At 40.2% G+C, this 119,071-nt stretch overlaps 6 protein-coding genes, 2 long non-coding RNA genes and 1 pseudogene across 10 annotated transcripts; 4 read left to right on the top strand and 5 right to left on the bottom strand.

The window, feature by feature from the left end:
- Window positions 1-1,948: 1,948 nt before the first annotated feature.
- Window positions 1,949-2,827, top strand: LOC122649741. Its single transcript, XM_043842984.1, has 2 exons — window positions 1,949-1,956; window positions 2,089-2,827. Exons 1-2 carry the CDS (start codon window positions 1,949-1,951, stop codon window positions 2,825-2,827), a joined length of 747 nt encoding a protein of 248 aa, XP_043698919.1.
- Window positions 2,828-40,964: 38,137 nt separating this feature from the next.
- On the top strand, window positions 40,965-44,265 carry LOC122649738 (annotated as a pseudogene).
- Window positions 44,266-49,057: 4,792 nt separating this feature from the next.
- On the bottom strand, window positions 49,058-50,715 carry LOC122650030. Its single transcript, XR_006331364.1, has 2 exons — window positions 50,528-50,715; window positions 49,058-49,148 (listed from the first exon to the last, which is right to left on the bottom strand). It is a non-coding gene; the product is annotated as an uncharacterized LOC122650030 (long non-coding RNA).
- An 11,384-nt stretch (window positions 50,716-62,099) lies between these two features.
- Window positions 62,100-63,513, bottom strand: LOC122650028. 2 transcript variants are annotated; one of them, XM_043843326.1, is made up of 5 exons: window positions 63,272-63,513; window positions 63,051-63,171; window positions 62,755-62,901; window positions 62,549-62,676; window positions 62,100-62,440 (listed from the first exon to the last, which is right to left on the bottom strand). In XM_043843326.1, exons 1-5 carry the CDS (start codon window positions 63,304-63,306, stop codon window positions 62,185-62,187), a joined length of 687 nt encoding a protein of 228 aa, XP_043699261.1. In that variant the 5' UTR covers window positions 63,307-63,513; the 3' UTR covers window positions 62,100-62,184. The 2 variants fall into 2 exon arrangements, with proteins under 2 accessions (XP_043699261.1, XP_043699262.1); XM_043843327.1 differs by having other exon boundaries at window positions 62,549-62,684; window positions 62,763-62,901.
- An 8,378-nt stretch (window positions 63,514-71,891) lies between these two features.
- LOC122650029 lies at window positions 71,892-72,671 on the top strand. The gene has a single exon (XM_043843329.1). It carries the CDS (start codon window positions 72,039-72,041, stop codon window positions 72,522-72,524), a length of 486 nt encoding a protein of 161 aa, XP_043699264.1. The 5' UTR covers window positions 71,892-72,038; the 3' UTR covers window positions 72,525-72,671.
- Window positions 72,672-74,979: 2,308 nt separating this feature from the next.
- On the top strand, window positions 74,980-97,292 carry LOC122650031. The gene is made up of 2 exons (XR_006331365.1): window positions 74,980-75,011; window positions 97,182-97,292. It is a non-coding gene; the product is annotated as an uncharacterized LOC122650031 (long non-coding RNA).
- Window positions 85,034-86,021, bottom strand: LOC122650027 (E3 ubiquitin-protein ligase SGR9, amyloplastic-like). The gene has a single exon (XM_043843325.1). It carries the CDS (start codon window positions 85,965-85,967, stop codon window positions 85,146-85,148), a length of 822 nt encoding a protein of 273 aa, XP_043699260.1. The 5' UTR covers window positions 85,968-86,021; the 3' UTR covers window positions 85,034-85,145.
- On the bottom strand, window positions 88,623-91,092 carry LOC122650025 (pentatricopeptide repeat-containing protein At2g37310). Its single transcript, XM_043843322.1, has one exon. The coding sequence runs from the start codon at window positions 91,056-91,058 to the stop codon at window positions 89,052-89,054; it is 2,007 nt and encodes a 668-aa protein (XP_043699257.1). The 5' UTR covers window positions 91,059-91,092; the 3' UTR covers window positions 88,623-89,051.
- Window positions 93,446-112,441, bottom strand: LOC122650026 (CDP-diacylglycerol--glycerol-3-phosphate 3-phosphatidyltransferase 2-like). 2 transcript variants are annotated; one of them, XM_043843324.1, is made up of 8 exons: window positions 112,031-112,441; window positions 111,910-112,000; window positions 109,481-109,578; window positions 109,321-109,371; window positions 109,020-109,133; window positions 94,660-94,716; window positions 94,465-94,550; window positions 93,446-94,314 (listed from the first exon to the last, which is right to left on the bottom strand). In XM_043843324.1, exons 1-8 carry the CDS (start codon window positions 112,331-112,333, stop codon window positions 94,194-94,196), a joined length of 921 nt encoding a protein of 306 aa, XP_043699259.1. In that variant the 5' UTR covers window positions 112,334-112,441; the 3' UTR covers window positions 93,446-94,193. The 2 variants fall into 2 exon arrangements, with proteins under 2 accessions (XP_043699259.1, XP_043699258.1); XM_043843323.1 differs by having other exon boundaries at window positions 111,910-112,439.
- Window positions 112,442-119,071: the final 6,630 nt, after the last annotated feature.

Here is a 119,071-nt window from a genome sequence, read left to right as displayed (position 1 = left end):
TCCCCTTTTCTGGGTAAGCGAATGTTATTTTTCTTGCTTTTATTATTTTTAGTTTTCCAAAATCTGCTTCCGTTTGACTGCACAATGAAGAAAAGGGTCCCCCTCCCCCTTCCCTTTTTTTCTTTGGGTGTTGGAAAAAGGGGGGGAGGGGCTTAAGGGAGGACTTGAACTGAGCAAGACACCGACTGAAGTTAGTACCATAGTGGGAAAAAATTGACAGGTATGAAAATCTTGGCTGTCTTATTTTCTTGGTGACTGGTGTCTACTCTTGGCATGTGAGGAGTAATTGGAGGTAGCCAGCCTTTACCTAAAAGGAAAAATTCTCTCTCTATTGGAAGTCAAGCTAGGAACAAAGCCTAAGCGAAGCATGTCTTTCTTCACCACTTCTCTTATGGTTATCTTAGGCTTGTCTCTGGTTCTTTTGGTTCTCCCTTAATTTGAATCAGTTCACTCCTTTGAATTGGGGCATCTGAAGGCCTCTGTTGAACATGGTCATGTTACCTCAAACAACTCTCTCTAAGTTTATCATGGATCGGAGCTAGTCTCAACCCAGCTCTAATATGTTCTTCCTTTTATCATTCCTAGTTTTCCCTCACATCCATCTCATCATCCTCATTTCTACAACACAAAGTTTATATATATATAACACTTATTCACAGCTCAACATTTTGCACTGTACATCATAGCTAGTTTAATGATAGTCCTATGAAATTTTTCTTTAAGTTGTTAAGGGATACGATGATCGTACAAAACCCTGATCGCATATCTCCACTTCATCCATCTTATTTTAATCCTCTGGGCAACATCGTCTTCTATGTCGCTGTATTTATTTATGATTGATCCTAGATATCTAAAGTGGTCACTTTGTAGGATCTCCCTCTCACCAAAATTCACCACCTCATTATCCGTCCTAGAGTTAGTCAAGTTACACACCATGTATTCGGTCTTAGTTCTACTTATCTTTAAACTTTTTTATTTTAAGGGTGATCTCCATAGTTGCACTTTGGCGTTAATCCCTGCTTTTGTTTCATCTACCAAAACAATGTCATCTGCACAAATCATACACCATGGGACCTCATCTTGTATGTCTCTAGTTAACTCGTCCATGATAAGGCTGATCCTTGATATTATCCAATTGAGATTGAGAATTCCCTGCTTTGGCAGTAAAGTTTCTCTTCAATTCTTTCCGGTCTCAGCCATGAAAGAATTTAGAATGACTTTTTCTCCCTTTCGTCTGGCGGTTGGGATGTAATTTTTCCGAGGCAAGGTTCAATAGTAGTCTTATTCTTATTTCATGTTATGCTACACTCTCCTCTCTGCAACTTCCATCATTCTTTCCTTTGAAGGAGGAGAGGAAACATCCTAGAACTAATTGGAATTTTAATATTAATAACCCCAAAGTGTTCTTCTATATGGTGACCAGTTTTCAAGGAAGACCTTTCTTTATAACAAAACAGGATTGAGCAAACCTGCACGAATGAATCAACAACTATTAATAAACCAAAGGCAAAAACCTCTCTGAGCAAGCGGTATACCTTACGCCTATTCACATTTATTTTTAAAATTTTTTAGAGTAGAGAGAAAATCAATAATGTTTTTGTGGGAGAGCATTGAGTACCCTTCTTGCTCTGATCAGAACCCTATCCATAACTTAAATTGGTCATTTAAGTTACTCTAAAAAAAGTTTAAGTAATTAAATGTATTTATTTTATTTAATTATATGTTCTACAGGAGAGGGTTCTCCATGACTCCATGACTCTAGTGTAGGGAGAATCTCCCATGCAACATCAATGGTGGTATGGATAATGGTCTCATTCACATGGGCTCACATGATCAGGGTAGGACAAAGAAAACAATAAAAAATCCATGTGAGAGGAAGATAGTACACGGACATCGTGGGAAAGTTTTCCCATGTTCTGTATGCCTCTCTCCTTTTTTGGATTAGTTAATGGTGAGGTTGGTGAAATCATGAAGATTACCCTACCAATGTGTTTACACAACAAGACACTCTTGGGTGGGCCGCAAGAAAAAATGGTGTCTTTTCTGTTCAAATTATTTCAATACTCATTGTACTGCTTCCTCTTCAAGAGTTCACTCTTGGGAATTGATTCCAACTTCAGTTTGGAAAGCCATTTGGAACATTCGAACTACACCTAAGATTCAACGATTTCTTTGGAGGGCATGTGCTGCGGGTCTTGCCACTGGAGATGCATTTCAGCGTCGTAATATTCGTTTGGATCCTATTTGTGTTCGGTGTGGTGATCTGGAAACACGAGTGCATTTTCTATTTGGCTGTACTTTCTCAAGGATTGTGTGGTTTGGTAGTAATATTGGCTGCAATTTCTCTACATCCCCACATTTTACTATTGGTGACTGGATTTCTAGTTGGCGTTCTCTCAGCCATTTGGGGAAGAAAGAGTCACGTTCCAAGATTACTCATATGAGTTTTCTTTGCTGGTACCTATGGGTTTCGCGCAATGACTGTGTTATTGGTCGTCGATTGTGGAAACCTGAAGAGGTGATCATGGCAGCAAATTCGGCTTTCAAAGAATTTATGGCGACAAAGTCTATTGCAAGTGATGCTTTCGTTGTTCATACTGCAGTCCAGCAACAATGGCAGCCACCAGAAGCGAGTTACATCAAATGTAACTGTGATGCAAGTTTGATGTTGGATCAACATCGGGTGGTGTTGGTTATGTGTGGTGGGATTCTACTAGTTCGCTTCTTCGTGCAGTGTCTTCTCCACTGGAGTTTGCAGATATTTTATTGGGAGAGGTGTTGGCTATACATCTATGTTTATTGGATCTGCAATCCTCTGGCCATTTGAGAATTATTATTGAGTCTGATAATCTAATTCTTATCAGACTTCTATCAGCTAGAAGCACACCTTCACCACTACTAATACGGCCTATAGTGGAACATATTTCTCATTTATCATCTTTGTTCACTTCTTGTATTTTTTCTTTTGTTCCAAGGGAATTCAATAATGTGGTTGACTCCCTGGCCCGGATGGCTCTGTCACTTACATGCTCGACAGTTTGACTAGTTTCCACTCCTTGGTTGCATGAGTTATGTTTGCTCTCTAACCCAGTGTTGTAGCATGTTTTCCTTAATAAAGTTCTTCTTCATACCAAACAAAAAAAAAATAAATGATGAGGTTGATTATATCTTGGTTTGAGATGATTTTTCATATAGCGAAGATCTTGTAAAACTTAGCAAGTATGCTGATAACAAATGGATGAGGTCTAGCAGTGTCTGTTGTAAGTTGTAACTCACAATCTTACGTAGAAAATGGGTGCATGTTCTCTATCAGGGAGCGCATCTGGGCGCAGGCTGTGCCCAGACAAATGCGTCGGGACAAGGGAAGGGTTTGGGTCATTTGGGGGGGGGGTCATTTTGCCCACCCCCCGTGTGTTTGGGCATACCCGGCCTGCGCCCCAGTGCAGAGAACTTTATCCCATAGAAAATTAAGAGAGAAAGTTCTCTGTCCGAGAGTGTGGCCTATGCCAGCACTCCCATGAGTCTATCTCTCTCCTCTCCATTTGAAAAGACACCTCTGCCCCCTTGTATTGAGGAGGAGAGAGATAAACACATGGGAGTGTTGGTGTAGACTACAATCCCGGTCAGAAAACTACTTCCTGAAAATTAATTATGTTACCTCAAAAAGGATGGGTAAATGGTTCCTATACACTCACCTTAAAAGTTACCATGTGGAAAGGTGATTTGACTGTTCTATCCACTAGATAAAGAGCTCATGGATTGAATTAGTAAGGGGTCAAATTTGCCTAATTCAATCAAGTATTTTTCCATGTTTTGACATGTATCTTCATGTATGTCAAATGCATGTCTACAATACTACAACCACTAGTATTGTGGACTCTCCCTTAGCTCCGAAATTTTATAGCTCTTATTTGTCTTTAATAGGATTGGACCTTGATATTTGATTAAGGGACTTAGGGATCTACCTATCCACAAAGTTTTGGTCTCATTTGATCTACCTCGTATTTTTTTCTTTTTTAGTTTGTCTTTGAGTTTTGAATTCTAACTATCAATGTATCAACGGAATCATTTCATTATGTTGACGGAAAGGAAATCAGAAGAACCAACCAATACCACCTCATAAATTCCGGGTGGGTCGGGTGGGAGCGGAGTTAACATAAATACTTACCATATTGTTCCAAGTACGGGTGAAGCCTTTGTACCTCTTTTCCAGGGTAAACCCGTTGAAGGTGGGCATATACGTTGGAAAGACTCCTACCATCGGGTTTTTTTTCCCAAAAAATGAATCATATTACTAAAGGTTGCATGATTTTTTTTGAGTTTCTCTACACTTTTGTGCATGCTGTACATATGGTCAAAGGATAGTAGAATACCAGGTGTCCTATTCACTTCCATAAATACCCTTCTATGCACCCTAAATGGCAGTGAAAAGAGCCCAAGACCATATGAGAAAAGAGGAGAAAGATAAATTTTCCTTCCTAAGAGAATTTGACTTCACGTACGGTTCACTGCGTTCTACCTCTTTTAATGGCTGATGATCATAATAAGCTTTCAAGAAATCGACACCTCTCCCTTTAATTTACTTCCTTTTTACCATGAATGGGTGGTTCTCTTCACCACATCATATCACAATTTTTACCCCAAATGGAGAACCAAAATTATACATGGGGAAGTAGTTTTCTGTCCGGGAGTATGGCCTACGCCAGCACTCCCATGTGTCTATCTCTCACCTTCTCAAAATAAGGGGCAAATATATCTTTTCAAATGGGGAGGAGAGAGATTGACTAATGGGAGTGCTGGCAATGGCATAGACCACAGTCTCGGACATAGAACTTTCTCCTTTTGTATATATAAAGGTTTTGAAAGTGAACATGATTTTTTTTTAGGTAGAAAAAAACGAATAAAATGAGCATGTGCAACCCTCCATTATATGGAAAATTATCTCCTTCATTTCCTGCTCGCTCCATTTTCCCAAGTGCCTCTAATAGAAGGGGGTGGACCTCACCCGGGCAGTGTGGTTGAGTAGGGGTAGGTGGTCATTTCTGCCCCCTATTTGAGGAACTTGAGGAAATGGAGCTGCCAGGAAATGGAGCCAATAATGATCCTTACATTGACACACCCCCCCCCCTCTCTTATTAATCCAAATCTCAATCTCATTTGTAATTAGTCTCTCTTTCAAGATCTTTGTTATCTTTGAATGATGAGCAATTTATCATGTGAGTTTATATAATGATTATTTGAATAAATCAATGGATTATGTTTGTTAATAGGCATAGTGGATCATCCAAAAGTTACCTCATCAGGAGCTATCATCTATATTTTCCATCAATCTCCTTTAGATCTTTAGAAGTTTGATCATGTCGTTAACTGGTCAAAAATAAAACCTTAAACTAATCTAGGAAGTAGCAAGTAATGGATCGATTTACGGGGAACTGGAAGACTAAATTACTAAGATGAAAGTGATGAAAATTAAAATGCAATAAATCTGATTTTAAACTAAGAACAAAAGAAACAACTCTAAACTAACAACGTTGTGCAAATACGAGAGAAGACTATCTTTAGGGTTCGAATCCCCAATGGATAGCTATCTTTGGTGCAATAGTAAGGTTGCTCTATTGTGATCAAATGGTCATGGGTTCGATTATAGAAACAACCTCTCTGTAAAAACAGGGATAAGGCTGCGTACATTATGACCCTCTCCAAATATTGAATGGTGGGAGCTTCGTGCACTGGGTATGCCCTTCTTCTTTAAAAGTAATAACAGCATTGAGTATTGCTGTTGAACAATAATTCTTGGAGAAAACATGGTTGGTTAATAAGCTACTTAGTATTGATGAAAGGTCTGAAAATTGGTCTGGTTTTAATTTTTCCGTTCGAAATCGTAATTAAATTGACTTTAAAAAAATTAAAATCGAAATCTAATTGAATTGATATCAAATTCGAAATTGAATAGATTTTAAGAAAACCAATTTGGTTCTCATCCGATTGGGAAATTTTGATTCCACCTATTTGATTTGTGTATGCGAGTTTTTTTTTTTTTTAGTTTCGATTTTATTTGATTTATTTTGGTTCGGTTTAACTAAAATTGAGACTTTAATTTTAAAACCAAAATCAAATCAAATTAAATTTTGTCTTCCAAAATCAAAACTAAACCGAAATTTTCTATTTCGTTCAGCTTTAATGAGCTGGTTTGAGGAGTATTCTACCTTCTTTGTATAGGGACACTGTTCTCTGTGCTGGGGGGTTTAGGCTGCATCCAGACACATGGAAATGGATGCAATGATCATCCTATCCCCTTTGAATAACGGGCCCATGTGTCTGAACGCATCTTACACTGTGGTAAACTTGAACCCTCTTTTATTTTTAGAGAAAGTTCCTTACACAATTGGAATGCAGTTTCGGTCGAATTTGAACACGTGTTGTACAAATTTTTATGTATTTATTTTGTCATCTTTCCACTTTCTCTTGACATGATGTTTGCTTTCTTGTTTGTGTTTTTATTTTTATTTTTTTTGGTAAACTATTCTTACTTTTTCGCTTGAGCTTGACCTTACATGCCACATTGCCACCAGATCATTCATTGCTGTTTTTTTTTTTTTTTTTTTTTTTTTTTTTTACTTTCCACTTTCTATTGACTGATGAAGAAGGAAAACTTTGTACAAAGTTAGTCCATTATTAATTGTCTTATCAAAAAGGCCAAAAAAAAAAAGTACAGTTCTGCAATGGGTAAAGCTCTTAGTTAGTAAAGTTGCGTATCATACGTGTATTATACGCGTTTCCGTATTTTTAAATGTATAATACTCCCGTCTCCGTATTTTTCCATATTTTTATAAAAAAACACGTTTTTTAAGCAAGCACGTATTATACTCGAATAATACACATATTATACGTTTTTTTTATAAAAAAAAATTATCCAAAAGATTAGAATTTAGGGAAACGATTTCACTTTCCCTTTCGTCCCTTTCGATTTGCGTTGAACATCCAACCGTAGCAGGCAAAAGTAGCCGCCCTCCATCTCCAATCATCCTCGCCATCTCCGTTCAACAAAGCGGCACTTAAGTCTTGTACTCTCCTCTTGTTTCTCTGGTCTTTCAACTTGCTCATGTCATTTTCAGACAATCTACATTCATTTCTTGTAGATTATTGATATTTTGGTATGTTAAATGATAATCTTAGAGATGTTATATAGCATATTATATTATTGTGTTTATTTTAGTTAATAAAATCATGATATTATTTTGTTTATTAGGTGATGAATGCATGTTATATAATGAATATATGTCCGTTTTTTTTAAAGTATTATTGCCGTCTATACCGTATTATATTCGTATTAAACGCGTATCGTATTATTACCGTATGCATTTTATGAAGCCGAATTTTTGAAAAGTATTATTACCGTCTAATCCGTTTAACTGCCGTACGTATCCGTTCCCGTTCAATTGCCGTTCCCGAACTTACTAACTAAGGTAAAGCTTTTGCTAAGCTTTTATCATTCCACCAGTCCACCTATTAAAAGCAGGCATTTTGATGTCGTTTTGTTTTTTCACGTGGGTGGGTCAGGTGGAGAAAATTATTATTTGCAAAAGCTTTTTAATTTACCTCTTAGATTCCGCCAGCAAACTACGCGCTTGCAGCAGAGGCAGTAGCAGTCAAGAAAGCTTTACAAATGGCCGTTGCGATGGGTTTCAGTCAACTGGTTATAGAAAGTGATAACTGCTTAGTGATTCATCTCCTAAACAATCCTTTGCAGGTTTCACCTTGGAGAATTGCTACGGTTATTAATGAGGATTGCCTCGTTGTTGCTCAACACTTTACACTTTGAGTCCATTACATTCTTGCATACCCTTAGAGAGGCTAATGCGGTGGCAGACAGTTTAGCAAAGCTTAATTGGCTCAAATACCCAATCTAACTTACCCTGGTTTTCTTTACCTCCTCAATGTATATCTTTAGCACTGTACTCCTTTGACTGGTCTGAACTTTGTTCCATAAAGCTGATTATAAAAAAAAACAAAAAAGACAAGATGGGTGAGTGCATGCATGTGAAATGACCTAAACACCCCTATTTTTTGGGTGTTGGATACTCCAGTTCCTGCCATGGCTGGAGGAAAACCAAATGATGAATTCTATTCCTACCAGTATCCTACTCTTGGCCTATAATTACTAAAACTATCCTACCTTAAATTTCTTTTCTGATACTACCCTGCTTTTAAACTTTTACATCTTCTTCTATTTTTTACTATTTTTGTCATTAAAATGGTATAAAACAAAAATCCATTTGAATTTTTTTTTTTTTTTTTCAATTTTTTTTATTTTATTAATTTTTAATTCAACATTTCATTCTCATCGTTCTTCTTTAGCCATGACAGAAGCGAAAGAGTCCAACCCAATAAAAACACCTAAAAAGAAGGGGTGGTATGATCATCTCGTAGGGATGTACTCTGCGCCTCAATGTAGAATTATCCCCCAAAAAATAAAAAAAATGGTTCCTACACACCCATCTTAAATGTTGTCATGTGGAAAGGTGATTTGACCGTTCTGACCACTAGATAAAGAGCTCATGGATTGAATTAGTAACTTGTCAAATTTGCCTAATTCAATCAAGTATTTTCTCATATTTTGACATGTATCTTCATGTATGTCAAATGCATGTCTACAATACTACAACCACTACTATTGTGGATTCTCCCTTAGCTCCGAAATTTTATAGCTCTTATTTGCCTTTAATAGGATTGGAATTTGATATTTGATTAAGGGACCTAGGGATCTACCTATCCACAAAATTTTGGCTCCATTTGATTAGCCTCACATTTTTTTTTCTTTAGTTTGTCTTTGAATTTTGAATTCTATCTATCAAATGTATCAACGGAATCATTTCATTATTTCGGTGGAGAGGGAATCAGAAGAACCGACCAATTTCAACCCATGAATTCCGGGTAGGCCCGGTGGGAGGAGTTAACATAAATACTTGTCATGTTGTTCCAATTACGGGTGAGGCCTTTGTACCTTGTTAATTTCCAGGATAAACCCATTGAAGGTGGTGGTGTTATATTATTCTTTATAATGGTTTTTTGGTCAAAGTTTCAAAAAGTGTTTTTTACATTTTTCTTCTTAAGTTTCTGTTCATGTTTTGATTTGAATTTATTGTATATTTTTGTGCAAGAGACAATTTTAAGCTCAAGAATAGTCTCACATTGGTTTTGAGAGAGGAACTTGAGTGGCTTATATATAAGATTTGTTTTTTAAGGGTGTGAGCCCTTTGGAGAGGTAGTCATCCTTTTCTCATGTGTGGGTGGTCCTTGAGGTGTTTTCGAAGTGTTTGGTAAAAGAAAAGGTACGGTGTGTGGGGTCCGTCAATAAAAGCCTTTGGGCGCACCTTCTTCCTCTATGAATGGCTGATGATGATAAGCTTTCAAGAAATCAACTCCTCTCCCTTTAATTTATTTCCTTTTTACCATGAATGGTGGTTCTCTTCACCACATCATATCACAGTTTTTACACCAAATGGAGGACCAAATTATATATTAAGGTTTTCAAAGTGATTAAGTTGTTTTTTTTTTTCTTTGGGTAGAAGAAAGTGAATAAGATGAGCATGTGAGACCCTCTAGTACATTGACACCCCCTCTCTTATTAATCCCAAATCTCAATCTCATTTGTCATTAATCTCTCTTTCAAGATCTTTGTTATCTTTGAATGATGAGCAATTTATCATTTGAGCTTATATGAAGAATATTTGAATAAATCAATGGGTTATGTTTGTTAATAGGCATGGAGAATCATCCAAAGGTTACCTCATAAGGAGTTATCATATATATTTTTCATTAATCTTCTTCTTTAGAAGGAGGGCACGCCTTGGTGCAATAGTAAGGTTGTTCCATTGTGACCTAGTGGTCACGGGTTCGAATTTAGAAACAACCTCTTTGTGAAAGCAATGGTAAGGTAGCATACATTATGATCATCTCCATACCTCGTAACGGTGGGAGCCTTGGGCACTGGGTACGCTCTTCTTCTTTAGAAGTAATAACAGCATTGAGTATTGTTGTTTAACAATAACTCTCGGAGAAAACTTGGCGGGTTAATGGGCTACTTAGGATTATGAAAGGTATGAAAATGCTCCTGAAACCAGCTCATTTTTAAAGCTGAACAAAATAGAAAAATTTGCTTTAGTTTTGATTTTGGAAAACAAAATTTAATTTGATTCAATTTTGGTTTTAAGTTAAAGCCTCGATTTTAACTAAACCGAACCGAAATAAACCAAATAAAAAAAAAATTTGATGAGAAAAAGGAAAATCTATATATTAAAAAGATGGCGAGTTACTACAATGTTCAAACAGGCAGGACACTTGGGTGTGCTTAGCAAACTGTACAATTGATTTAGAATAAGTAGCTATTAAGCGATTATCTAGCGGGCGGAAAATGACTTCTTTGTCCTAGTCCAAAATCTGCAAAAAATAGGTTAGTACTTGAAGAGGCCACTGAGACTGGGATGGAGTTGGAAGAAGTCCAGGTAGCGTCTTGTTAGAGCACCAAACTTCTTTCAGCTTCAAACCTCTTAATTTGGCAAGATCAAAACCTTTGCTAATGCCCATTAGGTCTGGTTCTAAATCATGATTGTTTTTAATAGTCCTTGCATTCAACCAAATGAATTTGCCATCTAACAAAATTCCACAAGTCCATCCAGAGAATTCTATGTCTTTGGAATTAAACCAAATAAAATTGAAACCGAAGAAAACAAAACCTGAAAAAAATATATGTATATATATGTACAAAAATCTAGTAGGTGGAATAAAAATTTCCCAATTTAATGAGAAACAAATTGGTTTTCTTATAATCTATTCGATTTTAATTTATTTTTTTAAATCAATTTATAGTTTCAATTTGTACATACAAACGGAACGAAAAAATTAAAACAAAACCAATTGATACCTATGTTCTTCTTCTTTTTTTTTTGGGGGGGGGGGGGGTGGTGTGGGGTAGAAGTCTAGGACTGTAAACGGATTGGATTCGGCTCGGATAGTACTATATCCACATCCGCATCCGATTAGCTATCAAACGGATTCGGATAGTGCTAAATGGATATGGACACGAATACGGATCGGATATTTTATCTATTTATATATAAATATAGTTTTTCGAATAGCTATATTCTATTCGTATCCGCATCCGTTTAGCTTTCGGATGGATTCGGATAATATTAAACGGATACGGACACAAATATGAAAACAGATTTTAACTATTCATTTACACCGCCTAGGTAGAACATTTAAAATCTTTGTACAAAGTGATTCCAGTGATTCCATTATTAATTGTTCTGTTCTGCTGCGGAATGTGTAAAAGCTGGTAGTGTGATGTAATGTCGTGGGTTGAACAAATTATTTGCAAAAGCTTTTTAAAAGGTAGTTCCGATGTCTTTTTCCTTCACGTGGCGTGGAATAAAACTTTTTATTTATCTGCTAGCCAGCTAGATTGTCCTCTTTTTCAAATTAAGTTTTGCTCACTTACGATACCATTAATTACATCGTCAAGGAGGAGGAGGAGGGTTGTAAGGTGGTGCTTCCTCGATTAAGGGAACTTCGATTGAGAGCATTGCCAAAATTATCAAGGATGGTATGTGAAAATGCCCCAATTTGAAAAGGTTTCCTATGCGTCTGAGTCCGGAGAGCACACCAGACTAAGGGAGATTTGTGTAGAAGAAAGATGGTTCAATAATCCTGAGTAGGAGTGGGATGAACCAAGTGACAAGCTGCAACTTCAACAATTTTGGGCTAATATTGAGGTATAGTTGTTGTTACATATTCCTCCTCTAATCGATAATTTCATTTTTTTTTCTTTCTTTCTTTCTTTCTTTATACTCCCACTCTATTATATATATATATATATATATATATATATATATATATATATATATATATCATATCTAAGCTACAACATGGTTCATCGGTGGGTGGCTCTACTTTAATTTATGTGCATCAACAGGATTCTCAAAAACAATTATCTTTTTTTAACAGGTTACATTGTTCTAGGAATATTAAGGGAGTACTTCTTCCCAGAGTACGAGTAGTAGTACGTGCTTCCGATTTGGAGCTAGGGTTTGGCGGATCTCGATCTTCATTCGCAGATGAATAATTATGAAGCAAGCAGGTAACTAGCTAGCTACCTAGCTACCCGAGGGAGTTACTTCTCTCCTCTGCCTACCTACCTACCTACCTACCTTGTAATAAGAATGCTTTCAATCCACCTGGGATAGTATAAGCTCGTGGTTGACCACTTTTCTAGTTTTTTATTTTATTTTTATGAATTGATCATATCGTTGTTGATTGTTTAAATACTGGAGATTATTGTTCTGACGGTGGCATGATCCAGTCAGGGTTTTAAAAAACCCGGAATCTGATCCAGATCGGTTTCCTCTAAATCAGAATTGGTTTCTGGATCGGCCTAGGTTTCTGTATATTTAAGGCATTTAGGGTTTCTTTTTTTTTTTTTTTTTTTTTCTTTCAGAATCTGCTTGAGCCGGATAAGGGAAAGATGTCAAGCATATCTTTTTCAATAGGATCAATAATTCTTTACTTCATTTGGAAAGATTTTGATCTTTATGGACTTGTTGGTATTGGTTCTAAGAAGTCTTTTATTTGATTGAATTACTTGGAACAAACTTTTTCTTTTCGTTTCAAGAAAAGAATCAAGCAGCTGATTACTTGGCTAATTCTACTTGCATCTCTATGACTTCCTCTACCTTTTTTACAGATAAGGGCATTCCTCAGAATCTTTGTTGTATTATTCGGGAGGACAAAGTGACTTCAAGTTTTTCGTATGTAATTTTGTTTTTTTAGTATTATAATGGGAAAGGATGATGTGATTTGGTTTCGCGTTGAGGGGCGTCCCCGGGTCTCAGATAATATTCAGGTTAAAAAAAATAAATAAATAAAAAATATAAAAGAATTCCCAACTCATGAGATACCTCTGCAAATGTTGTTGGGTCTTGTTTGTTTAGTGAGAGCTAAATATTGTTGAATCTTAAAGAAGCTTTGTGATTCAATTAGAGGGACTTGTGTTGCAGCTGGCCGGGCTGGTTGGCTCTAGTATAGTAGTATTGCCAAACAGTAAGTTACTGAACTACACAGATTTACATGGAGCACAAAACCAGCTCTTGACTTGACTGTAGTTGGAGTTTATGCAGTTGAGATTGATAGTGTTGTAATGTACCGGTAAGGTTATTGCTCCATTGTGACTAAGTGGTCATGGGTTCGAGTCTAGAAATAGCCTCTCTGTGAAACTATGGGTAAGACTACGTACATTATGATCCTCCCTAGACCCCGTAGTGGTGGGAGCCTCATGCACTGGGTACGCATTTGTTGTAAATTGATAGTGTTGTACATCCACTAACACCATTTTCTTCAAAAGGTTGAACTTTCCTATGTTTAATCTTGAAGGAAAATCTTATATGTAGAGGTACATGATAATGTTGCTACCCCTGCCCACTTAATTTCCCCTTTTATTGCAGGAAAAACAAAAAAATTAAAAAAGAACGAAAATGATTGGATCAGCTCTAATTTTGCAACCAGAAAAGCTTATACTAACAGATTTAATTTTGAACCAAGAAGGTATATATTGAAGGGAAACTTAAGTTCTAAGGTTTTGTGATCATATATATTCAGAAATTTCACCAGATCCAGATTGCCTGGTTTGTTTCATTTGTTATGCTTGTACCAAAGAGGGATGCTCTTCAACTGCTCACCACTCGGTTGAAGGATATTGCAAATGGCCATCACATTTGGCTTCCTTAATTTTTAACTCTTGATTTCTTTTTAAAGACATTTTTCACACTTTACCTAGATACCGCATGACATTAAGGTAATAAGGTTGCTCTATTGCTGCCTAGTGGTCGATGGTTCGAGTTGAGAAATAGTCTTTCTGTAAAGTGGGGGATAAGACTGTGTACATTAGAATCCTCCCCAAACCCCACAGTGATGAGAGTCTCGTGCACTGGGTACGCATTTTTTATTTATTTATCATTGCAAAGGTTGTATTGGCTAAACTTGTTAAAACATGAACCCAATACAGTTGTGAGTTTGCTGTTAATAGTGCACCCAACAATGAACAGGAATAAGTCACCAATGAAGCCACGACTGTGCATACCTGAACCTCTCCTCAATATGCATGGGCTCTTAAGTAATTGGTACCTTTTCTGGAGAGTTTACTCTCCTCCCTGAAAAATCATACTAGACTAGAATTGTTTTCAATTGGTTATTTTGATCCCACTCAATTGGATAGATAAAGTATCATTTGGAATATCATCGATCCAAATCCCTCACCATGGATTCTATCTTTTCCTACAATTGAAGACTTAAAGAGATCGTATCAGATTTTTGGGAAAAAATCATTCTCACCATCTCAATTTTGACAAGTTTATCATAGCAGTTTATCCTGCACATGCATGGACAAATGATATGATTGTTCCAATTGATTGGAATAGAGAGGACATGCTGACCATGTGAAATTTCATATTGGAATACCAAATACCCCATGTATGCCCATGAATCCACATTTATGTCCTTGCATGCCCCCACCATATTCCAACCACTAATACAATTCCATTGTCTTGATTCTTCAAAGTTTTATTTTGTTAATTGACAATTTTTGTATGGAGAACATTTATTTACCTTTAAAAGTGGATATCTTAGTAGTCAAATAGTTTCTTTCTAACCAGAAGGACCAATAGATTGTTACGAAATGATTATAAAATTATATCAACAGAGAGCATAACCACACAATATAGATTAGTGATCATGAATGTGTCTCACTAATTAGTTGAATCATAAGATGAACTTATTTACCCTAAGATAAGGTGGTGGAACTTAAAAAAAAAAATCTTGAAATAATTTACTGATTAATTGGTCAAACAAGAAGGTGAGACTTTGATGGAGAAACTAATATGATGTGGAACGGGATGACTAGTATTAAGAAGGCGCTAAAGATGTACTAGATGAAGCGCAAGGAAAATGTCATTCATTTAGGGAGACTTGATGGTGGGATGATGAGGTTCAAGCAGTCATTAAGGCGATGATCTAAAAAGGTATAAATTGACAAAAAATGAAGCTAAGAAGATTGTGGAAAAAGTAAAGACGAAGAAATATAAAGACCTTTATAATAATATGAGCACAAGGGAAGGGGAAAAGGTTATCTATAAGATAATTGAAATGATGGGAAAAAAATTAGAGATTTCGACCATGTTAGGATGTATTAAAAGTGAAGATGATAAAATACTAATAAAATATATGGTATTAAGGAGAGATGAAAAAACTTATTTCTTTTTTTGTTAAAGAAAAAAAGATTATTTCTATAAGTTACTAAATGAAGACATTTCAAATAATAATGTCTCAAAAGGTTGTATTAGCCATCAAGACATATCGTAGATATGTATGAAAAATTAAGATGCTTGAAGTAAAAGAAGCCTTAAGGAGGATAAAAGTAGGCAAGGAAACAGGTCCAAATAGGGTCCCAATAAAAGTGTAAAAGGGCTTAAGAATTTGTGGTTATCGTGACTAACCAACTTATTTAATAAGATTATGAGCACAAGAAAAATGCCAAATGAATAGAGGAGAAACATTATAGATCCGAAATAAAGGTGATATTCAGAGTTCCAATAACTATAGAGGCATAAAACTAATGAGTCAAAATCAAGTTCCTTGATATATGTTTTTTATTGATGACATTGTTTTGGTAACGCCAAGTTGGAACGATAGAGATTAATCTTGTAATAAAAAGATGACCAAAACAGAATATGTAGTATATAACTTTAGATACAATAGGACGGATAAAGAGGTGATGAATATTAAAGAGAGGGAGATTCCGCAAAGTAATTATTTTAGGTATTTGAGCTCAATCATAAATAAATAAATATAGTGATATAGAAGATGATGTTTCATATATAGTTAAAATAGGAGGGATGAAATGGAGAGGTGCTTCTGAAGTGTTGAGTAAACGACATATTTCTTTACAACTTAAAGAAAAATTTTTATAGAACAATCATATGACCAGCTAGGATGTATGGTGTAAAATGTTGGGCAGTCAAAAATTGTCACATAGGTAAATTCAATGCAATTGAGATGAGGATGTTGAGATGGATGTGTGGCAAACTAAGAAGGTTAAAATAAAGAATGATCAAATCAGAGTTGACTTAAAAGCAAGGTTTTAGGAATCAATATCATATATGGGATCAGTCTTGAGTGCTATCAATCAGAATCGATCACCCCACCATTGGTCTAGATTGGATAGATTTGCCCATAGGATTCATTTAAAAAACCATTTTTTACCTTTTTACCCTTGGTCCGTACCGATCCACCGATACACAATCCCCTTATAATCAGTATCGCCCTCCATCGATACTGATCCGATCCAAGCAATTCCTCTGATCAATTACCAATCCCTCAAATTGTGCTTAGGAGAAGCTCAAGATAAACTACGAGAAAATCATTTGAGGTGGCATGGCCATGTTCAGGTCCTTAAATGCTACAATAGGAAAAAGTGATTTGATTCAGATTGAATGAGCAAAAAGAGTCAAGGGGAGACCCAAAATAATACTAACGAAAAGTGAGAAAAGACATGCATAACTTAAACCTTGTATCAAATACGACCTCGAATAGAGCTGATTGGAGGGTAATGATCCACGACGCCAATCCCATTTAGTTGCGATAAGGTTATGTTGTTATACGGAGCAACCTTTCTAATGTCTCATCTGCTGCTATATTTATGATTGGCTCATCAGCCATAGTTCCCCCAAAACTCTTTAGGTAATAAACAGCCATTCAATTTAACCCTCCAAACCTGTCCTCTCTATTAAAATCTAAATTAACCCTTAACTGGTCCTGAACCTACAATGTGTGGCCCTGATACATCCAATATTCACCGGGCCAATCAACGACTGCCACGTGTCACAGACGACCCGCTCCATAGCTAAGGGGCAGAACCGGGTCCCGCACCACTCGGGCGCGGCCACCACTCGGGCGCGGCCCCGCATCGGGGCTCGGCCTCCTCACCTAGCGCGGCCTCACCCGGCGCGGCCTCCTCACCGGCGCGGCCTCACCCGGCGCGACCTCCTCACCGAGCGTGGCCTCCTCACCCGAGCGCGGCCTCCTCACCGAGGCGCGGCCTCACCCGAGCGCGGCCTCCTCACCCAGGCGCGGCCTCCTCTCGGGCGCGGCCTCACCCGGCGCGGCCTCCTCACCGAGCGCGGCCTCCTAACCAGGGGCGGCCTCACCCGAGCCGCGGCCTCCTCACCGGGCGCGGCCTCACTCGGCGCGGCCACCACTTGGGCGCGGCCTCACCTAGGCGCCGCCACACATCCGAGCGCAGCCTCACCCGCGCGGCTTGCACCCGAGGCACAACATCGTGGGCACGTGAGGTGGGGGCCACCCATCTACGATCCGATCGTATCGCTAAGACTCATGTCACTACCAGGACTCTAGACCGCCGCTTAGAGGTCACGTCATCCGAGAAGGATTCAAGCACCAGGGCGTTATCACCACACGCGGGTATCTATCCACCAAGGATCCTGATGCCACCAGGACACTCCCTCCCACGGGAGATGGCCAATCGGGATAGAGCCCCATTACCCAGGGCCTCTATCTACTCAACGCACTGTCGCCATCAAGCGGGGACTCTCCACACCGCCATACACCGCCATATGCTACTATAAAAGGCAAGTACGCAACCCCATCAAGGGACATGAAAACTCATCTTGAATAATCACTATTCATCTGTTTGCACCAGGAGATCTAACTTTGGCATCGGAGAGCCCTAGGCCGGGATCACACCGGTTCTCTCTGTTGACCCCTTTGGTCCACTTGCGGTGGCGGCACTCGCGAGACCGCTCGGCGATTTCTTGATGCAGCAGTTGGCGCCGTCGTGGAGGGCTAGCTAGCCATTACGACTACTAGCTCGCTTCCATACTCATTCAATGGCACGAAGGAAGACTACCACCACCAACAACGGAGCAAGGAATGGATCACCACCCCAGTGCTCTCGCCGCAGAGCCAACGACCAGGACCATGTCCCTCTGGAGGAGGAGATCCCCCTTAATGACCGATTCGTGATCGCGAGCCCAACAATGACGAGGCCAACGATGTGGTGGTGGAGGTGACACTGACCGCAATGCTCCGGCCAACGTGGGTCGAGATCAACGACCTGCAACGAGCGGATCCTCGATGAACAACGACTCTTTCGAGAATACTGGCGCGTGCGACATCTCACCGTCGGAGGACTTCACCGGCGGAAGGGTGGAGTCCATACCTCCACAAGAGCCAAACCCTAGGAGATCATCTCCCGGGCGCGAGATTAGAGACTTGAGCGACAGGCAACCCCCACTCCGCGCGTGGGGGAGCCTTCCAGCATCCCGGAGAACAAGAGACCTCTTGCCACGGTCGGAACGTGGGAGGGCGCCAACACCAAGGCGAGGGTGTCTAGCCCGCAGAGATCGGTCCGGAGGTCCGTGTTCGACGGACGGCGGAAGAAAGTCACATACCACGGCGAAGCCGGACCTATAGAGAAAAAAACCCCTCACCTTCACGACGGGGTTCATCACGGCATGACCATTCACCATCCCGCCAACACTCAAGGCGGGAGGGGACATCGAGAGAGAGAACGTGAAGCGGGTCGCAGCCGAATGTCCGGCTAGGCGTGGGGCGAGACACGGGACGAGGAGCTCGATCAAAGACTCCGCGACCTGGATGAGAAGGCGGAAGGGTTGAAGAAGCGGAGACCAAAGGCGAGACACATTCCATACCTGGACAACACCCCTTCTCGGCAGAGATCATGTCGACCACACTACCTTCCAGGTTTCGACTACCCACCTTTGAACTCTACGATGGTACCACGACCCTAATGACCACATCAACTACTTTAATGGCATGATGACGCTGTATGGGGGTCGGACGTGGTATCTGTCGGGCATTCCCTGCGTCCCTCAAGGGAGCGGCCACATCATGGTTCTCCAGGCTACGGCCGAGATCTATAGGCTGGTTCGCAGAGCTATGCGAGCGATTCGTCACCCGCTTCCAAAGCGGCGTCAAGCGAAGAAGACCACCGTCAATCTACTAACGTGGTACGGAACCCGGGAATCTCTCGGGGAATACGTTACCGAGGTTCACCAAGGAGTCCCTGGAGGTTCGAGACTTGGATGACCCGGATACGACATGCAGCCCTAGCGAGGAGGTATTAGGGACCTGGACTTGATTAAGGACACTGCACGTCATGAGACCAGGACTATGAAAGAGCTCCTGGAGCGGTGCAACGAGTTTGCAAATATGGCCGAGGTACTACAAGCTAGAACAAAAATAATCGAGGCCAAGCCACAAGACAACAAGAGGCAGCGGTGATGATGACCGCAAAGAGGGTAAGAGGTCGAGGACAGAGCGCCGACAAGAGAAGAAGCGACCACCCATCTAGGAGGACGGACCGCCGCCCGAGAGAGAAGTGAGAGGGCAAGCACCCCCGAGTTCACACCCCGAACACCACCGAGGTCCCGGATACTCATGCGGATCCGGGGCCGTGACCTACTCCATTGGCCACGACCCATGCTAGCGGCGCGAGAGAAGCGAAACCCTAGCAAATATTGTCTCTTCCACAAAGAGAATGGGCACGACACCGAGGAGTGCTATCAATTGAAGAGAGAGATAGAACAAGCGGTAAGAGCGAGGAAGCTTGAACAAGTATGTGAAGGGGAGACATGACAACCGCTCGAGGCCAAGGAGATAGAGGTCGCGACGGAGACGAGAGTGGAACCGAGGCGAGAAGAAAGAAGAAGCAGATCGAGAGAGACCGCCCGAAGAGCGGAGAGATGCCACGAGAACCTAGTGGCACCAAGGGACCTCCTATCCTCACCATACTTGGAGGACCAGGGCAAGAGTCCACGGAGAAAAGCTAAAGCTCATGCCAGGTTCGTGGGAGTGGCGAAGAAGCCCGACAAGATAGCCAAGGCGAGGCGGTGATCTCCTTCTCGGATGAAGACACGGAAGGACTAAACTTCCCGCATGAAGATGCCTTGGTAGTACGGATGGAGGTAGCCAATCGACTGTACACAGTGCTTGATAGACACAGGGCGTCTGTTGACATACTCTCCTTGGATGCCTATCAACGCGATTCGGGTTCGGGGACGACCGGCTCAAACCGAGCCCACTTATCTCCATGGATTCTCGGTGCCACCGCCTCCATCGAGGTACCATAGAGCTACCCGTCACCTTCGGGGTACACCCTCAACAAGTAACCATCATGGTAAATTTTATGGTAGTCAAGTCGTGGTGTCCTTCAACGGCCTCTTAGGGCGACCATCAGCCAGACCCTTAGAGGAGTCATATCACCACTTCACTGAAGATGAAGTTCCCCACCAGAATGGGGTAGGCGAAGTCCGAGGAGATCGAGAAGAAAGCAAGGGAGTGCTACGCCACCTTCATGAAAAAGAATAATGGCAATACCGTGGAATGGCACTCTGCCTAGAGAGCATGATCGGTGACCGAGAGAGATGGCCGAGCGAGAGAGAAGGGGAAGGCCGAGTGGAAGACCTCATCCCATGGCCCCTCGCCATGATGACCCCTCCAAGGTCGTTGAGTCGGCTCATTGCTAGGCAAGGAGCAGAAAGAAGGGCTTGGACACCTCCTCAGCGAACATGGATGTCTTCGCATGGTTGACCTCCGACATGCCAGGAATACCACGTTCCATAGCGGAACACCGACTACATGTCGACCCAACCAGGAAGCCCGTTCAACGAAGCGGCGTAACCGCCCTCGGCCGACAAGCGACAATCAAGGAGGAGGTCGAGAAGTTAAGCCGATCGGGGTTCATTAGAAAGGAGAAGTTCCCAACCTGGCTCGCCAACGTGGTCATAGTACCAAAGCCAAGTGGGAAGTGGAGGATGTGTGTCGACTACACCGACCGACAGGCAGGGCATGCCCAAAAGATGAGTACCCACTTGCCCGGATCGACCTCGATCAACGCCACCGCCGCAATGAGATCTTGAGTTTCATGGATGCCTACTCGGATACAACCGGATCCTCATGTGTGAGGATGATGAGTCTTACACGCATTCGGACGGACAAAGAGAACTACTTTGCTACAATGTCATGCCGTTTGGGTTAAAGAATGCGAGGGCCACCTACGAGAGAATGGTCAACAAGATGTTCGAGGAGCGGTCGGGCGCAACATGGAGGTATATGTGGATGACATGCTCGTGAATAGCGTCCACACCAACCAACACCGACCGACCTAGAGGAAGCATTCACGATGCGAGGAGGAACCGGATGAAGCTAAACCCGCAAAGTGCGCCTTGGTGTAACGTCGGGGAAAATTCCTGGGGTTCATGGTCTCGATCCATGGAATAAAGCCAACCCATCCAAGATCAAGGCCATCCAAGAGATGGCACCTCCTCGAAGCGGTCGAGGAAGTGCGGAGGTTGAATGGAAGGGTTGCCGCCCTTTCCAGGTTCATGTCACGATCGGGTGATAAGTGCTTACCATTCTTCAAAACATTGAAGAACCTCAGAAGCCCTAAGGACTTCACGGGGACGGAAGAGTGCCAAAAGGCGTTCGGAGGTTGAAGGAGTACCTAGAGAGCCCACCCCTTGGCGGCCGGAACCTAACGAAGAGTTGCGGCTCTACAGCGGCCACCCCTGTCGCGGTCGTGCCAGATGTCTTCTTGAAGGAAGAAGACAAAGTCGAGCCCCATCTACTACGTCGGCCATGTCTGATCGATGCAGAGACCCGGTACACTAGGATCGAGAAGGTAGCCTATGCATTAGTAATGGCGGCCAGGAAGCTACGACCATACTTCCAAGCCCATACCATCACAGTCCTCACAGACCTACCCTTGAAGAAGATATTGCACAAGCGGGGCGTCTCCGGACGATAGCATGGGCGGTGGAGTTAAGTGAGCATGACATCGAGTTCCAACCAAGGACAGCCATCAAAGGCCAGGCTCTTGCAGTTTCATTGCGAGTGTACCCGATCGAGATCGAGTCACAAGCGGGGAGCCCAAGAGAAGGATCACGGATTGTGGGACATGTTCGTGGACGGGTCGAAGCAATCGGCGAGGAAGCGGCGTGGGCTCATATTAACCAGCCCCAGGGATTTCGTATCAATATGCTCTACGATTCACCTTCCAAGCATCCAATAATGAAGCGAGTACGAGGCATTACTAGCTGGACTCAGGGTGGCCAAAGCCACCCAAGTCACACACCTATCCGCCGGGAGCGACTCCCGGCTCGTGGTGAATCGGAGTGAATGGAGAGTATGAGGCAAAAGATGAGAGGATGGCATCATACCTAGCAGCGCTCAAGCATTGATTGAGGGTTTCGAGAAGTTTGAGATGGTTCGAGTTCCCGGGAGGAGAACGCCACCGGCGACGCCCTATCCAGGCTAGCCAATGAGGAACTACGAAATTTGGCTAGCGCGAGTCTATGTTGAGATCTGCATGAGCCAACGTATAAGGAAAAGCGGAGTTAACGAGATCACGGAGGGACCTAGTGGATGGACCCTCTACTCAACTACCTCGAGCGATGTCTTACCGAGAAGACAAGGCCGAAGCAAGGAAGATCGGGATGAGAGCTGCAAAGTACACCGTCCTAGACGAGTGCGCTGGCCTGGGAGGCAACGACACCACTACTCCGAGTGCCTAGGACCCAGAGGGGCGTGCGCCCTAGCCGAAGTCCATGAGGGGATATGTGGAAGCCACATGGGGGGCGAGCCCTAGCCTACAAAATCCTCCGCCAGGGACTATCGGCCACGAATGCAAGAGGAGGCCATCCAATATGCCAAGAAGTGCGAGCAATGTCGATTGTTCGCCCGATACCATCTACCCACCACCAAGCGACATCAATCCTCAACCCCATACCTTTTGCCATGTGGGGACTAGACATCTTAGGCAACTTCACCACATGACACCAGGAAGCAGAAAGTACACGGTCGTCGCGATCGACTACTTCACCAAGTGGGTTGAAGCTAAACCCTTGGCCAAGATAACGAAGACGAGAGATGGAGAAGTTCGTCGCGACGGCGTCATCTACGAGTTCGAGGTACCACAGATCCTCGTCTCGAGACAATGGAAAACAATTCAACAACCTAAATTCCAAGCATTACATCACAGCTACAACATCGACTATCGGCTGTGTCGGTAGCATACCCACGAGCCAATGGTCGGTGGAGAGTCACCAACAGAGCGCTCTGGAAGGAGTCAAGAAAAGGCTAGAAGGAGCCAAAGGCAAGTGGGCGGAAGAGCTACCAAGCGTCCTGTGGGCATACCGAACTACGATACGGACGCCCACGGAGAGAGGCCCATTCCGCCTAGCATATGGCAGCTGAAGCATTGGCGCCGGTAGAGTCTGCGCTATGTCCCATAGGGTTACGCACTTCAATGAATGCACCTATGTCGACGGACTGCGGGCGAACCTAGACTTTATAGATGAGGTCCGCGAAAGAGCACTACTAAGGAACGTCGCCTACCGACAGCGTCTTGCCGGTACTATAACGCCGAGGGTCAAGGAAAGGCTATTCCACCAGGGAGATTTAGTACTACGGAGGGCAAGTGCATCGCACCACAGAAGGCGGGAAGGCCATCACCCAAGCCAGGAAGGACCCTACATAGTCTCCAGCGGATACGCCCGAGGGACTTACCGCTTGAAGACTCCGGGGGCAAGAAGGTAGGCCGTACTGGAACTCGAAACATCGAAGAAGTACTACCAAGAAGCATAAGCGATAGTGGTAGTGATAATAGAAGCGATAGCGGTAGGAGTAGCGATGAAGCGACATCAAGGACAATGTGAATTTCGGTCAAAATAAAGAAATGTTGCAAGAATACTTGTCTTCTCCTACCACTCAATCGAATCACGGCCACTACATTAAGGCAACATGCCAACATCGAGGCTTCATGCCTAAGGCGAGATGCCAACACGGGGGCTTTATGCCTAAGGCGATATGCCAACACAGGCTTCATGCCTAAGGCGATATGCCAACACCGAGGCTTCGTGCCTAAGGCGATATGCCAACACGAGGCTTCGTGCCTAAGGCGACATGCCAATATTGAGGCTTCGTGCCTAAGGCGATATGCCAACACCGAGGCTTCGTGCCTAAGGCGATATGCCAACATCGAGGCTTCGTGCCTAAGGCGATATGCCAACGCGAGGCTTCGTGCCTAAGGCGAGCATGCCAACATTGAGGCTTTATGCCTAAGGCGATATGCCAACACGAGGCTTCGTGCCTAAGCGATATGCCAACACGAGGCTTGTGCCTAAGGCGATATGCCAACATCGAGGCTTCGTGCCTAAGGCGATATGCCAACACGCGAGGCTTCGTGCCTAAGGCAACATGCCAACATTGAGGCTTTATGCCTAAGGCGACATGCCAACATTGAGGCTTCATGCCTAAGGCGACATGCCAACACCGAGGCTTCAAGCCTAAGGCAACATGCCAACAACGAGGCTTCATGCCTAAGGCGCCATGCCACCATTGAGGCTCTAAGCCTAAGGCGTTAACTATCAAGGGTCGAGAGAGCATCAACGCGCAAATAATCACCAAGAGACAAGGCAATCAAAGAAAAGCAAAAGCGATCACATAGAAAAGTCATAGTAGTTACAACTCAAGTTCAAAAAAAAAAAAGGCAAAAGGTTGAGGCGTCTACAAGATCGGGACGACCATAAGGTCAAGGGATCATAGAGTGGTGGGTCACCTCCGACCAGTGGAGACATCATGTCCGCCTCGGGAGGACGCGCAGTGCACCCCCTCGGGCGGGGCAGCCTCCACCTCGACACCTGGAGCGCTCTCCACCACGCTACACCCGAGCCCGTAGCAAACTCAAAAAACCCCAAGACGGAGAAGTCATAGTCGGGGTCACCTCCGGAGACACAAGCGGCTAAGTCCCGACCCCTCCCTCATAGGCGGGCTGAAGGCTGCGCGATCTGACGTCGAGAACGAGAGATGCACGGAACTCACCACGGCTCGCTCACTGCGGATGCCGGCTCCACCTCATGCCTTCCCCTCAATGAATGAAGCTCCTCCTCCAAAGCAAGAACCTAGCCGAGCTCTCGGCCGCACAGAGAGGTCACACGCGGCTCCTCGAGACACCTCTAGGAGCTTCCACCTGACCCACAACGAGCTCCCAGGCACCCTCTGCGCGTCGCCTCGGCCCTCTCACGGGCATCGACCGACCACTGGGCTCCCTCTCCATGTCACGCAGGTGCGTTGTATCGCACCTCACGAGAAGCGTGACCCTCCGATCTAAGCACCGCCTCGGCAATACGATGATGGACCTACAATCAACATGGCAAGCGATAAAATAATGTAAAAATAAATGGAGCAATGGACATGATGAGACAGAAAAAGGAATAACTCACCGAAGCCATGTCATGGTAGAGGGTGCAGAGCAGAACAAGCATCGCTAAGCCTCTGCAAGGCCATCCTCGTGGTAGGGAGCCTGCCCCTATCCACCCACTCCCGCGACACGCCGGCCGGCCAAGGTCGAGCCCTCACGCACGTCCAGGTGATCACCGGGGACTCACCCAGCGTGGGAAGATCGGTGGCGTCCGCCGGAGGAACTCACACCTTTCCCCTTGGAAAGGGGCAATCTGAAGATCCGGAAGGAACAACGAGGGGAGGCGAGGCACGGCACGGAACGCCATCGTCACAAGGAGAATGCGGGGAAGGAGGACCCACACGCAAGAGCTCATCATGCGGGCATGTCTGGTCCACCCTTCGCCGCTCCAACAACCACGGCGCGAAGCACCACCAACATCGGTCACTCCGGTAGATGGACCACCCTGAGAAGCGGCCTTCCTCCGCATGATTGCGCGAACAAGCGAAGTTTGGACGCGTATCCACTTTGCATAGATCGACCAACCAATCGGATGACACATACATTCAAATACCAACATGCCAATCAAGTACAAAAGACAATGCTCTTACCGAGGACTCGGCTTCGAGAGAGACAGGGAAGGCCTCCGAGTCCAACTCCTGGGCGTGGAACGGATCGCGACCCAGGCACGGCTGAGGGAGTCACCCTCAAAATCACTCGGCTCAAGCCCCTGATTGACCCTCCGAGGTCAATAACTTCCCTAACGATCCGTAATGGGCATCGGGGACCGTGGCAAAAAGAAGCGATCCCTCCAATACTTCACGTGACTAGTGATCCCCGTGAGAAGCTCCACGAGAGCATAGGGCCCCTTGAGCACGCGGCGAGCAAAGTGATAGCATCCATGGTTCCCCTTCTTCAACGAGATAAAAGTGGGAGAAAAGGGGAAACATGGCTGCCCTTGAGCGGGCGAAGAAGACATAGAAACCCAAGATCACCCTCCAAGAGTTGGGCAACACCCCGGGGGTGAGGTGCCAATGCTCTAACACTAACTTGCGAAGCGAGGATAGGAAGGCGAAGGCCCTGGAGGAAAAATGAGCGGTAGAGACAGATCTCCCCGCACGATGAGAGAAGGCATACTCGCTAGGCCCGAGGAGCACGCAACATGACCTCGGCGGGAATATGGAACTCCTCACGGAGGAAACCAAGTCGAGAAGGTGACAAGATGCTAGCAACGGGGCCTAACCTATCGGCGGGACCGGCGGAGGATGCCGCCCGGGGCGACGATCCCCACGGGGGCCGGAGACACTAGAAGGTCCCACTCCTCCATCGGTATCACTAGGGAGGGTATAGAGGAGGAGTACCCACGAGAAGAAGCGATCCGGGAACGCTCCTCTCGAAGATCCAACCCCGACGAAGCGGGGCCAAGGTCACCGGGAGCGACATGAAGGACAAGAGGGGAGCGAACTACTTACTCGAGAAAGCAATCTCCCGAAGGCGGCAAGAAAAATGAAAAGAATGCCACTGCGAAATATAAACAATGCAGATCCATCACATACAAGAGGAAGAACGAGGGGAAGAAGAGCGAGGGTCCATCACACCCACGCCACGGCCACCATAGGCGGGGCATCACCCGGCAAGGCACAGCCACACCTAGGCGCGGCCAGCCAGGCGGCCACCCTCGCAAGGCGTAGCCACACCCACAGGGGCGGCCACACCCACAGGCGTGGCCTCACCGAGGCGCGGCCTCACCACGGCCACACCCGCAGGCACGGCCTCACCGTGGCCACATCCGCAGGGCGCGGCCTCACCGCGGCCACGCCCGCAGGCGCGGCCACACCCGCAGGCGCTGCCTCACCACGGCCTCACCTAGGCGCAGCCACACCCCCAGGCGCGGCCTCACCTAGGCACCGCCTTACCAAAAAAAAAAAAAAAAGAAAAAAAAAAAAAAGAAAAAAAAAAGAGAGCAAAAGGAAGAAAGGGGACCGATTTACCTCGGATAAAAGGTGACCGCGGAAGAACGAGCACACGGCGACGACGTGGCCACACCGAAGAGCACAATCAAGGGATAGAGGTCACAAGAGGCAAGGCACTCAAGCCAAGCACCACTCAAGCCTTCCAAGCAAACCAAGGCACCAAGATAACACAACCCCAACACAAGGACCCAAAATCAAGCAAAATGGATACTAGTGGAGGTGACCCAAAAACAAGCACATGGTGGGCACCAAAGAGAAGACAAAAGACAAAAAGGGGGAATTAAAGGAGAGCAAAAGGGGAGACAAAAAGTAAGAAAGAGAAATGAGAAGTGAAAGAAGAAGGGAGAGGAAGGAACATATACCTACAAAAAACAAAAAGAAAAAGTGTAGGAGGTAAGGTTTGAACCCCCAACCTCTCCTACCTCATTAGTGGATTTACTGAGGCAAACCCCACAGAAAGTCTATTCGCGGCGGACCCCTCACTATGCAAAGACACCTACTCTCTTGGACATCCTATCCCAAGAGAGTGGGGGCAAATGATACATCCAATATTCACGGCCAATCAACGACCGCCACGTGTCACAGGCGACCCGCTCCATAGCTAAGGGAGCGAACGGGGTCCCAGCACCACTCGGGCGCGGCCACCACTCGGGCGCGGCCCCGCATCGGGCGCGGCCTCCTCACCGGCGCGGCCTCACCCAGCGCGGCCTCCTCACCCAGCGTGGCCTCCTCACCCGAGCGCGGCCTCACCCGAGCGCGGCCTCCTCACCGGCGGCCTCCTCTCCGCGCGGCCTCACCCACGGCGCCTCACCTCACGAGCGGCCTCCTCACCGAGGAGCGGCCTCACCCAGGCCGCGGCCTCCTCACCGGCGCGGCCTCACTCGGCGCGGCCACCACTTGGCGCGGCCTCACCTAGGCGCGCCACACATCCAGCGCGACCTCACCCAGCGCGGCTGCACCCGGGCACAACATCGTGGGCACGTGAGGTGGGGGCCACCCATCTATGATCCGATCTTATCGCTAAGACTCATGTCACTACCAGGACTCTAGACCGCCGCTTAGAGGTCACGTCATCCGGCGATTCAAGCACCAAGGGCGTTATCACCACACGGGTATCTATCCACCAAGGATCCCGATGCCACCAGGACACTCCCTCCCACGGGAGATGGCCAATCGAGGATAGAGCCCCATTACCCAGGGCCTCTATCTACTCAACGGCACAATCGCCATCAAACGGGGACTCTCCACACCGCCATATGCTACTATAAAAGGCAAGGTACGAAACCCCATCAAGGGACATGAAAACTCATACTGAATAATCACTATTCATCTGTTTGCACCAGGAGATCTAACTTTGGCATCGGAGAGCCCTAGGCCGGGATCACACCGGTTCTCTCTGTTGACCCCTTTGGTCCACTTGCAGGTGACGGCACTCGCAAGGACCGCTCGGCGATTTCTTGACGCAACAGGCCCAAACGACTCATTCGGTTTTGGGCAGCCACCAATGCCATGTGCTCGATCAGGTCAAACATTAGGGTTACTGCATAAAAAGCCAAGCGAAAATTTCCATTCTCAATGAGAGAGAGAGAGCACTGCTCATTCATTGTTGAGCTGGCTGGAATCCTGCTGTTTCCCTAGTGGTAGTGCTTGACATTACTTGCCAGTTGCCACCGGCTGCCCATTCATTGTTGAAGTGGAAGAAAACTTTCTCCAAAGTCCATTGCTCTGTTCTGCAATTTGCAAAGCTTTCTCACTCACCTTTTACATGCTAGCATTTTCGATGTCGTTTTCCTTCAAGTGGGTGGAGAAAATTATTCCCCTTTAATTTGTTAAGCTTTTTGATTTACCTCTTAAGTTCCGCCAGCTGTGATGATTTTTTCGAAAGTTGGTTCCGTTGTCGTTTTCCGTCTCGTGGGATGGTGGGGTATAACTTTTCGAATCTTTATCACCTCCAGTTTGCTGATCGGCCCAGTTCCCCAATTCCTCTAACAAAGGGGGGCTGAAATGACCTCTCTACCCATGCCCAAACACCCTGCCCAGGTGGGATCCACCATCCCCCTATTAGAGGAACTGGGGAACTGGGCCGGGCAGCAAACTGGAGGTGATAATTTTCCTAACTTTTCTCAAAAGTGCGACATTGCTTTGGTTTGGGAAATTATGAATGGCCATACAAAATACAAATAAAAACATTGCGCGCCAACCAATGAGAGCGTGGTATCGCTGACCGAATTTTTGACATTCGTGGGGGCAGGACGGTCATTCCACCCCCGCTATGCATGGGCATGGTCTATTCGACTATTCCCCTAACAAGTATAGCAGGTCTTTTGAGAATAGAATTGGCTCTATGGAGGTAATGTCAGTAGAGGTTTTCTTTCTCCCAACCTGAACCACGAAAGAATTCAGAATGATTCTTTTCTCTCTCTCTTTTTTTAATAGTAGTTGAGATACAAATTTTCAACGGCTAGATTAAATAATAGTATGGTCACTCATAATTTCCCAAACCCATGACCAATGCACTGCACGTGCATACAAAATTTCAATGCACTGCACTTGAGAATCTGACGGTGACCTTGAGACTGAGAGGATGAAATTTGTTTGTGCACCGCTCAGTGCACCGTCGGATGCACTGGACAATGCACATCACTTGAGAGGATAAAAACAAAGAACCACCGCTCTACTGTGGCTAGTTTTAAGGCAAAACCTTCCTTTATAACAAATCAGGTTTGAGCAAACCTGCACAGACAAAATCAACAAACTAATATTAAATCAAAGGGAAAAGCCTCTCTCAACAAGCAGTGTAGCTTACACCTATTCACATTTTTTTAGAGCAGAGAGAAAAAATGATGGGAAAATGTTCCCTGCGTGGGACGCAGAGAACACACGCACGCACAGTGAGCGACGGAATGACTGCCATGCCCCCCCATGTATGGCTGAAATTCCGCCGTCCATTGTGTTGCCGCGCTCTTTCATTGGTCGGCCCGTGCAGCGTGGCCCCTACGTCCCTCGCAAAGAACGACTTCCCGTATTTTTTTTTTTTTGAGAGAGCATAGACTATCCTGTTTGCTCAAAGAACCCTATCCCTAAACCAATTATTATATCCCTTAATTGGTCATTAAGTTATTCTAGAAAATTTTAAGTAACTAAGTGTATTTATTTTATGGGAGAAAGAACGCTACATGGGTGCGTGCAGTACACGGCCCCTACGTCCAAACAAAGGGGCGTGTGTAGTGAGCTCCCCCTGTGCCCAAACATAGGGGCACGCGAAATGGCCCGTCGTATCCCGATGGAAAGGCGGAAGTTCCCGGGAGTGTGGCCGTCATTTCACACACCCTTGTGTCTGGGCATAGGGGCAAGCGAACCGCACGCGGCCAGGTAGCGTTCTCTTTCCTTTATTTTATTTAATTATATGTTCTGAGGAAAGGATTCTCCATGGCTTTAATATAAGGGGAATCTCCCATGCCAAGTCAATGGTGGTACGAATAACACTATCATTCACATGGGCTCATATGATCATGGTAGAAGAAAGAAAACAATAAAAAAAATCCATGTGAGAGGGCAATAGTACATTGACACCGTCGGAAACTTTGCCATGCTCTATATGCTTCCTCTCTTCTTTTAGGTTAGTTAATGGTAAGGTTGATTTTATCTTGGGTTGGGATGATTTTCCATGTGGGGATGATCTTGCAAAACTTAGCTAGTACATTGATAACAAATGGATGAGATCTCATATCGTCTTATGTAAATCACAATCATATATAGAAAGTAAATTATAATTTACCTTAAAAAGTGATGGGAAAATGGTTCATACAAGCCCACTTTAAATATTGCCATGTGGACAGATGATTTGACTATTCTGACCGCTAGATAAAGAGGTCATGGAATGAATTAGTAATGCGTCAAATTTGACATGTATCTCCTTGTATATCAAATGCATGCCTATACTACTCCAACCACTGTTGGGCACTCTCCCTTGGCTTCGAAGTTTATAGCTCTAATATGCTTCCAATGGAACAGGAACTTGATACTTGATTAGGGGACCTAGGGATCTACCTATCCACGAAGTTTGGGCCCCATCTGATCTACCATGTGTCAGTTATTCGAATTTAAAGTAGACATGTTGGAAAGGTTTCTAGGAAAATTTTTTTCTTCCAAAAAGAATCATATTAGGTAGGTTGTTGTTTCCGAGTTTCTCTACAGGTATGTGCATGTTGCTTATAAATAGCAGTGAATAAGACACTTGTCATCCTCTGATCGCACGTGCATGTACATGTGGAGGAATTCATATATATTTGGTTCTTGATACAAACGTCCATGGGGGTAGAAGCTTTTTCTTCTTACACTATTTTTTTTGTTTTTGGAAACTAAGAAATTTATTGCAAAGGAGGAGGGGGGGAGGGGGGCTAGAAGTAAACAAGGTATCAAGATTACATAAATCCTTCAACCAAGGAGTGGAAATAGGCCAATCCATCATTCTAGCTAAAGATGGGGCCTTCCGGGCTAGGGAGTGAGCAACCATGTTTGCTTCCCTAGAAATATGAAGAAAGGAACAAGATAAGAACTGATTCGAGAACTGTCGAATATCCACAATAATGGTCGAAATCAAAAGTGGGTTTGGAATTGAATGATTGATGAGAATAGAGATCAATTCCAAGTTATCTGATTCCACCTGAATGCTAGAATACCTCTTCTCCAAAACACTTATGAGACCTGCGTGTTAGTATAAATCGATCCGAATAGGGATAAAATCTCAAAAGTCAGGATCTCCATAGGGCGTTCAAGAACACAATCAAATAAATAATAGAAAATAGGGATAGAACCACTGACCTTGTTTCGCATCTATAGTGATGATGATTGCAGCGAAAAATAAAGAACAAAGATCTAGGTACTTTCCCTCTATTCCCAAAGTAACTGGCCTGATGAGAATACCGAATGCGCAAGGACGACGAACACTGAATATCTCCATCTCTTTCAAGAATGCACTCCTCAATAGCAATTGAGAATAATAAGTTGTGATGGGTAGAGGGGGGACCTAGCTCTCCTTATATAGTAATCCCTATAGGGTCTGACTCATCACAGTCCCAATAGGAATCTATCTGGCCCACACTAAGCCAGTCCACATAGGCTTCTAATATAACTTAATGACCCCACTTTATTAGACAAAAACCCTAATTAGCCTGGTTTAGGGATTTAATTATGTCCATATGAAATTTTATTAGAACTAAAATTCTAACATTCTCCCACTTGGACTTACATTAAATTCTTTATTTTTAAAAGGATTTAAAAACAGTTTTGACCAAAACAAATCACAGGCTAACAACTCTTTAAGAAAACTTTATGTGCACAATTTTTAAAATAAATTGGTCTAGAGGTCATATTAGAAAGTCAATCATATCCCATAGAGTTTTAGACACCGAATCATGGCGGTAACTGCATCTATGATCAAGCGACACAGAGCCTTCCATGGTCACGAGAGCCCTTAACTCTACTAACATGGATGCAATGTGGTAGTGTGGCAACGAGATAATACTCACGTAGTGATTCTTATGTATTATCCATTTATCAGTCCAAAATTTTTCTTCTTTAAGTGGCACAGACTCACTAGAGAAATAAACTTTGTGATTCTAACGAATCTGTATGTCTCATCAGAAATAACTCGAGTTATACTTTATGTGTTACAAGACATAACTTTAGGCTAACAACTTAATGCCCCAGCCTTGCTTAAGGTTAACACATTCCTTAAGACTTTAAAATCAGAAATATATACATCATGTCAATAAATAAAACACTCGTGTGTTTAAAAGAAACTGCATGCAATGACACCTGATATATATATATAAATCAAAGTTTACCATAAGGTAAAAATATAGATGAAAAGAAACTTTAAATTACAATGAAGCAAAATAAAACAAACTCCCACTAACTAACCATATCCCATTATGCAACTAAGCCCATGCTCATGACATGTCTCTCAAAAACACAAGGGCGAAGACCTTTGGTTAGGGGATCTGCAACCATATCATCTGTACTAATATGCTCCACTGCAATGTCACCTTCCTTTACTCTCTCCTTTATGGTCAAATACTTGACCTCCATGTGTTTAGACCCTCTAAGTCCTTTATTGTTGTTTATAACCAACACATCAGAGCTGTTATCACAGTATATCTGGATGGGTTTATCCACAAAATCTACAATAGTCAACTCATTTATGAGATTTCTGAGCCAAATAGCCTGAGTAACAGCCCCATAGCATGCTACAAACTCTGCCTGCATAGTCGAAGTGGTCACCAATGTCTGCTTTTTACTCTTTCATGATACTGCCCCTCCTACCATCAAGAAAACATAACCTGATGTGGATTTCCTGTCATCCTCACAGCCAGCAAAGTCAGAGTCTGTATACCCCACTAGCTTGAGTTCAGGAACGTGTCTGTAAGTCAGCATATAATCTCTTGTCCCCTTCAAGTACCTCAATACTTTCTTGGCAGCAACCCAATGACTAAGACCAGGATCTGACTGATACCTGCCAAGAAGTTCGGTCACAAAAGCAATATCCGGTCTGGTACAGACCTGAGCATATATGATACTACCAAGTGCGCTAGCATAAGGCACCTTCTTCATTTCATCCCTCTCAGCTTCATTTTTTGGGCACTGTGTCGAACTCAGTTTGTCACCCTTGAGAATAGGAACATTCCCAGGTTTGCAATCCAGCATACTGAACCTCTCCAGAACACGATCAACATAAGCCCTCTGAGAAAGACTTAATAAACGGCGAGAACGATCCCTATGGATCTCAATCCCAAGAACAAAAGAGGCCTCACCAAGGTCCTTCATGTCAAATTCCCTAGATAAAAGTTGTTTTGTATTATGCAACATCCCTAGGTCACTTTGCTTGCAAGCGGGATGTCATCCACATACGTGAATGAGAAAAGAATTTGCTCCCACCGACCTTGTGATATATACACTGATCCACTTTGTTTTTCATAAAACCAAACGAAGTCACAACACTCACAAATTTCGATACCACTTTGCCTAGAAGCTTGTTTGAGACCGTAGATAGACTTCTTGAGTCTACACACAAGATGATCTGAATCATCCACTGTAAAACCCTCAGGCTGAACCATATAGACTTCCTCATCAAGATTGCCATTGAGAAAAGCGGTTTTAACATCCATCTAATGCAGCTCCATATCAAAATGAGCTACCAATGCCATGATCACCCTGAAAGAATCCTTCGAGGAGACTGGAGAAAAAGTCCCATTGTAGTCTACTCCCTCTCTCTGAGTGAATCCCTTGGCTACCAGTCTGGCTCTAAACCTCTCAAATTTTCCTTTGGAATCTCTTTTGGTTTTATACACCCATTTGCAACCAATGGGCTTACAACCTTTAGGTAAATCAACAAGCTCCCAAACACCATTATGTTTCATCGATTGCATTTCATCTCTCATCGCATCTATCCACAAATCTGACTAAGGACTAGAAACAACGCCTGAATAAGTAACTGGATCGACCACACAACCAATGTCATAGTCATGTTCTCCCAGATAGACCTCATAGATAGGTGATATAGTTGACCTTCTCTCCCTGGTGGATCTCCGTAATGGTGCCACTACTGCCTCAACCTGAATCTGAGGAATCTCAGCTGGAACTGCATCAATGATAGGATCCTCAACCGCATCCTGAATAAGAGGAATCTCATCAGGTGCTACATGAATGTCGGGGACGGTATCAATATCAGGCTCCTGAACACCAGCAGGTGTAACCAATGGCACAGTATGCCCCACATCCGTCTGAATATGTAGAAGAATAGGTACCAATGTACCAACCATGTGACTATCTTGAACAGTCTGAGAACAGTCATTCTTTTCGGCCACATCAAATTCCAGAAACTTCGCTGTCTGTGACTCCACAATCCTAGTACCTCCGCAGGGATTATAAAATTTATATCCCTTCGAATGATCTGGGTAGCTGACAAAGTAGCAACGAGTAGTCTTGGGATCCAACTTGTTTAAAGTCGGATTATACAACTTCACTTCTGCAGGGCACCCCCAAACTCTAAGATGGTTTAAACTGGGTTTACGACCGGTCCACAACTCAAAAGGTGTAAGAGGAGCGGCTTTAGTAGGTACATGGTTAAGGATATAAATAGCAGTTTTCAAGGCTTCACCCCATAAGAACTTAGGTAAATTTGTCCTACAAACCATACTCCTCACCATGTCCATAAGGGTATGGTTACGCCTTTCGGCGACCCCATTTTGTTCAGGACTTCCTGGCATAGTAAACTGACTAACTATTCCAGAATCCTCAAGGTATTTGGCAAACGAGCCCTTAAGCTGTCCAGCATCGCCATGTCTGTCATAATACTCACCCCCACGATCAGATCTAACAATTTTAATAACTTTCCCTAACTGTTTCTCAACTTCAGTCCTAAAAATCTTGAACTTGTCAAGAGATTCAGACTTTTCTTTAATTAAGTACAGGTATCCATATCGGGAATAGTCGTCTGTAAAAGTGATGAAATAAAAATTTTTACACAATGTGGCTGAATAGGGACCACTGATGTCAGTGTGAATGACCTCTAACAGGTCAGAACTACGGACTGTAGTTTTCTTCTTTATTTTGGTCATCTTTCCCTTACAACAGTCTACACAAATTTTTAGATCACTTTCGAGAGTAGGCAGGACATCAGACTTTATCAGCCTTTCCACTCTTGCCTTAGAAATATGACCTAGCCTCTTATGCCACAATGTGAAAGACCATTCTTTAGGTAAGGGTCTTTTAGAAACAACGCTTTCAACATTACAGGAGACGTAGATATCAGTGGGAGACAAACACAATATGTACAATCCGTTGGACATAAAGCAGGAACCAACTTTAGTTGAATTAAAAAATAAATTAACCATAGTATTCTTTATTTCAAAATAGAAACCACTAATGTCCAAAACTGAAACCGAAATTAAATTCCGCCTAAAGGACGGTACATAAAAAGTATTCTTTAAAGTCAATTTAAAACCAGAATCTAATAATAAAATGACATCTCCCATGAACTCTACGTCAGAATGTCCATCATTTCCTATGATCAGCCTTGATTCATCCTTGTTTGGCCTCATCCGGTTTATGAACCCATGTATGGTAAAAGCAACATGGTTAGTTGCACCGCTATCTAGCCACCAAGAACTGGATGGGGCTTCTGATAGATTGGATTCACAAATGAAAGCCAAAGAATCATTACCTGATGGCTGTTTGGGATTGAATAACCAAGCCTTGTATTTATCGCAGTCCTTCTTCATGTGACCCTTCTTCTTGCAAAAGAAGCAGCGATCACTCTCTTTCTTCAAAGAGTCTTTCTTGGGTCCCAAATTGTTAGTCTGATTGGACTATTTATTGGCAGATTTATGAGTATGGTTTTTAGACTTTTTACTCTTACGGGCTTTGAAAGTAAACAGGGCAGTAGGCTTTTTCTCTTTCTTCAGTTTCTCTTCCTCAGACACAATCCTAGAAATTAGGTCATTAATGCTCCAGACTCCATCTTGGGAAATATAGTTGGTTTTTATGATGTCAAATTCAAAAGGTAGGGTATTTAAGGCTTGATGGACAATTAGGGCATCTGGAAGAGGAATGTTTAAGGCCTTGAGTTTAGTTTGGTAATCAACCATCCTAATAATGTAATCCCTAACACCCCCAGAACCATCATATTCCATATTAAATAACCCTTGCAGAAGTGTCCCAATCTCAGCATTTGATGAAACTTTGTATCTCTTGAAAATTGCATCTAGCAATTCCCTGGCAGTACATTTCTCAGGCGAGACCACTTTTTAGGTGTTCGGTATCGACCTCTTTATGGACGATGCTGAGTCGATTACTCTTTTGCCATGCAGCATGCACAGACTTTTCATCCTCAGTACTATCAGCAGTTAGTTCAATTGGTGTATCCATAACAAGGGACGTGTGCACATCTGCCATTTCCATAGTAAACATAATGTTCTCTTTCCACTTCTTAAAGTTTGACCCAGTGAGGAGCTCAATAGTAACCATGTTATTATTGACAGAGAAGGTGACTGAAAATTTTAAACAATGAACAGTATAATAATTAAAATGATGCAAGTACAGCTTGAAAACTTTATAAGCTAATGAGAATTTTACACACATCATTGTGAAAACACCTTTGGGCTGAATTCTCAATATGCAATTGTAAAAAAATCCCTACATACCAGTGCCCATGGGAATACAGCTCAACTTTCAAAATCCACCACCTTTGGGTGTGCAGAATTCTAGGGTCAACCTATTCACATGCATACTGTATATGTACCCCTTCAAGTACCAATAAATGATCACCACCTTTGGGTGTATGACCACACATCAGAGTTGAAGGACATCCCACAACTGTATATGACCGGTGTTTCACAAATCCAACAAGGAATGTCGTTTTGACGGCTGCATCCTGTCGAAAACATGAAACCCTCTTTCGGGATTTTCCAAAATTACTTATATCCTTAAACAATGTGTTATTTTATAATTTATGACAAGGGGCTTTAAATGTCTTAAAATTAACACAAAAATAATAATAATTCTGTTCATCAAGGTAGGTATTCCAGCAATTCAGAAATTGGTTTGGTTCCCAATAGAACGAACCGATAAATTACATAAAAGGGCATGCATCAAAAGAATACCAAAAATATTTAAAATATGCATATCTGATCAAAACAGAGGTCACCACTGTGTAAAGCACAGAAAAACAGAGCCAACACAAAAAACGGGACCCCAAACGGAGTCTCGTAGGCCCCAGAAAGCCCGATCAAAGTTCAAGTCCAAATCCGATTGACTGTACCGATCAAACCGATCCAAAAAGCCAAACCAAACCAATCTGGTTCAACCCGGTTTGAGGTAAACCGGTTCAGACCCGGGTCAACCCAAGACGGGTCACCATCCGGGTCAATGGGTCGGTTTTCGGGTCATAAACCGGGTCGACCCGACCCGGGTGGCGCACGTTAGCATCGCCCAGAAATATCAGGCGCACAATAGCAAAACCCAGATTCCTCTTTTTTTTTTTTTTTTAACTTCTGCCGGCGAATGAAGATCACCCGCGGCTGCCGCCAGCAGTGATCCACCCACCAAAATTTCTGATTTTTCTAGCTCTACGCCCCCATATTATCAGATTCTGTTTTCGTCGGCTAAAAAAAGCGACAGAATGCCAGTATCCGTATGGGTTTTTGGAAAACTGGAAAAAACCCTAAAAACCTTGATTCGAATCGAAAAATTTTCGATTCCTTTATTATGTTCTATTATTTTGAATCCATATAGGTTCAAGAACGGATCTATGAAGGCTCTGATACCACATGTTAGTATGAATCGATCCGAATAGGGACAAAATCCCAAAAGCCAGGATCTACATAGGGCGTTCAAGAACACAATCAAATAAATAATAGAAAATAGGGATAGAACCACTGACCTTGTTTCGCATCCATAGTGATGATGATTGCAGCGGAAAATAAAGAACAAAGATCTAGGTGCTTCCCCTCTATTCCCAAAGTAACTGGCCTGATGACAATACCGAATGCGTAGGGACGACGAACACTGAATATCTCCCTCTCTTTCAAGAATACACTCCTCAATAGCAATTGAGAATAATAAGTTGTGATGGGTAGAGGGGGGACCTAGCTCTCCTTATATAGTAATCCCTATAAGGTCTGACTCATAACAGTCCCAATAGGAATCTATCTGGCCCACACTAAGCCAGTCCACATTAGACTTCTAATATAACTTAATGACCCCACTTTATTAGACCAAAACCCTAATTAGCCTGGTTTAGGGATTTAATTATGTCCATATGAAATTTTATTAGAACTAAAATTCTAACACTGCGCACACTGCCAAGGACTCACCAACAATAACTTCCTCAAAAACAACATGATCAGAAACCGCATAAATAAGATTACTCGAGTGAGATCTGATCACAAAACCAATACCACCATAGTTTGTATGACTGGTAAAGCTACATCATAGTTGATTTTAAAGGTTAAGTTGGTAATTTTAACTTTACTATTTTCAGGGGGTAGGGATGGGTGGATGGGTTGCAACAGGAGGTGTGGTTGCAGGACGAAGAAGTTAAAGGGTAAGTTGGTAATTTTAACTTCACTATTTTCAATTTAATAGGTGATAACAGTAAAATGGATTTTTCCATCCAACCACTCACAGTAGACTAACACCGTTAGGTTTAATGGGGCGTCAAGTAATTATTTGAAAAATTGGGTGTATCAAGCAATCAGACCGTAGTACATGGGGTGTACAAGTAATTTTCCCTATTTTTTTTTTTTTTCTTCCTAAAGCCTCCGTTTGTTTCAATGTAAATTGTACTTCGTAAATGTTAAAGTTTTAATGTTGAAAAATTTTCTAATGAAAACTAACATTGGAACACTTTTCAACATTTAAAATTTTACATTAAAATAATTTGAAGTGAAAATTTTCAAAAAAAATTACAGCTAAACAGATGGAGCCAGAAGAAAAAAATTTGGATGTCAATTTGATGTGTGGTTTGCTAGGCTTTCTCACTTACCTATTACGTATCCCCAACTCATGAATTGTTATCACCTATGGTTCCCCTGTCTGGTACTGTTCCCTAGTGCCTCTATTAAAGGGGGTGGACCCTATCCGGGCAGTGTGTTAGGTCAGGGGGTGGAATGGTCATTTCAACCTCCCCTATGAGAGCAACCGTACCGCACAATCGTACCGGTCAACGACCTCAAGGGATAAAGTAAGTTTAGATGTCTCCAAAATCCATTGTTCTGTTTTTTTTAATTTGCAAGCTTTTGCTAATTAAGCTTTCTCATTTTTCTTGTCCAAAGGAGGTTGGTTGTGTGTAGTTTCAGCATCTTGATTCAGATTTAACCTCGATCTGTACATGGCCTTGGCCCTTGAGTATATCCCATATCGCATCTCTACTGGAGCTCAAAGTTTGTGGATGTGTTTTTCATTGAAAAAATGTTTTGTGGATGTGTTAAAGATCTTACCGACCCTTTTCATTGTTATAATTCTCTCTTCTTTTTTTTTTCCACATGGAAGAAGAAATAGCATCCATGTGTCTATTTCTCTCTTTACTCTCTTTGAAATGAACCCCTACTCCTCCTGTATAATATTCCATCCCGACACCCCCATTGGTGTCACCCGTTAGCTTATTGCAAACACAGGCTCCCTAAAAACATTTACTAGGATGTTATTGGAACATCTCTCTTTCTCTCTCTTTAAACTCCTAAACTAAAAAGATCAAAACATTTGCAAAAGCTTTTGCTAAGCTTTTTGACTTACCTCTTACATTCCGCCAGCTGTAAAGCTTTTTTCGAAAGTTGATTCCCCATGTCGTTTTTTTTACCTCTTACATTACCCCAGCTGTGATGCTTTTTTCGAAAGTTGATTCTGATATCGTTTCCTTTACGTGGGTGGTGGGTGGAGGAAAACTTTTCTCTAAACTCCATTGCTCTGGTTTTTAATTTGCAAAGATTTTGCCAAGTTAGCATTGCTCACTTACATCATCGTCCAAGGAGGTTACTGTGAATGAGTTTCAGCATTAATTTCAGATTTCAGTGCTCTCATAACCTCTCTCTCTCTCTCTCTCTCTCTCTCTCTCTCTCTCTCTCTCTCTTCTGTGTTTATCTGAATCACACACCACCACCGCAATGGCAGTTGTGGCCGTATTGTCAATTGTTGTTGGTCCTATTACTGAAGTGTTCAAGGCCGTGATTCCTCGGTGTTGGCATGGTCTTGGTTATCTTGTTCACTACAGGAGAAACGTGAATGAGCTTAGAAACCAAATGGAAAGACTTGAAACTCTGAGAGCAGGTGTTCAGCAGTTGGTGGACGATGCTCGAGGCCAGGAACGAGTGATCAAAGAAGAGGTAACAAGTTGGTTACGTAGAGTTGAGGACACAAAGAGCGAGGTGACGGCGTTGAACGAAGCAACTCAACAGAACAACAACGGATGTCTCCGGGGCTGTGGTGCTCATTTTCGTCTTGCCAAAGAAGCAAAAGGCAAGACCCTTGAAGCTAAAAATCTCCAAACGGAAGGCCATCAATTTGGCCATCAAATTGATTGTGTGTCCAATCCTCCTACAGTTCCTCCTGGCATAGAAATCATGCCAATGCCTAATTTCAGAGTTTTTGAGTCCACCGACTCCGCTAGGAAGGGAATTATAAAGGCATTATTGGAGGACAAGTTCAACTTCATCGGACTTTATGGGATGGGCGGCGTCGGAAAGACGACCTTGATGGAAGCGATGATCAAGGAACTCAAAAACAAAAGGTTCTTTGATCGGGTTGTGATGGTCACTGTATCTCAAAACCCTCTTTTGAAGAATATTCAAAATGCTATTGCAGAGAACTTGGGTTACCACGAATTGGTGGAAGAAGATGAATCAGTAAGAGCAAGACTCTTGTGGCGGAGAATTCAAGAAGAGAAACGAATCCTCATAATCTTGGATGATCTATGGGAACGACTGACATTAACCAAAGTTGGAATTCCCTATGGAGACAAAGAGGATTGCAGTGTTATTATCACGACAAGATTCTCAACTGTGTGTGACCAAATGAACACCCAACACAAAGTTGAAGTGAAGGTGTTATCGGAAGCAGATGCATGGGAGCTTTTTAGAGTGAGCGCAGGTGATTGTGTGGACTCCTCCTCCGAGCTGTATGCGGTGGCCAGGGAAGTTGCTAAAGAATGTAGGGGTTTGCCAGTGGCACTAGTTACACTTGGAAAGGCACTACAAAATAAGAACCGAAACATATGGCTTGATGCACTTACTCAACTGAAGAAGTCAATCCCGTCCAGAATTCCAGGTATGCAAAAAGAAGTGTTCTCCTCCATAAAATTAAGTTATGACTATCTCGAGAGCGAGGAAACAAAACGTAGCTTCTTGCTGTGTTGTTTATTTCCTGAAGACTATTATTTCTGAGGATGCTTTGCTTCCATATGTGTTGGGTGAGGATATATTTGAAGATATTGAAAGCATAAAAGATGCAAGAAATAGTTTGCATACGGTGTTAGACACACTTAAAGGGTCATGCTTGTTGATAAATGTTGTTGACAAACGAAAGGAGTGTGTTAGGATGCATGATATTATTCGAGATGTGGCCATATGGATTGCATCCCAAGAAGACCATGGCTTTATGGTAAAAGCTGGAAGAGGACTGAAGGAGTGGCCAGATATGAAGAACAACCTTAGAATAAAATGCAAGCGACTCTCCCTGATGCAAAATGAAATCGAGAAGCTCCCCCAACAGATGGGTTGCTCCCAACTCATTACCTTATCATTACGAAATAATTGGGAGGCACTAGGGATGGAAATCCCTGATGGATGTTTTGAGGGTATGACATCACTCAAAGTTCTAGATCTCCGAAACACACATATTGTTTCAATACCATCGTCATTCTTCTGGTTAACAGAGCTTCGAGTGTTACATCTACCTATAGTACGCGAGTCTTTATTAGATGTGTCATTTCTTGGGAATATGAAGAAACTTGAAATACTCGACCTAAGTAATGCCTACCAATTATTGACTTTACCACGACAAATTGGGGGATTGACAAATCTCAAGTCGTTGAATTTGTCACACATCTCTAGGTTGGTTATTTCCCCAAAAATCCTGTCGAGATTATCTCGCTTAGAGGAACTCGACCTATTCGATAGCTTTGATGAGTGGGAGGTTGAAGAAGAAGATACAACAAGTAGTAGTAGTAGTAGTAAGACTACTTGTTGTTTGTCTGAGGTGGCATCCTTGGCTGGTTTGACAATGCTTAGAATAGGGGTTTCATCAAACTTTGGTAAATGTCACAGTAGTTCTGCCTTCCCATCGCGCTGGGAAAACTTGACACAATTTTCAATAACCTTTGGAAGGTGGCGGCTGTCACACCTCCACGATTATGCAACTAAGATGCATTTTGTGGGAGTAACAATCCCTAAACCACTTTCCAATTGGGCTATGGTGTTGTTGGGACGAACAGAGCTCCTACTCCTCTCTAAATGTCGTGGTGGTCCAAAGAACATCTATCCAGAATTTAGTGGTGGAAGGAGTGGTCTAAACAACTTGCGATCTCTCTTTATTGAAAGATGCGAGGATCTGGTCCATCTGGTGCATATTTTGATTGCTGATGATCAGGTAGAAGAAGGTGTCAACCCTCCTATACTACTCGCATTCAACAGGTTGGAAGAATTACGGTTATTTGAGTTAGAGAACTTGAGGAAAATCTGGCATGGACCTTTTCTAAAGGGTAGCAGCCTGGAGAACCTAAGGAGCCTACATATTTTTAGATGTCCCAATTTGAAGTACATCTTTCAAATGAGTATGGCTCAGGGTCTCCCACAACTAGAAGAAATTTCAATTAATTCTTGCAAGGTTTTAGAGAAAATATTTATGAAGAATATTATTGACGGAGAAGACAATGAGGAGGGTAAGGTGGTGCTTCCAAATCTTTGGCGCCTAGCTATTAGAGGATGTCCCAATTTGAAGCACATCTTTCAAATGAGTCGTATGGTGCAGAATCTCCCAAAATTGGAAGGAATTTCAATTGAAGATTGCAATGATTTGGAAGAAATATTTATGAAGAATATTATTGAAGGAGAAGAAGAGGAAGAGGAGGAGGAGGAGGAGGGTAAGGCAGCAATGCTTCCTCGATTAAGGGTTCTTAAATTGGACTCATTGCCAAACTTCTCAGGTGTATGCCAAGGGGTACTGTTGTCAATCCTCCATGATTCAATATTATTCCCTTTCTTTGAAAGCTTATTTATTAAGAAGTGTCCCAATTTGAAAAGGCTTCCGATACGTTTGAGTCCGGAGAACACACCAAGACTAAGGGAGATCAAAGTAGAAAAAATATGGTTCAATCATGCGTTGGAGTTGGCGTGGGATGGTGATGAGCCAATGAGTGATGACAAGAAGCTGCACCGCCTTAAACAATGGGTTAATAATAAGGTATGTTAAGTTATGTAATTCCTCCACCAATTAATGTCCCTATTTAGCTATCTAGCTACAACATGGTTTTATCGTCAATAAACTAGTGTTCTCTTATCAAAAAAAAAAAAAAACACATGGTTCGTTGGTTCTACTTTATTAATTTATGTGCATCAATAAGATTTTCTCTCTCTCCACCAAAAACAATATCTTTTTTAATGAAAATAAATATTTTCACTCAGCTTGTAGTACAACAAAAGTCTATTATTTGTTTAATTTTAGAGCCATCCAACAGGTTATATTTTTGGCGGAACCCCATGCGAGTACTTCTTCCTGTTTGCACCTCAATTTGGATCCCCAATTGCACATTGCCCGTCCTGTGCTCCTGCCGCCACGCGTCCTCCTGCCGCCACGCATCCTCACACAAGCAGACACGTAATGACCACCATACCCCACCTTGGCAGGCAGAATCCGTTTGCACCTTCAACAATATTGGGTTAATAATAAGGCGAAAACCATCCTCTCCAATTCCCTAAAAGTATGCAATGTGATAGTTCGGAGTGGAGATATTGACACGTGGCAGCTCGGACATCAACCAGTTCAAGATCAAGAAAAAAAGAAATCAATGAGTGATAATTTCTATTTATGATAAGGTATGTTATCATTCCTCCACTATCCTTAATCAGTGGTAATTCCTACTTATGTGCATCAACAAGATTCTCTCTCTCTCTCTCTCTCTCTCTCTCTAAAACAATATAGCATTAAATGAAAATAAATATTTTCACTCAAGCATGTAGTACAACAAAAATCAAGTCCATTATTATTTGTTTAATTTTAGAGCCATCCAATCCAACAGGTTATATTTTCGAAGAAACTACATGCGAGTAGTACTTCGAATTTGAGGGGTTTTAGGGGGAACCCCCATACGAGTAGTAGTTCTTTCCGATTTGGAGGGTTTGGCGGATCTCTTCGCAGATGAATTATGAAGCATCTAGCCGAGTTACTTCCCCAGCTACCTTTTAAGAATGCCTTCGCCTTTAATTTGGTATGTTTCTGCTGTCAAATCCCTTTATTTTAAATTGGCTTATTAATTAATGCACCATATTTCAGAATTCAACTGTAAAAACAAGGGCAGTGGTGTCTTTTTATCCTCTCAAGTGTTGGGTGGATGGATGGATTCTTAACTGTGGTAGACCACCATACTTGAGAGGATAAATTTAACCCTAACAGGTCCTGAACCTACAATGTGTGAAGGATTTTCACTGCCCAATGCACCACACTTAAGAATTCAACCGTAAAAACATGGGCAGAGGCATCTTTTTATCCTCTCAAGTGTTGGGTGGACGGTTGGATTCTGTGTGGTGCAATGGACAGTGCACCACACTTGAGAGGATAAATTTCCATGTGTGGCCCAAACAACTCATTCGGTTTGGGCAGCCACCAATGCCATGTGCTCAATCAGGTCAAACACTAGGGTTACTGCTAAAAAGTCAAGTGAAAAATTTCATTCTCAATGCAAGAGAGAGAGCACATACCTATAAACCCATTCTTCATTGTCATACCATGAAACAAGCTTCATCTCAATCCGTGTATATCCAAGAATGCCTTTCAATGGTCCCTCTGATGCCCGTCTGTGCTTAGATTTGTCAGTTGTGAATGTGCAGGAAAAAGTTCGGATTGAAACTAGCCATTAGCCAAAACAGAGAAAGGAAGGTAAACATACTTTATCGCTGCTTTCAGATGCTCATATAAAGAACCTTTCTCAAATCGGCAAGTTAAGTCTACAACTGAAACATTTGGTGGTGGGTCACGGAAGGCCATTCCAGGGAGCCTGCCATTAAGTTCTGGAAGAACATTTCCAACAGCCTATAATTCCAATGAAAAATCATCTCTCTCATTCTTTCAAAGAAGGCAAGGATTTTTCTAATTCTTTTATTATCCAATAATATTCTTATTTTCTTCCCTGGGTGTAATACCTTTGCTGCCCCCAATGGAACTAGGGATGATATTCTGTGCAGCACCAAAGGGCCCATCAACAGTCTTCTGTGTTGCAGAACATGTAAAGCATACTGCATCACCAGATTGTGTCTAGACTTCTTCCACTCATGGAGAGAGGTTTTGTGTTTTGTCTGCACAAACATCTGTTTGCATCAACTCCTGGTCTGGGTGAAGGACATGGACAATGGCACCTGCCATTTGTTGAGCTTCAGAAGCAAGAATCGGACCTCTGGTTCCCTTGAATCTTACCTCTTCTGCTCCATCACCTTCCGCCCTTCAACCCTTCTGGGAGAAAACAGAGGAGGACAACTATACTTCTGCAGTTCTGCTTGGCCTTGCTCATACTCAATAAGGTGATCATCTGTGGCTATTAAAGCATAAAAACAAAGGAAACAAAAACACTTCAAAACCGTTGGAGACAGCAGTCCCCATCTGAAACTGAAGAAGAACCCGGACGACAAACTCATCTCTCACTTTCCCTCTTCTTGTCTCTCTTTCAAGTTGCTTTCTGCAGAGGTAGCTAAACCAAGCCAAGATTAAGGGTTTCAAAACCAGACTGAACAGAGCCGTTTTTCGGGTTTGGTTTAAAAAATGAGACCATTTAGTTACATGGTTCGTTCGGTTTTAACTAAAGGTGTTAACCGATGCAGTTCGGTTCATGATGCCAAAGTCAGAAACTAAAACTGAACCATTTATTAAACAGTTTCACATAATGAAACCAAAACGAACCGTATAATAAATGGTTATACAGTAATACAGTTCCTAAACGGTTTCTATGTTATCCCTCTAGGTCAGCAAGCCCTAAATAGAGTGTTCCATCGCCGACGAAGTTACGCAATCCACGTATGAAATGCTATAAATGTTTCTATTGAAGTAGCAAGAAAGACACATCAGTCTCATATTAACATGTATAGAAAAAAGGCATTGAGATGACAATAAAACCATAAGATACAAATGATATCCAAACGAAGACCTGAGCAAGTGAGAGAAAGACTCTTTAGAGGAAGAAAAAAGAACACTAGAATATAGCTTTTGTGGGAGAAATTAGAGGAATATAATGATCCACACACTTGTATTCTCTCTAACGATCACTGGTTTTTGCGGATGCAAGGATGTCTGAAAATTGTGGTTGTGGATGAGAGTGAACTCAGCGCTCATCATCATAGGAGCAGAGATCTAGGCTTAGTTTGTCTCTCTGCAGACTCTATTAGACCTTGTGCAACACCAACCACGTGGTTTCAGGATCGGAGAGACAAAGTTCCAGAGGATGAGGATGATCAAAACCATCATGGCCATGGAATTTGCCTAAGCCATAAACATAATCTCATAGGAAAAGGCATAAGCAATTATTTAATATAAACCTACTCTGATAAAAATAAATAAGGCATTATCAATTATTTAATATAAACCTGCTCTGATAAAAATAAAAAGGCATTATCAATTATTTAATATAAACCTACTCTATCTTTTTGAAATTTGAATGATTGTTTTAGATAAAGCATAAGCAATTTCGTCAATGTGGGGTGGGGTAGTTGGGAGGAAAGACCTCAAAGATTCAGAAGGGTGCTATGTATTTAATATATAAATCAAAATTTAACCTGTCTTAATTGGTTTAAACAGTTCAAATGGTTAAAACTAAGGGTGTCAAAACGAAACCAAAATCGTTTACCGAAATCAAACATAGCCGTTTACACCAAAACCGCAAAATTGTTCAATAAATGGTTTGGTTTTGGTTTAAAAAATGAGAGCGTCTAGTTAAATAGTTAAGTTCAGTTTGAACCTTTTAAGCTAATGGTCAAACTAAGGGTGTCAAAATGAAACCAAAATCATTTACCGAAACCAAACAGAGCCTCTTACAAAGAAACCGCAAAACAGTTTAATAAATGGTTTGGTTTTGGTTTCAGAAATGAGACCGTTTAGTTAAACGGTTCGGTTTGAACCTTTTAAACCAATGGCTTCAAACCAATTAAAATCGAATTAAATTTTGATTTATATATTAAATAAATAACATCCTCCCAAATCTTCAATCTCCTTATGGCCCCATCTCCACATTGATGAAATTGTTTATGCTTTTTCTAAAAGCAATCATTCAAAATTCAAAAAGATGCAGTAGGTTTATATTGAATAATAACTTATGCTTTTTCTATGAGAATAAGTTTATATTAAATAATTGCTTATGCCTTTTTCTATAAGAGTAAGTGTTAGGTCCGGCATTTTCTATGTAACCGTTTAAGATTTGCATAACCATTAAATAAATGGTTCGGTTTTGGTTTCATTACATGGAACCGTTTAATATACAGTCTGGTTTTGGTTTCTACCTCTAACACTCTTAACCGAATTGTACCGTTTAACACCCGTAGCCAAGATATGGACTATGGAGTCATCATTCACATTAATAGAAGAAGGGCTTGTTTCTGGTAAGATAAGGAACTGGACTAGAAAAAGCATAAACTATCATTCTCATTAATAGAAGGACTATGGAGTCACCATTCCCATTCATAGAAGAAAGGCTACGTGTACATGGGGAGCCAAAAGCCCCGAACAGAAAGAACCAACCTGCAAATGACTTAATTAAGGTCATACCAATACTAGAAGAAGATTAATTCCTCATAGGCTTTCACTAAACACTATAGATCAAGACCACAATTTTTCCTGGAGTGAAAGAAAGCATAAGACTGACAACCATAAATTAATTGAAAAGCCTTCAGAAATGCAAAACATTCAATAACCGTGTTGCTTAATTAAGAAAATATATAAATCCTGCATCCATAATCATCATCAAAGAGAAAAAGGGGGGGAAATTTTTTTCCTCACCATGTACTCCGCATCAATAAAGGGATCATTGACAGCTACCACCTCAATGTCATCCCTAGTTGTCGATATATGCAAGACTAACCTCCCAATGCGACTAAAACCTGTACAGAGGGTGAACATGATACTCTTTCAAGAAAAACAAAATATCCAAATCTCTAAGGCAACAATAATGTCTCTTTTTTGAGTACCATATCCAGAAAAGAAACAATTCTATATCTTTATAAATAACTCATTAACGTTGTGCAATACCCAATCAAATTTGATTGATATATAGGAACGTTTGGAATAATATTATCTTAATTAAAATATCATAGAATCCAACTGCTGCTCTTTCTCTCTCTTGAAAACTTTCAAAGCCTCATACAATTAGGGCTGGGAATTCAGCTAAGCTATTCCTGCAATTCAACTGATGTTCGATTCAGTTGTTATCCTTCGATGGATTTGCACCATTCAGCAAAGATAATAACACCACTTGCTCCTATCTAAATGCACAAAATTACATGAATAAAAATAATCTTATTTTAGTAAATAAATTGTAATATTCAATTAACCAAAATGGATGTTATTACTCAAAACTAGGCCTGTAAACGGATCGGATTTGGCTCGGATACAGATCGGATGTAATCGGATTCGGATATTTCCTGGTCGAATACGGATACCTATAAACGGATTCGGATGGATTCGGAAGCGGATCGAATTCGGATTTTTGACCATCCGTTTACACCTCTGCCTTGTGTAACCCGAACCTTCCTCCCCCTAGTGGATACAATTCACTCTCAATCCATAGTTTTAGATCATGATTCTCTTCTCCTCATATTCTAGAACCTGTTGAATCTTCAAAAACCCTCAAGATCATTATTTACTTAATTTTTTATAATTAAGTATTCGGATTCGGATTTTTATCGGAGTATTCGGATTTTTTTCCGGATATCTCTAATCGAATACGGATGCCCCTAAACGGATACGGATGCGGATCGAATTTGGATTTTCAGTTATCCATTTACAGCCCTACTCAAAACCCTTGACTGCTTGATTTAAGTGACCCAAAGCAAGCAGAAAAAATGAGAATTGGTTTCCCCATGACTGGAACAATTTAAGGGATCTCACTACTCCAGTTCTCTGCATGTGAAGGCTATGTGAACCTTTTTAGATTTGTGAATTAGAACAGAGCTCAGGCTCTGTTTCTCTAGATGTCATTATTCAGAGGCTTGGAAGCTCTGGTTTCTTTCCCACATTTCCTTTTTCTTAACTGGACAAAAAGGTTTTGACTTCAAGATGCACCAATAGCAAAAGCACAAAGCCTTTCAAACTCCCCTTTCTTTTTTACTTCCAAATTAAATGAGAACATCTAAACCATTTAATAACACATAATTTTGAAACACATTCAACAAAGCTAACAAAACAACAGGCGGAAGGTTTTCAATCCACTTAAACAACAAATAAGATCATATTAATTAACCAAAGGTGTCAGAAAGCTTACCATTGATTCCAACCTTTGTCTTGCTACTGCTCCGTGTTTCTAAACCCAAGAAAGGGGAAGGAGAAAAATTAAAACCCAAATTATACCACAAACCAAAGAGAATAGCAATGCTTGCAAATAAAACTACTCTTACTCTGAATTGTAGGGAGCATATCTGCAGCTGTGGTTCTGATAGGATGAATACTCCTGACACTACATTTCCTGCAAAGTTCAAGATAAGAGATGAGCTTCTAGCCTCAAACTACAACAGCGTGCTTAATGAGATAAAATGACAGAACAGCTTAACTGTAGGGAAGATGATTTACAACAAACTCTGGTACCTAAAATGCTAGTGTCAAGCCTAACCTGTTAGATTTAAAATATATTTAATATATATTTTATTTTATTTTAAGTTTCAAAATATTTTGATTGCTTTGTTATGGTGTGGGACCCATGTGATCAAAGAAGTAATTCCAAAGGTTGTAACATTCTATGGGTACCCTAAAGTCTATTCATGGTCACTATCATGAGTGGGAAGGTGGGTCAAGGATATTGAATGAGATTGATTTCTCAATTCATGGCCATATGTGATGTCTCTCCCTTTATGGGGTATTAAGGCATTTATGGTCCTTAGTGGAGAATGACCCTTTATGGGATTTTAGGACCTTTATGGTCTTAGTGGAGAATGAATGAATTTTAAGGTCATTCATGGCCCTTAGTGGGGAATGACCATGAATTTGGAATTAACCTCCAATTCATGTCCATAAATCTTATTCTTCAATTTGGTCATAAGTAGATGGTTATTCTTGGAAATTCCAAGGGAGTGCAAGGATTGGTCTTGGGCCTATATAAACCCAACCAATTGCTTTGTAAGAGACATCTTTGGATACATGTTCATGCCCATACTTAGCAATCACTAAGAGTATTATTCTCTCTCTCTCTCTCTCTCTCTCTCTCTCTCTCTCTCTCTCTCTCTCTCTCTCTCTCTCTCTCTCTTCTTCTAAGTGTGTTAGAGGGTTGCTGTGTTGAAGCTCTTGGCTCCTTCAAGGGACTAGAAGGACTGCTTCATCTTCTAGTTGGAGGTTGTTTTATCTTGGGGTAGTGGTGCAGAACACTCCTTGGCAGTAGGAGGCATCAATTACCTTAAAGGCAGCACCACAAGTGTGACTCAACCTCAAGCTTGTTCAAGTTGTTGCGGGTGTGGTTCTACATCAAATCCAAGCTTTGGTCTTCTCATTTCAGCCAAAGGTCAAGCCTAGTTTCTACTGCTTAATCTATTGTATTGCAATTCGTGTTGTTTCAATTATTTGTAAGGAATTGTAATACAATTACCCAACAAGTTTAAGGTAATTGATATTATAAGATCTCATGGCTGATCTTGGAGTTGTAAGCAACAAGGGTGATGCTTCGAACAACAACACCGCTGATGGAGCTGCCAATGAAGGAAATCCTTCAAACACAAGAATTGAAGGAGCAATCAACAACCAAGAAGGAGGAGTTCCTGTTAGCCGCAATGGTAAGGAGATTCCTCTTTTCCCTACCGTTGACTCAATTCCCACCAATGTTATCCCGTCGGTGACGGAGCTTATCCCGGATTTGGGTAAGATGAGGATTATCTCTAAATTTGACAAGATCGAACAGTTTGGAGGTCAAAACTTCAAACGATGGAGGCAAATGATGTTGTTTGCATTAGCCCAAATTGGGGTGGTATTTGCCTTGACTGAACCCATGCCGGAAAAAAGTAATGATCCTGAAAAGGAGGGCAAAAGGGTGGCTTGGATTCAAGCAGATTACCAGTGCAAGAATCAAATTTTGAATGCATTATCAAATGACCTATACCATGTGTATAGTTCTTTGGAATATGCATGTTCAATTTGGAATGCGTTGGTAAAAAAGTACTCTCTTGAGGATGCTGGTTCAAGGAAGTACTTGGTGGCTAACTTTCTAAGCTTTGCTATGAAAGATAGTGACACCGTCTCAAACCAAATTGATCAATTTCAAATTTTGGTTGGAAAGCTAGCAAAGGAAAAGATGGTTCTACCGGAAGAATTTGTGACCGGTGCCTTGATTGAAAAGCTTCCATCTTCTTGGGATGCCTTTAAGGCGTCTATGAAACATAAGAAGACGGAGTTGACTCTAGACCAATTGATTGTAAGGATCAAAATTGAGGAGAAGAACCGGCACAAGGACAAGGGTGAAAAAGACCTTGGGGAAAGACACCTAACAGCGAACTTGGTAGAGACCAACAAACAAAACAAGAAAAGGAAGAATCGTCAAGACAATGATGAGCCTTCTTTCAAGAAGAAGAAACTTATTTGTTTTGTGTGTGGTAAGCTAGGACACTTCAAGAAAGATTGTCGGTTCAGGAAGAAAAATTCTGAAAAGGTGAACCTAGTTGAAGATAACGTCTTTATTGCTATGGTCACGGAAGCAAATTTGGTTGAAAAACCAAAAGATTGGGTATTGGATACCGGTGCCACAAGACATATTTGTGGTGATTTGAAGATGTTTTTCTCTTATTCCATGAATACAGAGGATGAAAAGTTATTTATGGGGAATTCCCAAAGTACTCCTGTTATGGGAAAAGGAAAAGTGACTTTGAAACTCACTTCAGGGAAGACTATGGTTTTCACCAATGTTCTTCATGTGCCGGATATTAGGCGCAATTTAATTTCAGTTTCTTTGCTTAATAAAGTAGAAATGAAATTGGCTTTTGAAAGTGATAAGGCGGTTATCACTAAAAACAATATTTTTGTGGGGAAGGGATACCTTAGTGAGGGGTTGTTTGAACTAAGTGTTGGAAATATTGTAATTGAGAAAACTAGTACTTCTTCTGCCTACATGATTGTCTCTTCTAACTTTTTTGATTTGTGGCATGGTAGGTTGGGTCATAGTAGTGTGAAATATATCACCAAACTATGCAAGTTAGGCATGATCACCGATAAGGTGGAATCCCCCGTAAACAAGTGCATAACTTGTGTAGAGGCAAAGTTAACCAAAAAACCTCACAAGACTATGGATAGGAAGAGTAATCTCTTGGAATTAATCCATAGTGACTTATGTGACTACAAGTCATATGAGTCTAGGGGAGGAAACAACTATGTCATAACTTTCATAGATGACCACTCTAGATATACCATGGTATATTTACTCAAATCAAAGGATGAGGCCGGAAAGGCGTTCATATCTTACAAAATGAAAATTGAAAATCAACTTGGTAAGAAGGTTAAAAGACTTAGAACTGATAGAGGGGCTGAGTACTTTAACATTGATAAGTTTTGTGAGGAAAATGGAATTATCCATGAAACAACCGCTCCTTACCAACCGGAATCAAATGGGGTTGCCGAAAGGAAAAATAGGTCTCTTAAAGAGATGATGAACTCTATGTTATTGAGTTCAGGTGTACCACTTGATATGTGGGGGGAAGCCATGCTATCAGCATGTTATCTATCAAATAGAATCCCACATAGCAAGACTGGTATGGTTCCATTTGAGAAATGGTTTGGTAGAAAACCAAGTCTAAAACATCTACGGGTTTGGGGTTGTTTGGCTAAGGTGTTGTTACCGGATTCCAAGAAAAGAAAATTGGGACAAAAAACATGTGATTGTGTGTTTTTGGGTTATGCTACAAATAGTACGGCATACCGGTTCATGGTGATCAAAGCCATGGATGATGTTATTGAACCAAATAGCATCATAGAATCAAGAGACGTTGAGTTTTTTGAAAATTTATTTCCCTTTAAGTCTATATTACCTATAAGTAAGGATAGTCAATTGACTAATGGGAAAATGGAGTCAAATGAAAGGGTTACCAATCAAGAATTGAGTAATGATCACGAAAGTCGGCCTAGGATGAGCAAGCGACTCAAAAGACCCAAATATACAGATGATGAGTGGCTTGTCTATTTAGTAGACAAGGATCCTCTTACGTACAAAGAGGCTATTACATCACTGGATGCTGTCTTTTGGAAAAAGGCAATCAAGAGTGAACTAGATTCAATCTTGGCGAATAACACTTGAGAATTGGTGGATTTACCATTCGGGTTCAAAACTTTGGAAACCAAGTGGATATTTTGAAAGAAATTAAAAAGTGATGGGTCACTTAATCGTTTCAAGGCCAGACTTGTTGTCAAAGGTTTTAGGCAAAAGCCTAATATTGATTACTTTGACACATTTGCCCCGGTGTCTAGAATTGCCACGATAAGGGTTATGTTGGCAATGACGTCAATATATAACCTGGTCATCCATCAAATGGATGTGAAAACGGCATTTTTTAATGGGGACTTAGAGGAGAAAATTTACATAAAGCAACCAGAAGGTTGTGTTGTAATTGGCCAAGAGCGAAAGGTTTGCAAACTTCAAAAATCCTTATATGGATTGAAGCAAGCACCGAAGCAATGGCATGAAAAATTGGACAAGGTTCTAATTTCAAATGGGTTCGTTGTAAACGACGCTGAAAGATGCTTATATAGCAGGTTTCATGGTGGTAGGGGTGTATTCATACTACTATATGTAGATGATATGCTCATAATGGGAACAAACTTGGAAATGGTTAATCAAGCTAAGAAACTTTTGGTGTCTAGTTTCGACACAAAAGACTTAGGAGAGGCTGATATGATCCTTGGGATCAAAATCACCAAGCAAGGAAATCATATTTCATTATCCCAAGCCCGTTATGCAGAAAACATACTTAAAAAGTATGGGTACCATGAAGTTTCAGCGGTTAAAACACCTTTTGATATGGGGTGTCACTTGAAAAGGAACCTAGGTGAACCAGTGAATCAAAAAAGATATGCTCAAATTATTGGTTCGGTCACATATCTAATGAATTGTACGCGTCCAAATATTGCCCTTGCGGTAGGAAAGTTGAGTCAACATACTCATAATCCGAGTAAGGAACATTGGAGCGCGGTTGATAGGTTATTAAGGTACATAAAAGGCACTATAAACTATAGTTTACACTATAGTGGTAAACCGGCGATTTTGGAAGGGTATTGTGATGCAAATTGGATTTCGGATACAAACGAGTCCTTAGCTACTAGTGGATATGTGTTTACACTAGCAGGCGGTGCAATCTCATGGAAGTCCACAAAGCAATCTTGTGGGACAGGCTCTACCATGGAAGCTGAGTTCATAGCCTTGGAAAAGGCAGGAACGGAAGCCGAATGGCTTAGAAATTTAATGGCGGGTATTCCATTGTGGCAAAAACCGACGCCATCGGTATCACTACATTGTGATAACCAAGCGGCTATACATCTAGCCAAGAACCGGATATACAATGGTAAAAGGAGGCACATACGTCTCAGACACAACCTTGTGAGACAGTACATAGATGAAGGAATGATAGCTATCGATTATGTGAAGTCAGAAAGTAACCAAGCTGACATGTTCACAAAGCCTATGTCTGTCAAGAACTTGTGTAGTGCATCTACAGGAATGGGGTTAATGCCTAATCCATAGGTCATGTGATGGACACCCTACCTATGTGAAGAGGCTAAATGCCTGAATTAGGTTCAAGGGGTACAAACAAAATCGCCGATTGACCGGTTTTGTACTACTACTTGTATAAATATTCATTCCAAGCTGTAGATGGTGAAAGTAGTACTACCACAAAGAAAGAGGTTGAGCGGTAAAGCTCTTAATTAGTCTAATCCCAGGAAATGTGGGGGTGTGTCAGTTGTGGTGCACACTAGGGACTAACCTAAGTGAATGTAGGGGGTGTGGCCGCCGCCGATGAGAACTTATAGGAGAGTTCTCTAAAACATTCACGAGTTCAAGATAAGGGATATGGCCGGTTCAAAAGTCCAAAGTGATTTTATGATGGGTAGCGCAAGAGTCGACCTATGGGATATGGTTGATGGGACGGTCAGCTACACCAATGAGAAAAGGTTCAAGGAGTCTGACTCCACCTCTACTCTGTAGCGCGGTTCATTAGACCTAGTGTAGGTTCAAGTCCGGAAGACACCTACAACGATGTGTCCTATAGTGTCTAATTCAGTCACAGTATGTGTGTCTCTTGTCGTTTTGAAACTTGTGGGGGATTGTTAGATTTAAAATATATTTAATATATATTTTATTTTATTTTAAGTTTCAAAATATTTTGATTGCTTTGTTATGGTGTGGGACCCATGTGATCAAAGAAGTAATTCCAAAGGTTGTAACATTCTATGGGTACCCTAAAGTCTATTCATGGTCACTATCATGAGTGGGAAGGTGGGTCAAGGATATTGAATGAGATTGATTTCTCAATTCATGGCCATATGTGATGTCTCTCCCTTTATGGGGTATTAAGGCCTTTATGGTCCTTAGTGGAGAATGACCCTTTATGGGATTTTAGGACCTTTATGGTCTTAGTGGAGAATGAATGAATTTTAAGGTCATTCATGGCCCTTAGTGGGGAATGACCATGAATTTGGAATTAACCTCCAATTCATGTCCATATTCATGTCCATAAATCTTATTCTTCAATTTGGTCATAAGTGGATGGTTATTCTTGGGAATTCCAAGGGAGTGCAAGGATTGGTCTTGGGCCTATATAAACCTAACCAATTGCTTTGTAAGAGACATCTTTGGATACATGTTCATGCCCATACTTAGCAATCACTAAGAGTATTATTCTCTCTCTCTCTCTCTTTTCTTCTAAGTGTGTTAGAGGGTTGCTGTGTTGAAGCTCTTGGCTCCTTCAAGGGACTAGAAGGACTGCTTCATCTTCTAGTTGGAGGTTGTTTTATCTTGGGGTAGTGGTGCAGAACACTCCTTGGCAGTAGGAGGCATCAATTACCTTAAAGGCAGCACCACAAGTGTGACTCAACCTCAAGCTTGTTCAAGTTGTTGCGGGTGTGGTTCTACATCAAATCCAAGCTTTGGTCTTCTCATTTTAGCCAAAGGTCAGGCCTAGTTTCTACTGCTTAATCTATTGTATTGCAATTCGTGTTGTTTCAATTATTTGTAAGGAATTGTAATACAATTACCCAACATAACCGCATCCAGAATCCAAACTTCGATTAGCGCTAACACGAGTAACCTGAGGAAGACAAGGTACCAAATTAAACATAAGGATATCAGAACCAGATCCTACGGAATAGAAACCAGATCTGTCCAATTAGTTACCACAAAATTCAAATAAAGAACGGAATAAAAGTATATTTAAACGTCAACAAATTCGTAATAAATAGCAGAAAGTCAAAAATTGAACATTTAATCTAAGAAGAACAGCATTTCATCAAAAACAGACTGAAACAAAACCGCCAGAAAAAATAAAGAGGATCTATGCCAATCAGGATTCCCTCTGAGCAACCATTGAAACAGAGGATAAGAAGAAGAAAGCTGACCTTGCATTATTCAGGGCCATGAAGTCCAGAATCAAAGTGAAAGAGCTCACACGAGATCCTTCGATCATAGGAGCTACAGACCTGAAGAGATTCGAGAACGCCATGGCCGAACACAGGCCACCAATAACCCTACTAGGCTAGTAGCGGAGCAACCGAGAAAGTTCTGTGCCACGAAGAAGAGAGTTATTTGCTGAATTGGCATGTGATGACAAGATCTCATCTGCCACGTAGGATGAAACCAAACTTTTGAACCTCTTTATTTCGCAGTCAGAAGACACTTCACCATCTAGGGCTGGGCTTACTTGGAGGAAGACATAACAACACGTGGCAGAAACGAAACACCTGAGCCAGTAGTTCCCAAAAAATTGGGAAAACGAAATGGGCTTGACCAGAAAAGATGGATATTTAAATATGGGCCTTCTAAATGCTGGGCTTGAGTATGTTGACCCATTGGATTGCGTCAGACGAAATCTACTTTGGTCCTAAATTCAATGGTCCTGGACTATTTTTCTTGTGTCTTTTTTTTTCAAAAAAAAAAAATCTTTTATGATTTTGGGATGAGAAATCAGTGTTGGAAGTTGGAACCAAGGTCACAAAACACGGTATCTGTTATCGTATCAGTCACTATTAATACCGATATCCACTGTTACATAGATAATGGTAGATGATGTTTCTAAAAATCAAAAGATAAATCTTAGTCATCCATTTTTATATTTTTTCAATCTAAGCATTTGTTTCCATAGAATTGGGAGAGTGCACAGTAATGTCCAGAGTATTGGGACACATACATGAGATGTGTGTCAGTACAAAACGGGGTATTTAATTGAAGGATGATTGTTCTCTGCCTGGGAATGCAGGCTGCACCTAGACACATGGGGCGGTCATTTCGCCCACCCCCATGTGTCTGGGCACATCCTGCACCCTAGGCACAGAGAACATTTGGCCTTAATTGAATTAGACTTTTAAATTTGACACTTGACTAATCTAAATTGTGTTCTCTTTATCCAACGGTTAGAATGGTCATATCATTTGTCCATGTGGCATAATAGATGTTTTGTAATATTCGGAAAATAACAAACACTTGCGATAAAAATTGTTTGCCAAAAAAATCCTCTTTTTGGTTGATACAACCAATCTGTATCAATGGAAGGGTGTTCCTTTGACCTCCAAATGCATTTCTTGTAGAAATCCTTGGTGGGAGACTACTTCCCTCATTATGGCAATGGGATGGACTGCTTCAAAAGTATGGGAGTATTTCAATAGGTTTTTCGATGTAGCATTTCTTCCATTTCAAAAAGTAAAAAAACGAAATTTTGTTTTGGCATTCTCAAGCAGCTTCCTATGGTATTTGTGAATACATTATAGGTATTGTCCCTTCATTGATAGTGTGGGAGCTTTGGAAGGAAAGAAATAATCACAGGCATGGTAATGGTATGCGCACGGCTTCAACAGTTATTGGAAAAATTAAATTAGGAATTAGTAAAATTCTTTATGCTTCCATGTTTACCAAAAAGCTTTCCCTAAAGGATGAGTTTATATTGAAGATCGTTAATTTAAAGCTTCATTCTATCAAACATCGCTCCCCCTGCCCAGTTTATTGGTTCTCACCCTTTAATGTGATAAAGTTTAATGTTGATGGGGCAAGTAAAGGAAATCCTAGTATTAGTGGAAGGGGTGCCATTCTTCGCAATCAAAAGGACTCCTTTGTTAAGGCATTTGCCAATTAATATAGAGTTTGCACCAACTCGGAGGTGAAAATGAGGGCGCTTTTAGATGGTCTTCGTATGTGTGCCAAATTGGGTTATACAGGTTGTTATACCAGCTCTGATTCCTAGACCATTGTGCGTTTTGTCACTCAGAGATTTTGTCCTTTAAGAACTTGTTGGTATTGGTTCCAGGGTATTCTTTATTTGATTGACTTCTTTGGAGCAAACCTTTTCTTTTCGTTTCGAGAAATCAATCGGGCGGCTAATTACTTGACTAATTCTGCTTGTATCTCTTTGACTTCCTCTACCTTCTTTGTAGATAAGGACATTCCTCAGGATCTTTGTCATATTATTCAGAAGGACAAAACTGGACTTCCAGTTTTTCATATGTAATTTTGTTTTTTGGTTTTGTGATGGAAAAGGGTGAGGTGATTTGGCTTCGAGCTGAGATTGTTTTTTTTTCCTCCATGAGTTGGGGTAAGGCGGGTTATGTCCCTCTCCCCCCTCCCCACTCCCCCCCACCTCACCTCTTTGCTCTTATTGGCTTTTATCTTAATAAAATTTATGAGTTTTTTCAAGTTCCAGATAATATTCAGGCTAAAAAAAAAAACTGATCCATTTCAATAGCATCATAGGCTCTTTCTTTTTTCTTTTTCGTGGGGTGGTGGGGGGTTAATGTAGGGCTTTGGAACAAGACAACATGAAAAGGTTGAGAAAACCTTCCAAGTTCCAATTCAATTGTATAGAACTGAATGAGGATGCTAAAGATTCAAATATCCCCTTTTTTCTGATCTAACTGCATAATAGTCCACACTTTTGTAAGACTCATTGTGTCTCATCTCTTATGTCTGTCCATACACACATAGAGTCATCTAACACAGCTCATTGATTTAGATCAACAATAACCCTATAATAATTAACAATCTATTATTTGATATATAAGATTGCTACGCTGCCAAAGTACAATATCCCTCTCAAGTGGATTTTTTTTATTAGTTTCTCTCATACTTTGAATATGTGGGACTCATATAATATGCGTGTGTTCATCAAATCCATTTCAATAAAGATTGATTTTATTAATTTATGTGTGATGGTTGACCTAGGTCTGACCTTAAAGTATTCGCAACTAAGGACAAAATTAAGCATTATGTTCTTACGGTTGTCATACTGTATACTCTCACAATGTAATTTCACAATATAAGTGTAAGCATTCATATGGTATGTGTGTTGAACATGATCATTTGAAATTCTTGTGTGGAATACCGCTAGTCATTTGAGCAACAAGAATCTCCAATAGTTGTTTTGTCCTTATACTGGAGAGGTTTTAACCGTTGCTTTTGCACATTATGTGTCTGTAGTGTATCAAAGGTTGATGCCTACACTAGCTACATATCGATGCGCTACTTACCATTTTACATGACATCAAACACTTGTCTATCTATTTCAAAGCATGTTCATTTCACTTTATTCCCAAAGAGATTAACTCCCTAGGTGTGGGTGTTGTGTCTTTACGTGTAGGAGATATCTAGACCCATTTCCACCCCTTGGTTGTTTGATCTCTGTAACATGGACACTTTGCCTTGGTCACGCTTTAATAAATAGACTTCTTTCCTCCCCCCCCCCCCCCCCCAAAAAAAAAAAAAGATGTAAAATGTGGCCAATCCAACGGGTCCTCTACATTTAATTGTTCTGATTGACCACATTAGCCCTCCATATTATATAATTATTCCAATTCCTTGTTTGTTTTTCTTCACTTGGCGTTGGGCTCGCATGAATGAATATCCTTGCTTTCTACCCAAAAAAAAATGCAGGTTTTGAGTGATATGGAGGATCCTAACTGAAGATAACATGTTTTAACTCGTGGAATAATACATTTCTCTATTCAACCATGTTTCATTTTATCTTTGTAGAGGTCTGAAACCGGATCAGACCAAATCCGATAGTAACTCTATTACAACAGATAACAAAAAAGGATAGGACATTAGACCAAAACCAATCAAATCGAAAACTTTCTTAACAATTTGGTTTCGGGTGGCCCTAATAACATATCAAAACCAATTCAGCCTGACCAAACCGGTCAATTAACACCTTAGGCCGTTTGTTTGATGGGAAAGATGGGATGGGAATATTGTAGGACTAGGTCTCACAGTGTAGTGGATTGGAGAATGGAGGTTAGTTTTTTACTTTTCCCACGAACAGTAACCAAAGTTTTTTGTTTTTTCGTGAGACTTCGAATAACTTAGGGATGGGATTTTCAAGTGTCACAACAACAGACAAAGCATTTAATGTTGTTCCCTGACCTTTTGTAAGTTCACCATCCCAAGCTAAACAAATAAGATTGGAGTGGGATTTTGAAGTGCCACATCAGCACTTTCTCACACCAATTCTCGCGCCCCACCTAAGTGCCCGTCAAACTAGGAGGGCCTTAGTGAACAAATGGAAGAAGCAAAGAGCCAATCCATGGAGCTCCGTCTATTGTACTTAACCTAATAATCCATAATGACTGTTCTATTCTTTACCAAAAAATAATAACGACTATTCTATTTTATATTTTCTAAACGCAAGTGATCAAATAAATTTTTCGAAAGCTAAGAAACAACGAAACATCAATAAGCCATTGAAGCAATATTTTCTCTTAAACTCAACCACACAGCTCAACTGAGCAAGAATGGAAACCATGATTACCATCTCTTCTCCTCATTGAGCTGTGAAGTTTCTCTCTAGCATTCCTCAGAGCGGCAAGAACATCTCCTACGCTCTCTCTGTTGATGATCTTGCGTTCCTGAGACTGTTTCGGAGCTGTTGGCGTGTTTACCGGAACTATTGCTAGTGAGTTATCCACGTACTCTACCGGATCGTTCTCTCCACTCGACTCTTTCTCCCCATTAGAGGATTCTCTGCTTTAAATTGAAAGTGTGAAGCAGATTCATTGATTAGCAGCAATTTTCAGTCCAAAGAGGGAAACGGATTGAAACCACTACCTGGGTCAGTTTCAGAATTTGTACCTGAGACCCAGATCGGCTGTAATAGCAAACTCTTTCGAGGTCACAGTGTCATCAACTTTGCTGGGTTCTTCTGGTGAACAATCTCTGCAGTTGTTGTAAGAATAACCAGTGATTCCTGAACCCCAACTTCCTATCTCCTCTTCTCTGCTACATTGAATTGAGCATGCAATTTCAGAATTGGGTTTTTCCTCTTCTGTGCTTTTGAGTCCTGGGTTGGTTTCCGATGAACTCAACTGGTCTGAAATAGGCGAAAGTTTCAAGGATTCCAGTTTTTTCGTCAGGAATTTCAGCTTCTTTTCGGCTCTGTTCTTTGATTCTATCTCTGCTTTTAGTTGTCTTTCCAGCTCTATTAACTGTAGACAGACCAACAATCAAGTAAGGAAGTGATACCCAAATCAATCTAAAACAATTTAAAGTTGCAGATCTTATACTGTTGATTATAATCTTCAACTTACTGCAATAAAATGTACAAATATAACTACAGATCGAGAAGGCGATAGACCTTGTTCTGCATCAGCTCTGCTTCTTCTTTCGCAACCCTTGAAGCCGTTCTCTCTGCAAGCAATCTTCCTCTCAGACACTCTACAGTCCTCAGACCATCATCTCCTTCCACATTATTTTCCCTGAGAGAAAACCCACAACAAAGAGGTGATATTAAGACCAAAAAAGAAAACTTTTTTTGTTTTCTTCTATTTCAGAAGAAAACCCAAATGAGAAACCCACCTCCATTTCTTCTCTGCTTTATCATCAGTCAGCATTTTCTCCTGAGTTAATTCCTTAGAAACTCTTCCTAGATCAGAGCTTCATCAATGTATATGAACAAACTAAGATCACTGAACTAGAGAGAAAGAACTTGGTCTTCCCAAAAGGAGAATCTCTGCCTCTTGCAAAAAAACAAGGATGAAATGGGTTTTGTTTTAACCATTGTCAGAAAACAAAGCTCTGAACATGGACTCTTCCCTCTTCAAATAGATTATATATATGCAAGAAATCGAGTCAGCAGATAGTTACTGTATCACTTCACAGTAATTTCTCTCCAATTCTTTCTAAACTGCTACTTATTTGATTAATTAACCTGCACATCATCAATTTAGCTGTATAAAATCTTTTTTATGCATCAGATCTCAGCTCTAATGCTTCTTGATCAAGATTATGTATACTAAATGATGAACATGAACCCTACCACAACCTGCTCTTAATCATGGGCCCTGGATTAATCTCAATTAGTGAGACCCATTTACCCTTTTGGGTCATATTTCAGTTTTGTGTTTGATTCACATTCTTACTATAATAGTAGGAGAAGCAGCAGAACAGGTTGGATTTCAAATTTAAAAAATTTTGAAACCTGGGTTGTCACGTGATGTCCCTGTTTGTCTCCACTCTCCACTGCAAAAGTGGAAATGCATCCTCTATTTATAAGCAGACTTAAAAACGGCCTCACCCACCTGATGAATCACGAGACTAAAGGTGCTCTGCCTTTCTGTACATTTTACAAATAGGTAAGCAAAAAATGGTGGAAGGATCCAAAAACCTTTATGATGCATACATGTTAATTAAAAGTAATTAATTGTAGGGAGGTTGCATAGGTCTTTGGTTTTCTGGCGACGGTGGAGGCGGTGCTGTAGTGGGAAAAAAATCCTCTACAGTGTCATAATCTTGCGGTGTCTTACAGTTTAGATTTGAGAGCTCGACACGTGGAAGATGTGACATCCAACGGTACCATGCTCGAAAAAAAAGGAAAAAAAAATGGTCTATCAAGCTCGGCACTGTTGGATGAAACATCTTCCACGTATCAAGCTCTCAGACCCGAATTGCAAGGTAGCCCAAGATGAAGGTATTGCAAAGGATTTTAATCCTGCAGCGGTGCGGTGTTTAGATGCTTCTGGTTTTTTGGTTTCCATAATGGTTGTTCTAATGGAGAGTAATGCGGCGCTTTTTTTCTTTTCTTTTTTAAATGAGGGACCCGTCACCAAATTAAGCACCCTATCCTATCCGGTAACCTTTCCCATCAAGATGGTTATTGGTTAATGGTTCTCTCAACCCCCCCACCCTTACTTATTGTGACGCGGCATCATAGACCACATCATCTTACAGTTCATGCTAATGTATTGGTTTCGATACCAAAATCGATCTGGTTCGGTCATATCAAATCGAACCGGATAGTTTTACTCTTAATTTTGATTAAAACATTGATTTTGAACCGATTTACCTTCAGTTAGAGTCGTTCTACCAATGTAGAATCAAATAAGTATCGATATCGGACATGATTGAAACCAATACGGATCGGCTAATATGGCCAATCCAATAGCATTTTTTAAATCTATCCTCTGGGTTGGATTACAACATATGAAAATACATCGTAAAATCTTGAAAGTTCATACCTCAAACAATCTCTTTTTTTTTTTTGTAGAAATAGAATTTATTGGATAGGATGGATTACACTCCTGCCGTCTACCACATAGGGAGTACCTAGGTAGGGATCGGAATTGGGCCAAACAATCTGCATAGTAATAGATTGGGCCCTCCTGATCAGGATGTCTGCAACAACGTTAGCAGCCCTGAAAATGTGATGAAACTGGCACTCATCAATGTAAGTAGCAAGGTGAAGGATATACCTCAAACAATCTCTCATGTGGGAAGAAAACAAAAGCAAAAGTTTTGTCACTCAAGGGAAGTGAAAATCATTTCGTCTATGGTGATTTGACGTTATAATTGAACTCCTACAACAATGAATTTTGTCATTAAGTATCACCTTAGATTTGAAATACCCTTTTTCGATTAAATCAAAAGGTCAGATACCATGACTGAAGAGATTCTCTCTCTCCACCAGATGAGATTGAAATTCGAGAGTTGAAAGCCACACATGAAAGGACCAAGTCCAAACTATAGAATCCCAATTCCCGAAACATCTGAGAGCAAAATTCATCACTGATGGAGTGGGACATACTAATCAGTGGTGGGATGGGACAGTAAACTTAGACATGTCATAACAATTTGGCAATGGCAGAGTGGCCAAGCAAAGCTGGTCATTGGACTGGTCTAGCACTAGCTACTCTCTTGTTCTTTCTTTTGTCCAACGTTACAAATTGGATACAATTGAAAGCAAAGGGTCACATTTCAATGTGTACAAAATTATAATTACTTCTGCTAACCACTTAGACACTTTTTAAGCCTTCTAGGGAAGTGGACAGAAATGCAAAAAGAGAAGCGTGAAAGACAAAGATAGTGGATACTCAATGGCCATTCAAACCAGGCAGGCCATGATTATAAATATTGGTATCGAGATTTGTAGAGGTCATATCGGATGGTTTTGCCCTTAATTTCAATAATTTGCTTTGCTTTTAATTTTTTTTGGTAGGAAGACAATTTTGCTTCTAAGAAGAATAAGTTTCATTATGAGTAGACGCTAGCTCGATCGTTAGAGGTTTGCTAGTTGGAATGCATATCCTTATAGTGTTAAAAGAATAAAGCTCAGAATAGCAATTTGCAGAGGAAAAACAAAAATTGAAAGAACACACAACACACAACATAGAGATTTATATGATTCACCCCCAAGATGAAAACTACATCCACGATCGAGCAGTAGAACAGGTTTCATTATTTTTCTTTAGAAATATTACAAACCATCATAATCCTATCTCAAAGAGATAAGAACATTATATATAGGGAAGCCCTAACCCCAGAAAGTACAAAAGTGTCCTTGGCCCAAAATTGCCAAAAAAACAGGGTCGGACCAAAACATAACATATGGCTCAAAAGTACTCATTTCAAAGATCTTGACGAGTCGAACACAACTCCAAGCCGTTGGCATGGAGCCCCGCAATTTTTCGGCATTCCGAGATCGTTTTGAGGTTGAAACAGCCCTCCGAAGGTCTCAATCGCACTTTCTGGACCAAATCGGGCTTCACCAACAACACATAGGAGGTCAAGGATTCGATTGTCCTAGTCACATTTGTGGCATTATAAAGGCGCCCTTTCCCTCTCCCCCCTCCCCCTTGGTAGTTGTACGTTATGTTGGTTTGTCTTAGTCTTTCCTTTGTAGTTTGTAGTTGGTCTATGGACCCTTGCAAAGACCAAAAAAAAAAGAATTAGTTCCATTGTAGGTTATGAATTTCAAGTTTATAAAATCTGCTAATTTTCTTTTCATTTTTGGAATAGGGGGATAAAGTTTTAAAGAGCAAATTAGGGTTCAAATCAGCTCTAGTCGATTTTCGATCCAGATTGATTGAAATAGATCAGGAATTGGATGAAACCTGTCTTAACCCTAGTTTTTGGAGGGGGTCAGTTAGAATCGGATGAAAGTTGCCCCAACCCTAGTTTTTTTCTATCCAAATCGGCCGATCATACCCATATTCTTGAATCTATGGTGGGAGGGGTAAGAATATTGAATTTAAAAGAAATACTTTTCAAAATGATCCTTTAATGGCATTCCCATTTCCCACAATAGTATAGAATAGAGATGGTTAGTATAATTATACAATAACTTGGGTTTGTTGGTAGAAGGATTGATGGCTTTTTTTTTTTTCTTTTTTTTTTTTTTGATGAAGAAGGATTGATGTTGTCTTGGCTTGCAATCAAAGATGGGCTCTTTAGTTTTGAGATACTTTCTTTTTTTTCCCATATTTAATCTACTACCTTCTAATTAAGACAATAAGACTTAAGTAGATGATGGGACTACCAGCAAAACGTAAAGGAGAAATCGCACAGCTGAAGGAGGTGAGGATAGGTAGATGTTCTATTGAAGTTTTTTTTTTTTTTTTTTTTTTTTTTTTTTTTTTTTTGTTTTTTTTTTTTTTTTTATTTTTTTTTTTTTTTTTTTTTTTTTTGTTTTGTTGTGTTTTTTTTTTTTTTTTTTTTTTTTTTTTTTTTTTTTTTTTTTTTTTTTTTTTTTTTTTTTTTTTTTTTTTTTTTTTTTTTTTTTTTTTTTTTTTTTTTTTTTTTTTTTTTTTTTTTTTTTTTTTTTTTTTTTTTTTTTTTTTTTTTTTTTTTTTTTTTTTTTTTTTTTTTTTTTTTTTTTTTTTTTTTTTTTTTTTTTTTTTTTTTTTTTTTTTTTTTGTTTTTTTTTTTTTTTTTTTTTTTTTTTTTTGTATTTTTTATTACTATAAAGATAGGTGTTTTTTTTTTTGTTTTGTTTTTTTTTTTTTTTTTTTTTTTACACAGTACGTTAAAATCATGAATATGATTAAATGCATTTAATTATATAGTTGTGACAATGCCAATATTTTAATGGTTCTTGATTTACTTTCTTCTAAAGGGCATTTGGACCCATTTTATGATTGTCATTGCGGGCGTGATAACCTTGTTGGCTGCTCACGTGGTCAAAATTAAATTGCCACATCAACATAAAAGGAATTGCAGTTATGAGGTTCTACAAACTTGGTTATTTAAATTTTAAAGGGTTAATTACACATCACCACCTGGTTTTCAAATGAAATTCAGATTGCCACCTGGTTTTTGAAAAAACTCAAGTCACCCCCTCTACAATAACAGTGTTAGTCTGATGCTAGTTATTGGTGTGAAAGGACTATTTTACTCTTGTACTAAAACATTAGAATTAAATTTACAATACTACCCTTTTTCATCTTCAACATTGGTCAAGGGTAGTTTAGAAATTTAAATTTATTTAACTGGCTGACATCATCACTTAATTGCATAAAACAAACGGTAAACACTAATTTGTCATATTGGGGTCTAAACCAGGGGGTGATTTGAGTTTTGTTTGAAAACCAAAGGATGACGTGTAATTTACCCAATTTTAATCATTAATTGTAACCATTCTTACTCAACTTGATGGAAGGTGATGATGAATTAAGGGCAAGAGTTCTCCGTGGGGGAGTGTGACCCCTGCGGGGACCAATGGGAGCATGCAACGGCATCAACAAGGTAGTCATTACCGTCTTTCATGAAGGCAAGGCAATCGGGAGGGCAGGCAATCATTTTGCCCCCCCCCCCCAAAAACCCCAAAAGTACACTCCACCAAGGAACATTTCTCAATGAAATAATTATATAAGTGGTGTAATGAGTCCAAGCTTCAAGGATAAATGTAGCCTAAGAAATACCAAGAGAAGCCAAAAGCCTCTCCCCAGAAGACTCTCTTTGACCGTGACTACAAAACTCACTACCTCAGTGGTCAAGAATTGAATTGCTTTGAGTAGCAAGTCATGAATTTATTTATGGGAAAGGAACAGCATAAGGTAGTGTACCAATGAGTGACAAAACGGATTTATACATAAGGTGTACAAAAGTCATTTCATGTGAGGAGAGAGATACATAGAATGGGTGCGAGTGTACTCTCTTCATTCAACTCAAATAAACCTTTCCCTTTATTTGTACCTGGGGGTTCCAACGCTATGGAAAAAGTAGTTAGACAAGCTAGGTCAAGGACCAACCAGCAGCACTTGCAAATACACCTATGAACCATTGCTTTACAATTCATCTTTTTTATTTTTTGGCAAAATGTTATATGCATGGTCGTGCCTTCAACTAGTATTCTTTCAATTAAATTAGATCGACATCTTCATTTATCTGATAAGAAAGCCTTGTTCACGCAACTTGTGTTAGGAGGCCTCTCAACATTGCCCAAAAAAATTCTTTAAGTTAAGGGTATACAAGGTTTTCAAAAATAATTTGAAAGTGGCATATCATCATGTCATTATCATACATATTTTTCAAATATCCATGTGAAATGATAATATTTACTCTCATAAAAAAAAATTATATGTAATAGTAAAAGGACAAAAAATTAAGGTTACAAATTTTTTGACGTTAACAACGGTGTCAATAAGAAAATCCCTTTTTCTATATGTTTGAAAGTTACAACCTGATCCACTTTTTTCACATGAAATACAAATATTTTATGTGAAAAGTTTTCTCGTCTGCCAACCAAGTAATTAACACTATGATGTTGAGCACCAGACCACAAAAACAGAATATTTATTCTTTCTATTTAATGAATGGTCAATATTACCCTCCCTTTTGGTTATCTCTTCATATTTGGTTTGACTCTCCTATCTTCACCTTGTGCCATAAGACACCTACCCCGCTCTCATTTAGAGTTAAAGTCTCATTCCTAACCATTTAGCCAATAGGGATAGAATGGAGAAATTTATAATGCATGCGGATGATAATCTAGCTAGCCTCTTTACTTTCTTGTTAGTGATATTTTCTTTTCTTCTCATTAAAAGAGAAATCTCATTTCTATGGTTAACTGGATTAGAACCGAATCATGAGAATTAGCTAAATCTGATTTCAATTCCAACGGATTCGAATCAGTCGTGTTAGATTTATAGGGTTCAAGCCGATTCAAACTAAATCATAATCAACAGATCATGTCAATCCCATTACCAATTCTGCTTACTTGAACCATGCCACTATCCTCTACTTTTAATTAGCCATCCAATTAGCCACTCACATTGACTGGTGTCTGCATAGTATGTTTAAAACCTCCATGCCTATAATGTTTGATTCTAATGCCCTTAGTTGCAAGTTGCATTATAATTCTAGGGAAAATGTTGGGCACACCTCTACCTCCACCTCCACCTCCAAAGTGCCTAACATGTGTCATCCTCTCTCCTCCTCCTTTGGACAAAACCCCTTTACCCCTCCTATATCCAGTCTTACGATTGGTGTATAGTGTAAGTATACCACTTATACACTAACTTACCAAAAGCTGACGGCATACCCAATCTTCTTCCATAATTTTGGTATCACATAGACTGGATTTATGGTCTCAACTCTCAATATCATCATTCATTGGCTCGTAATCTAAGGTGCCAGCCAAACCAGATTCGATTGGATTGAACTCCTCTCCAGGGAGCCTACCACACTAGGGGTGTCAATGGGCCGGTTCGGGCCGGTTTCGGTTCGGGCTTTTCGATTTCGGTGTGACTTTTATAGAAACCGAAACCAAACCATTAAGAAGTGTTCGGTTTCGGTGCGGTTTGGTTTCGTGTCGATTTCGATTTATGATAACGGGTTGATATCGGTTTGGATTCGGTTTGGTACCGATTTTATATAACTAGTAAGGTCCGGTTAGTGCTAATTTTTCTTCTCTTTCTCTTTTAAGTACATAAAATATTTCAAATATAATGCATCTTTGTATCCTATATCCTATGGCCTATGGATACAATTGATTGGATAATCACTAACAAAGGATATGAGATAAAGTGAGAAACTATCACAACACATTTAGGGGGCAATGGGGCATTAGGCATTTATTGATTTACTTATTTATCGGGTTAGGTCGGTTCGATTTGGGTTCGGGCTTAACGGTTCGGGCTACCGGTGCACCGTCGGGCTAGCCCAAACCAAACCAAACCAAACCGTTTGCCTCTCTGGATCCACAAACCAAACCCAAACCATTAAGAGTTCGGTCCGGTGTGGTTCGGGCTCATTCGGGCTGGTTCGGGCCGATTTCATCGATTTGGGTTGGGTATTGACACCCCTATACCACACCCAAGGAGCATCCAATCGTTGGGTTGTGTTGCACACATCCCTAGGCATGCATCGAGATGTGTGCGACACAACCCAACCTTTAGATGCCCCCTGGGTACTCCTTGGTAGGGGTGCAAGTTGGCCCTGTCGGCCCGAACCCACCCTGGCCCACCCTAAGCCCAAACAGGGTCTGGGCTGAGATATTTGCCCTAAGGATAGGTCCGGGCTAAAAATTTCTGGCCTTGAGTCAAGGTCAGGTCGGGCCAGGGTTTAGGCCTCGGGCTAAGCCTGGCCAGGTCCGACTTTGTTTTAAGTTGTACTATAAAATATATATTAATATAATATATATATTACAAACTTTAAATGTCACCCAAATTTTGTTATATAATATATTATATACGAAGATAATAAGTGATATAATTCATTTTATTATAGTGTTATTTTTTGTAAAATTGACAATTTTCTCCCGGGCCCATCCAGCCCATGCATTTCCTTCCCCCTCCCCATGATCAGGGCCAATCAGGGTCAGCCCGACCCGACCTTAAAAGCGAGTCAGGATTGGATTTTTCAGGCCCTGAGTCAAGGTCGGGTCGGGCCTGGGCCCAACTAAGGGGACTCAGGGTTGGGCTAAGGTTCTACAAAGCCCGGCCCAATCCGACCCTGTTGCAGCCCTACTCCCTGGCGTTCCAATTCAAGTTGGGTTCAAATTGATCCCGGTCCAAACTAGACGGCATCAAACCAAACTGAGCGGGTTATTAACTTGATTTCCAACCTAACAAGAGTCCGGTCCAGTCTGATTCCTCGACTGACCTAACCAGAAAACCTTCTGCTCTCTCCCTCCCTCCCTCTTTCAATCATACGACCATGCCGGGACGCCGTCGTTCCGACGTGAGTTGAGTTGAGAACTCGAAATCTATCAAGTAGCAGAAACCCTAGAGAGACAACTGGGCAACTTCAAATGTCTTCGAGAAAGGATCTATCTTAGTCGAAATCCCAGAGAGAAGAGAACTGACCGTCGTTTCCTTAAATTTTTATCTATATTAGTATATTACTGATAATGAAGACGATTTCAGGAATCAACACATCTTCCAAGCCCCACTCACTCTCTAAATCTGCTTCGGTTCTGCATAAATTCATCAATGAGGACCCTGGAGCTTCGCAAGCCGTTTCTGTGTACCTGAAACGTGCTTCCGCTGCCTTTGATGAGCTGGTTCAGTTCCACTATGAACTCAAAGGATCATGCCGTAAACATAAAAAATCTCGTATGGAGATGGTGGATAACAGAGCCTTAACAGATGCTGAAACAAACCATGTAGAAGAAGATGAGCCGGCCACCAAGCAAGGTCAATTTATTGATTCCTTGAAAAAACAGAGTTACGGGTATACCCGGTATAGGGTGAGACCGGAAGGAGGGGGTTTTGATAGAGAAGGAAACAACAGTCATAGAAAGATGAAAAAGAAACAAGATTTTGGTGACTTTGGGCCTGAAGCTGGAGTTCGAATTGGAGTTCGAATTGTGGAGGAGATGAAGAGGAAAAAGTAGGAAATTGAATATGAAGGGTTGAATGATTCCGAGGAGCGGCATAGCAGGAAGAACAAGAAGAGCAAGAGAAGAAGTGAAGACTAGAAATAGCTGCTGGTAACTGTGGTTTTGTTGTTTGTCTATTGAAACGGAAGAGTTTCCAATCTATTTATACAGGAGTTATTCTGAACATCTCCCAAGGCAATTTTTTACATCCCAACTCCCTCTTTCTCATGTAATTTTTCCTTAGTTATGTCCTATAGTTGAAATGAGTTATTCTTTTTGGCGGTTAAAGTATCTCTTTGATTACATTTGATCTGAATATTAGTTGTATACATATCCTGAAATTTGGCTTGATGATCCTCTTGAGATTAAGAATGGGTAGTTCCATGACTGCTGAAACAAATGCCTTCATAAACACTGCAGTAAAAGCATTAGAGAAAAACTTTTTCTGCTTTCTTGGATTGTTCCGATCGATTTGGCAGTGGGCACTATCATGATCCCAGGTAAACAATGGTTTCTGAAATCTATATCATGTTTTTCTAAGAGTTGTCACAGCTTGGAGATACATCATGCTTCTGGACTTTGTGGATATTGGCATCAATGCTTTATTGATCAAATACACTGATGCAATTTATTCCTCATGCACATATATGTTTGCATGGTGCCTTGCATAGTCACCAACTTCCATCTTAGGCCCATCCATATCTGCTTTAGTCTTTTGAGACTGATGCTCCAGGTTTGGGATTCCAATATGGATTTTGAAAATGCTGGCCATATCATACTATAAAAACTGTTTTTGAAGTCTTAAACACTGGTAAGGGGTTTTGTACGTTGTCATATAGTCTCTTCTTGATTTGGGTGAATAAGACAATAACAGATATTAATTGATAGTTCATTCTGCATTAGTGGCTCATTTTATGGTTTCAATCTCTTTCTCAGTTTTTGGACTGGTGATGTGATCATAAGTATGTTATGGGCACTTCACTGTGTTACTGTCTCACCATATGCCTACATTTTTTCAGGTTAGCATCTTATCCTGTTGTAGAAAGGAAGACCAATTAAAAGTGTGCTGCATGAGAACTGGTAGTTGAATTGAAGGTTTCTCAACTTGATTTGAAGTTTGTCTTTGTGAAATCCTCAATGCTTATTAGAATGGAGGATCAGTCTGACTAACAATATTTGATTGAAAACACTGCACTTTATTCCCTTCCAAATTCTCGACTGTAGTGTGATTGATGGTATCCTCCATGAAATTCAATTAGTGTTTTGTAGGATATGACTGACCGTGGAATTCTCAGTTCAATTAAGAAAAAAGACCTGTATCTAACTTATGTAGTCCTATATAGGCAAGGCCTAATAGGAGCCAGGTAAGATCAAAATTCTGTAACTGTTTACAGATGTGGGCTGTTTAGGGTAAAACTAGGATTAGGGTTGGATATTGGGAAAGGGGTTTATAGGGTATTAATGGGCAGGTCTAGAGGGCTATTATGGTATAAAAAGGTTAGGGTGTGGATGAGTTTGAAATTCTGCAATTTTGGGCAGAATTGAATTTTAGGTCAAAATTAGAGTTAAGTTAGGTTTAGGTTAGGGTTGTCTTATATGGTAATGATTGCAGGTGTAGGGAAGTCCAATGGTATAGGTTTTATGATGTTTGAGTGAATGGAAGTAGGTTAGATGAGTTGGACAGCAAGATAAGGTTATTGGAGACAATTCCTAATGGAGGTAGGAGTAGGGGATTCTAGGGTTTAGGGAGGTGGGGGTTTGATGAAACTTGGATCGAGTGTCAATAATGATGTAAGCGATGTATGCTGAAAGTTTGGTTCGAAACTAATGGACAGATTTGAAGTTATGGAGGAATCCTAGTTAGGGTAGGAGTGAGAAGAAGGTGGTTTAAACAAAGTTCAATTTCAAACTTACTGGATTTGAAGAGATCTTTAATGGCAGCAGCTTTGAAGATGAACAAAGGGGTCTCCCGATCTACAAGATGCAAGGAGATGAGTAGCAGCCCTCCCGATCTTCACGATGCAAGGAGTCGATTGGAGATCCACCAATCCCTTCACCTTGATATTACCCACAAGGCACACTCACGATGGAGCAAAGGCAGCAAGCATAAAGCTGAGTTTTTATTAATCAAATTCGTATTCAATGCTGGCCTCCCTTACAAACTTATATAGAAGACTCAAAAATAGACTTAGACACTAAAAAGGAATGGCCTAACCCTATCCCTAACCTATTAGGTAACTTAAACTGACTAAGAAATTAGAATACTAAAGGAAATAGACTCAAAACATGGCTGGACTTATAGAGTCCTAATCCAGCCCAACTTACATCACATGACCACTTAAGTTGTCACATGACCACTTAACCAAGTCACATGATCACTTAAATTGAACCAATTGGATGCAATCAATTTGAACCGGTTCAATTAAAAACATAAAAATAAACTACGTATTGGGTTAATCCTGTATGCAACCTATATACCCATATTTTGGGCCCATAAAAGTGGTCTATTACATTAGAAACCCATGGGATCAAAGGCCCAACATATATGTAACCCAACCTTAGACTTATTCCTAATAAAAGAAGCCCAGTTTGGTGATAAATCTGCATCACTAACATGTAAATTTGAAACACAATAGTGAGCAGTTGGATGTTTCGTCACCTTTATTCGGATGTAACACATGTTGGTAAATGACTCCAAGAGATCCAATGATCGAATCCAAACATCGATTTACTCACTGCTTTAGGGTCCGAAAAATTATTTTCTGCAATTGCATCATGGCATTCCATGACAAATAGTCTTTAGTTATTGGTTCAAGACTTCAAGTCCAGGATATTGGACTGCAAGTCGAATGATAGAAAGGTCAATTCTGAAAGGAACAGGGAGGTAGAAAAGTAATATTTTAGAAGGCCATACAGGTTGACTTGGGGTGGAATAGTTATTTTTGATATGCTGTTCTCTAGAGTATAGGTACACATCTTGGAGACGGCTGGATGTTAGACCAATGCAATCCTGTGGATTATGATCTCAAAAGATTTATGGTTTTCAATTTTGGGTCTAAACAATGGCTATTATTGAATTTTCATGTCTTGAGCTTTATGATATGGTAGGGAATTAAGGGTTTGATAAGGGAAGGGAGGTTTTGGTCTGGATGGAGTTTATGAAAAGAAGTATGGAGAAATAGGTCAGATAAATTGAAAACGTTATTCGATGGGTGGGGGGGGGTGGTTATTGATAAAGCATGGTTTCAAAAAGCCAACTATGTGGTTAATAGTTCCAGTCTATTTACCACCTTTTGGATGGGTACCTAATTAGGACTTAGGCATATAATTACACTCTCCATCAATTGAGGTTGGCCTTTTGGGATAAAGAAGTTTTCTTGAACAGATGAAGAAGCATATCCTGCAGTTTTTGTGAGGAAATAGTAGGGATGAGCAATATTGTTCTATATTGACTCAAGAAAATAGGTAATATGGAAGGTAAGACACAGCTACAATCAATGATGTTAATCAACATGGTACCAATGCAGGCTGAACCACTATGGATCAGTTATTGAGGGAAGGAAGATGACATCAACCTCCAACCAAGTAAAATCAATTTTCAGTCATCAACTCATTGCCTCCAACGCTAATGGCTCTTTCATGTGGATCCCTTTCTCTTAATTAAACTAGGACTTAAAAAACCAAAATAGTAATCCTACTATGATATGATTACACATTTAGACTCGCTTTTGAGATCTTGGTCCCCCACCCAAATAAGAAGCAAATCAAGCTAGAATAATCCAAACTCAAATTAGACTCCTGGTTCTACATACCATTAACTTGTTGATGCAGGGGCAGGGTAAACCCTTTCCTAGACTGTAATGAGCTGAAGTTGTGGAAATACTTATTCTTTTAGAAAGAAAAAAAGTTTCTACTAGAGAACTTGAACCTTCCATTCCACCCTGCAAGTGTGGAAAGATTATTCTATCAGCAGAGGTGCCAAGGTGGCTGATGATCACGATTAGTCTTGGGTTGAAATTTGGTGGGTTGTAACTTATCCAAAAAGGAAAAAAAAAAAAGGTTGGATAGCTTCAAAATAATAATCATCCAAATCAAACAATTAGTAGGAGTATCTGGCATTTCACTTGTCTAGTTTGTCATGGATCTTATCAAGCTCTTGATGATAGTTGAGGTTTCAGTGGGTTAAATTCATGAACTGTGTAGTTAACATCTCAGAGGACGGGCCTCGGCACAACAGTTAGGTTGCTCTATTGCAACCTGGTGGTCGTGGTTTCAAATCAATGAAACAGCCTCTCCCTGAAGTGGGGGTAAGGCTGCATACATTTGCTTCTCTCAGCGGGCAAATAGGATCTTATCTGAAATCCATAATGCATCTTCGATGCCCCTCTCTGTGCTCTTATTGGCCCCCGCACTGGTGCAGGCTCGCACGACCAGACAACGATCTCTTGCCCATATTAATAATACACCCAAGATTACCGGACTCCTTCAAAATCTTTTCTATTCCTGCTCCGCCCTTTTTTGGTCAACTGGGAACATTGCACTGATGAGTCCACTTGTCTGTTAGCATGGGTTTGCGTAAGATTTTATCTATCATCATGGCCATTCATGCATTGAAGATGTGCATGATATCAGCAAGCATTTTGGCAAGAGGCTTGTCGAACTTGATAGGTAAGTAAGTGAAACTATCATGCTCATTTCCTTTTATTCTGTCCTTTAAAAGGTACAGAGGAGTATTAATATAGCATATTCATGAAGTTATGAAATTAATTGTGAAGAAGCAACACCTTATATTTTAATGATTTTGAGAATAGGACCATTGGATAATATGTGCCAAATGAGTGGTGTCAAGTCTTTGTCTAATTTCATAGCATTAGTTGTTTGCTTTAATGTATTGAGCTTCTTTCTGCCATCTCCATAATTTTGTGATAGTTGTAATCTTTAGTTTCATATTTTCTGAAGTTCACTTTTGTGGGCTCTATTTAAAACCTTTTGAGGTGCTCGAACATGGAATTGGGTAATTAAAGATGGGGAAAATTACCTGCTATCCCTGCAAAAAAAAAAGGTATTTAAAAGAATCTCCTACTCTAAAAATAATTAACTAGAGCTCTTAAGAGGTAAGAAATAATCACCCACGCATCCCCTTGGACTGAAATATTTTACTGCTTTCGAATCTGATTCTGTCTGTTTGATGTGAAGATTCCGTATGTTTGATATGAATGTCAGATTCTGTCCTCTGCAACTCTTGTTCACTTTCTATTGGATAGAAGGTAAAATTCTTGGTAAGTAGTTGAAAACCCTCAGTTCTGTGCACTAGGTCTAGCTATGTCTTCTTGTATTTTTATTTTGATCCTCATTTCTCTTAAAGAGGCTTAAAACAATTTTGTGATGAGGAGATTTTTATCCTCAAAATAAGCTTTAAGTTGTACAGCCCCCCTCCCCCTAACAAGGTGGCTATGTAAACAATCTCTTTTATGCGAACTATGTTCTGATTAGAAATTAAAAGAAAAAAATGTTTCTTTCTTATGATTCAGCTCGTTTTTTTTTCCCTCTCCCACATTGGATGTGCTTTTCTTGTATAAGGTTTTCTTTTCTTTTTGCCTCTTCCACATCCCCCCCCCCCCCCCCCCCCAAACAAAGGAGAATAATTTGATGCCCAAGCAGGTCAGGGATTTGTTTCCTACTTTCAATTTCTTCTACCCCACTTACCACTCCCCCCCCCCCCCCCAAAAAAAAAAAACAACATTCTTGTTATAAATCTTGTTTTAATTCATTTTCAATAATAGGATTATTTTATGACTCAGTTCAAATTATTCACATTGATTGGATATAGTCTTCTTCTTTATTGTGCAATTACAAATTCGATATGTAACTTGTCTATTATACAGTATGTCCTGTCAGCACTTTAGAGAATCTCCGTCCTCTAGTTGATAATATGTGAACCAACTTTTCCTGCATCAAGAATCAGTTTTAACCAATTCTAACTTAAGATTGAGGCCAAATATTCCTACCTAGGACTATAGGATTAAAATTATTCAATCATCATAATGGAAATAAAATCTATAAAATCCTACTTGATTGTTTCTTGGTATGAATGGTCTACATACAAACTCTCTGATTACTCAATTATATTATACAGGTTATTTACTGGTTGTTTGATGAATCAATAAGTAATCATGTCTCATGTGTACAGGGTTAGTTACTGTTAGTTTGATGATCAAAGAAGTAATCATGTTTACAGATGTTAACTTACATGCATTGACTTATTTGTCTGGAAATGCTGAATGATCTGTGAAAACTTTGTGGAACTTTTAAAAATTGTCTGCTTAAAGGTCTTGGAGTCTGCATTTTGCTGTCAATGAATGAGGTCTGTTGGGACATTCATTGAAATCCTATATTTCGAGCCGTTTCCTTAGCAATTTCTTTCATTTGAAAATAATAGGAGAGAAGAAGAAATTAGAAAAATCAACTGTGCACTTCTTTACCCTTATCATAGCTCAAGAATGATAACCCTACAAACCCTTTGCACAAATTGTCAAGTATTTTGAAGAAGCTGCCTTCTGGCAACAGCAGAGAAGGTTCATTTTATTCTCTTAAGCTGTTTCATCTTTTGAAACTGAACCATCAGAGAAGTTGTAGGTTGACTCTTGATCTATGGGAAAGGGTGCCATGAAGCCTTAGTTTTAGATTTCCTTTCAATTTCCAAATTTTTGGCCAAAATATTTTGGTTCATTTGAGGATGAAAATATTAAAATGACTGAAAAAGTTATAGCTGAAATGTTAAAAATTGAGCCTTAAATAACAATTGCAGAGTTTACCAAAAAAAAAATCACAATTACAGAAATTCCATTATCAGAAAATTACATTATCATAAATTTATATAACTTTTCACTCACTATTAGCCACTTTTTTTTTTTGGGTGTTGAAATTCCTGCCACATAACACATTCGCACGTGTTGGGTCTATTGACACCCAGCAAATTATTTGATGGGTTGTTTAGCATACTGAAGCCCAGCCCATTTATATTTGTGTAGGTTTGCCCAAAGGAGAAGAATTGAAGGGCATATATGGGCCTGCATGACAACACTTCTCTTTCTGGGCTATGTTTCTCTTCCATAATTGACTTTTTGTATTTCTGTTACTGGGCCAAATTTCTAGACAAAAAACGTGTTTGGTTAACACACTAATTTCTATTTCTGGGCTAGAAAAGAAACAGAAACACGTTTGTTGTGCATAATAATTTCTATTTCTAGAACTTTTGTAAATTTTCAAAACTGCCATTGAATACCCAAAATTTGGTGGAGGTGGTGGCAATGGTGGTGTTGATGATGGTGGCAGTGACAGTGGTGGTGGTGGTTGTAGTTGTGGAGGAGGTGGTGGTTGTAGCGGTGGAGATGGCAGTGGTGGTGGTATTGGTGGCAGTGGAGGTGGTAGAGGGGGTGGTGGTGGTGGTGGAGGTGGAGGTGGAGGTGGAGGTGGAGGTGGTAGAGGGGGGTGGCTGAAGTTGCATTGGAGGTGGTGTATTATTTTGAAAATGTATTATTTTGAACATGAAATTGCTTTGCCTATCAAATTAACCATGTGGTCATTAAAGAGCAACTCCCCCTCCCCCCATTTTATTTCTTCTTTTTATTTTGGGATAAGTACGCATACCCCCCTGTAATGCACCCAATATTCCTCGTACCCCCCTAAGCTTATGATAAGTCCACGTACAACCCCTCAATATTCCACGTACCAGTGATGGTACCACCCTTGCTTTATCCCCCTAATGCCATTTAAGTCCACACTAGATATTAAATGCTATAAAATGACCAAACTACCCTTTCTTCTATCTTTTCTAAAATTTGAAAAGACCTAATTGCCTTGACCTATTTACTAAAATTTGAAAATATCAAAATGTCCTCATCTTCCCCAAATCATCATCTTCTTTTACATACCCACCACCGCCACCACCACCACCACCACCACCACCACCCACCATTAACACCATCACCAACCCAACCCCTTCATTCTTCTCGTTCTTCTCCCCCCCCCCCCCCCCGCAACAACTAAGTTCCGGAACCCCTCAAATCCCTCCACCCCATGTTCCTTTTTTCTCTTTCAGTGCAACGCATCTCTCAAAATCTTTCCTTTCCATCCGTTTAGTTTCTTCAAATGGCTTTCGTTTCATCTCTCTTTTAAGAACAAAAACCAGAGAGAGATAGAGGGGTGAAGAGGGAGAATACATTTGCGGAGAGAGCAAGCGAAACCTCTCTGTACAGCTCTTTTTGGGTTCTGGCGTTCCTTTTTTTTTTTTTTTCGGAAGAACAAAAAAAAAAAAAAAAATTTCCCTTTTGTTTCAGCCACCGACCGGCGAAGGACGATTGATAAATCTATCGATCTTCGTAGCCGATCGTTAGCCTCCTGTGTTAATCAGGTACTAGTTTCCTTTTTTTGCTGATTTTAGTTTCGATAATAAGTTTTCTTACATTTAATGGGCTTATAATTCTGTGGTTTTAGGAGTTTCGAGGAAATTTACGATTTTTTATTCGAAAGTATTTTGACGGTAAATAAGGACGGCGACATTCGTTTAGGGTTTTCTCAGCGGTAATGGTCTCTTCTTTTTTTTTCGAGAGAAAAAAATCATGTGGTTCATTCTGTGTTTGCTTCTCTTGTTGTCATCCATTTGTGATGAAAGAAAACTTATTATCGAAACTAAAATCAGCAAAAAAAAAAAAAGGAAGATGAGGGCATTTTGGTCTTTTCAAATTTTAGCAAATAGGTCAGGGCAATTAGGTCTTTTCAAATTTTAGAAAAGCTAGAAGAAAAGGTAGTTTGGTCATTTTATAGCATTTAATACCTAGTGTGGACTTATATGGCATTAGGGGGATAAAGCAGGGGTGGTACGTGGAATATTGAGGGGTGGTACGTGGACTTATCAGAAGCTTAGGAGGGTACGAAGAATATTGGGTGTATTACAGGGGGTACACGTACTTATCCCTTTTATTTTTGGGACAAAGAGCTTCAAATTGGAGCTTCTTTTTTTATATATATATATATATATTTCTCATCAACTTTTTTGTCCTAATTCATTCCCCGGAACACAAAATGAACCGGTGTTAGACAGATTTCTATTCTATAGAGAAATAGAAGTGTTATCATGCATTTGGATCTAATTCTTATTCTCTCAATTATACCAATTCTGGACAATTTTCAGAATTCCAATTGTAGTTCCAATTCTCAAAATTGGAGAACTGCATTTGGATGCACTATTTGCATCTCTAGTTTTTATTCTTTCTCATCTCCTTTGGTTGATTACAAAACCCCTCTTTCCCCACTAAGGGGTGGAGGAAAAGTTTTAAAACCCAGAATCCATCATGGATCAGCCTCTATCAATTTCAATTTGAATAAGGATCAAAATCCGTCAGGCTCTGTTTGGTTGCAAGGGGTATTAAAGAGAAAGGAAGGAAATTTTAAAAAGGGAATTTTTGTAATCATTACCCCATGTGACACCATGTGACAATATCAATAACTTCAAATTATTCCATATTTGGTTATTAAATTCCACTTTACTTTGCATGCAATTCCCTTTTGTTTAAAATGTAAAATAAATATTACATGTAAAATGTATATTTACTATATATAGTAAGAACTTTAAATAGTTTATACAATCACATGGGATAATGATTACAAAAGTTTCTCTTTTTTGTTTGAAAATTTTTCTTCCCTTCCCTTTAATTCCCCTTACAACCAAACGGTGCCTCAGGAATTAACGAAAACCTTAGAAAAGGAAATTGGGAAGAAAAAACAAACCTCTCCATAGATCTTTGAATTTTGAGTTTTTAGTTCATAAGTCTTGTAGATATATCTACAAGATGTAAGTTTTATTATTTTTCTTGATTAAGAGAAAAAAAAAAATAGTAAAAGAAAAATAAAGAATAAAGTGCATTCATGATCGATTCTAAAATGGGTTTTGGGAATCGACATTATTCTGATTTGAATCCAATGATTCTACTGATTTCGATTCAATTTGTAAATCCATGGTTGGGGCGAAATTTTACTCCTTAAAAAGAAATAGAAGAACTAGAGGAAAGCTTCTCATATAATCTATTATTGCCTTATTGGTGAGGGCATAAGTAATTTACTGTTCAAACAACTATCTATAGTTCCTAGAGCACCATGTAACGGTTGTTGGAAAACTCGATGCTGGATTTGATCAATGGTTCTTTGTTGTTCAACCTAAATGGTTTCATATTTGAAATTCTTTAACCATTCAAAATTCTTATGGCTCTGTTTGGTTGCAAGGGGAATTAAAGGGAAGGGAAGGGAAGGGAAGAGAAAATTCTCAAACCTAAAAAAGAAACACTTCTATAATCATTACCCCATGTGATTGTATAAACTACTTAAATTTTTTACCATATCTAGTAATGATACATTTTACATGTAATATTTATTTTTACATTTTTAGCCAAAGGAAATTGGATGCACAGTAAAGTGTTTAATAACCAAATATGGAATGATTTGAAGTTAATGATATTGTCACATGGGGTAATGATTACAAAAATTTCTTTTTCTAAGTATGAAAATTTTCCCTTCCCTTCTCTTCCCTTTAATTCCTTTTGCAACCAAACGGACCCTATAAGTCAATTTAATCAAAGGGAAGAGGTATTGTGCACAGTTGTCCAATGGTGTATGACCCATTGGTGGAGGTGAGGGACCATGTACCATATACGATCATGCCCAGCCAACAGTTGAAAGCACAATCATGCATAAAACCTCTTACCTTAATCAAATTCGACTATTCTTGCTCTATCTCACTACCCATTCACTCAAAATTCATCTCTCTCCATCATTTCTTTTCTATAACTATTAATCTTCTATTTTTGGTGGGGGGTGTGTGGGTATGTTGGGGAGGGGGGGGGGGTGAGGGAATAAAAAATATTACTATATTTAAAAACCCCCCAATCACCTTCCCAATGAAGACACTTTCAATCCCAAGACTTTGCTACAACCAATAAAGGCCCTTATGGGGATTGGTGTGTGGTTTGTGTGATTACATTTTCATCAAAAAAATAAAGGCTCTTATGAGGGTTTTCCTTTTTCTATTTCTTTTTTTGGTTAAAAAATAATTCTATGGAGATAATAGACATGAATTACATAAGGATAAATGTCACAGAGTGGAATTTGATCAAACTATCTTATATGTCATTAACAAGACAAGGTCATCCTATCTAGGGGATGGGCAAAACCATAGAAATCCTTAGAAATAATGCTGATAGAGCAGTAAACAGAACATAATAGCAAGTAAATGGCCTTTACTTTTGTAATTGACAAGAAAATGGCAATTAGTTTTATAACCATAGAAGCTTGTAGCTCAGAATCAAAATGGCATTTATTTTTATAACCCATAAGTAAGTAAATGGCATTTGCTTTTGTAGCCATAGAAGCTTGTAAGTGACAAGAAAATACCATTTACTTTTGATGCCAACTTCCATAGTGATCATGTGATGTTTGTAATCGGCAAGCAAATGGATTTTGCCCGAAGTCTCTGGTCTTCCTTCCTAACTTCGATTCCGGCTTCGACACTTGGCGATTGGGTAGTCAAAACTGCAAGGTTCTCCCTTGACGATGAGTAGAATTGCCAGGCGAAAAGCAAGGTATTGCAAGAGAGAGGTAAGCATTTTCGAAAAGTTGAAATTTCAGCCAAAACTCATTGCAAGCCTAGGACGAAGCTATGGGGAGGAAGGGATGGACAATGTTTGTCACCAACACCAATGACGACTCTATGCATTGATCTCGCAGCATCTCTGGTTGCCATTTCTACACCAAAGCGGGATTGAAGCTCGCATTGGTCAATGGAGTCAGATAATTAGTAGCAGGTCGATTGTGGCAATGACATGCCTTGCTGACTCTGCGCCGCTTTCGATTGGATCACGGCTTTCTTGGATCTGACATTGATCGCAGGTACGACTGATTTGTCCCGAAACTGGGAATGCAGCTCTTAGAATGACCAACCCCCTTGCTAGGACTGCTGCTTCTCCGAACGGGGACAGCGGCTCTCTGATTGTTGTTGTGCCTGTTTTCTCAATGAAGTTGGAGACGCGGCTCTCTCAGATATGGCGATGCTCATTGTACGACTGTTTCTACGTTGTAATTGGTGGCGCTGCTATGATTGATTATGCGTAGGTATCGTTAGCACGGCTGTCTCAGGATCAAATTTTGGAGACAGGTGGATTGTGAAAAAATGAATGAATGGATGGAGAGTAACACGCACAGGGCAAGGGAAAGGAGAAGAGGTAGAAGAGAAAGTATCACACGACAGGGGTGGAGAAGAAGACGCCATAAGGGAAGAGAAGACTACATCTTTGCAGAGCTACTTGGTTACAAACATAGGCGATCACAGACTCTAATTCGTTCACTGATAGCAGATAGTGCTCTGTTTTGAAACATAGAATGATGCATGCTAGGCCCTTTTTCGAGAAGCTGCAAATGAATAAAATCATGCCATAGAGAGAGTCTCAGTATTCCATGGGATCATCAAAGCCCAAATTTATTATACAGTATAGATACCTTTCAACATTGTTTTTCATCATATATATATCTTAAAGAAGTAATACTAAAAAGTTTCCTCAGGTATCAGAAGGATTGGAATTGGATCTGCTATCCACAAGAGTCCATTCTACTCTTGGTGACGATAACTCCCCATAACCTCTGAATCTCACCAAAGACATCATCTGTCGGAAGCTGAAACCTGCAACAAGGACAAGTGTTCTTCTTCTTCAGCCATGGCAGCACACACATCCAATGAAACAAGTGGTCACATGGCAACTCACACACCTCCCTCCCTTCCTTCATCTCTTCCTTACATATTGCACACTCTTCCCCACCACCACCACTCAACTCCACTGATGGCAACGCCACCACCGCTGCCACCGACGCCGCCACCTCCCTCTCCATCTCATCACCACAACCCGCCGCCTCTAAAAACGTCCGGCACCTCGTCGCGATATCAATAAACGGAGTCAAAACTGCACTACTAGACCCTCCAAGGCCACCCAACGTTGACAAGCTAATACCCAGCTGGTAGTCCATGAGAACACTTCGCCACTGGGCTGGAGATAACCTCTGCAATGCTTGGGGTTCTTGTTGGTGGACTTGGCAAAGGAGCATGAGAAGCAAGGCAGCATCTAGGTCTTTCAATCTAAGGGCGGTGGATGTGTTTGGTGTATTGGTTTCCAAGAAACGTGTGAGGTGTGTGAGCATGGATAGAAGATAACGAGCGATTAGGAGAGTTTTCTGGTGAAGAGTGAGGGTTTGGAGGTGATGAAGAGTTAGTGGGAAGCGAGTGGGAGATTGGAGGAGGGAGAAGAGGTGGTTCTGTTGACGCCAGAACTCCGATGACACAGAGTGTATCAGATGGGAGAATTGGTTGGTGTTGAGGGTGGAGATGGCTACCATGATTTTCTTCTCCTTCTCGTCCATTGCGAATACATGTCATGTGGGTGTGGGACTGTGACTATATATACACGTGAGAATGAGTGAGAACGTGTGGCTTTAAAAGGAATTCCGAAACCACTTATCTGATCCCTAAGATCTTTTTTATTGCCTATTCAATCCTTTTGGTTTCACTAGTATTTTGATTTTTTTTGGAAAGAGAAAGCTACGCTGCCCTTGCACCCGGATGCACAAAATTACCCACCACATCATCGGGAAATTCTATCTTTCCATGGGATTCGACGGTCATTTCGTGTACCCTAAGTTTAGTATTAAGAGTAGTGCGCCACATGCGCCCAATTACCGCTCTTTTCCGTTTGGCAAATTATGCAATAACGGAGCAAAAAATCAGATTGAATCCAAAAGAAAAGTTATTAGCATTTATTTTTTTTTTTTTTTGAACTCCATATAAAAGTTCACAAAAAATCCACTCTCCAAAGAGATTCAAAAAATTTACAAAATTTCAATGAGAACTTTTGATATGACAGACTTTCTAACCTTACCATTTAATACCTAATTTAATCCATTTCCAATAATTTGGCATTTTTTTTTACTGCATTTTGACTTCTTTCTTTCAATTTAGAAATCAAGTTTCTTACCCAAAAAAAATAAAGAAATCAAATTTAAACCCAAAATATTCAAATTCTGAATTAGTCTTCAATCCAAAATTGGGTTGTTATGGGCTACATTAAAATTGGCAATTGTTGCCTGTGTCGGTCTCAGCTGACACCAATCTAATTATAATACATCGATACGGTATCGATACTTGAGAGTAAAAGACCATGGTGTGAAGGACACAATTAGGAATATGGGTAAAAGGCAAGGACAGAAAAGGAAATTTGAAGGAACATTATTTAGAAGATGCAAGCAAGGAGAAAAGTAGACTATGGATATCAGTGGTAGATCAGAGGAGGTGAAGATGCATTGTCCCCAAAAACATGTCTGGTTGGAGCATTCTTCCCGTCGTTTTCTTTTCAAGGTTTGTATATATATTGTATAAAAGATTTGATAATCTTCAATTGGTCATTCCTTGCTCCTCTGCTGGCGCCCTCTCTCCTCTTGTTCTCTTCCTTGGTTTTGTCCGTGACTGTGTGGAGGACAGGAGAGAAAGCGAGAAGGAGAGCGACTTGTGTGAAGGAGACAAAGTGTGCGTGCTAGATGGAGGGCTCACATGGATATGACTGGATAATATGTATATTTTGCTCCTGTCCCCCCCTATGACAAGTCCCTCAAAAGGCCGAAATTATTGAAGAAACTGAGAAAGCTCAAACTTCACAGCATTTATTGGGCATTTTGTCTCCCATCCTACTTACAGTTAACACAATGTACGCAACAAGTTCAACCCGGAATCAGATTCAATCCAATACCAATTACAATTTGAATAAATTGGTAAAAATCGACTGAAAATCCATCCAAATTGGCCAAAAAGTAGAAAATATAGAAAATAGAATCAGGAGGAAGAAGCAAAGATTTCATTGATCGATGATTTTTTTTGAAATTTTTTATTAAACAATATTGTAAATTTAGGTACAAGAGATACATTTCATTGGTTTTTCCGCTAATATTATTGATAACAAATGATCCAAAATAAAAAACTAAGTGCATTCATGATCGATTAAAAAAGGAATTTAAGAAAAATAATCAGAATCAGAGTCAGTCGATTTCAATTCGAATCAGTTTCAATCCGATTTTTTAAACGTACCATCAAAAAAAAAAAATCATAGGTCAAAACAGAGGATTATCTAGGCCTCTACAGTCCACACCCACAAAAAATTAAAAATAACAAAAAAACAGCAGCAACGCCCGTGAGGCCATGTCTCAACCACCCACCCCCCCAAAAAAAAAGGGAAAGAAAAATCTAGTTCTACCTGGCCCTTCACTACACAACTTAACAGGGAACAAAAATTAGGATGTTAAAGGCTCAGTATGGAACGCAGAGCCCAACAGCTAGGAATTGGTAAGTTATGGTATCAAATTGGATAATGACCAACAGGGGAATCCATTTTATATATGGGAGCGGAATGTGGGTAGGAATGTACCTGCACTTTGGAGCGCGTAATCATCTTCAATGAGAGACGTGAAAGTATTTGTGTAATCCAAGCCAGGTCAGGAAATTCTGCGATTGTTCGCTTCATCTGTACACAAAGGTTTGGTAGGGAAGAAATTTCCAGAGACTTAAAAATTCTGTGTGTTCCCAATGAACTTGAACTCTAGGAGTATTCTATCAAAAAATTAGCCAAAGTTTCCACTAATTAGAAGATCTTAACCTCAGTAACAGAACAAGAGCTAAACCTGTCAACGTGGAATCAATATCGACTACACAAATAGAGTGGACTTTTAGATCTCTGTGGTAGTTGAAGTGTGGCTCAGAGATCAGATCATCTAGACTACAGAGTTGAAATCAATCTGTACTGATCCAGTACGCTGCAGCCTACATGACATCGAATTATAAATTTTCACATCCTTGGCTTTAATTTCAAACAACAAATAGAATGAAGGGCCTAATAGTGAACCTATTGAATGGGCTGGGCTGTCTACTGAAACGACACTGATGCAACCACAAAACCATCCAGAAGTGTGCACTTCTTTCTCAGACTTCAACTAAATCATGTTCAAGATATCCAAGCTATAAAACAACTACTGTTGACACCACCAGATTTAATGTCCCAAAAATTCATGTATGGATCCTCAAGCAGCTTCTTTGACTCCACTTTTCACCAAATCAGACTACCTAATTTCCATGTTCCAGCAACAACCTGTTAGAGCTTCTATTTCAATCACTGAGATCAACAGCAATAGCTCAATCCCCCCACAATAATGGGATACTTTTAAGTCTTAAGCACTCCACCTATAACCTGATACTGATATACTATTGATAATCCATGCATCCATACTTTGCCATGTTTGTTGTTCTAAAGGATTATATTCAATAAATAAAGTATCTCCTAAGTGGGACAGATCCAATGTGAGATCCAACCCCCTTGTAAAGTTGCGAAAAACTATTCCCATCTGACGTTTCATCAATCAGCGTATTGACTTGTAAGACTCCCCTCACACAGGTTTCATTTTGAACTAAAGACACTCCTCATGCAACTCATTTACAGGCACATAACCTTCTTCTCTCATCAACTCAGCAAATCCTTCCAGCATCTCATAAATCTCTTCCGACATCCGGTTTGACACATCCCCAGCAATGAAAATCTGCTGTCCACTGCTCGTTTCTATCCAGCTACAGCCAGGGATCTTCTTCAACCCTATTCTTCTCATCTTTTCTCTAATCCTCTCAGCTTCATCCCATCTCCCAGCCCTTGAATATAGATTTGCCATAATGATATAGTTCCCAGTGTTTTCAGGTTCAATCTCAAACAACTGCTCAAAAACAAATTTCCCAAGTTCAACATCACCAGAAACTGATGCACCATTGAGCAACGCACCCCATACCTTAGCATTTGGCTCAATAGGCATTTTGGAAATGAATTCAGCTGCTTCAGAGAGCTTTCCTGCCCGGCTAAGTACTCCAACCATGCAAGCATAATGCTCAACAACTGGTTGGATCCCAAAACCTGACAATATAGCATCGAAGATTTTCCAAGCTTCATCAACCACTCCAGCATGTGCACAAGCTGCCAGTACCGCAGTGAATGTGACCGAGTCAGGCTGAATCCCATTCACGAGCATCTCTCTAAACAGGGCAACTGCCGAATTTGCATCACCGTGTGCTGCATATGCCGAGATTATAGCAGTCCAAACAATCAAACTTCTACTCCTCAATCGCTCAAAGACCTTGTGAGCCCCCTGCAGAAACCCAGCTTTCGCATATGTGTCAATTATGGCTGTACCCACATAGATGTTCTCATCAAGGTTATTCCTAATGGCATAACCATGGATCTGTTTCCCACCTTTTAGGTTTGAAAAATATGAAAAAGTGGGAAGAACACTTGAAAGTGTCACAGAGTTCGGTCTAAAACCTACAGCTTGCATCTTTCGCAGGAGTTCAGGAATGCCCTCGTGACGATTATTCTGAACCTGACCAGAAACGATAGCATTCCATGTACTTAATCCTGGTTTTTCCATTTTCCAGAATAAATCCATTGCTTCATCAACATACCCATGAAGCATGTACCCGGAAATCATCGAGCCATAAGTAACTTCATCCCTCTCGATCATCTCTTCAAATAGTTCTCGAGCATAGTCCAGACTCCCACATTTTGCATACATCCCAATGATGGAATTGCAGACCGAAGCATCCACCTCAATTTTTTTCCCAATTACAAACTGATGAACTTCCATGCCAAAGACAAGGTCCTTTAAATGCGTGCAAGCCTGCATGACACTTACCACCGTTACCCCGTTAGGTCTCAAACCGGGCGAACTTTCCATTTCACTATACAGTCTCAGACAATCCTCATACATTCCAGCCTGAGAATAACCAGAAATCATAGAGTTCCAAGACACAATATCTCTATCTAACATCCCATCGAACAACTTCCTTGCCAGATTCAAATTTCCGGATCTAGCATAGAAGGTAACCATAGCATTGAGCACAAAGATGTCACACTCAAACCCATGTCGAAGCACAAAACCATGAATCTCCTTACCCAAGCTTGAATCAGGATGCAAAGATGACAGCGCTTTTAAAAGACAAGTAACCGTAAAATTATCGGGTACAACAGTGGCTGTTGAAGAAGAAACTAGAGACGAGAAGAGCTTCAGAGTTTCTTCGTGTTTATTGTGTAAAGAGCAAGCAATGAGCATTGCGTTCCATGAAAAGATATTTTTATGTGGAATTTTGTCGAACACCTTGAAGGCTTCGAAAAGAAAACCCGACTTAGAATAAAAAGTGAGCAGCTTTGAAGCGAGAAAGTTGTCAGGGACGACGGACAAGACGACAATGCGGGCATGAATCTGCTTGCCCGGGCCAACGAGACGGTGGTCGGTGCAGTGTTGTATGAGGTGACCATAAGCACCATAGTCCACCCCATCGGAACGATACAGGCTTGCGAGCACTCGTTGGATACAGCCAGTGGTGGTGGCAGCTATGGTTGAAACGTGATTTTTCAGAGGCCCTATTATCCTCATCCATTCGGACCCTGTATCTTCTTGTCTTGCTCTGTTCTTCCTCGCAAATAGCTTTAAGCAGGGTTTTAAAGCCCGAATAAGGGTCCGGATTACGGATTGCCGTCGATCCGGACGGAATCAATAGGAATCGGCCCTACATAGCCCAAAACCTAGATTTCAATTAAGGATCGTCCGATTCATGGTTTCCCTCCGGTGGTAAAGGGAAGGGAAGAAAAGTGGAATTAACTAATTGGGGGGAGGGATCCCTCCAACACCAGCGTGCAAGTTTAGGCGATGGAGGGAGGTATTATGGGAAAAATACTGAAATAGGGGGTATATAGGACATTTTACCAGGGATATTACAATAATCTGACTCTTATTAAGGGTGCCCGCATGTAATTTTGAAATTAAGCTAGCATTGTACTATAATAATCCACGTGAGGTTCAAATGGTCAAAGTAAAAGAAAGAAAACTATAAAAACTCACATGTAAGGACAATAATACACTGGCATTATAAGAAATTTTTCTTCCCCATAATCTTAATCAGATTGGATAGAGAATAGGTCAAAATCAAAATCCAATCTACTCACTGCTATTGGTGAAGCTTGATTTGGGATCTTCGGAGGGCCATTTTGGTCTCGAAACAATCTTGGATTGCTGAAAAATGGCAAACATCCCTGCCAAGGGCAAGGAGTTGTGTTGTGCTCGTCGAGATCTTCGAAATGGTATATTATAGGGCATATGTTATATTTTGGTCCAATCCTGTCCGGTTTGGCAATTTTCTGGGTCCAGGGATATTTTTGTACTTCCTTGGGTTAGGACTTCTCTATATAATGTTCTTATCTCTGAGAGGGTTGTATGAGAGGTTTCGTAACATTTTCAAAAGATAGTAAAATCTGTTCTATTGCTCGACCGTGGACGTAGCTTCTCAACTTGGGGGTGAACCACGTAAATCTCTGGTGTTATGTGTTGTGTGTTTTCTCTGTTTCTCGTTTTCTTCTACAAATCGTCATTCTGGACATTGTTTTCTTAACACTCACATCCATGACTAAAATAACCTAGAAACTTGTTATACTCGTGACATCGATCAAACAGCTTTATCAAGGAAATGGGCAATCTGAGGGAGTTTGTCGAGATTACGATGGACGATTTCTCTTTTGTTTCTCTTGTGGTATCGATCTAACCTACGTAGGTCAAGTGATCACTTTCCAATCCCTTTGTATGGGGTTGGAGCTCTCCCTCGTAGTCCTTGAATTCAACACTGAAGTGAGAACTCTCAAATTAAAATGCTTAAGCATGCACTTTCAATGGAAAAGCACTCTATGGACAAAGAGTATATCAAACATAAATTTTGATTTAGTTTGACAGATCTAAACTAGAGGTCCATATTGATTTAAACATTAGATGTATTCCCCTTGTTCTTCATTCTTTAATTTTATATACAGGAAATCAGTGTTAAGGTACCCAATGCTTGAGAAAAATATGTTTGAGGTACTTCACTATTAGAAAACTACTCATAGAGTACCTCACTTTTTCATATTTTTAACTTTGCCTATAGACCCTCCAGCAAACCTGTTAAAATCCGACAATTCTTCTTCGTTCTCTACTTGTCCTTCCCTGCCTTCCCCATCTCCCCCCTCCACCCACTGCAAGAAGGGAATTCACCAGCCCTTTGCAAGCTTTGAAGAGTTCTCTTTTCTGCTCTTCTGTTCACCAAGTCTGACAAGAATACTAAACTTTGGATCTTCCTTTTATCATAAACCTTGGTGATAGGGTGTAATCTCCATTTCAGCTATCTTGGGAGACGACATTGATGACTTCTTCATCTTCTTCCGTTTGAGTTTCTTTGGTGCCTCTGGAAGGTCTTTTGGCCCGGCCATGAGAACAGCCTACACCTATCAGTGTCGTGCGTTAAGCATACTTTCAGACATCAGGTAACCTCAATGTAGTTTGATAAAAAGCTTGAAATACATATCAAGGGTAAATTGTAACATCATTGACTCTCATTGAAGCTCTATTAAAATTTCTGGTGATCAATAAAAGAAAACAGGAAAGAGGGATTGACTGGGCTTGATCACTGGAATGAATGGTTTTTTTAGGTGGGTAACTAATAACAATCCTGTAGTTTCATTTTTCAAAATCCCTCTTACCTTTTTCTCAGAAAAGAAGAAGAAAACGGGGGTAAATTTGGTTCAGAAATTTGATCAACGAACTGAACCCCGGCCTTGGTTGAACTCCTAGGTCTACTAGAGCCTACACATGCATCAACAGACTCTTCATCACAAATGGAAATAAAGAGGGCAAAGCAACATAAACAAAGATACGAATGAATACATATGAAAACAGAAAGCAAAAACGAAAGAATTCAATCTGCTTTAAGTTTTTTTTTTTTCCTCCATCTGGTTTTGGGTACAAAGGCTACAATATTCTTATGTTTCTTTGCAATTCTGCAACTAAATTTCGTCCCAATAAAGATCTTTGGCAAGATATCTAAGTATGTTTAATTTAATCATCCATGTTTACATACCAGTTAATTCAATTTCTATAAACACTTTCCCAAAGATCTTCAACAATTATGGACCCATTAAACCGAACTTCCTGATTTTTCTCCACATGAGAAACTGACAGCAGTGACAATGCTCTATAAGAACTATTCTGGCCGAGCAGATGTGCTGAAGAGCCACCAGTGGACAAACCACTTCCCATGACTAACTGCCATTACAACAGTAACAAATTCCCACAAAATGCCATCTGCTAGACATCTAAAATATCTTACAATAGTTTAGAGGTGAACCTTCCTCCCAGTTCACCCCCGAAGAAAAATAATTTGTGAGTTTTGAGACTCCAACACATCCTACTGTCAGCCCTAATCATCACTTCTTAATCAATGAAAGTGACACAACAAAAACATGGATTATTCACTCCTCCTGGCCAGTTTCCATTGGAACTAATCTAAAAATGTTGGGACTATAGGGAAAACAGCTTCCCTGTCAGCTACTTTATCTGAAGAAGTCCTGCTGCTGTGAATGGGGATAGAATAAAGATCGGTCACTGCATTGGGTCATTCAAATTACACGAAGACATCCAAAAAAAATCTCTAGCATAGACCCAGAGTGATTACCCTCTCACAGCCAAGCTTAAGAACAGATGACGAACTTACTTCAGCAATACTCTCCATATCTTCCTCATGTACACAGCCAATGACCACACAGCAAGACCAGCTGAGATATAAAGCAAAATAATACCAGAGACAGCTAGAATTCCTGACCCTGTTAAACTGTAAAATTTGCAAACAAGAAAATGGAAATTAATTAAAGAATTTTCCAACATCCAATATGAGGGTTTTTCTTTCCTCTTATTGTGATTAGGCATCAAGAACTATTATGGATATTTCTGAAGCCATTCAAAAGAATTATAGGATATTAACCTGCTGTCTCGTGTAGCCAAGAGCACAGTTAATGCCGTCATTTGCGTGGCTGTTTTCCACTTCCCAAGATTATTTACAGCAACAGCCTGACAAGTAATACTTTTTTAATTATATTGGGAATTCAGTACAACAATTAGCACCCAATGGTTTTGCAAAATGATAAGAGATGGTAGAGAGATATGGGTGGGAAAGAACCTCGAGAACTTTACTATTTTGCGAAGCAGCCCATTCCCTTACTGCTGACATGGTTATCTACGAAAACAGGATGGGAAGCAATTAACATTTGAGATATCTTCAAATGAAATAAAATCCTAAAAACATTATAACCAGAAGAAGCACCAACAATTACTGCGGGAACAATTTTTTTTTTTTTTTTTTTTTAAAAAAGAAGAAGAAAGGTATGTGGGTAATACAGAAAATTTGTGTATTTATAGCTTGGTCAAGAAAGAAAAGTGTCATATTGCAGATAAATAGATAAAACAAAGCAAATCTTGGTCCTAGTTACAATGTCCATGCATAGTTAAGAAGAGCCACCCTGGTAAAGGGCCAATCAAAGTGTTCATCAGAAAAATTTTCGACAGAAGGGTGGGGATGAAATAAACCCATCAAACCAAGAAATATTCAGCTGCATTTGAGTAATATCATACACTTTCAAACACACCCATCTCAAATGCATAACTAAACAAATTACTTCAAAGCTCAAATTATTGGGAATCAACATGAGCCAACCAAGATTAGATATTGTTTGCCCACGGCAGGATCATGAAGTAGGTGTTTCTGAAAGATGCTCCACAAGTGAAGCTTTTTTTTGTTCTTTGTGTGTGTGTGTGTGTGTGTGTTGGGGGGGGGGGTGTTTGCAACATAAGTGATGCAGTTAAGGCAGTAGTAGGATCAATATTATTCCACAACCATATCTTGAGTGGGGAATTCTCACGCATCCAATCTTCATATACAGTAAGAGAAGCAGAATCTTTAGGATCAACTGAAGGAGGATCATCAGTGAGGTAATTCATCTTACCTTTAGCATGAATATACACAATGACTGATTGAGACCATAACATGTAATTACATACACCATTTCATTTGATGCTGGTGATCTGAATATGAACAGTATCCAACGGAACCTTTGGATCAGCCATCATGCAGGTAGGTAATATGGGAATCAATGAAAGCATCAACAGCAGCAAGGATCAATAGTAGGACTTCAGCCCAGTAGCAGAAGATTGATTCTAGCACAAAAAAGCAGCAAGGGATAGCAAAAGGCAGAAAATAAAATCCAAAATAGGTCAATTTCTTCAACCAAACAGACCAGCGGTAGATTAATTCTTCATATAACTTGATGAATAGGAAGTCTAGTTTGTCTTCTTTCCATCATACACTAGGGCAGAAAATATGATATAGGCAGCAGAGGCTGCTGCAACCAGGAACAGAGATTACTCCTTGAAGAACTATCAAACCAGCACTGTGAGAGGATCGATCACTGGTTCTTATTGTTCTGATACCATGTGACAATATCAGATTATGGAATCAGTAACCAAAGAGAGGAAGAAGGGAAGAAAAAGAGATTCAGAGAGACGATGGGAGGCTGCTAGAAGGACTAACAACCGATAGCCAGCTTCCCCTCCTACAATTATATTTATAGTGTAGCAAGTTACAATAGAAGCTTTCCTATTCAGACTAGGAAAGTAAAACAACTAAACAGAGAATCCTAGACCAACTAGGAAAGAAGAAATAAAAGAAATTAAGACAATCCACTATTGAGGGAATCCCCCTATCGTGGTACACAGAACCCTTCACAGTTTAGCAAATTTAAATAAGGGACAAAACAGAATTAATGAAGGGAATGGCAGTTTTGGAAATCAACTTCAAAGGTAATATTGTGGGTGGGGGGAGAAGGCTCATCTCCTACCCTCCAGACGCAACCCTGGAGGCAGAAAAACCAGCATGTCAACTTGGTGGATTGCAACTCATGATCCTCTAGATCCCTAATAACAACCGATCGAACCAGCAGCCGAAGAATCAAAGAAATCTCACTGAAATAGGGCCTGGCAGTGGATAGAAAATCAGGTATGAACATCAGTTCACAACTCCTACTTCAGCAGGGTGTTGGGACTTGGGTTTTGCAGGTAAGGTTGCCCAGGGGAAACGATTCAGACCCTAGAGTTTGGGACAGGATGATGGAGAACTGAGAGACAGTTCCTCTCTTTTAGAACCAACTCACATTAGGGCAGGGAACAGTAACAGGGAAACCCAAATAGAAGGAAGGAAGAGGAAGGGGAAAACAGAGAACTCAATGACCAGCACAGGGGTGCTGCTGGTACGTGATTGCAGAATAAAAAAGGGAAAGAAGAACACAGAAAAAAGACAGGGGAGGTAAGGGGAAAAGAAGACAAGAGAGGAGAGGTCTAATGTATACCAGTCCACAACAGGATCACAAACTTCAGGTCCAGCAACAGTAAATACTTCAATCGGTTCTCAGATTTGCAGCAAATTCACAGCAATAAAATGAAAACACAAGAGATCAAAGAAGGGAAGAAAAACATAGGGTAGTCTCTCTGAGACTCGGGTCACTCACCCACGACCTCTCACTGTATTTTGGTCTTTCACCGATGGCATCTCACCATACTCTCTCACAGAGCAAAGCACACAAAACCATGTTTTTTTTTCTCAATCTTATTAATCAAATCCGTGTACAAGGCTATAGTCCCATATATTAGGCCCATTACAGAGAAAACCCAAAGGATCAAAGGCCCAGCACTTACATAATCCAACCCAAGGCCTATTTCCAATAAAATAAGCCCTTTAGGTGACTTATCTGCATCAAGGTCGCACAAGCACAAGCCACGCCACAGGCTTCACCCAAAAACAAACTCAATTCATTATTCTCATCATCTGCGTAGCAGTAAGTTACAATCATATATAAAAATAAAGATTCCTATGAAATAGAAACTGAAACTAACTCAACAAGGAAACTAAAGCAACTAGGAAACTTGAAGTAGGAAAACTATCTCTTAGTATCTAACTCTCTCTAAAACTCCCATAAAAAGATCATTAAAATTACAAAAAATCCCAATCGCATGTCTGGCCTGGTTTGGGTAAAGTTTGGTTCAATAAGGAACCAAGCCCTCTTCTACAATCTGCATCTCTCCTACAGTACCGTCCATCCCACCCCCCCCCGACCCCTTTTTCTCTCCTCCTGCGAAGTCTCTCTTCCTCATATTTCTCTTCTTCTTTTCTCCCTCATATTTCCCTCCAATTGATCTCCCTTTTCCCTCTTCTATTCTCCCCTGTGATACCCTGTTCTTCCCTTTTCTTTCGGTGTACTGCTCCAAGGCTACTCTGCTATCAGGACTTCTCTGAAGCAGCTCAAGATTAATCTTATATTCTGAACACATAAACAGCATTTGATTTGTTTCTGATCTGTTCTCCAGTCATCTGATTCATTACTTTCAGTTCTAAACCCTTAAGTAAATATTCTGATCTCAGAAACATAAATCCTTTTCAAACTTAGACCGGTTATTCGAATCGAACTGTGATACTATTCTGTTGTGTCTTACTGATTTAGCAATTCACTGTTAGCCAGCAAATCATAATATGCTGGATTTTTCTGCTAAGCCTGAACCTATATTGACTGCCCCTCATTCCTTGATTGCACATTTTATTACTGGGACCTGTCAGCAGACTAATTGACCTTAAGTCATGGATTTGGAATTAAGGTTTAAGCACTGCATTAATAAGGTTTTGCAGCACATTATAAAGCTGTTACAATGATGATCTTGGTACAGAGGATGATAACTGTGAGGAGGTTTGCCGTTTGCATCCTTATCTCAATTGCTATATAATAGAAGAAAGCAAAGATGACAAAACAATATGGTCAGTGAGTCATGTTCTTAAATGCTAAGATAGTTGGAATCTAAAAATTACAAGAGAGCAAGAGAGAAAGTTGTGGGTAGAAGGTTGAAGAAGAGAAAGAAGAAGAGGAGAAAATTGTGGTAAAATGTTGTGTGTTAGAGATTGTTCTCTACCACACCTATATTACTTCACTAACATAATATATGGAATTACATACAACTCCCTAGGGAGGTGAAAAGTAAAAGAGGACAAATACAATGTAAGACAATAAGTAAATAAACTAGTTCCCAAAGTATCCTTAATACATAACTCCAACACTCCTCCTCAAGCTGGAGAATAAATGTTATACATTCTCAGCTTACACAACAGGGTACTAAACTGATGAGAGATGAGCCCCTTGGTAAAGATTTCAGCCAATTGATCACCTATCTTAAGAAAAGGAGTACAAATGTAGCCAGACTCAATCTTCTCCTTGATGAAATGTCGGTCTACCTCAATATGTTTTGTCCTGTCATATTGCACAGGGTTGTGTGCTATACTTATGGCAGCCTTGTTATCACAATAGAGTCTCATAGGTGCCTCAGTATGAACTCCCAACTCTTGGACCAGCTTTCTACCATAGGAGTTCACACACTCCATGAGCCATAGCCCCTGAACTCTACCTCTATACTGGATTGGGCCACAAGTTGTTTTTTGCTTCTCCATGTGATTCAGGTTACCTCCCACAAATGTACAATATCCTGATGTAGATCGTCTGTCAAAAACTGAACCAGCCCAATCCGCATCAGTGTAGCCCTATATCTTCAGATGGTTGTGTCTGGCATATAATAGTCATTTTCTTGAGATGGACTTCAAGTACCTAAGGATACGATACACAGCATCCAAGTGCCCACTTTTGGGGCATGCATAAACGGACTCACCACCCCAACTACATAGGTGATATCTGGGCAAGTCAAAGAGAGGTAGATCAGTTTCCCTACCAGCCTTTGGTATTTTCCTGTATCAACAAGAGAAGGATCACAGTCCTCTCCTAGAATGTTGTTATGCTCAATTGGAGAACTTACTGGCTTGCCACCCAACATCCCTATTTCTTTCAACAAGTCCAGAACAAATTTCCTTTGACATATATTGATTCCCTTTTTAGGTCTTGATACTTCAATCCCCAAGAAATACTTCAAGGGTCCTACATCTTTAATCTCAAACTGTTGGGGCCAAGTAGGTCTTCAGTCTAGCTATCTTAGCCCTATCATCTCCGATCACGATAATGTCATCAACATAAACAATAAGGGTTGTGATTATACCATTACCTCGTCGAGTAAATTAAGTGTAGTCAGCTTGGCTCTGGGAATACCCATTCTTCAAAATGGCCTGTCTAAACCTCTCAAACCAAGCCTTCAGGGATTGTTTGAGACCATATAGTGCCGTCTTGAGAAGACACAAACTTGAAGCCAATGGAGTCTGCACGTACACTTCCTCTTCTAGATCGCCATGGAAGAAAGTGTTGTTCACATCCAACTAATACAATGGCAAATCTTTATTAGACGCCAAAGATAAGAGATCTATTATTGAGTTGTGTTTAGCCATAGGAGCAAACGTCTCCTGATAATCAATCTCATGCACCTGATTGTATCCTTTAGCCACCAACCTGGCTTTGTATCTCTCAGTTGTACCATCTGAATCAGTACTTGACTGTGTAGACCCATCTGCATCCAACTGGAACTCTCCCCTTGGGAAGATCAACTAGTTTCCAAGTGCAGTTCTTTTCAAGTGCTATCGTTTCCTCCAACATGGCTTGCTTCTACTTGGGGTCAGACATGGCCTCAATGACATTCTTGGGAATGGAAATGGACAAAAGGGCAGTAGTAAAAGCAACTCCTATGGAAGATAGAATATCATAGGAGAAAAACTAGGCTATGGGATTAGTACAAACTCTCTTTCCCTTTCGAATAGCAATGGGAATATCTAACTCAGTGGGAAAAGGAGTGTTACCTAACTAAGGAAGGTGGAGCTCAGGATGTGGATCCAAAGAGGACTCTTGGCAGGTTTTCTTCTTCCTTCCCTTTCTTTTGTATACAATTAACTCCTTATTACCAGAACCAACACCTAACTGATCACCAATATAAATAACAACCCCTTCTTTGTGTTTCCCAATATCAAACATACATGGAGAAGTAGGCAAAGGTGGGAGAAAAGGGATTATATCAGCAACCTTTTAATTCCCACTATTCTCCCCCTAAAGAGGATGCTAATGAGGAGTGAATAAAGGTATAGATTCAAAGAAGTTGACTTCTTTGGAGAGGAGGCGCCTTCGGGAAGAGGGATGGTAGCACTTATACCCCTTGGTAGAGGAGGAATATCCAAGGAGAAGGCATTTGAGTGCCTTGGGTCAAGCTTATTCTTAGCAGATTTATTGACATGGACGTAGCAGACACACCCAAACACTTTGGGAGGAAGAGAGAAAGCAGATGTTTGAGGAAACAATGTTTACAAAGGGGATTTGGAACCAAGAAGTTTAGTGGGCATGCGATTAATTAAAAAGGCAACGGTAAGAAGGGCATCTGACCAAAAAAGTCTTAGGAACATCCATGCCAAATAGTAGACTCCTATTGACTTCCAATAAATGATGATTTTTCCTTTTAGCTACCCCATTTTGTTGGGGTGTGTCAGCACCATACTTATCAAGGCATCGCCATGGCGTCCAGACTCCTTGGTCGCCTTGGACGCCTTGCCGCCATGCCGATGTCGCCTTGTTCTTTTACCCTCTAAAACGCGGTGGTCGCCTTCCCGCCTTGATAACTATGGTCAGCACAAGCGAGCTAATGGATAAAGTTTTGGAGTCCCCCATACATGCACTCCCCCCTTTATTAGAAAGAACAATCTTAATTTTAGTAACAAATTGAGTACAAATCATTTGGTAGAAGTTTTTTAAAGCAACATAGATCTCACTTTTATATTTCATCAAAAAGGTCCATGTAATGTGGGAACAATCATCAACAAAGGATACAAAATAACGATAGACAAACAAAGAGGTAGTGGGAAAAGGACCCCAAAAATCAGTGTACACAATATGAAAAGGAATTATGGATCTATTGAAATGGTAAGGATAAGGAGAACAACAATGTTTAGCAAACAAATAGGGTTCACACCGAAATATATGGGAGGAAGGAACAGAAGAAAACAAGTGTGGTTATTGTTTTTTCATAACAGCAAAAGAGGGGTGGCCCAAACGTTGATGCCACAGCATCATGGAGTCAACAGTACTACGGTCACTACGCCCACAACCATAAGGCTAAGCAGGCAAAACTGATGTACCTAGATCAAGAAGATAGAGCTATTCTTCCTCACGTCCACTGCCAATAATCCTCTTTGTCACCAAATACTGAAAAATACAAGGGGGTGCAAAAAAGGTGACACAACAATTTGAGGATTTGGTTAGGGGGCTCACAGATAAAAGGTTAGTGTTAAACTGAGGAACATGAAGGACAGAGTCAAGGGAAATAGAAGAAGTAACATGTACATTGCCCTTACCAGAAATAGAAGAAAGGGAACCATCAGCAACCCTAACCTTATCCTTACCAGAACAGACAAAGTACGAATCATAACACTGAGACATACCAATCATATGGCCAATAGCTCTAGAGTCAATGACCCAAGACGAGGCAGTAGAAGGAGAAGATGTAGAGACCTACAAGGTGGAAGCTGAAGAATTTGGCATTGTTGGTGTAGAGGAAGAGCTGCCCAAATATGCTACAAACCTGTGAAATACTGCAATATCATCCTGAGTGAGGGAACTGGAGTTTGTCTGTAGCCTAGATGGTTATCCCATAGGTTCAACCTCAATCACCATAGTATGTGTTCTAGTTCCCCCTCTCATGCAGTTGTTGCCATGCATACCAAGTGGACAGCCATGAAGCACCCAACATCTCTCTTTAAAGTGCCCAGATTTCCCACAATGATCACATCTGAATATATCGTTGTCAGTCCCTTGGGGTGGAACTCGACCTCTTCCTCCAACATCTGGCATAATGTAAGAACACATGTAAAAAGTGGGGATGATACCAAAACCAAAGGGAGAGCACATACTCTACCCAAATAGAGACTACTCTTCCCAGGTAGGGCTTCTCCAAACAACCTCTGTCGATTCACTTAATCCCAGACATGCTGAAGCAACACACTCACAAGACAGGGGTAACACCTAAAGTCAAATGGGGAGTAAATTCTCAATCCAAAAAAAAATCTTCTCAACACTGGGAAAACAAGGTCCAGCAAGCATACAAGGCATACAACTCAAAGAAACTCAACTCAATCACCTTCTTCAAGGTATAACTTCATCACACAATAACTTGAGGGGCTCAAATGGCTTACCTCACCAACACAAAGTAGTTGGAAGCATCACATACCCACATCATAGGCAAACCAGAGAAAAAAAACAGAGCTGGCGGTACCATGGAGATTGCGAGAGAATGAGTTGTGTTTCTTCAGCACTTCACTTCAACAACCGAGCCCATAGGGGAATGAACCTACCCCTTAGGCAATTATAAGGGACCAAGCCTTACTCCCAATGGATGCTTGATGAGAGAGAAACAAGAACATGACCAACAGGCTGGTGGTAACAGTGTAAAGGTCTCTTTGCCCTTCGAATGGTCTTCATAGTCTTCAATCTTCATTCATAAGGTTTTCTTTGTGATGGGAAAACTCCATTAGGTCTTCTGTGTATGTTTCCTTACCTGGTATAGCCTCCACAGAATATAGTCCACAACCCAAGGTAGCTAACAAACAAGGAAAAAACAGGGGAATGTTACTGGTGGTAATGTGAAATCAGGGAAGAAATGACTTGTGTCTCAACAGCCCTTCTCTTCATGAACTGAGGGCAAGAGAGGATGAAAGGAGGGCCTAGAGTGATTCAAATAGATCCTACCCCGCCTCAGTGGCAGCCGGATGAGAGAGAGAGGCCCATTCCAAGAAAAAACTGGCGGTAATGGGGAAAAACTGCCCCACTTTGGTTTGAGATTCAAAAGCTCTATTTATTCATGTGAGGCCTCCTCTTGATGTTCCAATGATCTTCAAACTAAGTTCATCTCATGGTTTCTTCGAATCTTTCACATACTATTCTCTTCCTTGGAACCCCTTGTAACCTAGGGTTCCAAAGAGCGGAAATGGGAGCACATAACTCGAAGCACGACTCTCAAACATAAACTGGAACTCTGATATCAAGTTGGAATCTAAAGATTACAAGAGAACAAGAGAGAAAGATGTGGGTCGAAGGTTGAAGAAGAGAAAGAAGAGGCGAAATTGTGGTAGAATGTTGAGTTAGAGAATGTTCTCTACCACAGTTATATTACTTCACTAACATAATATATGGAATTACATACAACTCACTAGGGAGGTGAAAAGTAAAAGAGGACAAATACAATGTAAGACAATAAGTAGATAAACTAGTTCCCAAAGTATCCTTAATACATAACTCTAACAAAGATAACCACGTTTAGTACTTTAGACAACAGCAATGGATGTTTTAAGAGATATGGATCCATTTATTAACCCAAACATGGGACAATAATATTAATATCTGCTTCTTATGGCTTGTACGTGATGGGTATCCTAATCACCAAGCTATTAATGATCAGAAAACCAGAAGATAACCAGCATTGCAGGCTAAAGATAAACCAGAAATACGATGAGTCTAGTAACTCTCAACAGGGTAATCTGATGGGGACAAAATTACGGTTGAATGGATGTGATTTGCCATGATCTATTCCAGAGATAGGAACAGAAGTTCTTGAAAAGAACAATTGTTCAAAGATGCTTTTGTACCTCCGATTTGGCTGGATCTATTCCAGTATGGGCTTAAGTAGATATGGCAAAGTTCAACTTAACCTGGAATTTTGTCATACAAACAGGACTGCTTGAAACTTTGTCTAAAATGTCATGAGGTGCAGAAAACTCATATATAAGGAGGCAAGGGGATTTTGCAAGTGCTAATGAAAATATTTCCTTGCATTATTATGCACGTATGGATGGGAGAAATATTTATCATACACTGACAAACACTAAATGCTCAAAAGCCTGTTTTAGAATTCCTTTAGGGTTAAGATGTCTAATTTATTAATTAAGTGATGTAGGTGTAAGGCTGGACCGGCCTGAACAAGGAAGAACCAGGTCTAAACCTGGGTTTTGATCTCATAGGGATATATAGGAGTTTGTTCCTTTGTTTGGCAGTTATTTGATGTTTACTATTGTGGCCATTGTTAGCAAGTTAGGAGTTTGAGTTCCTGTTGGTTTCAGCTTTTGTTTTAGAATTCAAGTAGGATTCTTTGTTTTCATTTCCTATTATATGTAACCACCCATCGAGATTTAGATTAGAGTTGAATAATATTGAATTTTTAACAGTCCTGTTTCTGTGGCATGGCTGCTGGTTGTGTGGCTTTCTCTTCTTCTTCTTCTTCATTGATTCAAATCTGATTCAATCCCCTCAAGTGTGCTCTCTCTTGCACCCATTACTCTACTCTTCTTCTCATTACTGTTTATTTCTTCCTCTGCTTCTCTTCCTGTAGTTTTCTTGCTTACTGGCGCTGACCGTTTGTGGCAATAATAGCAGATCAACAGAATCAAGTTAATCTCCTTTGCTGCAATCCCTTTCGTCCTGAGGCGTGGGGTATTGGTACTTCTCCTAGAGGCAACCCATCATACTGACTTTCAGGTCGAAACTCAAAGGGTGCTGTTGGATATCTCCTTGAAACCAAATCTGAACCCTATAGAAACCACCCTACCTGATTTCAGGAACTTTTCGTTAACCTTTAACATGCTGATTCTTGTGTTTGTTACTTGCATTCAAGAGGTGATGCAATTGCAAGGCTGGACCAACCTCAATAGGGGTATTTAGGATATTTTGATAGGATAGTTTTGTAATTTGAATCTTTTTTTTTTTTTTAATATAGGATTTATATAGCTATCAACAGGAGTGTAGATTATGTTCCAGAAACTGAATGGGAATCCTTGTATGATTGGCATTCTATCTTTTACGGAGTCTATACATATAATTAACTTGATGCAGTATTTGGGAACTAGCAGCAGTGCCAAGAGAAGAACTTGAGGTTTCAGAATTCCTAGTTTCTCTAGGAATCCTAGTCTCCCTGGGAAACCTATTCCTCCTCTGCTATGGAGCTCTATTTAAGTAGAGTCATGTTTTTAATTTAACTTCCTAGTTTTATTGTGTGTGTGTCCTAGTTCAGGCTGGATTAAGAATCTACAAATCCAGTCCTGCTATGAGTTTATTTTCTTTCTAGTCCTAGTTGGTTTAGGACCCCAAAGGAGTTGTGTTAACTCTTTTATTGGTCAGGATCCTTGACCTTTTGATATCTTAAATCTTCTAAATATGGTCTTTTCTCTCACTGTGATTCTGGTTTTCAACTGAGTTTCTAAACGATTCTAGAAACCCACCAAGTGGTATCAAAGCTATGGATGTGAGTAGTTCCAGCACCTCAACCCAAACCAATGACTCTATTGTTAAAGTGATTGAGATGTTGAAACAGTTGAATGAACAGATGACAAGGATGGTGCAACGTATTGATTCTGCACCTCCTATGACTGATATTACTACAAAGGAGGTGAAGCTAGAAGTTCCTTACTTTGCTAGACAGATGGACCCATACCTATTCCTTGATTGGTTAGATTCTCTAGAGGAATATTTTGACTGGTACGACATGACTGAGCCAAGGAAGCTTAGATTTGTTTACTTGCGATTGATTGGTCATGCCATAGATTGGTGGAGATTCCATGAAAGGAGGCTCAAAGTCAAAAGACGTGAGCCTAGGAATTGGGAAGAGATGAAGCACAAGTTGAAGACAAGTACCTTCCAGAACATATCCAAAGAAAGCTTGCCTTTCAACAAGATTATCACCAAAAGGCCTTCAAAGTTGAAGACAACTTGAAGCATCCATCGATGAAATTCATTTTGCAAATTGGGGATTGTTGGAAGTCTGGCACCAATAATGTTAAAGCACAGGTTGACCGTTGATCTTTAGTTTGCACCATCAAAGTAAGAAATGAAGGAACTAGGTAACGAGGAGGAGCCTATCACTTTAGACGAGACAACGAAGGAGAATCTAGTTCTCCCACACAAGTTTGCTTTGGATTATGAAGGAAAAAAGGAGACAGCAATCGTAGAGGAATCAATGATTCAAGGTGAAAATCAAGTTCTTTGCAAGGTAGAAGATTTTCCTTCACTTCAAGAACCAAAGTTTACAGTTGAAGAAAAAAATAGAAGAAATCAAAGCAGCCTGCGACACAAAGATGAGATAATTCTAGAAAATTTTAAGGAAAAAATTCAACAAGCAGACCATTCTGTCTCTTAAGATAACACTGCAGACCTCAAAGAAGATAGTAAAGCCAAGGTTGCAGCAGTAATACTAGATGAGGTTGTTAAGGAACACTTTGAGAACATTCTATGTGACGCCGAATATTCAAGATGTTTTTGTTGTGGAAGATTTCATAGACGAGAAGGTTCCCAGGGTTCTGGATTTTCTTCATATCATGCATGTGCAACCAGAATTTTATTTTGGACTGAAGATGAATGCTAATCCCGCAATGTTCATTCTACTCGGCCACAAAACTCATGGACGAGTTTTTTCAAGCCGGGGAGAATTGATGCTGAGATCGATCCCTTGATCTGGAAACCTTAAATTTTGGTTGCTAATTGATCATCCATTCAATACTGCTTTGGTTCCCCTAAACCTGAGATCGATCAGTAGGATTCCCCTGTAGTTCCAGATCCAAAAGTTGCATCAGAATCGTCTTTTGAGGGATTGTTCCCTGCTATATAACAGACCTTCAACCAGAATATTCTCTGTATTTGAACTACCAATTGTCAGTTGTCAAAGAAAATTCTTGAATATGGTCATATATCATTCACTGCAATTCTAGTTTTCAAATGAGTTTCTGAACCTAACGACTTAGGCTTCTAGATACCCATCATAACTCCATCAAGATTGGGATTCGATTTGAATGATTTTTTTTTATTTCATAGGCGGCTGTGTGCTACGGTTGTGCGACTCGGTCCTCTTCTTCCTCTAATCAACTGCAGAACTGATTCTTTTCTTAGGTCAGATCCTCCCTTACATCTTCTGAGACTCTCTTTCTTCTTCCTATTTTCTTCCATTTTAGGTCATTAAAATCTATCAGTTGTACTCTGTTCTGGGCAGCACTTGCAGCCCCCCAGTTTTGGATAGAACTCTAGGTCATACATCCTAGGTTGATTCAATTCCTGAATTTCACTCCCAAGTCCCAAATTCCCCCTTTATCTGGAGTTATAGACCTGCCATTGAAACCAAAGTTGCGACTTGCACATAACCTGTTTTCAGAAATTTATTGTTTGAATATTGCTTGGTTTGGGGGATTTGTGGTCTGGAGTCAAGAGGGTTGGGGGATTGTGATCCTAATCCTAAAACAACAAGTGTTTTGGAGTCATGGTAGTGGAGCTGGAGCAACCACAAGGAAACCTGTTTTGTGCACTACCTTGTGGTGCTGTGAGGCTGATGGTAACCAAAGCTTTGAAATTCCAATTAAAGACATCTTTTGTTTTGTTCATTTTATTCCCATACCATTTGGAAATACCAGATTGGTCCTTCTTCTTTAAGTGTATTGGTCAATCCGTCCTAAATCCTGTTTCCTTACCAAAAGGGGTCCTCAACTGTCCAGAATTTCCACTGACCGCATTATTTTGAGTTTCTTTTACTTTAATGGGCCCATAGCAACCCAAAAGCAGGGTTTTAGACCCCAGGTTGCATTATGAGAGATATGGGTTCCTAATCTTCACCCAAAGCTTCAGTTGAATTAATCCACATGAGAGAGATCTCTCATTCGAAGCAAACCCGGTTTGACTACTGGTTGGGTTCCACCGTTCCAACAAGAGGTAGAAAAACTACTTCTCATATTTGCTAGTAAGGTCAACTTTCTTGGTTATTACATAAAACCTCGTTTAGTTCTGATTTTTATTATAACTCACTCCATTGTTATTTGTTGAGGATTTTATTTCAGAAAAGTCCTTAATTCAGAGTTTGTTGAGTTTGTTTCTGTTTTACACCCAGACTATTCTGAAGTTATAGAAAAGTCCTAAAGTATGCTAAAAGTACAGTTTTTCCCCTCTTTCCAAGAGTGCTTCTGCTTTATCCCCAATCTGAAATTAAAATTCCAGAATCGTCCCTACCTTGTGACCTATAGGGCGGGCCTTGGCACAACAGTAATTTGCTCCATTGTGACCTAGTTGTCGCGGGTTCGAGTCGGGAAACAGCCTCTATGCGAAGCGCGGGTAAGGCTGCATACATTATGGCCCTCCCCAGACCCCGCAGTGGCGGGAACCTCATGCACTGGGTACGCCCTTTTTTAATCGTCCTTGCCTTAAAATTTATTCACTCCTCTCCCAAGTACTCTTTACCTCTTTCAAACGTTAATAGTATCAAAAGTGTGAAACTGCCACTACTCATTCAATGTTGTTTGTAACCTGTGGGCCCATGATGATGCAAACTTAAGGGTTTCGGACCCCATGAGCATGCATACTTTAAACATGAGAGCAACATAAAAACTTGGAATGCATAGCAAAAAACAGAAAGAGCATGTATACAAAAAGATAAATCCAGGTATGAAGTTAGTTTAACCCAAAAGAAGTGGTATGGGAATATAAGAGGCAGTAGTAATCAGGAAATCACCTCTCTACCAATTATGGCAATTGAAGGTACTGTCAGTAGCCATGGTACTTCTCCAAACATGGCAACTTCCAATGGTCTAGTACACAATAATACCAACGTCGCACCAACCATAAGCTGCATTCAATGAACAAAATAATTAAAGAAAAAACAAGTACAGACGTCTAAAATAAGGTGTTTCATATTTTTACTTTCTTTTTTCTTGAACACCATGCCTTGTAAGAATCAACTAGCTCCATCAACAAACAAACTCTTGTTTCTTTTTGGGGAGAGGGGAGGAGAGATTATAGGGAGGATCTCAAACCTTGTCAGCGACAGGATCCAAAAACGCACCAAATGCTGTGCTTAATCGCATCTGAAAAACATAGAAGGAATGTTCAAGAGACTAGAATGAGATAAAATGAGAGCAATGGAAAGATGGTCCTACAAACTGTGGCATTGAGAATCAATCAGAAGTTGAGTACCTTCCGGGCAATATAACCATCAAGCCAATCTGTAATTGCAGCAGCAATGAAAATAACGGTTGTTGCAGTTTTTCCCCACCAATCATTCGCATAAAATGCTGAACAAATTCAACATGTTAGCTTCATCAACATACTGATATCAGACACTGGAAACTGTAGTAAACTAGTTAAAAGATCAAATATAAGAGAAGCATAAGAATTTTATACATTTAACATAATCTATACTTTCACAGACATCAAATCCAAACATGATTATGGAATTCACACATCAAACTCTAATTTCAGCAGCCAAAAAGAAGGGAGGAGGGAAGGAATAATTCTAGGTAAAGCTGAAGGACTTATACATTATATGTTGGAACAGCAAGCACTACTTACTAGCTAAATTAACTAATATAACCAATAATCCTTCAGTATAATCTACCAGTATCCAAATATAGAAAAACTGATTTATTAAAGGACTATATATTCAGAGAACATGGACAATCATAGAGAAATATCATTACTTCAATAAAGACTTGATAGGAGCAGAAAGAGAAAAGAAACTACAATACTAGGCTAGGAGAGACAATCATAGAGATATATCATTATTTCATTAAAGACTTGATAGGAGCAGAAAGAGAAAAGAAACTACAATACTAGGCTATGTTTAATCTCCTAATCCCACTCATGTTTATTGTTTAGCAATACATTGTTTCCCCTCAATATAGCAGGGTTTTTTTTTTATTTTGTAGGGTGAACAACAGAATTAATTCAACGAACAAAAGGCTGCAAACACGGAGATAAAACATCATGTACAGCAAAAACCTAAAGCATATGAACATATATAATTACATAACACATCTTACTACAAAAATCAGCAAATAAAAACAAGGACTGCTCTTTCCCAATTTCACTCTCCAACAGGTGCCCCTACATATAATGAGTTTCACCAAGCACCATCTGTTGTAGAGTTACGTGACCTTGCTCTCCACTGAAATGAGATATTGCTGTGAGACATAAAGATCCCACCTTCACAATTAAATAAGAAGTATCTCCAAGGACCTGAGTTCAGAGATGACATCCATGATCCATCCAATGACTGTAGTTAGACCCCTCAATAATTAAATGCTCACACTGTATAGTAGTAGCTACACCTAGGCCCACAATCAAACCCCTCCAATTCTGCCATCAGGGTCCAAGAAACCAGCAATGCCAAAAAAACACTAATGGAGGCCCCATCATATCCTCAAAAAACACCACAAATTCCCCACCACTCCTGGGTTCCCCAAGCTGCTGCAATCAAGTTAAGTTAAATGGCCAGTAGAGGTGGAGGAATCCACTGATGAACCTGTCTAAATGCAAATGGATTATAACATGCTCTTCAACACACTTCCTTTCTTGGGGCAAAGAGGCCAATTAAGATAATAATGTAGTAGCTCAGTTCTTTTAAATTTTCTGTTAAAAGAGAAAATTGGCTCATCACGTAACATTAGAACTAAATGAGCAAATCAATGAGTCAATGAGACGAAGCCAGATAATTTGCTCTCATCTTAGACAGGTTTAGGCATAAAAACAAGAATGAGAACAGTCGTCCAAGCATATTCATATATCAACTGAACACTAACATGGGTCCACTTACAAAATATATCAGTCAGCTTGCACTTTGATTCTATTTTTGCTGGGACAAGAAGAGTGGATATTGGGATGGCAATAAGTTTATTAACTGATTTTCCTAACTCAACCTTCAAGTGAAACAGCAGGAAGTGGAGTCAATCTTCCGGAGGAAGGTCAACAAAGGGATCCACTCCATCATCAAATTGATAGACTGAAAAAACTATCTTATGGAGGTCCTGACAACCAGTAAGAACGAAATGATTACCTAATGCCATATATGATTTGGGAATTAATTAGTCCTTCAATACAAAATGGCAGTAACATTAGACTTGTTCCACAGTCTGTATAAAACCTATATCTCCAATTTAAGCTTTAATGTTCTATCTCTAATTATGGGTAACTCAATATAAGAAATAACAAGACCCTTCAAGTGATCAATAGCACTTGCATGTCATCTCAAGGTTGCTCTTCAATCAGCAGAACCAAAATCAGAATCTGGAGAGTAGAAAGGTCAAAATTCCATGGGTCGAGCTCTGACATGGATTATTCTAAAGTTAAAGCCAAATAATCCCACAGCTGAAGAGTGGAAAGGTCAAAATTCCAAAAGGGGTTCCTTCTCGGTTTCTTTCACTCAAAAACACAAACATCCGTCATAACTAACAAATTCAATAACCTAAAGGCAGAAAATATCCAAATCTTTTCCTTCATCGCACATTCAAAACGTCATCGGCCAAAACAGAAAGATGGGGAGGGGGAGAGAGCAATACAGAAAAGCAGATCTTGCATCTAGAACCCATGAATTTTTTTTAAACGAAAAAAAATAAGATGAAACATACTGCAAACGAGGAGCGGGACGGCGGCAACGCGACCAAGCGTCAAGATTGTAGGCAATGTAAGCAATCTGGGAGATTGTAGTTGTTGTTGTTGTTGCAATAGGTGGTTGTGGTGGTGATTTTGGTTCAACGGCAGCGACGGCGACCAGTCCTTGTCGGTCCGGTAGTCCTTATTCTCAATACCCATGTCGGCCACAGGGCCTTCGTTCGATCCAGAAGAAGCAGAAGATAACGCTTTTTGAGCGGGAGACCGAGACCCCACATCTCTACGCAAGCGCACATTGGGGAAAGCAATACCGAAATATGCGCATGATAGTAGCCTCCAACCATCCCTCCATCCCACCGACAATCGCTCTCCTTTGTCACCGTTACTACTACTGAGGGCCACCGATCCCTTGGTTCTCGCCATCAACCCTACCTCCTCCATGGCAGCAGAGCCTTCGTGGCGGCACCAACACTCCCGCTACTGCTGCTATTATTGCTTATCCTGCGCACCCTTTTACCTATCAAGTACGGCTTCTTGCCTCAGATTGAAGGTACCATGTTCACTTTAATAAGTGCTGCCAATTGCCATGGAGGCTTAATCTTTAATTTTAATTTTTGTAAACAAAAAAAAATTACATAAGGCGCATCCCCGCACTCTTGTGCTGTGTTGTATGCTTTGGTTGGCGCGCTGGAAAGGGATTGGTTTACACTACGCCATGTTGCCAACTCGCCATTACCGAAGAATGGAATTCTGACTTTGGAACATGGAAGGAGAGGTGAGTTAGGGGGAGAAGTTGCAGAAGGAGACGGACGGATGAAACCCTGCCTAAAGTGGAAAGCAAGTCATTGGCTACGTTCCCTTCTTTTTAACTTTTATGATTTCTGATTTCTGCCATTTTTTTATTTCCAGTCAAACTGACACCTCTAGATCATATATCAATCATTGGCTGGGATCCTCTTTTGACCTAACAAATGGCTGATGCTGCTGATTCAAATCGTTGGATGTATAGAAGAACTTGATAGATTTCATGTCACACCTACTTAGAGGGTTCTGGGCCAACGCATGGCCAATGAAAACATGCACGAAAGCATTAATAAGGGTGGAATATCTCTCTTTCATGAGGGTAGGGTGGTTCTTTCATGCTCATGTGTCTAGCAATAGCACAAGGGTCACGTTACCTTTTAGAATTTTTTTTCCCTATAAATGAATTTATAAAAATAATAATAAATCTCAAAATATCTCTTTTGTTTTTCTTGATTTTGTCTTCTACAAGTTTTGAATCATTGACCTCCCACCTAATGTTGTTTTTCGTTGTTTTTTTATTTTTTTTTTTCTATAAATTAAAAAAAATGGAAAATGATTAGTCCTACATTTTTTCAAGGAAGAGATTAGTATGTAGTTCATACGGTATTATGAAAACTACAAGGGTATGGTTTTTTAAAAGAAAGGTTCCTTGCTTTTCTCCAATTAGTTTGGGGTTTATTTTCACTTGTACACATGTTGGGCCAAGATGTGTGTGAGGCAATGTGAGGCCTTGAACGTAGTTTTTCCAGCATATGCAATTCTTAGTAATTTTCTCTCTTTTCTCTTAGAGAGACACATCGTTTGAGCCTCCTTAGACAGTTAGACATGTGTTTCCAAGAGCTATCTCTTCTCTATGAATACACTTTGCTTTCTGTCTTTAGTTTTGGCTTAATGCATATTGTTTATTGAGTGCAACAACTATTAAAAGGTGTAAGGGGTTTTTTCATCTAGGAGGTTGATTCGTAAGAACTCATATTGTATCATAGGGGGTGACTACAATCTTAAAGAAAGTGACCGGTGGCATGACTCAATCCTACCAAGTATTTGAGAATTTTGTTCATGTTTCAACCTCTCCTATTGTACGTGGTTGTATCATCAAGGGCTAATCAACTGAGATAAGTTCTATATTTTCGATTTATTTCCAACACACCTATAATTAATGAATCTTTTTTTCTCTTATTGGTTAGCTCCAAGGAGAGTTGAATTCATGACCTCTAAAGTATTGGTCCTTGCCAACCAAGCAACACCTTGGTGCAAATACTAAAGCTGTGTTTGGTGTGCATTCCTGGAGTGTATTCTAGGTTGATAATGCATTCCAAGAAATCATACTAAATAACGTTATAGTCTTCCACCTGTGATTTTAAAAATCTAGAACCACTAGTTAATTAATGTATATCTATCATCTCATCTTCCCAATCTCAACATTTTGTGGGTCTCAGAGACCCGACCTCTTGAGGATCTCAATTCTAAATCGTGGTTAAAGAGAATGAATTATACAATTATACTTTGAAAGCATTTGGATTCATATAGTGGAATTTTTTAAATTAATTTGCATGTGGTATGATTTCTTGAAATGCATTATCGACCTAGAATGCATTCCAATAATGTATATCAAAAACAACATAAGTTTTTTTTATCAAACTAACAAAAATCTTATTTCCAACAAAATCTTCATTTATTTATTTTTCTTGGGTATAATACCATCTTTATTAGTATCATTATGCAAAAGAGAGATCTCCATTTGATAGGTACTTTTTTTCTTTTTCTTTTTTTTTTTGGGGGCGGGGGGTGTTAAAATTTGGCCCAAATGATGTATAAAAAAAAATTATTGGATTTTTTTTTTCATCTTAGAGGTTGATTCGCAAAAACCCATATTGATTATTGCATCATAAAAGTGACTATGAACTTAAGAGAGTGGCTGGTGGCACGACTAGGCCCCACCAAGTGTTTGTGAATTTAGTTCGTGTTTCAATCTCTCCTATTGTAGGTGGTTGCATCATCGAGGGTTAACCGACTGAGATAATCTGCACATTCTCAATTTATTTCAATCACGCCTATAGTTATTGAAAAAAAATTTCCCTATTGATAGACCCCAAGGTGAGTTAAACTCATGACCTCTAAAGTATTGGTCCTTGCTAACCAAGTTACCCCTTGGCGTATACTAAAGTTGTGTTTGGGTGTTTGGTGCATTATTTGAGTGCATTCTAGAATAATAATGCAGTTCAATAAATCATACCAAACATATCCTTAGTCTTCGACTCTTGATATTAAACATCTATACCCACTATTTATTTAACATATACCAGTCATCTCATTTGCTCAACCTCAACATTTTGTGGGTCTCAAGTACCCCACTTCTTGAAGATCTCAACCCTAAATCGCGGTTAAAGAGAATGAACCATACATCTATATTTTGAATGTGTTTGGATTTGTATAATGAACTTTTAAAATTAAAGTTATATTTGATACGATTTCTTGAAATGAATTATCGACCTAAAATGCATACCAAACGCAATATAAGTAATTGCATATCATAATAATGAAACTCATATTTCCAACAAAATCTTCATTTTTAATTTACTTTTATTTTCTTGGGTATAATGCAAACTTTGTTAGTACCGTTATGCAGAAGAGAGATCTTCATTTGGCTTTGAAATTTGGCACCTGATATTTATTTTTATATTTTTTGCGGGGGAGTAAAATTTGGCCCAAATGATCTATCAAATATCAACTAATTAGGCTGATGCAAGGGCTATAACTTATAAGGTCGAGAGATATCGTCAGTTTCAAAATCATATATATATATATATATATATATATATATTGAATATTGGAAATGACAGTTTCAAAATCGTATATTGAAATCAACGGAAAGGTTGAGTAAGCCGATTCTTTTATGATTTTGGACAATTCAAAGATGATTTGATCTTTGAATCAAAATCTCATCGATAGTATGTCGGATTCCAAGTTCTTTAACTTCTGAGAGAGATCCAAACTTATTAGTCACTGTGAATTTATTACCTCTCACTCTACATCTCAATGTGGCTTTGGCATCATTCTACAAACAACCTCAAAAGTTGGTCCTATTCTACTATCCCAACAGTATCACATTGGTAAAATAAAAGTTTTAAGGGAAAATATAGTACACAATATGTATTTCTTTTTTACTGTCTTCCCCCCCACCCCTTTCCTTCTCATTATAAATAAGTTGTTTATATTTTTTTGCTATTGATTTTTTGTCTAAGATATAAGTATAAATAGAAACATGTAGATCCATCTCCCAAAAAATGAATTTGCATATATGGGGTCTAAAAATCTCAAATCCCAAATGTTTGTCTTTTGTCTCTGTAAGTATCTCTGTTTTTTTCTATAAATGCCACTATGGATATACATTTTGCACCCTGATTTTCTTTTGCTTATGCACACCTCTCTCTCTCTCTCTCAATTAAATAATATGTTTCGTTCATTGCTATTGACATATAAGATATCAATATAAGCGGATAACATGCAGATCCCTCTCCCAAAAATTAATTTGTGATCCAAGATTGGGTAGTAAATATGCATATATGAGGTCTAAAAATCTTAAATTATGAATGCACCCCGATTCTCTTTTGCTTATGCATAGGGATACCTTACAACAAAGTGATGGGGAAGAACTTACAACCCTGATATTATTTAAGGGAGAAGGTTCTCCAAGCAAGTGGGGTGGCCTATGCCCCATCACAAAAAAAAATTTATATTCATTTTTCTCTCTTCTTAAAAGACTTAATATAAAAAATCACGAGAGTAGGTGTAGGCTATGCCACTTGCTTATAGAGAATTTTTCCATTATATAAATAATGAAGGTGGGGAGACCCTTATTATACGTACAATTAAAAGTTAGTGGATCATGTGCCACTTGCCTTGGGCCAAGTAGGATGTTTTGTAAGACTTGACAATATGCAATTTTTGTTACATTTAACTTTTCTTTGTTTTTTTTCTTTGGGAAAAAGACTTGCAATCTCTGTCATCTCTACCCATTCTCTTACTCTTCATCAAATATGAGAATCACCTTTCTCTCTCCTCGTTATAAACTGTTTCACTAACCAATATGGGTTTGATGTGTAAGATGCCAATATAAACAGGCAACATCTAGATCCGTTTCTTTTTTCTGTTGTTTTAATATATTATACTTTTAAAATGTATTATTATTTATTTCATTTTTAATGTCAAGTTTGTATTTTTTTCCAAGGGAAAAAAGAACTATCGGGGAGTGTAGACTACGCCAACACACCCATGAGTCTATCTCTCTCCTCCACATATGAAAAAACTCCTTTGCCCCCTTGTTTTGAGGAGGAGAGAGATAAACATATGGAAATGCTGGCGTAGACTACTATCCCAGATAGAAATTACCTCCCTTTTTTCAATTCTATTTAGTTATCTACGAGTTTTCTATCTTTTACCTTCTTTGATTCATTTCTCCTTCTCTTCTCCCAAAATCTTAAAATAAAAAATTCCCCACTAAAATAGTACTTTTATGAACTAATAATCCCTATGCTTAGCACATGGTCCATTTGCTAGTTGGACCACCCTATAGTTATTGTACTTCATAAAAGGCAATACTATCTATACAAACATCCAAATGGTTAGACGCATTGTAATTATTGTACTTCATAAAAGGCATTACTATCTCTACATATACATTCAAGTGATAAGATACAAAAAATATTGTTTCTTTTTTAAGGGGTAGGGACACCTGTAAATGCTCTCTCTCTCTCTCTCAATAAAAACTGAAAATAAATTTTATTATATAAATCTCAACTCCTAAAAACAAATTTGGCATCTCCTCCCCCCCCCCCCCCCCAATTTCAAGGTAGTTAATTTTACACTTAAAAAAAAAATAGGGAAGCAGTTTTCTGTACGGGAGTGTGGCCTACGCCAGCACTCCCATGTGTCTATCTCTCTCCTCCTTAAAACAAGGGGATAGAGATGACTTTTCACATGGGGAAGAGAGAGATAGACTTATGCGAGTGCTGGCATAGGCCACACTCCCGAACAAAGATCTTTTTCCCAAAAAAATAATAATGTACGATGAACTGAACCATGCTTAGTTGGTAGGGCTTCGTTCTAAATTTTGATCCTATGTTTACCATGCTTATTAATAGGTGTTCGATTGTCAGGCAAATTTTCAATTTGAATAGGAACTGTATAACATTTATCCTTAATTTTCAATATTGATTAATCTTTATTTTGAATAACTAATATATAATCTATCATGTGGACTAACCCATGTACAACAAGTGGCAAATAGTGAAGCACTACAGTGAGGCCTAGAAAGACCTAATAAATATATGGGAAAAAATTCTCTGTCCGGGAGTGTGGCCTACGTCAGCACCCCTATGAATCTATCTCTCTCATCCCCATGTGAAAAGACACCTCTATCCCCATGTTTTAAGGAGGAGAGAGATAGACACATGGGAGTGCTGACGTAGGCCACACTCCCGTCCAAAAAACTACTTCCCTAAATATATATAAGACAAGAGACACAAAATTCACTCTAGCTCACCCGATCGCATCAGTGAGGAAATGTACCCGAGGTATTTATGTAAAAATGCATGGATGGTTAAACTAGCATTATTATGTTAAGGCACTTGCATATCTTTTTGTATCTATTAAGTTGATTAGGTTTATCACTTGAAGGTGACATGTTTCCAATGAATAAGAGAGACTCCTGTGGGACAAATTATGTTGTGGTCTCCTATTGTGTGGGGGATCCCTTGCTTTTTCTTGGTGAGCAATGGTCTCCTTTTGTTATGAGATCTTAAAATAACTGTTGCTATGTAAGATTGGAAACAACAAAAAAAGAAGGCTTGTTCAATAGTAGTCATGGTCCAAGATGGAATTAAGTTGTGTTTGAAACTAACAGTTCACTCAATGAAACAACATTACCATATAGGGTGGATAAGTGTTATTATTAGGAGACACCTCTAAATATTTCTTCCACAAGTGAAATGGTCGGTGGATCATTGGATGTAAGTAGATCATTTTCTCTTCTTTTCAAACATATCAGCAATGATCAATTATTGCCTTTATTGGAGGCACCTTTGCTAAGAAAATTTGTAATTAAGGTCCTGGTTGTTTCGTTGTAAATGCAAATAATATTGCATAAACATAAATTTTTCTTTGGGATAGGTTTTTGTGCATGGCCATGCATGATGCTCGATCGTGCACACAACTGTTGGATGAAGGTGAGGAGTTGTGTACCATACATGGTCAAACCCATCTAACGATTGTGTGACCATGCACACAACCTCTTGCCTTTATTTTTTTGGGGAAGAAAATTAAGTCGGTGCCCATTTTTGTGGAAGGGTTGTGTGAGTCTCTTTCATGTTGATA

Source organism: Telopea speciosissima, chromosome 2, assembly GCF_018873765.1.
Source record: "Telopea speciosissima isolate NSW1024214 ecotype Mountain lineage chromosome 2, Tspe_v1, whole genome shotgun sequence".
NCBI lineage: Eukaryota > Viridiplantae > Streptophyta > Magnoliopsida > Proteales > Proteaceae > Telopea > Telopea speciosissima.
Note: the sequence above shows the minus strand (reverse complement) of the source record. Positions and strands in the feature narration are given on the sequence as shown.

What these genes read in the sequence shown, in the direction of transcription:
- LOC122650028 (XM_043843326.1), bottom strand. Translation starts at nt 63,306, where the DNA reads ATGCTGACTGATGATAAAGCAGAGAAGAAATGGAG. An exon ending in CAGAGCTGATGCAGAACAAG is followed by an intron (nt 62,902 to 63,050) that starts GTCTATCGCCTT and finishes GTCTGTCTACAG; the next exon opens with TTAATAGAGCTGGAAAGACA. An exon ending in ACAGCCGATCTGGGTCTCAG is followed by an intron (nt 62,441 to 62,548) that starts GTACAAATTCTG and finishes AATTTAAAGCAG; the next exon opens with AGAATCCTCTAATGGGGAGA.
- LOC122650029 (XM_043843329.1), top strand. Translation starts at nt 72,039, where the DNA reads ATGAAGACGATTTCAGGAATCAACACATCTTCCAAGCCCCACTCACTC.
- LOC122650027 (XM_043843325.1), bottom strand. Translation starts at nt 85,967, where the DNA reads ATGGACGAGAAGGAGAAGAAAATCATGGTAGCCATCTCCACCCTCAAC.
- LOC122650025 (XM_043843322.1), bottom strand. Translation starts at nt 91,058, where the DNA reads ATGAGGATAATAGGGCCTCTGAAAAATCACGTTTCAACCATAGCTGCC.
- LOC122650026 (XM_043843323.1), bottom strand. Translation starts at nt 112,333, where the DNA reads ATGGAGGAGGTAGGGTTGATGGCGAGAACCAAGGGATCGGTGGCCCTC. An exon ending in TGGATCCTGTCGCTGACAAG is followed by an intron (nt 109,134 to 109,320) that starts GTTTGAGATCCT and finishes CATTGAATGCAG; the next exon opens with CTTATGGTTGGTGCGACGTT. An exon ending in AAAATAGTAAAGTTCTCGAG is followed by an intron (nt 94,551 to 94,659) that starts GTTCTTTCCCAC and finishes ATTACTTGTCAG; the next exon opens with GCTGTTGCTGTAAATAATCT.